The sequence below is a fragment of the Notechis scutatus genome, chromosome 6, assembly GCF_049901735.1.
Source record: "Notechis scutatus isolate UNSWTSFEM ecotype Mainland chromosome 6, rNotScu1.2, whole genome shotgun sequence".
NCBI lineage: Eukaryota > Metazoa > Chordata > Lepidosauria > Squamata > Elapidae > Notechis > Notechis scutatus.
In genome coordinates this window covers 33,073,244-33,217,422 of record NC_142014.1, presented here as the reverse complement: position 1 = coordinate 33,217,422, position 144,179 = coordinate 33,073,244, and the positions used below count along the sequence as shown (strand labels likewise).

The 144,179-nt window shown below is 39.7% G+C and overlaps 2 protein-coding genes across 3 annotated transcripts; both read left to right on the top strand.

The window, feature by feature from the left end:
• Positions 1-28,944: 28,944 nt before the first annotated feature.
• On the top strand, positions 28,945-44,107 carry SLC38A2 (solute carrier family 38 member 2). 2 transcript variants are annotated; one of them, XM_026667832.2, is made up of 16 exons: positions 28,945-29,287; positions 30,252-30,493; positions 30,775-30,856; positions 30,959-31,074; positions 34,322-34,395; positions 34,482-34,574; positions 34,742-34,823; positions 35,604-35,692; positions 36,288-36,346; positions 36,486-36,644; positions 37,492-37,571; positions 37,682-37,782; positions 38,840-38,964; positions 39,265-39,409; positions 39,510-39,607; positions 40,064-44,107. In XM_026667832.2, exons 2-16 carry the CDS (start codon positions 30,375-30,377, stop codon positions 40,142-40,144), a joined length of 1,503 nt encoding a protein of 500 aa, XP_026523617.1. In that variant the 5' UTR covers positions 28,945-29,287; positions 30,252-30,374; the 3' UTR covers positions 40,145-44,107. The 2 variants fall into 2 exon arrangements, with proteins under 2 accessions (XP_026523617.1, XP_087824055.1); XM_087967929.1 differs by having other exon boundaries at positions 28,956-29,287; positions 40,165-44,107.
• A 28,312-nt stretch (positions 44,108-72,419) lies between these two features.
• Positions 72,420-142,782, top strand: SLC38A1 (solute carrier family 38 member 1). Its single transcript, XM_026667834.2, has 17 exons — positions 72,420-72,766; positions 81,527-81,711; positions 103,481-103,556; positions 105,261-105,376; positions 111,265-111,338; positions 114,632-114,724; positions 115,407-115,488; positions 118,129-118,211; positions 122,918-122,976; positions 123,072-123,197; positions 123,533-123,612; positions 131,546-131,646; positions 134,361-134,479; positions 137,459-137,600; positions 137,702-137,799; positions 138,754-138,792; positions 142,688-142,782. The coding sequence occupies exons 2-17, from the start codon at positions 81,593-81,595 to the stop codon at positions 142,766-142,768; spliced, it is 1,488 nt and encodes a 495-aa protein (XP_026523619.2). The 5' UTR covers positions 72,420-72,766; positions 81,527-81,592; the 3' UTR covers positions 142,769-142,782.
• The last annotated feature ends 1,397 nt before the right edge of the window (positions 142,783-144,179 follow it).

The following is a 144,179-nucleotide window of genomic DNA, read 5'->3' as shown; positions in this document are numbered from 1 at the left end:
CTCCCCACTGTCCGACTCTGCTGCCAGCTCTGCAGGTCGCTGGTGGACCACAACACTATCCCTCACTGCAGGGCCCTTCCCCTGGGTTGGGCAATCTGGATGCAGCCGTGACAGGAATTGGTCATGGAATGCTTTCAGCAAGCAGGTGTCATGCACAGAAGTTGCATCCTCCCAAGTGAAATCCTCCCATCCATAACCCTTCCACTCAATGAGATACTGGAACCATCCTTTCAGCCACCGGGAGTCCCAAATGCTGGCTATCTCATACTCGGGCAATCCATCTCTGTCACAAGGCGCTGGCTGGGGACAGACAGTTTGACAGTTTCTCCCCTCCTCCACCAGTAGTGCAGTAGCAGTCACAGCCTGAATGCACAAAGGCCAGCCACAATTTTGACTGGATCAATTTTGACAAATATACTACTGGTTTCTTCTTCCCAGCCTATGTTCTTCTTCCCAGCCCATCCTTTGGCTATGCCATCCTCCACTGCTACAAACAAGTGGAAGGTGATCTTCCACTTTAAATCAAGCAAGTTCAACACAGGGGCTTGCTCCCTTTAGTTTCTCCAGTTCTGTATCACTCTCTTTCCAATTCACTTCCATGATTCATCTCTAACAATTCCTCATATGGGAATTCACCTCTTTCCGTGTATTCATCTATCACATACATGTTACATATCTACCATTGCCATTCTGGCTTCTAAGTCAACTAAACCATTGCCTCAAGCTTCAGAGAAATGCAAAGCTTGATTTAAGGCATATAATGCACTAATTTGTACAGACCAACTTACAGGTAACTTTCTAGCTAACAAGATCAAAAGTCCTTTTCTTCCTTTTATTACTTTCTCTTCCCATCTACAAACATTTTAATTCTTCCCCCTCTAGGGAACATCCTAGACTAGCATAGTATTTTGGAGAAGTTTGCCACCTGCTATCCTTTTCCTTCCCACTTCTGGGTTAAAAGACATCCCCTTATCCAGGTAACACTAGGCTAAAATATCATAATTATCTATTCACAGCTTACAATATCCAGCTATCCTAGTAATCTCCTCAACTCCTTTAATCATACGTCCTATTATCTTATTATAGGGAAAATATTTTATCCTTCTTTCTACATATTATAATTCTTAAGTCATCTCTGCTTGTTTACAAACAAGCATAGGATGGAGCATCTTGACTCCTAAGCAATCAAAATACACAGTCATAAAAGACATAAAAGAGGGTGGTAAAAAGAACAATTTCAAATCAAAATAACAACCATCTAAATGAGGTAGTTTGGGTCACTGCTCTGAAATATATTTGGATCAACCTTCAGTGTCAATTCTCTGCTTAATTAAGGTTTACTTAAGCATTTGAAACCTCAAAATTTCCAGCAAAAATAAAATCAAAATCACAATTCAGAGCAGGAAAGAAAGTATATCTGCATAGCTGCCATATGCATTAAAAAGCAATGCTGCAGGAGCAAGTCACCCATTCTCTCTCAGATAGACTCAGCAGAAAAAATATACGTAAAAGGGAAAACCTCCTCCCCTTCCCTCTCCCCACCTCCTTTCCTACTTGTCTCATTCATTCAAGGCAAAAAGGAGGGGGAAATACAGGGAGGAAAAATACTTCTCCTTTCACTATTCAATAACTGAGAAATAACTCTTTCTAACTCACAGACATGTTCCACTTCTTTCTCTGCCACATTCTCCATGGGATCTTTCTCATTTCCTTTATTCTTACAACTTACTCTTTTTCTTTTTTCTTTTTTACAAAAGGAAATCTCTCTGGGGGGTCAGCACACAGGCTTTCACAGGTCTCAGGATCACTCTTCTTTCTCACTACCTATGAGCCTCAGGGCATCTCACACACATACTCACATTTATATTGTAATCAGACTTTTTGTTTTTTTTAGACATACAAACATACTTTCTCCCTGCAAACTAATCAGTATAATTATTTCACAAGCCAATGAGCTCCATTGTCTAAACAACTTTTTATAGACTTTTATTAGAGGGTCTCATTCACCCTTCAGTTCTGGATCAACAGCACATTAATCAAAGGCAAATTATCTATGTCTTCCCATTAAGACAGGCTTTACCCTTTTACTACCTGCTAAACCCCAGGTGGGAAGAACAATAAACTTTTTCTTCTTTACACTCAATTCTTTCAGTTTTCTGTCTCTTTTGAGAATGATCAAGAGATCAAAGATCTCCCAAAGATCTTTATATCACTGCAGTATTCCATTTCTTCTACTTCTTCTGCCCATAACAGCATTAATTAACCAGATCATCTTTGGTCGGCCCTAAAGTCTACTGGATGGAGGGACTTCCCAATCTCTAAGTATTTTTCCTCATTGTTTTAGTGAACTTCTCACTTTTACTCGAAGTTACACCCATTGGCCTATCTCCTTAAGCACTGGACTACCTGTCTCTGCCCTGGGGAAGTTCTGTCTCTTCTTACAACTCTTACAACTGAATTCTTTCCTTTTTCTTAAACACTTCATTTATGGCATTTATTAAATAAAAAACAGATTCCCCATATTTATTCCATCTGTAGTTTGACTCCACTAAAATAAATTCCAGCCAGTCCATGTACCTAATCATTGTCTCTTCTTTACCTGTACAGTTATTGGACTCAGCCAAAAACCCCTCCCAAGAGGGATGGGGGAAATAGAAGGGATTTTTCTTAGAATCCTAAACAAATGTGCCATAGCAGGTCCCAAATCCACCATCCAAGATTTTATTTACTCCCTCCTTGAACTTAGGAAAAAAACACTCAATACATCCAGCACAACTGGCTTTTCCTAATGCTGCTCAAGACACACAGCTCACTCATTCAAGGAGTTATAAATCACCCACTGAGTAACCCTCAATACTTATTACTCACCGGGGTCGGTGCACCAATGTCTCTCTGCTTGGGTTGGCTGGCACAGCTCCTTGTTCAAGCCTCTATCATTTCACTTTTCCCCCTGAGGACACAGTATCTCTCAGCCTGGATACTAAAAATCAGCATGACATGCATCTCAGAGCGCGGACTCAGTGCCCCCTAGAGGAAAAAAGTTTCGAGTCCCTGTTCAGGAACCAATTGTGAAATTAACCCTTTCGTTTAACCCTTTAGGTGTAAAAGTATCAGGAGACAGCTGAACAATAATAATGAGCTTTATTGAGCTTTTGCAAAAGGGATCTCCCTGCTCATATGGCGGAGCCAAGGAGGACATCTTTCCATAGGAACACATGTTGGTTAAATACAATTTCAAAGCCCCGGTCTTGGTTACTGTCCCTCAGTTTCATTGGTTAATATCTGGGTGGACTCCGTCTGTTCCATCCCATCTGTTTATTCATTTCCAGTAATCTCCATCCCTTACTCTTCATCCTATTTGGCAGATGCTACTATTGTCAGCATTTATTTATTTTAGTATGACAACTGGACAGCATGACCTGCAAGCTATCATATGACCTGCAAAATATGTCTAACCACAATATGCAAAACAATCTTGTTATTGTAAATCTTACACAATATCTTATCTAATATTCCAGTAAAGATTACTCGGAGGCTAAATAACCAAAAATAGTTTTACCTTAGCTCTGTAATGTAACTCTGTCTTTTACAGGAATAGTTCTACTTATCACAGTTTCCCCTAGTCTCACTGATATTTCTCAAAGCACAAAGGAAAATTTGTAGAGATAGTGTGCAATCTGCTGAAACTAAGGTTATGCCTGTGAAACTTGTCATTATAACTGAATGTACTTGAGCTCTTGTTTCAGAAATCATTCTGTCCAGACATGTTGTATGTCCAAACTTGTATGATTCAAAGTCCTGCCATTTCATGATTTGGCATGTAGAGGTGATTCAGAGGTAAAGGAGTCCATACACATTCTAGAATTATGAATCTTAATCAGGTTATTTTATCAGACAATTCTTATAATTAAGTTTTTAAAAGCTAAAATGTGAAGAATCCCCAGTGCTACTTAATTTAGTACCACATACTGAGGCATTATTCTTTTAAAATTATGAAATGTAATAAACATTGAACATTTAATAGCTCAATTAGAGAAATATTCAGATGTTTATTTACCTAACATTGATTGATTATATTGTTTTATATATCAGCCATGTCACAATTACAATTCTGGATGATGAGCATATGATTAAAACAAAACAATTAATAAAAAAAGCAATTACCTGTGTCATTTTCAAAGATAATATCCTTTAAATCATCTGCAGATGACTGCAAAAAATAAAACAAAATCCAGAATGATTCTGATAGCATCTTTTCTGAATAACTAATTTTATTAAACAGCATAAGTTTTTGTGAACTGAGGAAATGTTTTGCAGCTCAGGAAAAGTTATGCTATTTAATAAAATGTGTTTGTCAAGGTGCTTCTGATTTTTCCCCACTACTGACATTGAATCTTCTCCTGAAATGTTTTTTGAAGGTTGGTGCCTCTGTAAAAACAAACAAACACATCCTGTTCTTTTTCTGTACTTACGTGTACAAAATGAATCTGCAATGAATTGTCAGATTACACAAATGTAGATGTAATCTACCAGTCTGCTGTAATATTTGCCAACCGGGGGTGGGCTGCTATGGGTTTACACGGGTTCGGGTGATCCTCTAGCTAAGATTCTGCACAGTTCGGCAAACCGGCAAATCCCACCCTGGCTGGCCCTGCCCACCCTGCCCCTCCCATGTGGCCCATTTTGAATGTCAGGTAAGTACAGGGCCAGTGCGAAGGCTCGAGGAGAGTCTCCCAGAAATTCCAGAAGGCTAGAAACGTGCCTATTTCTGGCCTCTGGAAGGCCTCCAGAGGAGGCCGTTTTCACCCTCCTGAAGGCTCAAGGAAGGCCTCTGAAGCCCGGGGAGGGCGAAAACGACCCATCCATTGTGGTGCAGGAGGCCAACTAGGCCATGCCCCCCATGGCCATGTCCACCCAGCAACTGGGCAGAGAACCGGTTGCTGAAATTTTTGAAGCTCACCCCTGTTGCCAACACATTGGAGCTCTCTGTGAAATTAAAACTATTTAAAATTGTACTGTAATCACAGAGTAGTACGTTTGGATTTAAGCTCCTGAAGTTGAATCTGCCAACCACAGATGGAGAAGATGTGGCTCTCCATATGCTATAGACTAGACTAGAATATAGAACTTTCCACATACTTCACCACTGTCTGCATTGGCTAGGCTGCCAAAAGCTGCAATGAGCACAGAATCGCCGAATGGTGAAACTGGAAGGGACCACAAGGATAATCTAATCCAGGAGTATCAAACTCGCACCATCTCTGCGGCATCACGTGATGTATCAGGATTTTTCCCCCCTTTGCTAAACCAGGCAGGGGCAGGGCCAGCATGTGACACATCCAGCCCACGGGCCACAAGTTTGACACCCCTGATCTAATCTATCCCTCTTAAATTGTGCGGGAAAACAAATTAAACCTCTGGTGAAAGGTGCTGTCAAGCTTTTCTTTAAATTTTCAGAAATAGAGTCCAGAATTTCCAGTTGGGTTGCTCCACTATTGTACAGATCTTACAGTCAGGAAATTTAAATAAAGTATAGATAACTGCAGCTTATGTTCATTATTTTTGGTGCTGGTGCCTCTGTATTAATAGTTCATGAGCATCCTTTCTATTGCATCTTTTATTCACCTGAACTTTGATGTAAAGTCTCTCATAATAATGGGAATTAGTTTCTGATTATATTTTTATGGCATCTTTTATGCACTTAAGCACTGATGTAAAGTCTCTCCTCAGAGTTTTCTCCAGAATAAACTTTCCAAGTTCCCACTGTCTGTCTTTATAATGCATATTTTCAAATTGCTGTATAAGTTTTGTCGTTCTCCTAACTTGTTAATATCCTTCTGAGAATGTAATGCCCAGAACCATAGTGATAATCCAGGTGTGGTCTCACCAATGCAGACTATAATGGAATGATGATTTCACACACTTTTGATATAGTGTTGCTTTTGATGCATCACAGAACTATATTATTTTTCCTAGCAACTGTCCACACTACTGCCTCATAATCAGTTTGTTGTCAATGACTGCACCCATGTCTTTTTCTGATGTAATGTCTCCAAACTATGACTCTCATCTTGTATTGTTATTGTTCATAATTCACTCTGGGAATTAATTACAGGGAAATTATGATGGGGAATTGTGGCATTTTTAAAACACAACTGGCATTATTGCTATCTGGAGATCAGAAAAAAGAATCTATTTTTTTCTCCTATGTGTTCATTACTATTGTCTCACAAAATCTCCACCTCCTTACCTAAAACTTATCATTAATTATGTACAGTAGAGGTACTTTTTAAAACATTTTTTCAGCAGGCAGGACATAGCACAATTTTATCATGAGATCCTGCAAGTGAGTGGCCCAGTTCTGAGGAAGTGTTCATGGAATAAAGCAGAGTACAGAAATGACCTTGAAAGTATTCAGTAGCCCTCAGATAAACACCAGCTGAGCCCTGAAAGGAAATGGAATGAGAACGAAACTCAAGTCTGATGGCAATAAGCTATGTTTCCTACATCAGGCCCAGCAGTATTGCTCTCCAGCAAGTGTGAAGGAAGGGGAAAATAATTGTATTGGATTGTTATTGTTGTCAATTGCTTAAGCATGTCTACAACATTGCATTCTGGCTTAGTTATTTTGACTTGCCAGTACATGTTGCAATTCTTGTAGACTCTTTAGAGTTAGTCAGAGAAGTTTTAGTAAAGCTGTAAGGATTGCCTCACCTCCTAACTTAAGAAAGTGAAGTCTCTTGAAATGAAGTATTTCAAAAGAAACCTTTTATTAAGCAAAAGTGACAGCAGTACATTCAAAGCAACATCTGAATACCCTTAGGCAAAACCAGTAGAATTAAAGCAGTAGAGACCCCTCTCTTTAGCCAGATGCGGATTCAGCCAATCCACAGGTGTAAAGATGTTATTGTATCGGCCTCTCTGAGAAATAGATAAGCGGGCATTCCCATGGCTATCTCTGCTAGCTTTCAAAATGAAACAACCCACATGACCCTCCTCTCTACCACATTCCCCAAGAGTTGAGAAAATCTCAGGGTGCTCAGGATCAGGATACAAGTTATAAAATAGCAGTTGTCCCAGGCAATAGTGATGAATTGAATTCAAGACTCCCCCTTCTCCCAACTGAATGGCAGTATCATTTTTAGCGATCTGATAAAAGCACACAGCAGATTTTGATATCCTTTATTTGTTAAGTAGAAAAGGGACAATAAAGACCAAGGATTTATTTCTAATGCACTGATTCTTAAATTTTATTCATCCTGTTTCCCCATCAGCTAGATAATTTTAATTAACATTAATATTTCATTGATGTGTGAACAATTTGTACTGTACATATATCTGCAATTTAAACATTCTCTAAAATAAAAAAGAAAAAAAAAAAAAAAAAAAAAAAAAAAAAAAAAAAAAAAGGAGAAAAAAAAAAAAAAAAAAAAAAGAAAAAAAAAGGAGGAGAAAAAAAAAAAAAAAAAAAAAGAAAAAAAAAAAAAAAAAAAAAAAAAAAAAAAAAAAAAAAAAAAAAAAAAAAAAAAAAAAAAAAAAAAAAAAAAAAAAAAAAAAGAAAAAAAAAGAAAAAAAAAAAAAAAAAAAAAAAAAAAAAAAAAAAAGAAAAAAAAAAAAAAAAAAAAAAAAAAAAAAAAAAAAAAAAAAAAAAAAAAAAAAGGTGGGGGGGGGGGGGAGAAAAAAAAAAAAAAAAAAAAAAAAAAAAAAAAAAAAAAAAAAAAAAAAAAAAAAAAAAAAAAAAAAAAAAAAAAAAAAAAAAAAAAAAAAAAAAAAAAAAAAAAAAAAAAAAAAAAAATATTTTGTATATTCCTTTCATTTGTATTAACAAGCACTGGCCTTTAATTAGCTGATATACCCTGAAATTGATAAAACCTTAATCAATTACTCGCACAAAGCTTTTGTCTCCTTATCTGCTCTAGCACATTCCTGAGATTGAAAAAACAGTATTTCTGATGTTGGAAAAAATCATTTCATATACATGTAGACCTTTTTTGCAATTTTTCATTGTAATTTTTGTTGCACATGCAAAAAAAAGATTTTTAAAAAATTAGTGTGAGCTAATATCTAACACTTATCCTCCGCCCCAATTGCCCATGATCTCCTTTACCTGTTCAGATACTTGACAACACTAGCTCATTGAGATTTTGAATTAGCCATCATTTTTCATTGTGTTTATTGCTAGGATAGAATGGGGTTTGCAGGAATGGAGAGATGAGGCTTCCCACTGGATGTCTTCACTCTCTAATTTAGGCTGCTGGGTCAAGTCATCAGCATACTGATGATACTCAGCTATATACCTGATTCCTAGATCAACCAAGCAATACTATGGAATTTATCAGCCAGTGCCTATAGGCTGTGCAAGTCTGAATGGGGAGGAACAAGCTCAGACTCAACCCTTGCTACTTTGAAAGGCTACTGATGTTTGAAAACCGATACTGAAGATATTCTATCTTTGGTTCTGAATACAAGTCACACTACACCAATTACAGTAGATAAAATGCACAATCTGAGACCAGGAGGGTCTCACACAAATTCATCTCATATGTCTGTTGAACCCTTTTCTGGACTAAAAGGCCTTTCTGAAAGTTAGGTCTTGTCACCTCACAGATGAACTCTTGCAATGTACTGTAATAGCACCTACCCTTGAAAATTAATTGTATGCTACAGCTGGTCCAAACTGCAGTAGCATGAGCAGTAATGTGCACATTCCTCTAACCCATGTTTTGTGAACCAGTTAGCTTCCAGGATCAAGTCAACATGCTGACTGGCTGTCACTTTAAAGCAAGGCATAAGTTAAATTATTTAAGGTACCATCTGTCTCCTATAGTCTCTCCCACCTGACAAAGTTATCTCATTACTGGTCCCATCAATTAAACAGTAGCACCTAACAGGACCTAGAACAAGGGTCTTCAAACTTGGCACATTTAAGACTTGTGAATTTCAATTCCCAGAATTCCTGAGCTAACATGACTGGAGGAGGAATTCTGGGAGTTGAAGTCCACAAGTCTTAAAGCTGTCAAGTTTGAAGACCCCTGACCTACAAGGTGGCTCTTTGTTGCAGCACCTGTTCTAGGAACAGCATCCTTCCCCCAGAAATTTGCACGACCAACTTCCCATCTTATTGGTCTCTAAAAGACCTGGCTCTTTTCTCTTTGCCTGTAACAAAAACAAGGAAGACAATGATTCCCTAGACTATTCATTCCAAATATTCAGAAAAAGGATGAACAGGGATTTCTCAGACATCCTAATCTCAGATCTGGGAACAGAGCCAAGTCTCAATAGATTTCTGGAATCTTTGGAAAGGCAGCCCTGCATATCTGGAGAGTGGGGGATGCTATTCCATAGGACCAGGAAAGCAATAAAGAAGACATATAACTTTGCAAAAGATAATGACCTTCCCTTCTTGACATATGTGCTTTTTCCTCTACATATCCCTATAACATATAATTATCTTACATGCTATATAAAATAATCTTATTTACATGTTATGTCATGTTTAAATGCCATTTTGTTCAAATATATAAAGCTGATGAAATTATAGGAGACATTTTTGTGCTGTCATTTTTCCTAATGATGAAAAAAGTAAGCTTCTCTTCAAATTAAGCCTGATTCCAAGTGACTTCATAAACAAGTTGATGCCTTCTACTGAGTTTAGAAATCCTGTCTCCAAGCACATGAAACACATGTGAAGTTACATGAGCTAAGTGAACTCTTAGTTTGAATGACTTCCCACCTTTATTGTAGTATAAATATAAGAAATGCTTTTCAAACTCATAACCCCCCATAATTTCTAATAAACATATGAATATGCAAGAATCCCTCGCTGTTCAAACATTGTTCTGGCAGCCTGAATGCTCCCATTCATCTGGGGCTGCCAGCCCAAAATTGATATCCTTCAATCTGTTGATTTCAACTCCTATAACTGTCAGTAAAGATTCCCTGCTCATTATGAAAGCTGGTCTCTTAGACATCTAAAGGGCAAAAGAAGGGTGAACTAAAGTAAAAGTCACAGGATCATCTCATGAATTATCTCATTACAAATTAGGCTTCCCATTTAAGGGATGTTTTCTTTCCGAGAAACTCTGCACAGCTAAGATCAGATCCAATGTGAACACTTGAGCTTCGGGTGCAAAACCACAAGAAAAAAAATTAATTCTGTGACAGTAAAAGGGAAGTGGTGAATTGGAAACATAAATAAGCTCTTAAATTGAGTTGTTGAGTTCAGAGAAACCAAATAAATCCCGCGTGCCTTCTGCAGATCTTTTACGTCTTTCTGTTTCACCTCGGATAACTTTCCTTTAATATTCTATGTTGACATTCCTTGGGATTGAAAGAACCACTCTGCACACAGGGAAACGTGACGAGCAATATTGCTTTGATGTGGGGCGAGTCCATCAACGGCTTACTAGGCTGGCTTCTTCCCAAGTCTCCCAGCTCAGCTGCAAGCAGCTTGGTTATCGTCCCTGGAAGATGCTGTGATGAGATTACGAAGTAGGAAAAGCGATTTAGCGCGCGTCCGCACAGAGAAGATTCACCTCCGCAAGCCGGCGCTTGCCTTTTTCTCACCAGGAGCAGTTTTGATAATTAACTGTACCGTCGGCGTTTCTATTCATTTCTCCTCCCTAGGTGGGCGTGAACAGCTGTGAACCAACTTGCGCTACACTCCGCCTCGCCCGCCCCGAGGTAGAAAAGTGAGTAAAAGCTTCACGTTACGAAAGGGGCGCGTCAATCGTCTTCCAGTTGCAATTTTCCAGTGGAAATTTTTTATCTGCGCGCGCAGCTAACCTCTCTCTCCTGCATCTAGATTCTAGAATATTCGGGAAAGAGAGAAGGCGAGCTGTTTCCGAATGGGTTTTATAACCTTTTTATAGCGGCGCCTAGAGGGAAGAAGGCAAAAGGGAGCAGGGGCGTCTTCCATTCCCCCGCCTGCTTTTTTGAAGACCAAGCAGCGAGGAATTCATAACAGAGGCGGGAAAATATTGTATAGGGTACATGTGGCAACACATGTTTTCTTTCTGTAAGCCGCCCCGCCCCGCCCATGTTATTGGGGACAATACCTTACATAAGAGGCAGCCCCCAAAAACCGTTATTAATGGACGCATATATTTTACACACAGAAATATCTCGAAGAAGCTGCTTGGTTGCAGGCAACGAAAGGGGCACACCTCTAGCTCTTCACTTATATATCCTAATAAGGTATAATGCCTAAGCATCCAAACAATAAACCTGTACAGCATAATTCTAAATAATCCATTTTTAACTGTTGGAAGAATTATCCTTCTGGGTTCAGTTCCAAGTGGGGAAAAAGACACTGGAAACATGGAGGCTGTTTAGAAAGATGGTTTAATGGTGGACAGGACCACATGGCTTGGAGCTCCAAAGTGAAAAGGATAGTCACATTGCTTCAAGGCAATGGTTCCCAAAGTGGGCGGTACCGCCCCCTGGGGGGGGATGCCTTAGGGGGGTGCTAATAGGCAAAGGGGGATACTAGGAGGCGGCAGGGGGGCATTCAAGGTGCCGGCCCTGCAGGCTCACCCATTGACTGTTGCATCGCTCCGAAGCCAGTGCCTCGAACGCCCCCTGCTGCCTCTTAGCGCCCCTCTGCCAGCCCCCTTGGGGACTCTGAGGTAGCAGGGGGGCATTCGAGGCCGGCCCTGCAGGCCCATTGACTGTTGTACCGCACCGGAGCTGGCGCCTCGAATGAGGCAGCACGTTGGGAAAAGCTGCCGCCACCGCTTTCCCAAAGTGCTGCCGCTGTCGCTTTCTGTCTGTCCATCTGTCCATCCATCCATCGAAAAGGTCTGTCTGTCTCTCTGCCTGCCTTCCTGCCTACCTGCCTGCCTGCCTGCCTGCCTGTCTTTCCAGAGAGAGAGAGGGGGACCTGATGCATCAGATTGAAATGAGACCTAGTTTAGACTGAGGCCCTTTTCCACATTGAAACATCTTTGCCAGCACATTGAAACATCTTTGGCTTCTATTAAAGGTTTTGTGGACGAAACATGGTCAAGACTATCAGGAAGCTCTCACATTTTGTTGAGAATTTAAATACGATCCATTGGACCAGATCTCCACCCTAAAAAATTACTTCTCTCCAATGTATTACAGTGCCAATACTGGTAAATTACAAGGAGAACACACACACTCTCTTCTAACCCTGCTGGAGCAGGTGATTGGACTAGAATAGATATCTCATCTTTCTTCTCTCTCCCTCCTTTATTTCTTTTTCTTTCTGTCCCTTCCATCTCCCCCTTTCTTTGTCCCTTTTTCTTTCTTTCCCTTTTCTCTTTCTTTTCTTCTCTTTTTCTCTCTCTCTCTCTCTTTTCTCTCTCTCTTTCCCTCTCTCAGGCTCACCCCATTGACTTGGTTTACTGCTCCGCTCGGACTTGCTTGGGCAGGTCCCTCCGGTGCAGCAGGCTCAATGGGGTGGACCTGCGGGGCCGGCACCTAGAATGCGGCAGTGGCAACATGTTTGAAAAGTAGAACAAAGCCAGAGGTCGGTAATTTTTGCTGCAAAGAATCACAAAAGCTTCTGGGTTGTGCATAAGAAGGGACACACATGTCAATGCAATTCAGCAACATAAAATAAAGAAATACAAATAAAAATCAACAAGAATCGGCAAAGCATCTCTGATTAGATTCTATTCACTAGTAGTGGGGGGCACCGAGGATGAGTTTGTAGCACTAAGGGGGCAGTGGACTGAAAAGGTTTGGGAACCACTGCTAAAAGGTGAAAAGAGAAGGGGCGGGCCAAGATGCTGAGAGACCCTTATATACCCTCTGTACCTTGTTTCCTGTTCTTGTGCAAGAAATGTATCCCATTGGCTGTCAGACTTCCAGGGGCTTAACTAACTTTGTAGGCTTTGTCTGGAACACATGGCTTCACCTGTTTTTCAGAGGCCTTTATTATGTAGACTACTCTGGCCTAGGCCTTAATGGCCCATTAGCAAAGGTGGAGAGGCTGAGTTTCTGCCTCTGAGTTTCTACTCTTTTTAGGGGAAATATTCTGCCTTTTTAATATTTCCTAGGATATTTCAATTTTCTAGAAGGGGTGGGTGCTAACTTCCTACATAACGGTGCCGCATTTAACATGACTAGGTGGGTCTTGTCCCTCATAAAAAAGGCAGTTTGTTTCGTTCCCAGGTGGCAAATTTTTGATATTTCAAATTTGGAGACACAAAAGCAGCTGAAGGAACATAGCAAGAATCAAGTTTAATTTAAAAAAGTGGAAATGCAAAACTTTGAAGAAGAAAATATCACAAAGAAGATTATACAAGAAAAAGGGTATACAATGTGGAATGGAAAAACCTATTTTCTTAAGCTCTTTGATCAAAACAATACATTTCTGAAGTATTTGATATACACTGCTCAAAAAAATAAAGGGAACACTTAAACAACACAATGTAACTCCAAGTCAATCACACTTCTGTGAAATCAAACTGTCCACTTAGGTAGCAACACTGATTTGACAATCAATTTCACATGCTGTTGTGCAAATGGAATAGACAACAGGTGGAAAGCATAGGCAGTTGGCAAGACATCCCCAATAAAGGAGTGGTTCTGCAGGTGGTGACCACAGACCACTTCTCAGTTCCTATGCTTTCTGGCTGATGGTTTGGTCACTTTTGAATGCTGGCAGTGCTTTCACTCTAGTGGTAGCATGAGACGGAGTCTACAACCCACACAAGTGACTCAGATAGTGCAGCTCATCCAGGATGGCACATCAATGCGAGCTGTGGTAAGAAGGTTTGCTGTGTCTGTCAGCGTAGTGTCCAGAGCATGGAGGCTCTACCAGGAGACAGGCCAGTACATCGGAGACGTGGAGGAGGCCGTAGGAGGGCAACAACCCAGCATCAGGACCGCTACCTCCGCCTTTGTGCAAGGAGGGACAGGAGGAGCACTGCCAGAGCACTGCAAAATGACCTCCAGCGGGCCACAAATGTGCATGTGGCTGCTCAAATGGTCAGAAACAGGCTCCATGAGGGTGGTATGAGGGCCCGACGTCCACAGGTGGGGATTGTGCTTACAGCCCAACACCGTGCAGGGTGTTTGGCATTTGCCAGAGAACACCAAGGTTGGCATATTCGCCACTGACACCCTGTGCTCTTCACAGATGAAAGCAGGTTCACACTGAGCACATGTGACAGACGTGACAGGGTCTGGAGACGCCGTGGAGAATGTTCTGCTGCCTGCAACATCCTCCAGCATGACCAGTTTGGCAGTGGGTCAGTAATGGTGTGGGGTGGCATTTCTTTAGGGGGCTGCACAGCCCTCCATGTGCTCGCCAGAGGTAGCCTGACTGCCATTAGATACCGAGATGAGATCCTCAGACCCCTTGTGAGACCATATGCTGGTGCGGTTGGCCCTGGGTTCCTCCTAATGCACAACAATGCTAGATCTCATGTGGCTGGAGTCTGCAAGACGAAGGCATTGATGCTATGGACTGGCCCGCCCGTTCCCCAGACCTGAATCCAATTGAGCACATCTGGGACATCATGTCTCTCTCCATCCACCAACGCCACATTGCACCACAGACTGTCCATGAGTTGGGGGATGCTTTAGTCCAGGTGTGGGAGGAGATCCCTCAGGAGACCATCTGCCACCTCATCAGGAGAATGCCCAGACGTTGTAGGGAGGTCATACAGGCACGTGGAGGCCACACACATTACTGAGCCTCATTTTGACTTGTTTTAAGGATATTACATCAAAGTTGGATCAGCCTGTCGTGTTTTTTTCCACTTTAATTTTGAGTGTAACTCCAAATCCAGACCTCCATGGGTTGCTAAATTTGATTTCTATTGATAATTTTTGTGTGATTTTGTTGTCAGCACATTCAACTATGTAATGAACAAAGTATTTAATAAGAATATTTCATTCATTCAGATCTAGGATGTCTTATTTTTGTGTTCCCTTTATTTTTTTGAGCAGTGTATTTAGAACAAGAAAAACATAGACTGGAGTACTTTTATTATCTGATAAAATCTATTGTGATCTTCACATAAACTGATAATTGAAAAATTTCAAAACTTGCATAGGTGATCTATGTCCCTATACTCTGTTTCTGCTGACTGTAGAAAGTTAGCACTCACCCCACATTAAAAAGACAGAATATATTTCCCTGGATGAGAAAAGAGAAACATGTTTTCAAACAAAAAGCAGCTCCCTGCCGCTCCCTGCCCTCCTCCAGCTCCAGGGTGATGGAATTAAAACATGGCCCTCAGGACATGATAGGATTAGCCCTCAACCCATCTCACCAAATGGCACCAGGGAAGATTCCATCACTCCCACAGAGGGGGGTATTCTTATTCTGTAGAGGAAAGCAGAATCCCCCAGACCCTTCTTGGTCTAAAACCTGAGATGGGGTGTCTGTGTGAGGGTTTCACTAGGAAACCCAAGATTCACAGGGACCCAGCGGAGCCTAATTGAATCCCTACATCTGAGGGGAAACATGGGATGGTCTAGCTCGAGGGTCAGGGTAGGCTCCCTGGAGAAGACTTGCTTGACTCCTGGGACTAAAAGAGGCAGTTGCCTGTCCAGGTGGGCATGAAAGAGAAAAAGGAAAACGGTTGTGTAAAGAAATGGACTTTGCTCAAGGATGAAGCTGGAAAATCAATTTGGCTAAAAAAGGTACTTAAAAGAAAAGGAAAATATATAAATAGGAATAATGGAGTTTTTTTGTTTTTTGTTTGTTTGTTTCTCTTCCTCTTTGTGTTCCATGCAACCATGTGCTTTGTTTGTTAAAATTTGTGCCTCCCTAATTTAACTGAGATTTATGGTGGGAATGACCAGTGTGTAAACCTGAGAATTCTGTTTTCCTTTTCGTTTCTTTTGTCTTTGCATGTATATGTGTATGTAAGTCTTTATGTGTCCTCGACATAAATGTAACTTAAATGTCTCTGATCCCTAGAAACAAGAATTTTACATTTTTAGGAAAAAAGAGAATTAAAGAAAAGAAAATGCATCTCCTCTGAGCTTGTCTGGCCAGCAGAACAGAGTAAAAAGAACTGTGTTCATTTTTTTTCTTTCCTCTCTGTGCTTTTAAGAAAAGCCCAAGGTTATAAGTGAATGTTTTAAGTTAATTTACAGGAAAAGTTTCATCCTTGCATTTACTGTGTGTTAAAATGATTTCATCTGTCCATCCTTTTCCTGAAGCATGTGAATCCAGTTTTTTCTTATCTGTTGTGTCTCCGTTTTGTTGAAACTGATTTATCTGTTTAATAACTGTAGTACTGATGTTTCTTTTCTCCTCAAGCCCTGCCTGCAAGCCATCTACCCAGGGGTGGGATTCAAATTTTTAACAACCGGTTCTGTGGGTATGGCTTAAGTGGCTTGGTGGTCATGTGACTGGGTGGACATGGCTTGGTGGTCATGTTATTGGCTGGGTGTGGCCAACTCAACATCACTCACATCAAGGCACGCATCTCCTTGCCTGGCCTCTCGTGACTGTGGGGATGCTGCAACAGTCGTAAGTGTGAAAAATGGTCATAAATCACTTTTTTCAGTGCCATTATAACTTTGAATAGTCACTCCACACAAGCAAAGTACCAGCAAAGGAGGGAAAAAAAACTCCAGAGACATTCCTGAGACAGGAAGTCTAGTCCTGCCAAGAATGTAATAAGGGTTAACAGAGAGGCAGTTTCTGTAAGCAACACCAGAATGTTTCCTTCCTGCCTTCCTTACAGGATTAGGCCAGTAATTTCTTCTAACAACCGGTTCTCCGAACTGCTTAGAATGTTAACATCAGGTTCTAGCAAATAGGTGCGAACCTGTAGAATCCCACCCCTGCATCTACCCACTTCCACTCTCTCTTTCCATCTCTTATTCTCCCACAATGCCTTTCTTCACCCACAAAGGCGGGAGGGGACCTTGTTCTCATGTCTTTCAGCCCTGCGCAGATGACTCTGCAACCTGTGGATGCAGATAACGCTGACCCAGATGCTGCCTCCAGAGGAGATCTTCCATTCATTGAGCCAGGAATTGGGTTTGTGTCCAATCATCCACCTGAAAGTCATCACAGCAACCAAAGTGGAGTAGACTTTCCCAAGCCTGACTGACCACCACCAAGCCAAGTCTAATGCCAACTGGCAGACATGAAAGAGAGGATCTGAGATGGACGAGTAGAGACTACAGACTCTTTTCAAACCCCAGAAGACAGCTAGAAAGGCTATGGGGGAGAATGGAAATTCATTGCAAAGTTTTCTTTCTTGTATCATTTATTGTATGTTGTATTCAGTTAAATGGACTCTGGGGGATTGTATTTGGGAGTGGTTGCCATAGAAAGTTCTGAACACCTTGGACTTTTGTCTGGAGGGAGGGAAATTTGTCCAGCATGCTTGTAGTATCTGTATTGTAAAAGTAGCTGCATACACAATCACACACAGAGAGACACCATTCAGAATCAGACTGAGACTATCCCCTTCACAAAAAGCTCTTCCTAGGTTGATTTTTGCTCTGTGGCACTAAGGCCCAAGCAGTCACATCTCCATGGTAATTCCATGGGGGAGGGGCATCCCCCTCAGGCAATTACCTCACTTGAAGAGATAGCAGAAAAGAGATCTTCAAAACCCAAGCGCTGATTGTGACTCACAAATGATGCTGCCCAGTTGCCCGGTAAAGGATATGTTGCACTGGTGGTCTCATGAGTAGGAATCCCAGGGCTCATTGTGTGTAATTTTAAAAATACTAAATAGCCTGGATTGCAGACTGGCTAACCTCAATTTGGTCTCACAAACTCTGGAAACTAACATCTAGGGCAGGTTTAGTAACCATTCCTTGGAAATGGGCAATTTAAAGGAAAATCATAGCTGTGAAGAACTTTGAGACTTGTGCTTGCTTGAAACCTGACTTTAAGCTCACAGAAAATAATTGGCATAGAAAATGGGATACTGTAAATTTCTTTCCAGAACTTTTTCCCCTGGCTTTTCAACCTTCATTACTTGGTTCTAAATATAATGAATAATTGATTGTGTGTTTTAAAAACCTAATTATTTGCTTAGCTGCTTGCCAATGCCTTTCATTTGGTTCAGCGTTATACCTAGCTAATTGGTTTACATGTAAGATACATCTGGTCTAGACCAATTACTCAGATATGATAGACTACCGATTAAGGATTGATATATTTCCTTATCAAACATAGGACTTTTAATATCACTATGTATAAATTCCTTACTCATTGGTGTCTTAGAAGATTTACAATGCTCCATGTTATAGCGTTTTAATAATTGGATAATCTTCTTGGCCTGCAAAATTTTAAAACTTTTATTCGTTTTCACTATATCAAGACCCAAATAATGCTTAATTTCCCCTAAATTTCTAATGTTGAACTTTTTCTGTAATCTATAAACAATATCATTTGCTTCTTGTTCAGTTTTAGTTATAATTGCTATGTCATCTGTAAATAACAGTAATAGAGAAATTAAACCATCTTTTTCTCTTCGGAACAAACAAGGATCAACTGTACCAGCTTCAAAACCTATTGAAACTAATTCCTTTACAATACATTTATTCCATTCATAACTGGATTGCTTTAGACCAGGGGTGAAGGTCCCGGTGGGCGGGCGGGCGCTGCTTAAACTTTGTCCTTAAAATTCCTAATCCTGAACTTTTCCGCAACCTGGCTTCTCTTACTGGCCCCAGCCCCCCCCCCAGCCCCCAGCCACCACCAGAAAGCAACGGGCGAGTCTGCTTGGAGCACGGTGCAACAATAGTCAGTTTCGCGGGCTTGTTCAGTGGGCTGTAGTTAGAGCTGCTATGTCATCCTGCTGAGAAAAAAACTAAGCCTAACTGAGCCCCGGTCGGTGAAACTTAATCCATTTCCTTTCCCTTTCCCGAGGCAAACTGAGCCAAGGAGCAGCTCTGACTCAGGGGCATCAAAAAGCGAAGAGGGGAAGGTGGTGATTCCCAAAAATCTTGTACCATCCCTTTAGTCAAATTTTAAGTAATGCGCCTGAGCCATTGCCCTGCTTTAGACCATAAAGACTTTTCTTTAATTTCCAATAATCAGTTTTTCCATCATCCTTTAAACCTAATGGCTTTTTCATATAGATGGTATGTTGTAAAGGTGCATGTAGATATGCAGTTTCAACATCTACATGGTTTATTTTACATTTATTCTTAGCTGCCCAAATTAATGCTGCTCTCAATGTATTTGCTCTCAGACTAGGTGCAAACACTTCATCATATTTTTTTTCTTTTTTCGGCTTAGCGGCTTTAGCAATCTTTGCGTTTTGGCTTTTTAGCACCGCATGTGTTAAGGAGGCTAGTCTGGAAGCCTCCTCTGGCTTGGCCATCCTCTGCTGTCAGTTTTGCCTTTTTCCTGACAGCTTCAGACTTAGAGCTAGTGTGCTGGCTTGCTGCCACAGCCCAGCCTTCTTTAGCCCCATTCAGCAGCAGTCAGCGAAGGGTGCTGTCAAGAGGGCTGATCAGTTTCTGATGGCCAACAGCATGGCAGGGCAGGAAGCCTCTTCTTTACCTCCCAGCAAAAGAGCCAGCTCCAGAAGAAGCAAATCAGCCAGCCAGGAGGCTGCTGGAAAACTCAAGGCGAAAGCCCTTTAGAAAACCTTCCAGAGCTGAAGAAAAGGATGTGGACAGGAGAATGCGAGCTCTGGAAAAACAAATTTCCAGAGCACAGCAAGAAAGTATGCCAGCTGTTGCCTTGTCTGAAGCAGTTCCCCCCACCCACCCCCAGCCAGCTTTGCAGTTCCTATGAGCCAGAAGGCGATAGGGAACATTTTTCTATATTTCCAACAGAAGGTTTGATTCAAACTGAGCAGTTTCCTTTTGACTGTAGAGCAACTGTAGGCTCTGATCTCCAGTTTAGGCAGAGATCTTTAGCCCCTGAAGCTAACTTTACCCCAACTTCAGCAGGTCTCCTCCCAGCTAAGAGGCATGAGCCTGGACTATCTGAGGAACTTAAGGTCCTCATTTCATGTGCTATCTCCCAGGGTGTGGCCAATACCCTGCATCTGGGGAGCAGGGCTGCTTCTGTCTCTTCTGAGACACATTCCCAGAAACCTCACCATTATTTGTATGCTAGAGAGGCTGAGCAATCACATAGGTCCGCATCCCCAGCCCACTCCTTCAGGGATAGAGCCTCTATATTAGAGGAGGTGGAGTTAGGTCAAGGTTTCTCTGATGATGAGCTTGAGATGGTTCCTGATGCCCCTCCTTTTACTGGACTCTTCCATCCAGTGCTGTTCAGGTCCCTCCTTCATAAAGCCAAGGCCACTGCCCAAATTGGGACCTCTTCATCCACACCTGTGGAACCTTTGGATCCTCAGGTATTAGACAAGGCTGAGTTCTCTGAACCAGACATTTTGCAGGAGAACATCCCCTGTCCCAGTTTTTTTCTTGACGTTGTTCAAAGGCAGTGGAGCTAGCCTGGGGCTTTTCCCAAACTAGGCAGTAATGATAGGAGGAACTTTAATATGGCTCCTTCTTGTCAGATACCTTGGAGTTACCCTCAGTGGATGATCCTCTGGCCTTTCTTGTTTGCCCCTCAGCAATCTCTGGGGACATTGCTGAGGCCTTAAAGGCCAAGGATAGAAAGGCAGAATTGAAATTCCACCGTACACACTTGGCCAATGCTTGGGTGCTTAAGGTAGCCACAGCCATCTCCTTTTTTGTAAGGACTTCCTTACTCTGGCTTAAGGAGTTACAGGCGAGAGTCCCCCCAGAGGAGACACGCATTCACCAGGACATTAACAAACTGGTGGCAGCAGCCAGGTCTTCGGCTGATTCCTCGTTGCATGCTGCCCGTTTCTCCTCCAGGGCTCTCACCTCTAACAACACCTCCCGTAGGCTCTTGTGGCTTCGCCAATGGCAGGCAGATGCAAAGACCAAATGGAGGTTGGCTTCTGCTCCCTACATGGGTTCGACTCTCTTCAGAGAGGCCTTGAACCCATTTCTAATAGAGAATAAGGACAAGTGTAAAGTCTTGTCCTCCGTTACTAAGAGCTGATAGGCAGGCTTTGCCTTATGGGCGTTGGCCTTCCTTTCACCAATTGGACAATGTTGCTGATTCCTCCTTCTTTCAGCATTCCTTTCCCCCCAGGTCTGATGGACAGGACAGACCTCCTTCTGGGATAGGTTTAGACAGCAACAGCATCCTCAGGCCAAGTGGCCCTTTCATGGGGGAGGGGGGAATGTCCCTTTTGCCACTTCAAGTGACTGCCAGAGCTCTCCACTCATTGGCGGGCACCTAAGTCTATTTGCCCACCAATGGGAAAGGATGACTTCGGACTTGTGGGTTTTGAACACTCTAAGATTCAGCCTAACTCTGGAATTTTTCTCCATTCCTCCAAGGCACTTTGTCCGTTGCCCCATCTCCAGAAACACCTCCAAGAGAGATCTCATGGACAAGGTGATGCAAAACCTCCTGGAGATCCAGGCCATCAAGCCAGTCCCAGAAGATCAGTGTGGGCACGGATTCTACTCGATTGTCTTCCTCGTTCCAAAGGCCTCAGGGGGATGGAGACCAATTCTGGACTTCGAAAGGTTAAACATCCACTTGACATACAAGAGGTTCAAAATGCACTCTTTGTAGTCAATCTTTGATGGCACCTGTCATCAATCGATTTGATGGAGGCTTATCTCCACATCCCCATCCATCCCTGGCACTGATGATACTTCAGGTTCTGTTACTCAGATCTTCACTTCCAGTACAGAGCTCTACCGTTTGGTTTAGCCTCAGCTCCCGAGTCATTCACAAAGATCCTGGTGGCACTGGCGGCGCACCTCAGGTCCAATCCTGTGCATCTCCAGAGCTACCTGGACGATATTCTCATCCAATCATCCTCATGCCAGCTTGCCCAGCAGGATCTAGAGACTACAATCCATGTTCTTCAGGAACACAGATTCTCCATAAACTTTCAGAAAAGTCACCTGGTTCCGACCACTTGACTGCTCCATTTAGGAGTAGTGATAGACACCAGGCTGTGCAAGGTTTATTTTTCCCAAGAGCAACAGGACAGTATCAACTCCTTGGTCACTCAAATCAAAATGGAACGCTTGGTTCCATTGTTAGTTCTCTCTCAACTCCTGGGAAAGATGGTCTCTTGCATAGCCATTGTTCCAGGGGAACAGATCGCACCTAAGGACTCTGCAATGGTCCCTCCTACAATTCCAGAGGAAAGGGAGCAGCAATTCCAGAGCCAAGGTCAGGTTCCCATTAGAGACTCTCAGGTCCCTCAGGTGGTGGGTGTCCCCAGCAATAGCCAGGGGAACACTATTCAGCCGTCTGACCTTGACCGCAGATGCCAGCCTTTTCGGATGGGGAGCCCATCTCCAACAGCAGTTGGCTCAAGGACAATGGTCTCAGGCAGACCTGAAGAACAACATCAACTGGCTGGAGCTCCGAGCCATCCACCTTTCCCTTCGTCACTTCGAAGCCACAGTAGAGGGACAGCACGGTGGACCACTTAGAGTGGCGACTGCACCTGGATATCTTTCGGGAACTCTGTCAGAGGTTCAGCTGTCCAGTCTTGGACTTATTCGCCACCCCGATGAACTCACAACTGCCCAGATACTTCACGAGGTTTCCAACTCCAGGTGCAAAGGGGGTCAACGCCCTCTGCTGTCCTTGGCCCTAGGTACTGTTGTATGCCTTCCCTCCTCTCCCCATCATACAGGGAGTAATCCGGAAACTTCTCATGGATCAATCGGAGCTCTTGCTGATCGCGCCCCATTGGTCCAGATGGCCATGGTTTTCAGACCTTGTCAGTCTCTTGGTGTCCCAGACTTGGAGAATCCCTCAAGACAGGATCTCTCTCAGCCAGGGAGTCTTGGTCCATCTGGAGCCTCAGTGGCTCCAACTGACTGCCTGGCACTTGAGAGGTGGCACTTGACAAGGGACAACTTCTCAAGAAGAGTGATTCAGAAGATACAGGCTTCCAGGAGGCCTTCCACGAACAGAATTTACAATTCTACTTGGAAGGCACTCTGTAGTTGGTGTGTTAACATAGGTCTGGATCCCACAGCAGTCTCCATCCCTCAGATTCTGGACTTCTTGCAAGAGAGTCTGGATAAAGGGTTAGCCCCTAATACTATCCAAAGACAAGTAGCGGCCTTGTCTTCAGTATTGACTTATGGGGATTTAGACTCCATAGTGCACCATCCTGTTGTGCACTCCTTTTTTATGGGGTGGTGGTGGCTAATTTAAAGCCACCTGTTGTTCACATGTATCCAACCTGGGACTTAGCTAAGGTTTTACATGCCCTTACTTTACCACCCTTCGAACCTCTCAGGTCTATGAGTCTGCAGTTTTTGTCCTTTAAAGTCACATTTTTAGTTGCCATATCGGCCAGGTGAATTTCAGAACTAGCTGCTCTCTCTGTAAGAGACGAACTCTGCACCTTCCACACAGACAGGGTGATTCTACATCTGGACCCTTCCTTTGTCCCCAAGATCAACTCCTGGTTCCACTGGGCTCAGGAGATAGTGTTGCCCAATTTCTGTCCAGCTCCTTCCCATCCACTGGAACAGAGGTGGCACACTCTGGACATAAGGAGGGCCTTACACAGGTACATAAGATGGACTTTGCATCACCGAAAATCCGAGTCACTGTTTATCTCATTTCAATCTTCCTCTCTGGGTTCAAAGGTCATTCCATCGACCATAGGCCATTGGATAGGGCGTGTATTGCAAAGGCCTATGAGACACAGTCAGTTCTAGCCCCCAGATGATTGACTGTTCACTCGACTCGAAGCGCTGTCACCACAGTCACATGGGCGACGCAGGCTTCGATCGAGGAAATCTGTAGGGCAGCGACATGGTCCTCACCATCTCCCTTTGTACGCCGCTATAATTTGGACAACTTTGCCTCTGCTGAGACTGCCTTTGGGAGGAGGGTACTTCAGCAAGTGCACGTAGTTAGGGCGACTTAGGACCACAATCCCCACCCATAGGGACACCAGGCTTTGTATGTCCCAGCTATGGATTCTCCAATCATTGTGCTGGAGAAAGAGTGTTGTCCTACCTGAACACTTCTTCTCATCATGATGATAGAGAATCCCTTCCCTCCCTAGCAGGCAGTTAGGTCCTTCGTCCAGCACAGTAACACCGGAGGAGCCAGCGCCACCACCGAGTCCTTCAGATGCTGCACCTTTGTTGTGAACTGGGAAAGTTGACAGTTGACAAGGGGTGTGGCTAAAATTATGGACTCAGTTTCCAGGCAGAATGGCATGTGTCAACCCAGCTATGGATTCTCCATCGTCTTGATGAGAAGAAGCGTTCAGGTAAGACAACACTCTTTCCAGAGCACTTTAGCTTCTTCATTTTCTATAATTTGTCTATTTTGTGATCCCTTGATTCTTGCTTTCAGGAAAATGACATTTCTTGCAAATAACTATAATGCACCATTGTTGTCACTTTGGAATGGCATTGTATGTAGTCAGTCTGTGCACGACGCAAAAATAGTGGGACACTTTGGTTTTGTAAAAACACTGCACCTCATGAAAAGACAATTTTGGTGGCCATCTATGAAAAAGGACATTGAAAACTATGTTACTAGTTGCCCCATCTGTGCTGCTGCAAACAGAAGACAAGGAAAATCTCCTGGACTTTTACAAACAGTGGCAGAATCTTCAGCACCCTGGAAAGAGAGCTCTATGGACTTTATAGTGGAGCTCCCTGAAAGTGCAGGAAATACTGTCATTTGGGTTGTAACTGATCTTTTTTCAAAACAGGTTCATTTTGTACCATGCCCAAAATCCCAACAGCCAAGGCACTGGCAAAGATGTTTTTAATACACATTTATCGTCTTCATGGAGCTCCCCAACAGATTATCTCAGATAGGGGTGGACAATTCACATCCACATGTTGGCGGGTGCTTTTAAACCTATTAGGCTCCACCCAGGGGTTGTCATCTTCCAATCACCCCCAGACTAACGGTGGAGCAGAACGATCTAACAGCGTATTAGAATAATAGTTAAGATGCTTTATTAATTACCAACAGGACAATTGGACTGACCTTCCTTTTGCAGAGGTAGCATACAACAACTCGGTCCACAGCAGCACTGGTTTCACCCCATTCCAGGTAGCCACAGGTTAAGAATTCAACCCCATGCCAGAGCTACCTTCCAAGGAACCTGAAATTCCTTCCCTTAAGGAGTGGATAAACAATTTGCAAACCATTTGGCCAATGATCAGACTAGCCTTACAAGAGGCTAGAGCAGGTTTTAAAGCTCAGGCGGACAAAAATGTTGTGATCCTAAACCATTCAAAGTTGGGGACTGCATATATTTGTCTAGAAAATTCCTAAAATCATTGCTACCCTATAAGAAACGGGGACCTAAATTCGTTGGGCCATTTTTCATCTCCAGAATTATTAATCCTGTTATGGTAGAGCTTCTACTCCCCAAAATACTTAGACAGGTTCATCCAGTATTTCACTATAGCCTACTCAAACCAGAGATCACTTCAAATCTTAGACACCCCCCCTTCCCACACCTCCAACTCCCATTATGGTACATGGGGAACAACATTTTGAAATTAAAGATATCCTTGATTCGCACACTCACCATGGTTCCACACAATATTTAGTACCTTGGAAACACCTTCCTTCCTCAGAAAATGAGTGGGTAGCCAAACAACATGTAAAAGCACCCACATTACTATGGAAGTTCCACCTGAAATACCCTCACAAACCATCCTAAGTTGTAAATGTAGCACATGTTTTATGTCTTCCAGGTGGATTTCTCAAATTTTTGAGGAGGGCAATATGTCAGATCCATGTATCTGCCATTCTTCAATGGAAGAAGAGGGGGGAGTTGATACAAGTAATCCTTTTTGATGTAACCTGAATATCTTAAACCTTATATTGAATCTTATAACTTGCACATGATATACAACTGGAGCCAGATGTCTAGAAACTTGTCATGTCTTGGAGAGATTGTAAGAGGAGAAGGGACAATAAAAATTCCAGCTCTGAAAGATACTTCCTGGGAAAATCTTCTAAGATACGTTCCCAGAAAAGGGGGAGGAATTAACATGTTGGTTCTTTGTTTGACTAAATGCACATCAGAATAAGGGGAGGAGTTCTAACTCCCTTTATCTATAACTGTATGCCTGGAAGCATCTTAGATTCTGCTTTGACTAGTACCAGGTTCGCTTCCTTTCAATAAAGAATTCCTTTTGAAGTACCTAGCTTTCAGAAGTTCATTCTTTTCGGTTGAAGGAGAAAAGTCCAGTGCTTACACAATGCAATGATGAATAATAGTGGTGATAATGAGTCTCCTTGAAAGATTCTTCTCATATTAACCCTTCCCAGTCTATCACCATTGACTAGCAACTGTGTTTTCTATTGTGCGATCGATCTTTGCATAAAGTTTCAGATGTTTCTACTGACTCCTTATTTCTAGACATTTGATTATCCAATCATGTGGTAGGGAGTCGAATGCCTTCTTATAATCAATCCAGGCTACATTCAAATTGGTCTTTCTTTTCTTTCAGTTTTCCAAAATCAACTTGTCAATCAGGGGTTGATCTTTTGGTCCTCTACTGTTTGGGCAGTTTCCTTTCTGCTCAGGTGGAAACAGCTTATTTTTAACTAAATTAACAATTTGAAAGTTCTTGATAAGAAGGTAATTGGTTTGTAGTTGCCTGTTGCTACCTCTTTTATTGGATTTTTCATTGCCAAATAGATTTTGCTAGTCTTTAGTTTTACCTTCTTGAAATAGGCTTTAAACTGCTTGACAATTAGTGGATATAGACCAGCGGTGGTTAACCTTTTTGGGCTCCTGTGCCAAAAAATGTGCACGTGTTTGCATGTTAGCGCTTACGTGCCAGCATCCAGAAGGCAATGCATGCCCCCCTCACAGCCTCTACCCATGTGTGCGCAATCCCCCCCACCCCCTTACCTGCACTACACCTCACAGCTGATTTTCGGCTGGTTTGAGGCCTTTTTCAGCCTCCCAAAGGCTTGAGGAAGGCTTCTGCAGGCTTTGCAGCCCAAAAACCAGCCCGTTTCATCACTTCCTGTTTTTCTGAAAATACTGCATATGCGCAGTAAGTTTGCCTGCAGCTCGTGTGCTGGCACAAATGGCTCTGCGTGCCACCTGTGGCATGCATGCCATAGGTTCGCCATCACGGATATAGACCATGCAGGTGTCTCAGCCAAAATCCATGCAGTTCATCTTTACCTGGTACTGAATTTTACTCTGATTTTATATTTTATTATTAATAATATATCTTTTCTGAGAAATGATTACCAAACATTTAGATAATTAGAACATATAGAAAAAATGATTTTGCTCTAGTTCAGTTCTATCAGCTGAAACAATTTTTTACTTTTCCTGTGCAAGAAAATAAGATACGTTTTCATAAGAAAATTAAATTGGTCTGGATTAGCATTAATTTGGGATTTGATAAATTTGGAGTCTTGGGTAATATATAAATTTGCTTTCAATATTTTGAAAACAGTGATATAAACTGAAAATTATTTTAAAATGGTATTCATAACTCAAGACTTAAGTTTGTTAAATATAAGTTGTATTAAAAATAAACTTGTATTAAAAGTAAAAATTATGCAAATTATATTACTTTCTTTTGGTGAGTTTCTAGTTACTTATTGCATGGTTAATAATAATACAGAACTACACCAAGTTCCTCACTACTGCAATTTATCTGCCAATGTCTCCTACAGAAAGTATTAGTTATGGTTGTACTTGATGATACAATGGGACTAGAATTTTAGAGAAAATAACTGAAATGTAACACAAACTATTTTAGATGTAGGCTTCCCACAGTAGAACTCAACTTTTTTATAATAATCTTCTCTACCTTATAAGAAGGGCTTACATGAAGGTATTTTGTTTTTCTATTATTTCAGTTAGAATACTGCATTTTGCATTAACACTCTAGTCAATTTTTTACATCAACCAAACTGCAGAATTCAAGATAATCAATATTATCTCCATTTGTTCTTGTTGCTTTTATTTGATGTGTGATCTGAAATCTTAACCAGGATATTGTCAATTGAGGTAGCATAATAATGATTTTATCCTACTGTACAAATTATTTAGAGTGTCTTTGAGAACATAGACTCCTGGCAATTGCCTGCAGTTTTCTTGGCAAGATTGGGCAATGTTGACTTTTGGCAACAAGTCCCTGCATTTTTCTTGGCAAGATTTCAGAAGTGGTTTGCCATTGCCTGCTTCCCAGGACTGAGTGAGAGTGACTGGCCCAAAGTCACCTAGTTGGTTTCATGCTCAAGACAAGACTAGATCTCATGTTTTTAGCCTGATGCTGTAACTGCCACACCAATCTGGCTGTTCTATCGTTAAGCAACCCAACTGAAGAGTGTATATAATATTCAGAAGACATTCCCAGGATTTAGCATGCATAACTTGCTGGCAGGCATATGACATCATTTTCCCTGGAATTTTTCCGAGTTAAAGTATAATTTAACTTGTCTCTTCCCTGCACTGTCATTATCAGTGAGAATTTCAAGTTTGCCAGGACCACACAGATTCTTGGAAGCAGTTACATGATCTCAGTTGTGACCCCTTTGAAACCGGAGAGTTGCCTAAGATAAATAAATAAACCTCTTCCCTATTTTCAGCACCGGGTTGATTTAAGGCTTCCGCCGAGTTACTTCAAATAGCGTCTAAATAAAACACCGGGTAGGATCAGCTTGAGATATCTTCTCTTCGACCACGACCGGGAGGTCCAGCGCACCAACGTGCCTACCGTCCCTGTCCTATTGTTTCTCTTATTCTTTTATTTTTCTTATATGTACCCATTTCATGTATTCACAACTATGTATACACTTATACTTATTATCTTGTAAACAATTGGCAAATCAAATAAATAAATAAATAAATAAATAAAAAGTCGCAGCGAGTGTTTGGAGAAGAGGGGTGGAGCCACGAAGCACAATGTTGATACACACAGGAACGCTGCTGAGGCGAATCCCCGCCCTTCCCTTCCATTGCTCGCTCGCTCTGACGTCACCACGTGCTTCTCTCAAAAGCGGAGGCATTAGCGCGTCCTCCAGAACCGGGTGTGCTGTTCCGCGAGTGGCTTTTTCATCGATCTCGTTCATCTGAGTGCTGCTGTCCTGAGCGCCGGGGCCTTTGTCTGATTTCACCAGAAATAACCTAACTTCCCGTTTTCTGTCGGCTTGACATATTACAATTCTATTTTTAATATATTTAATTTTATTACTATTTGTTTTTTCGTACCGGTCCTTCTGACTGTCAGTATCAAAGGATTTTTTTGCTTCCGTTTAAAGAGAAATCGACCGAAGAAAGAAGCTCCGGAACTTTGCAGGTTTTAAACTTTGTAGATCGAGGTAAAATATTCTAAGGTTTGGGGGGGAGGCTCGAAGAAGATATCAACAGCTGTTTGAGTGGGTTTGCTTGTGATATAACTAGCTGTGGATTTATTTTTTAAATGTAAGAATGTGTGAGACTTAAGATGTAAGCGGGATAGGGAGGGAAGCATTGTGGGGGGGGGGAATTCATCAGCCGCCGCCAGCGCTACTGTATCACAGCAGGGCGTCCAGGGTCTCCCCCCCCCGCTTTTTCAAACCCTCCCCATAAAAGACGTCGCTGGTAATGCAGTCTTGTGACTGATTTGCATTGTTGTCCACATTTTCCGAAGTAGAATTCCCGGGAAGGGAGAATTCCCGAGGAGGAGGAGAAATAAATAGCTGGAAACGGCCCAGAAAGTCCAAGAGATGCTTCGGGCGGCAGTCAGTTAACGTTAGAAAGGGACTGTAACAATCGGTTACTTAGATTGCATCATGTGAAGTTCCGGGCAAAAAGACGACGGATGGGTGGAGTTCGTTCGTTTCCAAATCTGATTACGCAATCGTGTCGCGAGAGAAAGAGAGTTGATAAGCTTCCCTGATCTTAATTTACCTGCGGCGGATGTATTGTGTTTCTCAGTTTCTGGATGGAAACGGAGAAGAAGCGTGAAGGCTCTTTGCTTATCTGCTTGGCTGGGCAGAGAAGCCTCTTTTTGCTCTGACTTCTCACTGTATATCTTTTGTGTTCCCACCACCACACACACCAGCCACCCCATTTTTCCAGACAGAGTGTGCTCCCAGTGTTCTAGCACGAGATAGCTTTGTTCTCCTCCCAGTACTTTTCCTTCCCTCGCCCCGCTTCGCTTATCCCGCCCTTCTCTGCTGGTACTTTTCCACTCGCCTGGCTGAATCAGCCGCGGTGAGCAGCAGCTTCGAAGCAGCGTCTCACGTGACCAGCTTCGGGAGACTGCTGCAGTATTGACGTTTTCCCCCCTCACCTTCGCAGACTAGGTAGGACCCGCTGACGCCAAGGACAAAAGATCACGAGGACCCCGAGCGACCCCTCCCAACCCAAATAATTATTTGGCCTGATTGGCCCGTTTCCTGAGAAGACATCCTGGATCCCAGCATGACCAAAGCTGAAATGGGCAAGCTGAACAGCACCGGAGAGGAGGACAGCAGCAGCTACAGTTCTAACGGCAACGACTTCAGCTATCAGTACCCCACCAAATCAGCTGTGATGAAGAGGTCAGGAGATTTCTCTGCCTTACTTTGAACCACAGTACAACATCCTCTTCAAATACCTGCCTCAACTGGGGGAAAATAGGATGGGGGGAGGGACAGGGAGAGAGTTCTGCTTTTAGAATTCCCCCACTAAAGGAAAATCTTTAAAACTAACCATATCACAAGCCAGGGGAAAAAAAGAGAATGTTGCACATTGTGGACACGTTTATTCAGATTTTAACTCAGTTAAAATAAGTGGAATTTTACAATAGTATTTAAAGTTCCTCGTTCTCTTCCTTTCACAGCCATTATATAGATATGGATCCAGAAAACCAAAACTTTTTACTTGAATCCAACCAAGGGAAGAAGAAATATGAAACTGAATATGTAAGCACATACCAATATGTTTTTACAAAGTAAAATCAATTTTATTATAAAACCTCTCGCAAGTAAGAGCAAATTGTGAACTTTCACCATTCTTATTTACAGCATCCAGGTACAACTTCCTTTGGAATGTCAGTATTTAACCTGAGCAATGTTATTGTAGGCAGTGGCATCCTTGGACTTTCTTATGCCATGGCAAACACAGGAATTGCTCTCTTTATGTAAGTATTAGAATGCAATAAAATCACAATATATTATTGTTTTAGGAAAATATTGTAGGTGCTTGCTTCAAGCCTAAAAGGTAATTCTACTAAACTATCTGAACACAAGCCATTTTAATCCCATTGACATTGCTAGAGGCAAGAACTAGTGAACATTTATCTAGAAATACGCTTGAACTCACAGTAAATTGTTTTAAGTGGCAAGCTTATGAGATTAGACTGCAAATTACTTTGAACAGAAAAATAATTCAGCTCAAACTAATAATTTAGAGACCCAGTAATTTCAATTGAAGAATACAGCTTGTTTATGTTTCTCATATTGGAGCCAGTAGGATTTCAAACATTTAGGTTTGAATAGTTCATATACATCTTCCTTCTTTTTTGTGGGCAATGGAAGTTAAACAAAACATTTTGAAATTTTTGAATTTGTACACTATAAAAATGAAATTGCATTCACTTTTAGTGTTTTAGTTATAATTTGTTAAGTTGCCTTTTGTTTGCTGTGTCTTTCCTCAAAAATGATTTTTACATTAATATAAATATCACTAATAGTTTTCTCAAACTATTTGTAGGAAAAATACTTCAATTTATCCATTTTAATTTATGGATTATAATGTTCTACAACTAAACTGGCTGGTGACTTTGGGCCAATTATTCTCTCTCAGCCCAACCCACCTCACAGAGTTATTACTGTGGTAAAATAGCAGGAGGGAGGAGAATTAAGTATGTTCATCACCTTCAGTTATTTATAAAAATGAGAAATAAACTAGATTTGGATACTATTTGCCATCCTATATTTTGCCTATAGTATCATAAAGCATGTCAGTTTTTCCTTGATAATTTTCCATTAAGAAAAGCATATGTTGTAAGAGTCTGCTGTTGGTCTAGCTTTAAATAAGAAAAGGGCATCTGTCAGGTTACAGAGAGCAACAGATCCCAAGTAGAATTTAGCTATGTAGTCATTGGTATGAACAGCAAGGAGATACATAGAGATGTATTGCTGTTAGGAGGCTTTGTGAAAAGGTAAAGGACTGCATATTCTGAAAGGCAAATATATAGTGGCATGCATATGTTGGTTATTAGTAAAAATCAAAGAAATATAGAAATAATATTTTAAATGTTAAGTGCAGGATTAAAAATTCAGATATGTGTCTAGGGATTTCTGTGATAGCCAGACAACATTCCAATATCATTAGAAATTAATATAAAAACCAAGAGCAGTTGCAATTGCAATTGTGTCTTTCACTAATCCATATTGGCAATGAGGAGCAGTCAAGCTCTTGAAGGCAGTCATGCTAGAAATATGTACTTGGGAACAGGGTCCACCTAATTTTAAATAACATGTCTGCTATACTGTTAAGTGCAAACAGCTTTGGTCCCTCAAATTAATCTTTAAATATGAATTCATTCAAAGTCTGTATGTAAGCTCATATTCAAAATAGCCCAATTTGCTTTAACTGCAATTATTAATGCTTCTGAATTTCCCCCTTTCTCAGGTCCCTCAAAATGATTGATTCATTGATGGTCATGTGGGAATGTTTCAACATGCAGTATGCTGGTAATGTTGCCACCAAAACAAACTGAACTGTGAAGCACATTTTGGTGTATGGCATTTATTTTTATTTTGCAAATTATTTTAAAATGTTCTTGCTAGAACATGAAAAAAATCTTAAGCAAAAATGTGCCATACAGGTTTAAAAAAACCAAACCCAGATACAAAATTTTATTTTATTATGCCATTTCATGCTCCAAAAATGTTTTGCAGTGGTTACAATGTAATCAGCATAATGCATGCTAGTGGGATTCTCTGACAGGCAGGGTTTGACAAAAAGCCCACTTAAGTCAGAGGAAATTCTCACATATAAACACACACACAGATTTTCAATACATTTTATATCAGTGTAAGTATTTTAGAATAAACCATGAGTTCAGTGAGGCTTGCAAACAGATATAAAAAATGTAAAACCATGTAATATGGTTTTTTTCTTAAATAGTTTATCCTTTCTATTGGAAATAAATTTATATAAAATATATTGTAAAGTAAGGACTAAAATTTAAAAAAAATTATTTCTTCTTGGAATAAGCATTTCAGACTATGAGTAGACAACATTGATCAGCTTTAAAATGACTCCATTCTGAATCTGAATTAGCTTAAATCTTGACAGATTTTATATATATATATATATATATATATATATATATATATAAAAATAAATAATATATATATATAATATATATATAAAATATATAATATATATATATTTAACCATTTTATATAGCTTCCCCCACACAAAGTGCTCTGGGCAGTATACAACAGAGCAAAAAACAGTTAATAAATATCTTAAAAGTTTAAAATCAAGCTAAAATAAATAATAATAGACAAAAAACTGTTAAAAATAGCGGAGCTACCTCACTAGTTCGTCCATCTCCTAGAATCCCCAGGCCTGCAGGCATAAATTGGTCTTAAGGGTCCTCCAGAAGCCCAACAGTGATGAGGCCAACCTTGTCTCAGGGAGAAGATTCCATAGCACATGTGCCAAGGCAGAAAAGACTTATTGTCAAGGGCCTGCAAAATGTAGCTCCATAGATAATTGAACCCATAACATGCCCTCTTTGCATTGTAGATGGGAACATAAAATTGGAAAGAGGTAGTTACCCAAACAACTCCGTGCCATGCTATGAAATCAACACCAGCACCTTGCATTGGACCCAGAAACACACTGGAAAACAATGATGTTCTCAGTGGAGGTGTGACATATATTCTACCAGAAACAAACCTAACTAATTACATTTGGCATCTGCTGAAGTTTCCAGATAGTCCTCAGGAGCAGCCCAATATAGAGTGGATTGCAGTAATCTAGCAGAGATTACCAAAGCATGAGTGACCATGAGTAGATCCCTTGATCTAGAAATGATTTGTGCTAGATTTATATTTTTAAAAGTGGCAGTTGGAATTTTTAATCGTTCTTAGACTGTTCCTTGTCCCCTGAGCACAGTAAATATTCCTAATATATTCACTGCATTTAAATTTATATTTAATTTCATTATTTACTTTGGGAATGATGTGACCATGTTAAATTTATTCATTTTTCAAAGCCATTATAGCCAATAAAGAATTTAAGTGTGTTCAGATAGTTCTAATTTAACTCACTGGCAGAAATATGTGTATAAATGTATATGTTCTTTATGCTTTTTATTTACATATTCAATTTCAAAACAAAACATTGCATTTGTATTTGTTTTTTAGAATTCTCTTAGTCTTCGTGTCAATATTTTCTCTATATTCTGTTCATCTTCTTTTGAAGACTTCCAACGAAGGAGGTAATGACAGTAACTGTTTTGTTATAGTTTTGACCCTCCTCTTTTCCCTTTCTAAATTGCATTATTCCAAATTTCTGTTCCTATAGGATCTTTATTATATGAACAATTGGGAATGAAAGCATTTGGCATGCCTGGAAAACTTGCAGCATCTGGATCAATTACAATGCAGAACATTGGAGGTAAGATCCTTCTCAGACACCCTAAAAGCGGTGGTCTTCTTATTCCAAAAACTATTTTTTCACAAAACATGCTTTGATTAACAAATTGAATCATGTCATTTGGAATTGTATTTTGTGATTTTTAATATGTTATCATTGTAATTATCTACAACATTATTCACTTCCAGCTATGTCAAGCTACCTCTACATTGTGAAATATGAATTACCATTGGTCATCAAAACATTTTTGAACATTGAAGAGCATTCAGGGTAAGTCCTAGAACTGCTCAGTAGAAATTGTTTTCATGGGAACATGTAAAAAGGGACATTGATATTTGAGGACTTCTGTTGAAACAGGTTAAATTCTCAAACAAAGGTAACTAAAGTAGTAAATTCCAGTTATGCTTTCCTGCCTCTGGAGAGATCTGTTTGAAAGTCTAGTGGCTAAGGCACCAGGCTACAAAGTGGGAGACCATGAGTTCAAGTCCTGTCTTAGCTGTGAAAGCCAGCTGTGTAACTTTGGACCAAGTTCATTCTCTCTCAACCCAAGCCATATCACAGGGTTGTTTTTTGTGGAAAAAAGGAGAAGAAGGTGTGTTAAATATATTGTCTCCTTGAGTTATTTCTAAAAATAGTAAAGGTGGGATACAAATAAATATATAAATACAAATAATCAGATATGAAAAACCACGTGCAGAAGACACTCCAGAATTGTTCTTCCTGCATTATAATCTCAAACAGTCCTCAAAATATAAAATCTTCGCTTGAAATTCAATTCCTGAGTTCTGCCAATATGTCCCTATAGTTTTATTGGCAGCAAGAAGGAAGTAGTTAAATCATTTCCTTCTGATAAATCTTTTTGATTTCCTGATCTAGGCTAGAGCTCTTGAGCTCCTTAGAAGTTTCTCATTGAAGTACTAAGTATGTTTTCAAAACCAGTCTAGCTTGGCCAGGTGCTTTCACTTGCGCAGACACCTAATATTACATATTTTTAAATTGTCAGATTACCATTCAAGGATTTCACCGTGTGCATTTTCCTTTTCCTTCTAGAGAATTGTATTGGTATACTAATGGCGATTATTTGGTTATATTAGTATCCTTGTTGCTTATCCTTCCTTTATCACTGTTGAAAAATTTAGGTAAGTAGTTGATAATGGTGGTATTAATGTGGAATAAACAAGAAAAACAATGGTTAACTTACTTGCATTCAGTAAGAGAAATCCCTAATAGTCGAGACAGTTTTTTTTCTTTTATTCTGTATATGCAGATGTAAATAGCATAATCAAATTCATGAAACCCTCTGGTTGGCCTATATTAATTTAAAACAATACATGAATAAAATATTATGATGACTGCCCTGAAAGGAAAGTGTAGCACTATTTGCATCACATTAAATATTCTAATTTTATATTGGCTTAACTTGGAATATATTATCTGACTTTAATTGGCCACACTGTATATTCTTAGTGGATATATGCCAATAGTTAACTTGCTAAATTAGACTTATTTGCCATTTGGAATAATTTGAACTAATCATGTATTGGAAAGGAAAATCTGATTACTTGATTAAAAGTGCTGTGGGTGATTTGTAAGTGGATATTAAATTAAAATATTTCTGATAACAATTCCTACTAATGTCTACTGAACAAGATGGCATAACAGTTCAAAATGCTGAACATGTTATTTTTCACACATACTGCATGCTTTAAATTAAACATTCCTTTATCATTGTAGGTTATCTAGGCTACACCAGTGGATTTTCCTTATTGTGCATGGTCTTCTTCCTTATTGTGGTAGGTATTATTGTTTATATTTTTAAATGTTTAGAATATTACTTCAAATCCTATCACAGAAACTTGTAATCATATCTTGTAATTATAATTAGAATGGCAACAAAGTTATGTGAAATTAACTGTGGTCATTCTTTGTTAGGTCATTTGCAAGAAATTTCAAATTCCTTGTGGAACGGAACATGATCTAATTAATGCAACTCTAAACATTACCACGGAGCAACTGTTGATTACAAATGAAACAAATGTTAATGCAACTTATGATTCCTGTGTACCAAAATATTTTGTCTTCAACTCAAAGGTAATAATTAAACTAAGAAAATATAATTGTGACTTCTTCAAAGTCTAACTAGTCATGAAACTTCCTGTTCACCTTATATAAACTATTATAGCAATACTAAGATCAGTATCTTGCTTATTGTCCTTGAATTAAATGGAACATAACTATGGGTGAGGGAACAATTTCATCTTTACTCAGTTGTTTGACCAGACAGAATACTCAAAGAATAAACTAATCCAGTGTGGTATAACCAGGTATTACCTGATACAGCTGGAGTTTCCCTTCCCTACCAATTCCATACATCACCCATTATTTAACTCCTTTGAATTAGTTTGCAAATTTGGAAGAATGTTACATAAACAATATATTCTATTATTTTCGAATAAAATCCAAGATGAGCACTCTCATATTCGTTTAGTTAAACCTTTAAAATTCCATCTCAATGCTAAATAATTTCATGCTGTGCATAAAATGCAGTTGCCATATCTCTCTCTCTCTTTCTCTGTATGTGTATGTTATTGATAACCTGCTTGGAGACTTGAATAAAAGTGGATGTGACTAACAATTGTACACAATTGTGTACTAACAAACACTTTACTAGTATTTAGTGTATTTGAGTACGATTAAAAGTTCCAATTGCCTTCAGGCTATTTACTTTTCTTCCATCTAATTTTTTCATATGGGAAAGTTGATAAATAGAAAGGGCAATTATAGATGATAGTTTGAACTGTTCATAGAAAAGGAGGAATATGAATTAAAAAATTATAAAACATGCTGTTTAGAATTATAGCTCTAGTTTTTCAAGAAACTATCAGTGTCTTTTAAGTTAATATAGAAATAGTCATATTTCAATTTTTATGTTTTCCAGACTGTCTATGCTGTACCAATCCTGACATTTTCTTTTGTCTGTCATCCTGCTGTTCTCCCTATTTATGAAGAATTGAAAGGGTATGTCATGTATATTAACACCTGTCATGTGTTTTTAAAGAATTGCATATACATATGGAATGATGTATTTCATAAATATTCATAGTAATTTATTTGTTTCTCTATAATAGCCGAAGCCGCAGAAGAATGATGAAAGTGTCCAATATTTCATTTTTTGCTATGTTCCTCATGTATCTTTTGGCTGCTCTCTTTGGATACTTGACATTTTATGGTAAAAAAGCAACTCTTCTATTTTAAGTTTTGCATGTTAATTTTTAATATATCTTTGGAGTGTGAACAAGTCAACCGGAATAAAGCAAGCTCACACTGTTTTGTCTTTATGTAAACATGTACTCCATTGTAGCATTTGTACATTCTAATTAAGAAGGCAATTTCAACTTAACGCAATAAGAAGCTTGCACAAGCTTCCTTCCTTGCACAAGCTTCCTTCCACAAATATGAATTGGTTATTCATATTTAGTTAGCTGGGTCTATGAACTTCTGAACTTCATTACTAATAAGAAACAAGTCCTACTAGAATAATAAAACATATTTCCTGTAGAAACTTCATGAAAAAGTTTCTTCAATTTTTAATAAAGCAGACCCATTAGTCATTTTGAGACCATGTTATGGCTGCACACAAATTAAAAATGGCTGTCGGGGAGGTTAGGACCAATCAATTTTGTTAATTTTTTGTTAATCACAGTTATGTTTTGCCTGATTGCCTTCTGTGGAATGAAAACAAAGAGAGTCCATTACCTGCAGGAGGCAAGATGGGGGGGACTATTCATGGTTCCATGTGGCATTCCATTCTACTCAAAGCTGTTATAAGGAGGAAGGCGTTAGGAAGTCTGAATTGTATCATAGACTGTCAGTAACTTTCACTTGGGTATAATTTAATGGCACCTTGTTTATTGAACAGTATATCACTGCTTGTAACTTTAGCTTTACAAGCTTTGTAGCTTTAATAATATACAATGTGATGTGCAATAAAATAGAAATACCATAGTGGTGTTAAATGGGGACACTGACAAGCAGTCAAATCTTAGATTGAAGTAAAAGTTTCTGGAATTCAGGCAATTCAGAACACTATTTAACGAAGAATATTACTATTACTGTTACAACAAATAGATTGTGGCTACCGCATTGCAATGCATTCTATATTACAAAGCTATATAGTCACACAATTCCATTTGCAAATCAATTGTAAACCTTTCAAAACATGCACAAGAATCTTGTTTATTATATTATGTGAATATTATCCTGCTAAAACCCATGTCCCTTTCTAGGAAAGGTGGAAGCCGAATTACTCCATACTTATTCAGCAGTGCTTGGGAATGATACTCTCCTTCTGATTGTGCGCTTAGCAGTCCTGATGGCAGTCATTCTTACTGTTCCAGTTGTGATTTTTCCAGTGAGTAATGCACTTAATGAGAATACAGTGTTAATTTATGTTGAATTTTGGAAACCAAGTATTTATGGAGCTTGCAGGTAGTTCTAATTATCATTTTCACTTTTTAAGTCATGTTTCTGTGTTCAGTTTGTTTTCCTTTTTTCATCATTGTACAATCAGTATTGTTGGAAGGCAATATAAATTCTATGTTTTAAAAGAATATTTAACATTTATTTAAATATTTAAAACATTTTTGGGAGGGAGTAAATTTTAATCTGTCTTTAATAACATTAAGTAATTCAATTAATGTGTATTTTACAGATCCGCAGTTCTGTCACACAATTGCTGTGTGCAAGCAAAGAATTTAGTTGGGTGCGTCATTGTATTATTACAGGAGCTATTTTGGTATGCACCAACGTTCTTGTCATTTTTGTTCCCACAATTCGAGACATATTTGGAGTCATTGGTGAGGATTGTTTGTTACTTGTTTGAAATATGTATTGTTCTAAAAATGTTTATATGTAATAAAAAATAATCAGTCTAATTAAACTTTATGGATCATTCAGGTGCCTCTGCTGCTGCCATGCTAATCTTTATACTTCCATCAGCTTTCTACATTAAGCTTGTGAAAAAAGAATCCATGCAATCCGTGCAAAAAATTGGGGTAGGTACTTATTGGTTTACCTAATAAAAGGGAATGTTTTTTGATATTCATAGAATTATTAGCTTCATTCTTGCACAGTGTTTGACTATAAAGCTTTCTTAATTTCCATGAATGTCTACATTAACTCTGCTGAGGCCTTTTCATTATCTTACCCCCTCTTTTTTCTTTAAATGTTCATTTTTATTTCTTTTATCGCTATAAGCCATTGAAAATCATTTTGGAAATTAAGTGGCATAATATACTCATATTTAAAAGTCTAGCATATTGGCCTGGATTTTCTTAGCCTTCCCCAAAATCAGTATAGTTGAAGGCAAAATATGTTCAATGTTTTTCATTTTGGCTTTGAATGATGCAGTTTCAAAAATTACTAAAAATGTTGACTTTTTTATATAATAGTTTTTCTTGCTCTTGTTTCTGACAAAATTAATTCAGTATTTTTGTATGTTACTTATTTAGGCTCTCCTGTTCCTGCTAAGTGGCATAATTGTGATGGTTGGAAGTATGACTTTAATCATTGTGGATTGGATCAACAATTAACCTACCTGTTTATTCATTAGTCTTCATTCTGCCATCTTCTGGGAGAAAGAAACTTCTGCCTATGTTTGCAGCTCCACTTCCTTTGATGCTAGTACTTCTAACTATAGAACAGATGGATTTTAAAGAAAGAAAAGCAAAAGAAACTATTCTGCACAAGAATAGATACTAATATCAAGTCAGCTGAGTCTTTGGCTGAGTGAAATGACTTTTTTTTATTCCATTCCAGGGAATGGACAGCTCACTCTATAAAATTTTATCAAGCCATGTTGGGCTTTGGACATTGTTACTTGGATTCTTTATTATTTACTTGAATGTGCCTAATGGAAAAAACAGATGTGAGAAGTAAATTAGTTTACAGCAAATTTCTAAGCTAGCCATTAAAAGCAAGGGAAAAAAACAGTTATTATTTTTATACCAAATAACTATGGACTCAAAAGCACTATTTTGACTTTTAAGAAAACATTTTATAAGTTAAAGATCCAAATAAGGGTAAGAAAAATCAGTATATTGTTTAATCAATAACCTCAGTTCAAAACATTTGCCTGCCTACAGAGACATATTCTAAAAATTATATTTTTCACGTCAATAAGCTTATTTTTTAAATCTGTTACAACTGTTTAATTGGCTATCTTGAAAGAATAGAACTATAATTAAATTCCATTTGTAATTTTAGTTATTCTAACATTAAAACCAAACGAAGATTTGTTAAGTTCCAATTAAAGTATATTTAATCAGTTAGCATAAAGTACTATACTATATTTCAAGGAGTCATTTCCTCGAACGTAATTTTTGTGGAAAAAAACATCAGAATGTCTGATATATTAATTTATGGCATTCTGTTCTAATTAAAGCTATGTCCAGGCAACTCTTGAAATTAATGAAAATTTATAGGAGCATTATTTGGCAAATTGCTGATCCATTCATAAAATACAATGTTGGCATTTTTCTTCTTGAGGTACTCAGTATTGCAATTACAGAAGATAAAAACATTTTAATTTTTTTAAAAAATTTGCTTTTACCAAAGCACAGTAAATTATTAGATAATGTGATGTTCCTAGCAAAAAATCTGGCTTTTAGTATATAGAACAAAAATATTGAGATAATGCTATAGTTTACTGGAGGTAAAGTATACAGATAGTGTAGTACTTTTCAGATGCATGTTTAAACTTAACATTTATTATTATTTTATATTATGTTACATAATTGCACCAGGCTTTGATGCATGTGACAAAATTCTTTTCATAACTATATTTAATGTAGTTTTGTAATGATTGACTAAACTGTCAACACACACACACACACACACTCATTGCTAAATGAATGGGTCTTGTATTATTGAGACAATAGGGTAACAACCATAGGTCATGTACAGTAGATGTCCAGAACATGATCCTGCCCTGATTGGACAATATATATTACACAGAGTATAAGCATTCAAGGAACATATGAACAGGCACACCTCTCACACTCCTGTCTATCTCCCATTCATCACTCAGCCTGGAAATTCAAGAAGAGCTGAATGTTGATTGGGGAAATTCATACATATTTCCCATTTCTATGATTAATTTAAAGAGATATTTAATGAATTTGCCAAGTGGGATAGAAGGTAAACTCTTCTCTATTACATTTTGTAGTAATAAATCTGTGTTGCAAGTACTGCATTTGCCAGAGGAAGAATCATGTTCCATTTTGGTTACTACACATATTAATTATACTATTTCAAACCCAAGGTGTAAAGAGATTTGGGACATTTTTTTCATTTCACAGAAATTGCTGAGCAGATTCTCTGCCAGAATCTAAAAAGGCAGAATTTAATTAGGTAACATTTAGACAATTGGCATAATGTAACTTAATAGTAGTAGCTCAATAGTAACTATTGAGTTAAGAGCAATCAAAAAATGGCATGTAATTAACCAGAATATTTTTAAGCGTAGGTTCAGTTTAAAAAAATATACAGCAAATATTTCCCATTGCATTCTGATTCTTAACCTAATGTTTCATTAGGGCACTTGTTAATAAGGAACATGATTTATTGAAAAGTGACTGTAATTTTTGCCCTTATTGCCTTAGAAAGGCTAGAATTCAGCTATGGTTCTAGGCAGGACAATATAATCTGTACTTGAATAATAGTTGTGATAATCTCTCTTATTCCTAAAATGTCAGTAACCAATACTAGTATTGTTAAAAACACAAAGCTTATTTTTTTGATCTACATTGTCTAAAGAAAACATCTTAGAATTTCAAAGACCACTCTTTTGTAAGCATTTGGCTATGTAATGTAAGATTTCATTGTTATTTAACATATCTCAGAACATTGGCATTACTGGGTGGATACAACTTACTTATGTAGCAGATATAAATAACATTAATGTCCCAACTTAATATCTTCTTGTATTTTGTATTAGTCTAGTGGTATTTTGGGCAACAACTTAAATACTCAGAAAGTATATGGGATAATTTAAAATGATTTTTTTTCTTTACAATAACTGGGGTTGCCCAATATCTTTAATCCGTCTGGTGAGTTAAAGATAAAAAATCATTCTTTTCCAACAATAAAAAACATTGTTATAGCCTAACTGTTCATCTAAAAGCCAGAAAAGTGACAAAAGTGGGGGGGGGGGAGGAGAGAGACACGTGTATCTGCAAAAATGATACTGAATTATTCCTGGTTCAGCAATATCTGGGCAGTTCAAATTAGGGATTGCACAGTTTTCTTTCATTTGCAAAGTCAAACTTCCCTAACTACTCCTGAGTACCACTAAGATATCTTGTTTGCTAACATACAGATATGTGGTACACAAACTTCTCAGGAGCTAATAGTTTCAGTATTAAACCACTGTTTGTCACCTCATTTTAAAATTACTGTCTTCCATATTACTTTACTCACAATATGTAACATTATTTATGGAACAGTAACCTGTTGAAGTTAAAACCTATTTTTCAATATTTATGAGTAGCCTTTGTATATAAATTATTATACTGTATGTGTGTGTGTGTGTTTTCGCGGGTATTTATATGTATGGTATTCAGCTTTGTTCGGGTATTTTCCCACGTCATTATAGTTGTGCTTTTAAAGTTGTAGCAACGTTTCGGCAGAATCTCATCTGCCATCATCAGACTTCTGTATAGTGTTCGTCTGTGAGTCAGACTGGTCCAGACGAACTCAATACAGAAGCCTGATGATGGCAGATGAGATTCTGCCGAAATGTTGCTACAACTATAATGACGTGGGAAAATACCCGAACAAAGCTGAATACCATACATATATATATATATGTATATATACTGTAAGTATATTGTATATAAGGTAAGGTTAGGGTTTTGATTATGTATATAAGTTTACATTAATAGTTAGCACATTAAATCCATAATTCCTTCATGTATATCCAAGACATTGTCACAGGAAAATCTCTGGAGAAATTGTATGCCAGTGATCAATTGTTTTTGCATTTGTTATACAAGGGAAAATATTTTTAAAAGAAATCTAAAAGTGCACCCAACATGTATTAGTTCAATTCTACATTTTCCTTTGAACTGTACAACCCATTATTGCAAACTAATATGAAATTCCTTTAGCTTCCAAAGCAGTTTGTGATGTGAGAAGAATGGGAGCTACTATTTGACAGCAAAAAATACACCTTTTTTTGATTCAGAAAATTAGTTTCATAATTATCTGGAACCAGGGCCATTGTTGTAGCCCATTGTTGTAAAGTGAAAAACCTAATTTTACAATGTACAATTTGCATTGATGTTTTCAGTGACTGTTTTTAAAACCAATGACTGATGTTTCATATATTGGTATGATTTGTATATATCGTGTATATATATATATATATATATATATAGATAAAGAGATACATGCTGTATTGTTAGATCAACAATTTAAATGCAATTGTTGAAAAGAGTGCTACACTGTTTCAATGAAACACTGTAACTTTTAGCTAAATAAAGATCAAAACTTAATATGCCAGAATGAAATTTATTGTCTATTATATAACTTCATGTTGTGTTCATGTTGTGCTTTACAGGTAAATCAATTTTAGGAAGTTCACAAAAGTTACAGTTTAAAAAAGTAGCAATTGCCTTTGAATCCAAACTATAAGATGGGTTCAGAGTTCACATTAAGTCATGCTTTGTATTAATAAAAAAGTTTACTCAACATGCCATAATATCTAGTTTTACATATTATTATAAGCCAAAACCAAATTAGTACAAATTATGCATCATATAATAAGATGTAGCATTTGAAGAAGTGCATTACACAGTTCTTGGTATATAGATATATATAACTCTAATATTGGAATATCACTTGGAATTTGAAATAAATATCTAGTGATAAATATTAATATGGGATGTTAATAAAGGTGATGTGGAAACATTTTCAACAAGGCATTCAATGATTGTTATTGTTCAATGTATACCCTGCCTCTGTGTTTACCTCACCATTTAATACAATAAAAATGCAAAATATAAATGAACAAAATTAATATTAAAACCAATCATTACATTACAATCACTAATAAAAGGTTGACTTACCATCTTCCTAAATATTAGGAATAGGAATCAAATTCTTTGGATTGTGCAGTCTTCCTTGGAAGCCACATGGAAGAAATACTTTCCCTGTATGCCCAGTAGTTGACGTGCTGGTAGTTGTGGCACATATCTTGGTGATCTAATTAATCAGGCAGGTTCATAGCAGTAGGAGCGATTCACAAATAATTAGACCTTAAGCCATTTAAATTGTGCCTACTAAGCAATTAATAGACAAGACAATTTTTAAAGGAATTACTCATGATTCCTATGGATTCATTAATCAGTAATATAGTCATCATAAAATATATTTCAAATATTTTTCAAGAATAAATCCATTTAATACACATTTCAATACTTAAGACAGGCCATACGCATAATTTTCCCTAGAACTAATTTACTCAGGAAGGATCAGAATTCGCCAGCTACTCATAATTATGCAAACATGTTTCTTGCATCTGTCACCACCTATAAATCCAATGTCTGCTGCAGACAAGGGACCTACGCAAACTGCAAACCAGTCTCTGTAGGAATGCAATTATACCCATAACAAGTTTCATCTTGATACCCCTAATCCATTTTTTCTTCTCTGTTGTCTGGATTTCAATTTCAACCAACTACCAAGTTTACAATGCTCATATTTGCTAAAATTACTTCCTGTGACCTACCAGTATTGGCATTCAAATTAAGTCAAAGTTTGAATGACTTTGTCTGCAAAGTATTATGACAATTGCTGGCAGCACACCCCTGACTATTACGATTATCCACCCTCAATATATTTATGAAGGGTATGCCCCACAGCACAGAAAAGCGTTATCGGCCAATGAGTAGTGTTTTTCATTATTTCTGTTACTAGAGTCTCTTTTTTTCTGATTCATTAAGAGAGATCCTCCATTTGAGATTCAACCTAATTGTTTCATTAATCTCAGTTCTTTAATTTTTAAAAAGGTCTCATTGATTCTGTTAGAGAAACATTGCTTAGCCAGAATAGTGAAAATTATTCTATGCACAATTTTAAAAAATCATCTGAATCTTTCAGACCTCATTTAGAACATTTTAACTGATCTTCAATTCTTCCAGGGATTGATAGCAGTTGCCAGTCTAAATTGACCAGAGAGTGATCTGCTATGACAATGAAAATGTTCAGAACATTATGGTGAGCATCAAATCCTTAGTCATCCCAGGCTGGCTAGCATGGTGTCATTGTAAATAACAGTGTTTTTCAAGCTTGGGAACTTTAAGTTGTATGAGCTTCAACTCCCAGAATTCCACAGTCAGCACACTGGCTGGGGGATTTTGGGCGTTGAAGTCCATACATCTTCTCAAGATTGAGAAACACTGGGTATATAAGATCAAAAAGAGATAGATGATAGCCCCTCATATGTTGAGGACTCAATGTTAGTGAAATGTGTGAATAAAGATAGCAACATATTCCTACTTTCTTTAATGACACTTTGACTAAAATAGATTCATAATTCATTCCCTATTCTGTCACATAGGAAGCCTCCAAGTAAAAACAAATGGGACTTCGTTTTAAGCTTAGTTTTAGTTTTCTATTACACTCTTCCCAAGACAAAGAAATTCTAGGTGTTGATAAGGTGTTAAGTTTGATGTATTTATTGTTAGATTCATTTAATAGGTTCTGTGCTATGGACTTTTATATGCTTAGGTTATGTTCTGAACAAAATGAATGTGACTCTATATTTTTCTTTAATTTACTGATTCTTCAAAATGTGTCTGACAAACTAATCCTTATGCACCTAGTTTTATATGGGTTATTTACTATTGTGTTTCTCATAAAATAAGTCCGGGTCTTATTTTTTTTTAAGCCCCGAAAAAATGGCTAGGACTTCTTTTCGGGGGTGACTTAATCCCCCCCCTTGCATCCTCGGACGGGCGGGTGGGCAGCAGCGGCGTGGATGTTGGCCTCGGTGCGGCGCCTGCCGCCGCTGCTTCCTCTTGGAGCATCCTCTTTCATTTGGAGTGTCGTTGCTGCATTTTGAGCTGCTGCCGCCGCGTTTGGAGCATCACTGCCATGTTTGGAGCTGCCACTGCGTTTGGAGCTGCCACCACCACGTTTGGAGCATCACCGGCAGCAGCAGCTCCAAACGTGGCGGCAATGCTCCAAACGCACCGGTGGCAGCTCCAAACATGGCGATGACACTCCAAACAGAAGAGGATGATCCAAGAGGAAGCAGCAGTGGCAGGTGCCCCACTGAGGCTGACATACATGCTGCCGCCGCCCGCCCACTGACCCGGCCTGCAGGCAGCACCATACCCGGGTCTGCAGCAAAGGTACTTGGCAGGAGTAGGGAGTTCTCTGCGCTCCGCCATGATCGGCTGTTATGAGTGGCTGGTGGTGAGGCATGGCTGTCCATGAGGTGCTCCTAATGGCAAGGCCCCCCCACCCTTCCCCATTTTGCATGTTTTAAAATAGGCCTAAATTTGTGGGGGAGGGGCTTAATTTCATTTTATGCCTAAAAACATGCTGGGCCTTCCTATTGGGGGGGCTGTATTGTTGGAGAAACACGGTATTTTATTCAGCAACCTTAAAATATAAATCTTAATCTGTGGGAGATAAAAGCCACTTAGAAGGAGACACTGACATAGGAAAGTATCAATTGACATTAAAGTCTCCAAGACAAGACATCTAGAGTAATCCATGGCCGTGCTTGAGATCATCAAAGTTCTTTCAGGAGAAGACACTGTTTATAGTGGGATAGGCATATACTTCCAGTACTCCTGTGCTATCCCAACCATCCAAATAAAACATAAAACATTCAATATTGGCATATCATTAAATTGAGCTTCTGACCAGAGAGATGAAATTCCTGTAAACTATGATCATAGCACTTCTGCAGCCCACCCAATCCTAGCCTGTAGGATCATATTTTGGTGGTGTAGCTGTGGAAGGTTGACTTCTTCCTGTCTACTCTCAGTCAGATCTCTGAAGTACCATCCAACATTACATTGTAGCCAATTTTCTAGGAAGTGACCTGGCATTTTAAAGCAAGACAATAGTTGTCACATAGACTTTTTTTAGTTAGACTTTACCCTTTTTCCAACAAACTTCTTTACTCGCAGATTCGTTGTAGCAAGATTCGTTTATTGTGGTTTGTTTCTTCCAACAACAGCAACAAATGGCACACCGGAGCAAAACCAGTGCTGAGAGCGGCTGCCTCCCAGCGCTGTTTATATCTCTCGCCACCCGTAATCATTGTCATCCCCGCCCTTAATCATTGCCTAGCCTTAATCATTGTCATCTCCACCTTTAACCATTTTCTGCCTCCCTGCGTGATCCTCCCCCTCCCCACTCCTACCCCATATGCATATTCCCTATTAAGAGTGCCCAGGCATTACCCGCCCACACTACGTGCACTGCCACCCCCAACCCACAAAAGCCGAAAACATGTGCATGAGTCTAGTTAGTTGACAAGCCGCTCCGAAATGCCATTTGAGAGCTGGAAAGCGCAGTGCCGATATGCCGGCTCGACAGTTCATCCAGCTGACTGCGTCGGGAGAAAGGAGGGAGGGGGAGCGTCTTGCCCGGCGCCGGCTAAGCTCGCCCTCACCTGGAATGGATTCCCCGCCCTGGGTATGTGTTGGGCTTCATTCTGTTCGTTAGTGTGGCATCGCCGAGGAAGCCCGACACCAGCTTCTGAACCACTATTTTTTTGCAACAGCAAGGTTGCAGCCAACTAACACCTCCCTGCTTGTTAATCCCATGTTTGCACCCACCATCTCTTATAAAAAACAATTCATAATTCCATCATTTTAATGGAAACAACCAAAAATAGTTCCTCCGGTGTTAGAATCTTTCACAATTATTACTTTCTCTGCCCTGTGTCTATGTCCAAATAGAGAAAGTTAAAACACAGTCTGGCAATCTCCCAGATATAAATCCATTAATCTACTATGTTAAGTGCAAGTTCATAAGCTAACCTGGAAAAGCAGAGAGCTAAGGAAAGAAACAATTATGTTTGCATAGAAACTTGGAGTGTATGGGACAACAAAAGAAAAAGAGGTTGATGTGCAGAGTTTTCGAATTTTAAGGAAGAAAATGGCTAGATTTGTTTAATTAATCAGCCTTTATTTTATTGACTCTATTTTATTTTTGCAGGGTATGATGAAAGAATCTTGAAAGCCTGATGTTTTGATCTTTGGAAAGCTGGAGGTCAAAACTGTCCTATGGCTTTGCTATAACATACAGTGGCTAAAGTAGTCTGGGATCTTAACTCTCTCCTACATTTGAAAGAGGACAATAAATTGATTCATATTTAAAAGGGAAGCATGGATATGAATCTGTACAATTGCAATGTTTCAATCACCATTAAGCTAACTAAATAAACTGATAGGAGCACAGGAGAATACAGAAAAGAGGGAATGCAATTATGTTACATCCTAATTTTGTTAGTACTGTTTTCTAGTTACCTACTGCTACAGCCTGAATCTGAAAAATATCTTTTATCTATGGGATTTATGAAGCCAAGATACTTAATGCTTGGCTATTTTCTGTATACATTTTTATTACATGTATTTGGTTAGATTCAGTACACACAAAAATCAATAAAGAGAAGTGGATGAAGGGAGACTTGTTATTATAGCCTAGAGACTTTAACATGGGCCTTAAATTCTTTCTTGAAAGAAAAGAAATAAGTACTCATTTTTGGTTGATAGCTTATTAGGAGAATTCTGCTGAAAAAGCATAATCTTCAAATTTTATTGAACCACCAATTATTAGAATTTGAAAATATCATTATTCCTTCTTCTAGAGGGAAATACTGTAGTCATTGGTATTTGTAGGACTCAATGTCCTTCCCACCACATTAACCATATCCAAATTATTGGGGACAGAGTTAGGCTAATTCTAGAACTGGTTTGAAATGGTAGCAATAACAATAGCATTCAGGCTTATATAATGCCCCATAACATTTTATAGCTTCCCTGGGTGGTTTAAAATGTAAGCATTATTTGCATATTGGCTCCCATAAGCTGGGTCCTCATTTTTCCAACCTTGGAAGGATAGAAGGTTGAGTGAACCTTGAGCTCCACCAAGATCGAACTCCAGGCTGTGGGTAGAATTTACCTACAATACTGTACTTTTAACACTGCACCACCAATTACAGTGTTTTTTTTTAAAAAAAGAAATGTGAACACAGCCTTGCCTCACTGATGTCGTGCCACTCTATCATCTGCAAGAGTGCAGGATATTTCAGATTTTAGATAACTCAACTTTAGAGCACCCCACTGATAAAAAAGAAATTGCTCTTTCAATTCTCTGCCTTGATATTAAGGTTCTGATTCAGCATTATCTTCTATAAATATATATATTTCAACTTGCTAAAAATATGTGATTTTTAAAATTAGGCCACACATTTCAAAGGAAAAGAATCGTGCCTCTTCCACTTTAAATTATAGCATGAGCATATATCAAAATATTAGTGACTTTGTCACTGCTACCTGGATGATAAAAGGGTCTTTTGCATTGGGGACTATGTATACACAAACAAAACCTGCCCTTTTCTCTGTATCAAAAAGCCTCATTGAAACATATCAGCCTGCTTCAGTGGTTTGATTTAAGTTGCAGAGGTGGAGCAACTAGATTTTTTTGATTGAAGTGACACTTCGTATCAAATCACAGTCTATCTGCAAAAGTCAGTAAGTCACCTGAAAGAATAAGAAATAAATTATTAAGGTAGCACCTGTGAGGTTTTGTTCTTAGCCTGAGATTCTGGAATACAGGAATGCAAGAATGCAGAGAATGTAAATATGAAATTTGTCTTTCATATGGGAAAGACTATCCAAATTACCATTATAGAAAAGCTAAAGAGGGTACTGAATTTAAACCTAAGGATGGTATAAATGTAGGTGTCAGTCTTTATGGTTACTGTGTGTTACTATGTTACTTCCCAAGAATTGTAGTAATGACTAAAATTATTGGGAAGCAATAAAGGTTTATTCTTAATCATGTTCTCAACTATTTCTCGCATTCTATCACCTGCTTAGAAGCTGGGAAGAGTAATTAGGTATTTTCCAAATATATGGGGCTGACCATCACCATAATCCCTGATCATTGGCCATTTTAACTGGAGCTGAATGAAGTCTAAGATTTCAAGATACATTGCTGATGATGACTATTGCTATTAATATTCTCTAGCCTCCCTGTGTTCAGGTGCAAACTTTTATATAATTTTTTTTTTTCAGATAGAGACTGGCTTTTCAGATACAGTAAAGCATCTAAAGTATGACATAAAAACCACATGCAGCACCCTGGTTCCATTTTATAAAGCCCATGTTTTGAGTTGGAAATAGATAAAGTCATAGTTTATATTACAAAATAGACACCACAGTTAAAAAAATAAACAAAAGCAAAACAAAGAATAAACCAAAGCAATCTCTCCCAAACTCAGCTCTGCCTGCATTTATGATGAACATCCACTTTTCAATCCTCATCCCCCAAATATCAGAAATGTGGCCCTTACCCAAACTATAGTCCCCTGTATTTTTTAAGTAGATAAATGACCTACTTCAGTCTTCATTTGTTCCACTGTTGCAGGCATTCTTGCTGAAGTGACTAGTTGTCAACTTTGCAACTTTTCTGTACAGAATCTTTTCCAGTTCATGTTATGTTTATTGCAAATTATAGCTTATCCTGTTCAGAACCTTCTCTTCTAGAACCGAAATACACAAGGTGTATTCTGTTCTTGTTGCTAACTTACGCTATATCTAGGCTAGTTGTAGTGTACTAAATTTAAAATATATGTTAAAGTCAAGTTATTCCACCAGGAAAAGTTTTTTCTATAGTATATACAGTGGCAATAATAGATCCTCTTGTTCTACTGTCTACATTGGATAGTGAGTTTTTTTCAACATTTTTGTTCAGCTGGGGTAGTTTCTGCTCATTCCAACAGGACACCAGCAGAATGCAAGTCTTTATGGAATGTTCTATGTCAAGTTTTACAGGATCTACCTCTCTTTCATTTTAACTACAACTGATTTATGGTCTTATCATTGTGCTGACCTGGCAGATATAAACATATCCCTTGCAATGTATCCTCTGTTCTGCCATATTATCCTGTATCCAATGTGAATCAGTTATTTTGGGGAGCTTAGTGCTGGTGATAATGCAAACATGATACAGGTAATCCTCAGTTATGACCATAATTCCATCACAAGTTGTAAGCCAAATCAGATCCAATTTTATAGCAATTTTTATGGTAGTCATTAAGTAAATCATATAAAGCAAATCCAGCTTGCCCAATGGACATTTTTGCTGTACTAACATAATCTGTGAGTACTAATTTCTGGGTGTAAGGTTAGAAGACAACCTGACAACCTGTGACTGATGTCTGTCTATTGCAGAAGCTAAGTGAATTTCAGAAGTGCCTGAGACTAGGGACTTCTGGCTGTGCTTCCGCTGTGTTCAGAGCAGGGTCTGTGATTGTCCGTGGCTTCGCTCCAAGCTCTCTTGTTGGAGGGTCTCAACTGGGACCGGAACTACCCTGAAGGGGTGGTGAAGAAAGGGGGACCACCTGACAGGTAGAGGAGAGATGCATCTCTCCTCCCTGTTAAGGAAACCGCCCTCTGAAGATGAGTTGCAGCAACAGTCAAAATGGCTGTCATGAAGGCGGGAGGCAGTCTGAAAACCTAATCTGTGCTGGAGCAAAGAGTTAGTGAGCAGTGTGTTAACTGGGTGAAAATACTTCCGAACTACTAAAGGTATGCCCGATAAAAATAACAGATAAGAAAACTCATAAAGATTGGGATTGGCAGCGATTTTAAAAGATAGAGAAGAATTTGTGAAATAACTTAATCCTTAAAACTTAAACAGAAGGGAAATAATTTAAAGGGAAAATTCTTATAAAAAAGAATTTAAAAAATTGGAACTGGTGATTGTACAGGATTTGGCATTGGATCGGCATTACTTAAAATGCTGTAATTGACTGGAAAAAGAATATAATAACTAACAATTGAAAATATTGATAAATTTGATGAAAGATTAAAGAAACAGTAAAAAAAAGGTGGAAAGTGGAAACTGATATAAGAGTGCCACCTGCTGTTAAAAGAAAAATCCTGTAGATCCTGACAACCAGACTTATTTAAAGTTAAAATTAAAGGAAAATAAAATAAAAATAAAATAAAAGGAATTGTATTGTTAAAAGACCCCAGAAAATTGGAATATTGACTTTAAATCGGTGAAGGAATATGTGAAGATTTCACCTGGGATTTGGATACGTGAAAAGAAATAGACCGATGGACTTTGGAATATAAAGACTGGTGGATATTTAGTTTACAGACAGGAGGAAAAAATAGTTGGTTTAAATAAAGACACTGGACAACTAGATAATTGGACAGAAAAATAAAATAAGCAAACAAAAATGAGCGAAATATGCAGAGAAATAGTGTTGGAACTACAAACTATAAGAGAAATGATGAACAGAAGCATTACAGACTTACTGAGTAAAATACAGAATATGGAAAAAAATTAAAAATGGTGATGCAAACTACAGAAGAAATTATAGAAGAAAAGCAAGAAGGGCAAACAGAGTAGGAGCCAAACATGAGAAACCAGCAAGGCAGAGCAGATGAAACAATAAACAAAGCGAAAGGGAAAAAGGGAAATAAAATGTTAATGATTGAGGTAATAAACCCAGGGGAGGAAATTCTGAGAGCTAAACAACAAAGGAGGGAAATTTAGAGAAAGGTTTTTGAGAGAACAGGGGCAAAACTAGAAAACTGGGAAGAGAAGCAGAGGAATATAGCAGAAAAAAGAGGACTAAGCAAGAGAAAGGGTCAAAAATATTTAAAAATGGGAGGCAAAGAAGAGATTAATAAATACTGAAAGGAGAGCAAGAGACAATGGTTAAAGAGAGGAAGGATAGAGACTCCACATGAAGAGGTATTATAGGAGTTAAGATATATAGTTATTAATTTTAATAAAATGAGAAAAATGGGAAATCAAGATTTATTGTTAAAGATATGTAAATTGTTAACCAGAAGAAATACAAGGTTGAATATTTTAATTGGAATAATTATGGAATTAAGTTTTTATTATAAGACTACTATTTAAGATATGTAATTGTTAATGGGATATATATATAAAATTAATATAATATTATGGGGGGGAAGTCATGTGGAATCTAAAGGGGGAAAATATAGATGTATAGTAATAGATAAAAATATAGATATTATTATTAGAATGTATATCCCCGTGGTGGCAAACCTATGGCAGACATGCCAGAAGTGACATGCAGAGCACATGAGCACTCGCCCAGAAAACATGTACCGTATATACTCGAGTATAAGTCGACCCGAATATAAGCCGAGGCACCTAATTTTACCACAAAATAACTGGGAAAACTTATTGACTCGAGTATAAGCCGAGGGTGGGAAATGCAGCAGCTACTGGTAAATTTCAAAAATAAAAATAATTTATTTGGGAAACGATCTCACTATCATGAAAGGTTTAATTGATTCACTAACCCAAAAGAAGAAGATGATGATGACAGCGGGAGGCAGGAGTCACTCTCTTCCCCTCCCCTCGGAGGCCCCCTGAGTCAGGAGTCGCTACCGCCGGCGCGGCCCCAGTCCCGCGTCGCCTCGGGAAGGGAAAGGGAAAAAGGAAGAGCCGCGGCAGCGCTTTGCAATGGCAGCAGTGGCACCGGAGGCTCAGGCTCAGCGGCTCCTGGTTTTGCCCCACCCTTCCCAAGGCAACGCGGGACCAGAGCCGCACTGGCGGCAGCAACTCCCGACAGCCCCAGCCGGACACCTGAGCGGAGCCCGGGCGGAACTGCCTGTTGCTGCCGTGGGTGCCGCTGCGGGCGCCTGGCTGCCCAAGTAAAGAACAGGGCGGCGCCGGACAATCGGAGAAGCGGAGCAAAGCCGGAGACCAGCAGCTGCCTCCCTCGGCGCAGAAAGCCTCCCCCAACCAGCCAGCCAGTCTCCTCCTCCTCGGCCACACAGAACAAACAGGCAGAGAAGGAGGAGAGCAGCTGGTCAGCTGGGGGAGGCCTCCCGTGCTGCGAAAGAGGCAGCCAATGATCTCCGGCGCCGCCCTGCTCCACGCGCTGGCTGCTCGGACTTGCCGGGCCCGGCACATAGAACAGGGCGGCGCCGGATGTTGGAGAAGCCGGCGGAGCTGGGGATCATTACGCCTCTTGCAGCACAGAAGCCTCCCCAACTGCCAGCTGCTCTCCTCCTTCTCTGCCTGCTTGTTCTGTATGGCCGAGGAGAGCGACCAGCCAACTGGTTGGGAAGCTTTCTTCGCGAAGGCAGCTACTAATCTCCGGCTTTGCTCCGCTTTCAATGGTCCGGCACCACCCTGTTCTTCTTGTGCTGCTAAAGAGGCGGCTAATGATCTCGGCGCGCCCTATTCTATGTGCTGGCTGCTGGACTTGCCGGGCCCGCACATAGAACAGGGCGCGCTGGATGTTGGAGAAGCTGAGCGGAGCTCACCTCAGCTCGCGTTGTTTTCTGAGCCCGTGAGCCTAGAGCCAGGGCGCTTTCATTGCGGCGGAGCTTCTTGTCTCGGGAAAAACCGGGCGTCGTTGCTGCCCCTGAGGGAGGGCGATTCTGGGCTGCACGATTGGGGGACTTCGTGGCTTTGGGTGGGAGCGAGGACGGACGGAGTCCGTGAAGTGGGCTTGCCTGCCCTTGCTGGCTGCCTCTGCTTCCTTAGGGGCGGGAAGGGGGCTCATCTGGACCAAGAGTGAGTCTCCCCTCAGTTTCCCCTGAAGGATCTTCCGTCGCTTTTGCCTTCTCCCTACATCTTCCCTCTGTTAAAATTCCCCCCACACACACACACACTTATTTTCGGGCGGATAGATTTCGTGTCTGAGCATTCTCACATGACGGTGGGTCTTCCCCCCCCCTAAAAACAGTTAAAAAAAGAAAAAATATATCCTCATGCAAGAACTTTTCTGCTTCTGATTACCCCCATGCTTAAAAGTTGCAAAGGAAACACGGAAGCAGGGAAGCGCCTGCCCAGCTCCGGAGCTCCACACCATTTTTTTTTCAGAGGGGAATCTGACTCGAGTATAAGCCGAGGGGGTTTTTTTCAGCACAAAAAATGGGCTGAAAAACTCGGCTTATACTCGAGTATATACGGTATTATGCATGTATGCATGCTGCTCACCCAACAGCGCATGTGCGGGGACACGGCAGCATGGAGGAGACACTTATGCATGTGCAGAAACACGTGGTGCACATGAGGGGGTTGCACATGCATGTGCAGAAGCACACTGCATGGGTCACGTGAGTTGCACGCGCGCATGCACAGAAGCACAGGTTGTGCGAGTTGCTCGCACATGCACAGGAGGCACCGGAGGGCCGCACGCATTGCCTTCTGGGTGATGGCACGCGAGCACAAGCAGGTAAGTGCACGCCCAATTATCGGCATGGGAGCCGAAAAAGGTTAGTCACCATAGGTATAGCCTGTTAAATGAATATAAGATGGAAAATATGACCTATGTACTGTAAGGAGATTAGAGAGGGACTTGTGTTAAAAATATAACAGTGGCACAACTAACATTAAAAGGAGATAAATATTGGATAATACAACCTAAGATGAATATATGAATGATTACCTGAATGATATAATTTGTTAAACTCTGCAAATATGACTATGAAGAGAATATGTTTAATACAAAAATGATATTAAAAATATAATGATATAAAATATGGGAATATCAAATAATAAAAGCTGGTACATGTAATAATATTAAATTAGATAAGAAAATTGATAATATGAATATGAAATTAGGGACATCTTTGTTATTGAAATGTTAAATGACCTGGAACCACACTGTTCAACCAATGATGTATGTCAAGGAATAAAAATAAACATTTATTTTTAAAAAAGAAGTGCCTCAGACTTGAATCAATAGCTATATAGTTTAAGCTTATAATACAGTTGGGTTTTCCCAGACTAAACCTCATCATTTTATCCTTGCCAGGCTACAATCAACCAAGAATTGAACTGTCACAAAACATGGAGGATTAGAGCAGCAGTGGTGAGAAGCAGTCAGGAGGAAGTGCTATTTCCTAGCTGAAACTATATCATGTGAAAAAGTGACTCACATATGCTGTTCTAGTAACTAGCATCTGAAAGAAAAGAGAACTGTCAGGGGCAGAGACAGAAAATGAATAGTGTTGCTGGCCAGGAAGTGACAAAAGGCATAATTGGTGGTTTGGATATTTGAGAAAGACAGAGGTAATTACTTTTAACTAATGTTTAAAGCAGCAGAAACAAAGAGTAATTTAATTGAGAGAAGCAACGCTTGAGATCATACAAACAGATTGTGCTAAGAGACAGTCTATTTTGATTTCATAATCACACTCCATTAGAAGTCAAAACTCTTTTGATTACTTCATTAATATTTGCTGAAATGTCAGAAGTTTGTCATTTTATACTACAAATACTAACTGAAGTTGCAAAAAATTGTGAATGTTGCAATATGAAGTCCTATCATCTTACTACACATGACATGACCACACTCTACACACCATTTTTAAAAGAGATGTTTTCACAATTATGTCTTTGTTTTATTCCAAACCAGCCACAAAAACTTAAGGTTGGCTTTAGCTGTTCCAATTTTACAACCATGTTTTCTTCTTTTTCTGACATAAATTTCATAATTTCACTTTTATTCAGGCAACTAGTCTGGGGATAAAGTTATTTGCCTATTCTTAGGCAGCTTGATATGATTCTTCTTAATAAGAATCATGGAAGTTTGCTTTTCATGCAGTATCATTCAGTGGAATATTATTCAGTTAAGAGTTAAGTGCCAAAATTATCCACCTCTTCTACCCAATTAATGAAAACTTGAAATTTAGCTAGACTGCTCGCTAAGCAAAGCATTATTTTTAAAAAAATATGTATCCACGATTCTAAAGGAACTTCCCCAGGACTACTTGGGATAAGCAGGGACTTACTATCTTGTCTGAAGGTTTGTCATGCAAGAATGACAAATAGCCAAGGTTTTTCAGAATTCCTCCCCTCCCCCGATAAATCAGTTCATTATTAAAGTTTGATCTTTATGTTCTAACAAACTGTAGCCACCATGAGTAACTCCGGAAAGGTGAGAAAGTTGTGCAAGGCAGTGCTTTAGAAAAAAAACACCAATCAACCCAGATTCATTGGCTTCCTCCATCCATTTGTGACACGGTAAGTTGCAATAAGTAAAAACTACAAATCCACCCCCTGCACCATCATCCATCATCGCATAACATGCCCCAATCACCATCCGTCCCCTCACCCAGGTGCAGAATAACATGACCTTGTCTTAGAAGAAGAATGCTATTATGTCTAACCACATACACTCCAAGAAATTCCCCCCTCCCATTTTCCCAGGCTCAAGAATCTGGCAGTGTGAAAGTGTCTGGTTTCAATATGGCTTTCAAAGCTGACAGGCATCCCCCCTTGAAAAACATCACATCCACATCGATAGCATTTGATAATCCCCGTAGGTTGGGTAGGAGCGGCTTCAGCAGGTTTAGTCAGAAGGCATCTGGCCAAAGTTCTACTAGGGGGCTTCTCAAAGGGAGGTTTTCAGTGTGGATGGATTTATCTATCCAGAATAATGGACATGGCATATCAGTCTTGCAGTCACTCAGGTACTCCCGTATGCCACAGGCTTTTCTGACTTCTGGATCAATGGCTTCTTTAAAATAGTGCAGAAGTATCCTGTCAGGTCAATGCATGAGGTTACCTGTGACCTGTCTAAAGTCCCATACAAAGTCTTTTATGGGTCAATTACCTTGCTTCATCTCCTTTATTTTATCTTCAATTTCACCTACTCTGTCAGGGTCTTCAAATCTAGCCCTGAGCAGCTTGACAAATGCATCAGCATCATTTTGTTCTGCAGCGTCCTCACTGTGTAGCTGGGCTATCCAGGCAGAAGCATCTCCCTCATTCCTCCCATCTGTAATTGCGGAAACTACGTTGCGGTCTGTTCCGTATTGGTTTCCAAATTGATCTATATGCCCAGATTCGGCTGAGGAAGTAAGCAAGTTTCTCAGGCTTCCCATCAAAAGTTGCTCTAAACCTTGGTGGCTCTGGCTTGGCTTGGGGAATCGCCATAGCAACCGCCGGCTGACCTGGAATCTGCTGTGCTGCTGCAGGTGGCAGGAGAGCCCCCTGCAGGGGTACTCTGAGGGGCGGCTGAGCTGGGATCTGCTGTGCTGTTACTGTTGTCTGCTGAATAGGGGCCGTCTGCCAAACTTGTTGCCGTGTTGGAAAAGGGTGGTGGTGACTGCAGCCTACTGCTGGAACTGACTCCATTGCTGCGCTGGTGAACTCCATTGCTGCGCTGCTTGGTCCCATGGTGGTCCTGAACCAGATGGTGCAACCAGTGCTGGCATCCACTGGCATTGGACCCACCCCGACCAGGATAGAATCCCCAGCCTGGGGGAATACACTCCACAGGCGGTAACCTCACCACTGGCTGGCGAGGGGGAGGAATTGGAGGTTGTAACATCCCAAATGTTGACTGCATCTGCTGTCTCTCCCATTTTCCAAGGTCAAGAATGTAGCAGTATAGAAGCATCTGATCTCAATATGGTTTCCAAAGCTAATAATGAGATTGCCAGAAGGGAAAAAGGCAGTAGGGCACAAATGGTGTTACACAGATGGTGTTTGATGACACTGTAATTGTTTGATGACACTGTAATTGTAATGTAAAAGAAGCTGTACTGGGTGTAAATGTTTATTAAATATTGTAATGTTAAAGAGGTTGTATAAGAGTGAAATAAGCCTGTATCTGTGGAAAGTATAATTATGTTAAAGTGTTTGGTTTATCTGCTGTTCAGTTTTAAATGGGAGGAGTGTTAAGGTATTAAGATTTAGGAACTGACCAGCAGTGAGTAGCTGCACGATGCTGTGAAGCTGATGTAAGTTTGGGTAATGTAACAAGGGTGATTCAGCAGAGTATGGGTATTTCCCTTTAAGGCTGGAGAGTAAAGTTCCCCTTAAGAGGTGTGTATATAAAGGCAGCCAATCAGAGGGGGTGGTTCTCTTTCCTTGTGACCAGTATTCAGTGCAGAAGTTCTCTGTGTGTTAGGAGGAAGAAAAGCTTGCTTGTAAAGGTATTTTGCTACAATGTGTATATTGTCTGCATATACCTGTTGTATATTAAACCACTGTTATTGTCTAAGCCTCTGTGTGTGTGCTCCTGGGTTATCTCATGAAGGTAGTCATGCTGCCAAACACTCTGACAAGTTATAAGATTCCAAGAGAGAGAAAGGAAAAGGTGATTAAAAAGTTAATAGATGATGGAACTCCAAAAAGATTAAGAGATGATGGATAGCGATAAAATATATTAATAAAATGGAAAAGTAGAAAATATAAATAGGGTAAATAGTAGCAAATATACTAATAGATAATATAATTTACTATACTTAAAAGTAAGTTAAGGGTAAAGGTGGAAGTTTAGAATTATGTAATTTAATTGTATTATTAATATTAACAGTGTGTTAAAAGATATTGTGAACTTAAACATTTTTAAGTATCAAAAATTGTGGGGTTTTTGAGATATAATCCCAGGATTTATTGAATTTTGTTAATATTTGGTCTAATTAGTAGTTTTACATATTTGGGATATTAAAATATGGTGGAATAATGAGTAATTTTTAAAATATTAAACATAAGTGACTTAATAGGGGATAATAAATACATGGTGGAAATAAATGTTATTTATGTTCAATGAATTAATGGAAAAAATGAGAAAACTACAAAGAGAATAGTATTGTTGAAGTTGGAATATATATATATTTGTATTATCACAGTTAGCATTGTTTAAAAAGGACATTTACCCAGTCAATGCACTGTCCACAAAATATGTATGGTGTGAAAGGAAAACTGTAAAATAAAACATGAATTAAAAGAAGTGGATTTTGCACAGGATTAAGCTGGAAAACCAATTTGACTAAATAAAAGTACTTAAAAGAAAAGGGAAATCTATAAACAGAAATGTTGGGGTTTTTGTTTGTTTGTCTATTTCTCTCTCTTTCTCTCTCTTCCATGCAACCACATGGTATCTTTGTTAAGATTTGTGCCTTCCCTAATTTAACTGAGATTTATGGTAGGAATGACCAATGTGTGTAAACATGAGAGTTCTGTTTTCCTTTTCGGTTTTGTTTTTCTTGTCTTTGCATGTATATATGTATGTAAGTCTTTGTGTGTCCTTGAGGTAATTGTAACTGCAAAATGTCTTCAAATCCAAAAAACAAAAAAATTAAATTGCTATAAGAAAAATGAAAAGCACTGAAAGAAAATGCCTTCACCCAGTTTAGTCAGGCCAGCTATACAGGGTGAAGAACACTGAGTTCAATTTTCTTTCCTCTCTGTACTTTTAAGAAAAGCTCCCTGTCGGAACTGGAGTTGGCCACGTTGTGGAATTTTATTGACAAGAACCTCCGGAAAGGGTTTATCTGGCCTTCTACCTCCCCATTGGCTGCACCAGTGCTTTTTTTTAAAAAAAAAATTTTTTTATTGGTTTTTAAAAACAAACATAAACAAACAAAACATAAAAACATCAAGCTATCTTCTATATGTGTACATACAGTGTGCTGGTTGGTTTACAAATTGTTTTGTGCTTCCATTTCGTAGTCTTCAATTACAATTACATTGCATATAATCTCATATTTTCAATCAAAAATTAAATACCTTAGTATCATTATTAATCAATCATTTGACTATACTTTTATTCATTCATGTTTTACAAGATAATCATAATTTACTTAGTTTATTTTATAACATTCATATTATCATCCCGAATCTATCCTAAAATCATTTTGTAGATATAATAAGAAGTACATCTTTATATATTTATTTTCTAAAAGTCTACATATTTCATTACTATATTTTATTGTCTAACCATTGATAGAAAAGATCCCAAATTTTATAAAATTGTTTATCCTTGTAGAGGATCTCACCCTCCAGGGCTGGAAATGATTATTTGTGTGTGTATTTGTGTGTGCTTTACTGATAATGAAAGTTATTTGTGTGTGATTCCCCCCCCCCGTCCTCATTGGTTGTTGTACAGGCAGAGGCGGGGGAGTGAGGCTTTCGATCATTTTAACAATTTTTTTCCTCTGCTTTGAGTTTTTGCCTTGAAAAAGGCGAGGTTGGAAAATAACTTTTTTATAGGTTACATAGCTTCATCTCCTGATTTTTTTAGTGATTTTTACACAAAGGAGCTTCAGATAGATAGGCTGAGATTGGCAAATTGCCTGGAACCTTATCTGTAAAGGTGGCTCAGTTCCCAGGTTGGCAGTTGGCCTGGAACCATTATCTTTGAAGATGGCTCAATTCCCAGTTTCAGCAAGGGGAATCAAAATTTAAAATTAGCTGCACTCTGTACATGCTCTTAATCCATATTTTGATTAAAGCAGAGAATTGACACTAAAATTGGACTCCATCTGGAGGGTTTACAGCAAGAATGTGAAGAATGTATGGCTATTGCCAGCACAACAGGTAAAATCATGAAAGGTTTACAATGGGCTTTGCAAATAACGTTTTCTTTGTAATTTTTGATAAAGTGTAGTAAGGTATAAATGGTGGAGTTATGTAAATCTGATTTTCAATTTTATTTTTAGAAAAACTTATCTCTTCAATGTCCTTTACCTGACTATGTAAGCTGTATTGTTTGCCTAAAGAACTTTGGCTTGCTTGCTTAATGACTTCTTCCTTTCCTGTCCTTATAAGGATCATCATGATGATACCTGGAAAGTGTCCTGCTATTTTAACTTTCAAAACTTTTTTTCAACTGCCTTTCACTTTACGACTCTTATTATGTGTGTTAACTTCTTTTAATCTTCCAGATGCTTATATTATGCCCAGGATTGTCCCTAATCTTATGATTTTATTTTTAATTTTGCAACAGCTACTACAAGACCGAAGATATTTTTTACATACGTAGTCACTTGACCCTTTCTGGGCCTCTTTCTGAAGGCTATAGCTTTGCTGATTTTTTTCAGTCACTCTTTTTTCCATCAAAATGCTAGAGGCCTGGCACAAGCTTGCCATATTCCAGTGAATCAAGCCAAGCAGATTGTTTCATCAACTTTGGCAAATGGATGTTACCTACTAGGCAAGCCCTCTTTTTACAACATATTTGGCTTTTTTGCAATTTTGTACAACCTGGAATATAGCCATGGAATATAATGGAATTTTGGCAATTTTGTACAACCTGGAAAAATGGCAATTTTGTACAACCTGGAATATAATGGAACATGCTCATCAGTCATTTAAGGCCTGTCTCCACAAATAAATAAAAAAGGAGGGAAAGGGTCTTTAAAAAAGTTTAAACAGTATTATTTACCTTAAATTAATTGAATGTTTTTATTCAAGTTAACTATTTGGGGGTGAGGGGGCGAGGCTGTGTTGTTGTGTTTGCTCTTACAGGATCTTTGTGGATTCCAGCTTGTTGTGTCCGCCCAGCCTATACCAATCCCTGGATCCAATCCCAGGAATTTGACTTTACAGATGGCAGTGTCCAATCCGGGTTCATTTGTTTATGCTTGATTGTTTATGGCATCAGTGGCTGTCATTTCACACAAACACTCACTTGAACGAATGAAGTAAAACTTATGGGTGCAGTTGGCTAACATCACACAGAATGATGTGTTTTGCTTATCTGAAACCTATGATATGGAAAATTTGCTTTCTACATGTTTAGTTCCTGTCTGCACTCCTTCTGCAGTAATTCAAAACTTCAGGATTTGCTGCTTATTATGCAATTGCTTTACACACCTCAATGGTAGCAGTCCCTGTAAATATAACTTGTGCAAAAGTAGTTAATTGTACATTTTCAAGTAAAAAACCTCACTGTCATCGCATTAGCTAATCTACTTTGAACTACAGCTTTTGAAGAGACTTTTCTTTCACTTTGCCCATGTTTGGTCTACCGCAAGGATGGTTTTTTACATGTGGTCAAGAAACTTTTAATTATATTCCTGTTAATATTAGTGAAGCGCAATGCTGCCTCAGCTGACTGATTCCTGTTTTGCTTTTTAAACAACAAATTCATCATTTGAATCGTTCTCAACGTGGGGTCACACTAGATACACTTGTGACTCTGAAGCAACTTTACTTAATAAAGTAGAATACGTAGTGCTAGCTTTGTCTATAGTGGGCGTGCCAGCAATTGTTGCTCGCGCTCACCTTAATATTAACTCTGTTGCATGTAATTTAATATTTTACACAATTTGGCCTCAGATTTGAAAATTGGTAATTTAGGATCTTGGTGGGAAAGATTTTGGGCTTAATTACCCACAGGCTTAATGGGAAAAATTTTACGCTATGTAGTCATTATTTGTGCTTTAGTTAGTGGGTGCTGCTTTGTTCAATGTCTCCCTTCTCTTTGCAACATATGTATCACAGCTTTTCTCCCTAAACCCTCTCCTACATTGCCTCAGGGTCAGGTATATGCCCTGTATAAACAACTGCAAGTGTGCTCTTCTACGGATTATTATAAGTCCCTTACTAAACTCTTCTTATGACTATGCTTTGTCTAACAAAATAAAAAAGAGTGAAATGTAGTAGCAATTGAGAACCTGTAGGTGACGCTAGCGGCACACCGCAGCGTCCTAGACCTATAGGGGCCTTTTGGCTACTGGCATGATCTCATTCCCTATATCTTGATGAAGGTGGAAAGTCCCAGACTTTCCGGACTTACAGGTGACCTCATTTTACTAACATCACCGCTATTCCTAAGGATTGGTTGGGAGGTTGTACCAATGTGGTTGGGAGGTTTCACCCATGTAGGATCTATTCTCCAATCCAGATACTGTATCTATGTTGCCTTTGTCTTCTTGTAAAAACACTATAAATGTAATAAACACTGCCCAGGCAGTCAGACATCTTGGCACCCTGCACAATGACTGATCTTTGAAATCCATCACTTACTATGTTACAGAGCCCCTGATTATGACATCGAAAAAGTAAACAAGTTAAATTCACTACTAACATGGGCAACATCCTGCCCGCACACTTTTATCTTTCTTGGTGACTTCAATTTACCTCGTATTAACTGGACCCTAAATGAATGTACAACTGAACCCATACATGCAACCTTCTATAATGCTGTAACAAATCTGGGACTGGAACAACTAGTAACAACACTAGACTTAACAACTGCTTTGATCTCATCTTCTGCAATAGTTTGAATTCAATTTATGGAATACAAATTAAAGAACCCTTTTCCAACAGTGACCACAGCATGATTGACTTTTGTCTCAACATACGTCCACACAAAAATCATCACAATGACAAAATCCCCAATTATAACTTCAAAAAAGGCAACTATGATCTTATAATCAACCATCACTCATCTCTTGATTGGCAAATTCTATTCACTGGATGCAATACTGTTGAAGACCATTACAACATATTTTTACTTGAAGTCAAAAGAGTCATCAAACTATATGTACCAATAACAACTCCCAAAACCAGGAAAAACAAATTACCCATAACAATAAGGTAGCTCCAATCCAAAAAGAAATCACTTTGGTGGAAAAACAAATCTGGTCACGTTGCCAACTTTAAAAGCCGATACAAAAATTTATGCCACCAGATAAAGACTGAATGCACCAATTTTCACATTAAACAAGAGGAAAACCTTCTACGCACCAATTCCACCCACGCTTTCTACAATTTTGTAAACAACAAACTAAAAGACTCAAGGTCCATCTCACCCCTGAAAGGACCTAATGGTAAAGACTGCAATGATGACACCATTAAAGCCAACCTCTTTAACACATTCTTTGGCTCAGTATTTGTAAACAGCAATGGATCATGCCCAATATTTCCTAGTCAAACCACAGACATCTACAATGATCTAATACATATCAATTTTACAGAAGACAATGTTGAAAAAGCACTATGCAATCTAAAACCATCTTGTTAGGAATAAAAAGGTTATCTAACGTAGTTTGGATAAAATAATATATATAAACTATGATAGTAAGTTTAAGTGTGTGTCACTTTAAACTGCAAAGCATGTAATTTTGGGTGCGGTTGTAAAACCGCCATGGGAGGGAGCAAGAGAACCTGCTGGATTGCTGGATTACTGGACTGATATTTGTAAGTTTACTAACCCCTTTTTCGACACTGGACTTTGCAACTGAATAATCCCCGAACGGACTGAACTAGTGAATGATATATGGACTGTTTGACTATGATATAACTCTTACTGGAATAAACTATTTAACTAGCACAGTGTATCTGTTTTACTGAGTGTAAGCTACAAAAACGTTTATCTCACATATTTGCCTGCCTGCCTGACTGCCGTGCACATTCTGCTAGGGTGTATATCCCTAACACTGGTTATGGGCCCAGCTGCACAGTCAGACTAACCAGGATATAACAGGCTTATATAAAGTGAGAGTTAGTGTAGTTACACAATACTGTAAACAGACAGCTGTGTTTTATTAATTATAGTTTAATATCCAGAAAAAGATGGCACAAGTCAATTTACCAAGTTTGTCTCTAATATCAAAACTGGATGGAACAAACTATGTTTCATGGTCTATGAAATGCAGCCTACTTCTACGCAGAGAAGGTTTGTGGAGTATAATTCAAAACCCACCAGAGGTAGATGCTTGGGATCCGGAAGATGAGGATGATGCCCAGAAAATACAAGAATATAAACTGAAGAATGAGCAAGCTCTCTGTATAATAGGACTGACACTCTGTGACCAGCAGCTTGTCCATATTTGTGGAGAAGAAACAGCTGCGAAATGTTGGGAGAATTTAAAGAAGATTTATGTTCAAGACAGTGTAGGAGCACATATAAATCTTACACGGAAGCTGTTCAGAACACATCTTCAAAAGAATGGAGACATGTTGACTCATATAAACACTATGAAGAAGATTTTTCAGGAACTGCATGAAAAAGAACTTATCTTCACAGAACTCCATCAGGTTTATATAATTTTGTCTTCGTTAGATGAGAGCTATGACGACTATGTAACTTCACTGGAAGTACTGCCAAAAGATAACCTCACATTAACTGACATTACTGGCAGATTAATTGAAGAAGCCAGGAGAAGGCTTGAAAGGGATCAACTGAGAAGGGAACAACCACAAGAAGAGAAAGAATCTTCGACAGCCTATACAATTAGAAAATGTTTTAATTGTGGAGGAAAAGGACATTTGGCTAGATTCTGCAAGAAAGGAAAACGCCACAATGCCAGCCAGAATGCTAAAAGGCATCAAAAGGATGAAAAATGTTTAGAGTTAGCCATGTATAGCAACGAAACTGTGAATAATAATTTATGGGTTGTAGATAGTGGAGCATCGCACTGCATAACGAAAGATAAGAAAAGATTTGTTAAGATGTCCACGAGTTCACAGCAGATATCGTTAGCTAATGGCTGGAAAATGAAAGCAAAAGGTGAAGGTATTGCACATTGTTCTTGCATAAAAGAAAATGTAAACATGTTATATGTACCACAACTTAAGTTTAATTTGCTTTCGGTTAGAGTTTTGGTTAAACTAGGTTATGTAGTTACCTTTAGGGGAGAAAATTGCATAATAGAAAAGGAAGGTAAAAAAGTGACTGCAACTTTAAAAGGTGAATTGTATGTGTTAAATGATAATCAATTAGAGGTAGTTAACACAGTGTATAATAACGTTAAACCTCATGATGAATGCATACATTTGTTACACAGACGTTTAGGGCATATAAATTTTAAAATGCTCAAGCAAATGGTTGAACTGTCTGAAGGTATAAAACTGAAGCCTTGCAGTAAGTATTTGCACTGCAATTTGCACTGTATTTGCACTGTATTTGCAGTCAAGAAAAAAGCAAGGTAATACCAGCAAATAGAATAAATGGATTTAAGACTAAGGAACCTCTAGAGGTCGTATTTGCTGATATTATAGGTCCTAAAAAACCAAGTGTGGGAGGTGCTCGTTATATATTAAGCATAATGGATCATTATTCTAGATATGGTTTCTGTTATTTAATGAAGAGTAAAACGGAAACATATCAGAATTTCTTTAATTGGTTGAAGTTTGCAGAAAGAAAAACTAAAAGGAAACTAGTAACTCTTGTAACTGATAATGGTATGGAATTTATAAATAATAAATTCAAAAATAGACTGAAGATGGCAGGTGTTGAACATAAAAAGTCTGCACCATATAGGCCACAACATAATTCCTTTATAGAAAGACGAGGCCAAACAATACAGGCAATGGCTCGTACTATGTTGTCGGATTCAGGATTACCTGAAACTTTGTGGGGAGAAGCAATAATGTGTGGTAATCATATATTGAATAATGTTGTTAACTCAACAACAGGTGAATTACCATTCACACGGTGGCATGGTAGAAAACCTGACCTAAGCTACATGCACACATTTGGAGCACCAGCATGGGTGCATATTCCTACACAACTGAGACATAAGGGGCAGCATAGGGCTAAAAAGTTATTCTTTGTAGGTTATCAATCTAATCACAAATCATACAGATTCTGGGAAAAAGGTACATCTAGCGTTTACTGTAGTGCTAGTGCACAATTCCTTGAACATGTAGGATGGGAAAAACTGGAGCAAGATTCAAGTAAGGATGTAATCATAGAAACCTACAAAAGACCAAAACAACATATCAGTAATAAGAAGAGTACAATTAAAGAGGAAGTACAGGAAGAGCACATAGGACCAGAACAGGAAGAAATAGATAACCAGGAACAGGTAGTACATGAAAGTCCACCTGTAAGCCCTGTAATACCTAGACGTTCAACACGTGAAACCAGACCACCTGACAGGTACCAAGCAAGTGTAGTTTGCCAAGTTAGTAAAGTTTCAACTACTGTTGAAGAACTTAGAATGTATCCAGCAAAGGAACAAGAAAATTGGCACAGAGCAATGGAGAAAGAATTAAATTCATTGAAACAAATGGAAGTTTATGAAAATGTTAAATTACCTCCAGGTGAAAAATCCATTGGCTGCAAATGGATATTTAAATTAAAAACAGGTAAAAATGGGACTGTTACCCATAAGGCTAGGTTGGTAGCTCAAGGATTTAATCAAACTGCATGTGATTATGATGAAGTATTTGCACCGAGTCTAAAAGCAACAACCTTGAGAGCAGCTTTAGTGTGAGGAGCTAAGAAGAACTATATTATAAATTACTTAGATGTAGAAACTGCCTATCTGCATGCACCATTGCAGCACACTATATACCTAAAGAAACCTGTAGGAATTAAGGATGATAAAACAAATAATGACTGTTGGAAGCTTAAAAAGAGTCTCTATGGATTAAAACAATCTGGTTATGAATGGAACCAATATATTGTTAAGGAGTTAAACAATATAGGGTTTAAAGCAGGTTTAGCTGATCCATGTGTATTTAAGAAAGAGACAAATGGAACAGTGTCATTGTTATTGTTGTTCACTGATGATATTGCCTTAATTACAAAAACTAATAATGAAGCTACTGAAATAATATCATTATTAGGTAAGAGGATAAAATTAAAGCAATTAGGAGAGATAAAACAGTATCTAGGATTAACAATAAATAAAGCCAAAGGTGGCTATAAGATATCTCAAGAGGATAAGATTTATCAATTACTAAAAACATACAAGATGGAACTTTGTAAACCGGCAAAAACTCCAATGAGTCAGGAATTTGGCCACACTGATGCTCAAAGTCCAAAATTTGATAAAACTATCTATCAATCGCTAATTGGTAGTTTATCGTACATTAGTAATTGGTCAAGGCCAGATATTTCCTATAGCGTTAATCAATTGGCAAGATTCAATGCTGAACCCACTGAACGACACTGACAAGCGACAAAACGTATCTTAAGATATCTTAAAAGGACAATGCACTATGCATTGTATTTGGAGCCAAAAGATGATCTGATTTTAAGTGCATATGCTGATGCAAGTTTTGCAACAGACATAAACACTAGGAAATCAACTTCAGGTACGGCTATACTGTTAGGAAAAGCACTGATTGGTTGGAGGTCAATTAGACAGCAACACATAAGTATGTCCACAATGGAAGCAGAATTTTCATGTCTATCTTTATTATGTACTGATTTAATTCTGTATAAACAGTTGTTATTGGATATGGGAATAACTGTTAATGATTCCATTGTAGTATATGAGGACAATTAAGCAGCCATACGGATGGCTACAAATATTGCTGTAAAAACGAGATCTAAGCATACAGATCTTAGATATCTGAATGTAAGGCAATCTGTAAAAAATGGTTTGATAAGACTGGAATATTGTATGACTGAAGAAAATATTGCTGATCAATTTACAAAAGCCCAAGGTTCAGTCAAACACAAAGAAAGTTGTGATGACTATGGGTTAAGGTTGTAAATAGATATATATATTATTATATTACCCAAAAGGGGAGTATGTTAGGAATAAAAAGGTTACCTAACGTATTTTGGGTAAAATAATATATATAAACTATGATAGTAAGTTTAAGTGTGTGTCACTTTAAACTGCAAAGCATGTAATTTTGGGTGCGGTTGTAAAATCACCATGGGAGGGAGCAAGAGAACCTGCTGGATTGTTGACTATGCTGGATTGATGGTTTGCTAACTGCGTGTTCCCTGCTGCTGAGTTTTTTGAACGTCGAAGGAAGAAAGGAGGTTTGACTTCTTTATATCTCTACTGCGAGGAGATATATTACTGGACTGATATTTGTAAGTTTACTAACCCCTTTTTCGACACTGGACTTTGCAACTGAATAATCCCCGAATGGACTGAACTAGTGAATGATATATGGACTGTTTGACTATGATAAAACTCTTACTGGAATAAACTATTTAACTAGCACAGTGTATCTGTTTTATTGAATGTAAGCTACAAAAACGTTTATCTCACATATTTGCCTGCCTGCCTGACTGCCGTGCACATTCTGCTAGGGTGTATATCCCTAACACATCTCTATCGATTGGACTGGACGGAATATGTGCCTACTTCTTAAAAAAGCTATCCACTGCCATGGCCGAACCTCTAAGCATAATCTTTGAAAAATCTTTCAGGACCAGCTCCTTGCCAATCTTATGGTCACTAGCCACGGTCATCCCCATCTTCAAAAAGGGAGACACCAGCCTAGTTGAAAATTACAGACCAATCTCTTTATGCTACGTCACCTGTAAAGTCATGGAATCAATTATTAACCAATCCATTATCCTCCATTTAGAGACAAACAACCTACTCTCTAACAAACAATTTGGTTTCAGAAAAAACTATTCTGTAATCTGCAATTCTTACACTGCAAAAACATATACACAACTCGATCAGGGCAAAGCAATAGACGCAATTTACATAGACTTCTGTAAAGCCTTTGATTTAGTGGTACACGACAAACTACTCCTAAAACTAAAATCTTATGGTATCTCTGGACACCTGCATAACCGGATAGAAGCATTCCTGTCAAACAGACAACAAATGGTCAAAATTGGGAGCGTCCTATCAAATTCTGTACCTGTCAACAGTGGTGTCCCCCAAGGCAGTGTTTTAGGACCAACTCTCTTCATACTCTACATAAATAACCTCTGTGATCATATTAAGAGCAACTGCGTTCTCTTCGCTGACGATGTAAAGCTATTCAACACCACTGACAATACTGCTACCCTTCAAAAAGACCTTGACTATATATCAGAATGGTCAAACAAATAGCAACTTCAAATCTCAACAAATAAATGCTCTGTCTTACATATTGACAAAAAAAATCAGAATAAAATACAAGCTGAATAGTCAAGACCTTGTTGATGATCCAAACTCTGTCAAGAACCTTGGAGTACTCATCTCTAATGTGCTAGAGCCCATTGTAACTACAGTACAGTACCAAAAAGGCATTAAGAATTGTTAACCTAATCCTGCGTAGCTTTTTCTCTGGTAATATCACACTACTAACTAGACCATACAAAACATTTGCTCGACCAATACTTGCATACAGCTCATCAGTCTGGAACCCGCATTATGTATCTGATATTAATACAGTTGAGAAAGTCCAGAAATATTTCTCAAGAAGAGTTCTCCACTCCTCTACTTGTTTGCAGAATACCTTATGCCACCAGACTTGAAATTCTAGACCTAGAAAATCTAGAACTACGCCACCTTTGGTCCGATCTAAGTATAGTACATAAAATTATACATTGTAATGTCCTACCTGTCAATGAATACTTCAGCTTCAACCATAACAATACAAGAGCACACAATAGATGCAAACTCATGGTAAACAGATCTAAGTATAGTACATAAAATTATACATTGTAATGTCCTACCTGTCAATGAATACTTCAGCTTCAACTATAACAATACAAGAGCACACAATAGATACAAACTCATGGTAAACCGCACTAAACTTGATTGCAGGAAATACACTTCAGCAACAGGGTGGTCAATGTCTGGAATACTCTACCTGACTCTGTGGTTTCTTCCCAAAACCCCAAAAACTTTAACCTTAGACTGTTTTATTGACCTCATCCCTTTCCTAAGAGGTCTGTAAGGGGTGTGCATAAGCGCACCTACGTACCTACCATCCCTGTCCTATTGTTTCTTTTTTTTCTTATTCACATCCATTTCATGTATTCATAACCATGTTTATACTTATACCTGTTATCTAATAATCGCTTGATAAAATAAAAATAAAAAATCGGAACATCATGGCCACGCACCGGATGGCAATGGTGCTTGAAGGCTCAGATGTCAGTGAATCGCTTTACTGGTTCTGCTAAGCCCCTACGTAGTCGGGAACTACGTCGAGGTGGGGGAGGAGGAGATGCTGATCACTGTGCCGCCGCAAGAAATTGCCGCTGATCGTTCATTCATCCATGCATCCATTCATTCAGAAGCTCTGCCACGCTTTTCCTGGAAGATTTTAATGTAGCCGTGGACCCTTACATCAGCATGTGATGACGACTGAGAAAATATTTACACACGTTCCGGTTTAGCACGTCCTGTAAAACCCAGCCTAACAGGAGCTCCCGGCGCCCCAGCGAGGCATCTTACAGAAGCCGCAAGAAAAAAGCGCAAGGCCGAGACTCAACCGAGGCATCGTGGTTTGGATTCTTGGCTGAGGGAGAGAGAGAGAGAGAAAGGCGTCGCTCACCTTTACAGGTAAATTGGGTGGGCAAGACAAGCCCTCTTCCCCACCTCGCTTTAGACTCGAGAAAGCCCGGGGCCTGTCGGGGCAGATGGCTCGAAAGGTGGCTTAGTGTGTCTGGCCGTTTTTCTCCATCCGCATATCAGGCAGGCGCAGGGAAGGAAAGCTGGCGTGAGATGCGCTACTGCCTTGCCCCGGGCAACCTTGCTTGGAGGAGAAAACCGCGTGGCGGGCGATGAATATTCACGATCCTAATACGCAAGTTGGCCTCGTCTCCCCCGAGCACTGAGGATAGTGATTTCACTAGACTTTTAGACGGGCGAACCATGTTTTTATCCCCCCCTCATTTCCTCTATTATTTAAAAGAAAAAGGCGCGGAACAGTATTGTGGGTGAGTGACGATTCATTTCCGTTGGAGAGAAAGATACTCTAAAGAAAAATTCGTGAGAGATAATTAAAAGGAACAGTTAAGGGTAGAACTCGAGTGTTGCTTCTGTGCAGAGCTTTTAGTATATCTTGGAAAATAAATGAAACTCCCAGCCTTTCAGAGTTTGGAGGCGGGAAAAGGGAGCGGATGATGAAATTCTTTTGTCCTCTTTTTACAAAAGATTTCTACCTGAAAATACCTCTGTGAACTGTCGCCTTTTAAATTGCGCTTTACTGTATTCTAGGTGCTTTTTAATGAACTTAGTACGGCCTTTAATTAAAAGAAAAAGAAACAATTTATTGACTAAAAACCGCGTGCATTTGTGAATTTCTTTATTCATTTAAGCTTCGTTCTAACCTTGGCCATATCCATTCACGTTGAAAGGAAGCGTGTCCTGCTGAATCTGAATTGCTTTTTTTAATCATTAAACCCAATGTCTTTTTAAAGCCCTGCTAAAGTCTGTTGTCTATTGAAATATAACTGATGCTTTACAAATTCTGTAAAGTTTTTTTCCTTTTTAGGCATTGGTTAATAGAAATAATTGACATTTATTTCTGGTTCTTTCCCTCCTTTATTTCACAGGGAGTTGTGGTATGCTGCGAATGCAGGCCAAGCCCCAGCATGCATAAGAGACTTAGCATCTTTTCTTATATTTGTTTCAGGAAGAATCTATTCTTTTATTTCATGGGTTTTACAGGCCACTGTATTGCAGAACATTTGTTTTGTTTGTGTGCAAAGCAGTGTAGGAAATTAGCACCCACCCCTCCTAGAAAAATGAAATATCCTAGGAAATATTAAAAAGGCAGAATGTCTCCCCTAAAAGGGAAATCGAAACTCAGAGAGGCAGAAGGTCACTCCCCACCTTATTAATGGATGGGCCATTAAGGTCTGGGTCAGTATTCTACATAACAAAGCCCTCTACCCATCTCACCACATGGCCTGGAAGATGGACCACATGGCTTCACTCAGGTGGTCCAGACAAAGCCTATAAAGTTAGCTAAGACCCCTGCCCCTGGGAGTCTGGCAGTCAATGTGATACATTTCTTGCACAGGAACAGAAAACACTAAGGTGGGGTATAAAATTGTTGGAAGAAATATCCTTCTGGGTTCAATTCCAAGTGGGGAAGAAAGACACTGGAAACATGGTGACTGCTTGGAAAGATGGTCTAATGGTGGACAAGACCACATGGCTTGGAGTTCTAAAGTGAAAAGGATGATTATATGCTTCAAGATATTGGGTGAAAGAAAGGAAAGGGCAAGATGCTGAGAGACCCTTAATTTTATACCCTCTGTTGGGCCCCACCTTAGTGTTTCCTGTTCCTGTGCAAAAAAAATGTATCCCATTGGCTTTCAGACTCCCAGGGGCGGGGGTCTTAGCTTAACTTTGTATGCTTTGTCTGGACCACATGGCTTCACCTGATTGCTGGCTGATGCAATCTTCCCAGGCTATGTGGTGAGATGGGTAGAGGGCTTTGTTATGTAGAATACTCTGGCCCAGGCCTTAATGGCCCTCCCATTAACAAGGGTGGGGGGTGAGCTTTTGTCTCTCTGAGTTTCAACTTCCCTTTTAGGGGAGATATTTTGCTTTTTTAATATTTCCTAGGAAGGGTGGGTGCTAACTTCTTACAGCAGAATTAGAACCTGTTGGTTTCACTTATTACTAACAGATTATGAGGAGAGGGGAAATTTCACATGAAAATTATTAATAGCACAATCATCATGGCCTTTATATCTAATGTATATATAGACCATTTAATCAGGACAGATATCAGATTTTTTCTCTGCTCCATTTTGTGTTATTTCTACTTTTTTCATGTTTCTGCTTACTCTCTATTTTGTTTTGCCATTGCATCTAATTGGACTGAAATGTAAATTATCTTTGTGGATGGTAATTACATTTCGTTTTTTGATAAAACATTTTGCTTTTTGATAAAGCATTTTTGAAGTACAGGGATATTTTGAGCCTCAACAAGTTTGCTTGTTGAAGTTATTTTTAATGTACATGCTGTGCATGTGTGGATGAAGACTGGGACATTCAGCCAACCTTGAAGATCATAATTAGTTAAGGCATTTTCATCTGCTTGTGGTAATGCCATAAGGAACTTGTTCAATTTTCCAATTGTCTTGGCAAGTGTGGACACCTGGTTGATTTTTTAGTTTTCAAAGACAATACACAAACAAACAAAACATAAAACATAAGAACATAAAACATCTTTTCTAAAAACTGCTTATTGAGTTTTAACAAAACAAATAAAAGAAGACATATAGAAAATATAGAATGTTAAATAAGATATGAAATAGTATATAAGGTGAGCATGAATTTGATTTATCTCTGTACAAAAAGATGTAACCCGGGGTTAAGCCGCTTTCCAAAAAGAAGTTTTATGTTTTCATGTTTTGTGTTTTATTTGTCTATGCTTGTTTATTGAGAATTAATAAAATTTTGGAAGAACGTTGGAAGAGAACATATGAAATTGTAAATAAGACAGATGAAAGTATAAGTACAATGAATAAAAAGATATAGAAATTTAGGTAAAAGAAATATAATTGAATAGAAGTAAAGGGAGAAATAGTGAGAAGTTGGAAAAAGAGTAATAATACATGAAGTTGAATAAATAAGATGAATATGCATATCAAATTATGTTTGTATGGAAATGTGATAATCTGGAACTATGCTGTACTCAAATAAGATGTTTTATTTGTTTTGTTAAAACTCAATAAGCAGTTTTTAGACACCTGGTTGATTTTTTTTTAAAAAGCCAGAGGCGGATCTGGACTAGTTCCAGGAAATGTTTGATTTGAAGATTAGACTAAGAAGCTAGGGGGAGGGCGGAATACTCAGAAGGCAGTGAGAAACCACTTTCATAGTTTATGTTGCCAGTAAAGTAATATGGATACGTAGGCATTAAGAATCAAATTCAAAGTTACAGAAGACTTTACCTTTTGTTATATTGTAACATGGGAATCCTCATAGTTACCTATTTTTAAGTGAAAACATAGCTTCAGATCAGATTCAGAGTTCAGTATTTAAGATATCATTGTCTCAGACTCCATTCCCACCTAGTAAGGTATATTAATTACACCAGTCCACTTTATCTGGGTAAACGATTTCAAGGGAAAGTATGGGAAAATGGGAAATTTGCATTTGTTGGAAGAAATATCCATCTGGTTCAATTCCAAGCAGGGAGAAAGACACTGGAAACATGGTGGCTGATTGGAAAGATGGTTTAATGGAGCAGAACCATCAAGCACATGGTTCTGGTGCAGCTGACCACATGGAGTTGAGAGAGGGGTATTTATATCCTCTCAGGCTTCTTGCATAGGAACAGGAATTTCAAGTGCAAGAATATGAATTCTATTGGTTGTTGTAGGGGTCACAGCTAACACTGTAGGCTGTCTGAGCCCCAGGCTTGGTTGAAGTTTGCTGGTTGATGCAGTGAAGGGGTTTGTTGGGTAATTCCTATTGTGGCTGAATGGTTTTGTTCTGCCTTTGTTCAAAGCCAGACTTTGCTGCAGGCAGTAATGGATTACCAAATCTTCATTTCTAAAGCTGCCCAGTATCTGGGGGAGGGGGGGCAGGGAACTGAGGCTCTGAGTTTCTGTCTCCAAGGGAATGTTTCTCAATTTCTCATCCATTCTATCTTTTTTAATTTTTCCTAAAATATTTCACTCTTCTAGGAGAGAGGTGGGTACTTACTTTCTACACATTGGAGATAGAAATTTAATGCTTGTCCTTCCCATCTGCCAGTCTTTTCTGCTTTGAGGCCCAACTTTTCTGCTGTTGACAAATACAGGCCGATCATTTACTCATACAGTGTTTACTCTGAAATATAATGTAATGATGCAGTATATAGGATAGCAAGAGTAGGACCTACATTTTGTTAAATTTCTTAGTCACCTATCTCCATTGCTTTCTGACATTGAAAACTGATCTTGACTGGAAATCTATCACCACAATGTCAAAAGGCTTTAACAACTTTAATAAAATAAATAATTTTTTCTCATAATTTCCTGGAGCTGAACTAAGACATGTTATCTAATCCACTAAAAGAACAAAGGCATTTATTTAAGTACAGAGAAGAACATAACAATTCACAGTGTTCCCAGACTCCTCCATTCTGCAACCTTGCCAAAATATTTCTTCTCTTTCATTATATGTAATTCAGTGTATGTGCGCGCACGCATGTACATGTGCAAACACACACACACCACACATGTATGTATGTGTATATACATACAATTTTTACTGAATCATCTATCTTCTATCGTTCTATCTTCTTTCTGTCTTTCTTCTTTCTTATTCTTATCTTATTATTTTTAAATATATATATATATATTATATTTATTTATGCTGAAACGCCTCGAGCAATTTCAGCCAAACTTGGTACACAGTGGGAACACAAGGCTTGTGTCTCTTGCATTGCGAACAACACGAGGTAATCTGGAAGGGGGAAAGGGCAGGGGGGAACTTGCCCCACTCTCCCCATGCGCCTGGCCACCAGGCTGCTTCTTTCTTTCTTTCTTTCTTTCTTTCTTTCTTTCTTTCTTTCTTTCTTTCTTTCTTTCTTTCTTTCTTCCTTCCTTCCTTCCTTCCTTCCTTCCTTCCTTCCTTCCTTCCTTCCTTCCTTCCTTCCTTCCTTTCTTCTTCTTCTTCTTCTTCTTCTTCTTCTTCTTCTTCTTCTTCTTCTTCTTCTTCTTCTTCTTCTTCTTCTTCTTCTTCTTCTTCTTCTTCTTCTTCTTCTTCTGGCTGCACGTAAGGAAAGCAGCAAAAGTCTTTCTTTCTCTCCCCCAAACTCTGCCAGAAATAAGTCTTTGGGGTCCTGCAAGGCCTCCTCCAAGAGGCTACGCCAGCAAAGACTTATTTCTGGTGGAGTTTGGGGGAGAGAAAGAAAGACTTCTGCTTCTGCTGCTTCCCTTGCATGAAGCCAAAAGTCTTTCTCTCTCTCTCTCTCTCTCTCTCTCCCCCTGAGAACGGAGCTGGAGACAGTATCCTTCAATCCCAAATAAAGAATGATTGATCGGTAGGAAAATGGGGTAGGGAATTTTCCTGCAGACTTTTTTGGGGATTTTCCCAGGGTCTCTGGTCCACAGGATTTAAAATTATGAGTTTGGTGGTCCCTGAGGTCCAAAAGGTTGGCGACCCCTGATCTAATCCAACCCCCCACCTACCAAGCAGGATACCCTACACCATTTCTGATAGATAGCAGTCCAGTGTCTTCTTTAAAACTTTCAATGTTGTGGCTCCCACAACTTCTGAAGGCAAGCTGTTCCATTGGTTGATTGTTCTCACTGTCAGAAATTTTTTCCTTATTTCTGGGTTGAATCTCTTGATCAGTTTCCATCCATTATTCCTTTTCTGCCCTTCTGGTGCTTTGGAAAATAGCTTGACCCCTGCTCTGTGACAGCCCTTCAAATGTTAGAATATTGCTATCTTGTCTCCCCTGGCCCTTCTCTTCACTAGACTAGCCATGCCCAGTTCCTGTAACTATTTTTCATATATTTTAGCCTCCAGTCCCCTAATCATCTTTGTTGCTCTTCTCTTAACTCTTTCTAGAGTCTCAACATCTTTTTAATACTGTGGTGATCAAAACTGGATGCAGCATTCTAGGTGTGGTCTTATTAAGGTTTTATACAGTAGTATTAATACTTCGCTTGATCTTGTTTGAATCCCTCTGTTAATGCAATTTAGGATTGCATTAGATTTTTTGGCTGCCGCTGTACACTGTTGGCACAGAATTAATTGGTTGTCCACAGACTCAAATATCCCTCTCACACTTACTGCTATTAAGTCTGGTTTCTCCCAATCTATTCATGTACTTTTGGTTTTTCTTGCTTAAGTCTAAGACTTTACTTTTTTCTACATTGAATTTCATTTTGTTAGTTAGGGCCCAGTATTCAAGCCCATCTGATCTATCATCTAGAGTATTGGCTATTCTTGTCAGTCTAGTATTATCTGCAAATTTGGTAGGTTCCCCTTCTATTCCCTCATCTAAGTTGTTTATGAAGAGTACTAAGCCTAAGATAGAACCTTGTGGTACCCTACCGCTTACTTCCCTCCATGTAGACATTGTACTGTTAAGGACTACTCATTGAGTACAGTTTGTCAGCCATTTAACAAATCCATCTGATGGTGATGCTATCTATCCCACCTTTTTCTAGCTTACCAAGAAGTAGGTTGTGGTCTATTTAATAGAATTCCTTGCTGAAGTCAAAGTATACTATGTCCACAGTGTTTCGCAGGTACACTAATTTAGTCACTATGTCAAAGAATGAAATAAGATTGGCTTGGCATGATCTGTTTTTAACAAACACATGCCGACTTCTAGTTATTTACTAATTTCTAGATGTTTGCAGATCTGTTTCTTGATTATTTTTTCCTGTATCTTCCTGGGTATTGATGTTAGGCTGATTGGTCTGTAGTTTCCTGGGTCTGTTTTTTCTCTGTTTTTGAAGATGGGAACCACTAAAGCTCTTTTCCAGTCCTGTGGTAGTTCCCTGGTGCTCCAAGATTTTTGAAAGATATTGTACAATGGTTCTGAGATGACCTCTGCCAGCTCCTTGAAAACTCTGGGATGTAATCCATCCCGGTGATTTGTGTTCATCATGATCAGAAAGGTGTTCTCTTACTATTTTTTTGCTCATTTTAACTTTTATTTCTAGCCTGTCTTTTACAGTTCTGTTTTTGGTAGGTTGGGCTATAGTTTCTTTTTGTGTGAAGACTGATGCAAAGAATGAGTTAAGCAGCTCTGCTTTCCCTCTACTGAAGAGTCAGGCAAAGGAAAGATTTTCTACATAAATCACCTTTGTTTTTCTCCCTCTCTCTACCCCACAAAGCAGAGAGATTGGACAGGAAGAAATTTCAAGAGAGTAAGCTAATTGTGTAATGGCTGCCTGCCCTTGGCTTCTGGTATGATTGTATTGCTTACTCTTTTGCAATCCCTATCTGTCCAATATCTCTGCTTTGGGGGTGGGGGAGAGAAAAATGCAGATCAGGCAGTGAACAAGATATAGACGTGACTATGTCGACTATAGTGATCGTATAACTGTTATAACTTCAAATGGTTGCTGACTAAATGGTTGTATTGAGGCCCTCATGTAAAATATGCTCAGGATTAGCAATGAGGCCCTCATGTAAAATATGCTGAGGATTAGCATATTTTATACAGAAAGTAAAAAAAATCCCATTTTCAAATGTCATAGGACAGTAGTTGCCAATCAGTGGGCTGGGGACCACTGGTGATCCGCGAGAAAATGTTGATGGTCCGCAGAGAAATGACATCCCCAAAGCACCCCCCCAAAGCAATCCAGGCTGCATGGGAACAGAAGGCCACATGGCCCGCGGGAACACAAGGCTTGCGTCGCTTGCATTGCGAACAACATGAGATAGTGAGGGGAGGGGGGAAAGGGCGGAGGGGGGAACTTGTTCCACTCACCCCACATGCTTCACCTGGCCACCGGGCTGCTGCTTTCTGCTTCTGGTTTTGGCTGTACACAAGGAAAGCAGCAAAAGTCTTTCTTTCTCTCCCCCAAACTCTGCCAGAAATGAGTCTTTGGGATCCTGCAAGGTATCCTGCTCCAAGAGGCTGCGCCGGCAAAGACTCATTTCTGGCGGAGTTTGGGAGAGAGGAAAAAAAGACTTCTGCAGCTTCTGCTGCTTTCCTTGCATGAAGCCAAAAGTCTCTCTCTCTCTTTCTCTCTCTCCCCCTGAGAACGGAGCTGGAGACGGTATCCTGCGATCCCAAATAAAGAATGATCGATCGGTAGGAAAACAGGGTGAGGAATTTTCCTGCAGACTTTTTGGGGGATTTTTCCAGGGTCTCTGATGCTTTCTGCAGAGACCGTGGGAAAATGTCAGCAAGCCACCGTCAGTCAAAATTCATATTCGCGGGATTTAAAATTATGAGTTTGGTGGTCCCTGAGGTCCAAAAGGTTGGCGACCCCATCATAGGAGATTTAATTCAGAAGTACCATTACTAGTTGGTTGGTATAACCAGAGTTGGTTTTTTTTCCAGTACTTCAGAAAGTGTTGCCTGTGATATATTTCCATAACACTTTGGATAATATTTTAGGATTCTTGATTATTAATTTCTGTAAATTACCTAAACATTTCAAATGACTCCTTTATTCAGTTTTCCTCTTTCGTCTAAACACAAAGGAAAAAAAATCAACTTGTATCTTAAGCTGTTATCAAAGTTCTCAGATTGATGTATTTATTGAAAGCAGAGTTAAATGAGTGTCAATTCAGACAATAATTGTTTCAATTGAAAAATATTGCATAGTGCTTTGGGAGATAACTGCTGATCTTACCAGTGGTATTGGTTTTTTTAATTATTCTTTTTTTTTCCAGGTTTTCAAACGCATTGTGTACCTGGTCACTTAGATCCAAAATCCAGTATAAGTTCTCTAAATTAAGATGCCTTTCAACATAACGCTAGAATTAACTGAGATGCAAAATATGAAGGTTCCTGAAGATGACAACATTAGCAATGATTCTAATGATTTTACAGAAGTAGAAAATGGACAAATGAATAGGTGAGTAGTTTTCTGTCCCTAAACTGACCATTTGAAAACATTTGTTAAAAATAGTGTTTAAAAAATAACCCAACTTGAAATTGATGAGTGATTCATTGCTGAATCACATCCTGTTCAAAGAGGCAGTTTGAACGTTATAATCAACCCTTTATTGGTGTTCATGTTAAAACCAAGGGGGAAAAAATCAGATTTAATATAAATGTATAGAATATGATGAAGATCGAGATATATAATATCATATTTAAATATGAAATCGGTGTTTCCCAACCTTAGTAACTTGAAAATGTGTGGAGTTCAGCTTGGGGCTCCCATACTAAATTGGAGCTTCTGCAAGCTGACTGAGGAATTCTGGGTCTTGAAGTCTACATATTTAAGCAGCCAAGGTTGAGAAACACTGATCAATTTATTTGGCACTGTTCTGTATTTGCATTCTTGTAATACTGTATTCTGATTGGCTGGGACGCACAGCATTCGGATTGGTTGAGTGTACAGCACTGATTGGCCATTACGAATCAACCGCGATTGGCCTAGCCGATCGCGGGAGATTCGAACGGCTGTCATTGGCTGCGGCGCCTAGTGCAAGTTCTATATAAGCCACCGCCGATCCGAAGCTAGCCAAGCCGATCTACCGCTTAATAAAAAGAGCTTGAAAGTCACTAGTCTCGCCTCTCTCCTTGGGACCTATCCACCAACTTAACACTGGCGACGAAGGTGGGATCGTGAGACAAAGACCCACCACGCACGTGGCACCGCGGCACAAGCGACCGACAAGATGGCCAGCAGCATCGCGCCACCCGCACCCTTCAACCAGGCTGCAGAGGACTGGGAATCCTACATCGACAGATTCCTCATGTTCCTGGAGAGCAGCAACCTTAAGGACGCAAATGGACAGAAAAAAAGGGCCGTGTTCCTGACACACTGCGGGCCCGCAGTGTTCAAGATGGTGAAATCCCTCGCCAAACCCAAGGACGTGAAGGCAATGGACTGGGCCGACCTCGAACCACTATTGCGGAGCCACTATGCACCCGCTGTGCCCACCCTCATCAGGCGACACGATTTCTATCGAAGAGACCAGAAGGAGGGTGAGAGCATCAGCGACTTTGTGGCTGATCTACGGGACCTCAGGGGCATGTGCGGCTTCACTGACATGGACGAAGCCCTGCGAGACCACATCATCCTTGGACTTAAAGACCTGGTCCTGCAGAGCCGGCTAATGGCAAAGGGCGACATCTTCCTCACCGACGCCCTTGCCGAGGCGACCGCAGCGGAAGCAACCAAGAAGTCGGAGGCTCAGATGCGACAGACGAGCGCAGCGGACCGGCTGGCGACCACCGATGCGACCCTGATCCCGGAGAAGCACTCCAAACCCAGCCGCCGAGCAACCACCACCACCCATCATGGCGACCTCGACTCCCTCTCCGACACCGAGGATGAGGAGGAGGACATCCACCGGCTCCAGGTGGAACGCAAGCAGCACGAGCGGCGAGGTTGTAAGTCGGGGTTTCAGTGCGCCGGGTGTGGGGGTGACCATCCACGGTCAGAATGCCGGTTCCTCGATGCAATCTGCCGACATTGCGACAAGCGGGGCCACATCGCCAAGGTGTGCCGATTCAAGCGGAACCACACACCCCGGCTACGAGACGGCAGCCCCCAGAGCAGATGGCACCCCCAGAACCAGAGACCGGTATGCCGAGAGCCGATGGAGCCGAGACGGAAGGAACAGACGTCTCCATGAGGCCCGACAACGAGAAGAAACCCACCAAACAGTTGTCATCGGCCACTCTTCAAACTGGGATGCCCGGAAAGTATGCGTGGAGGTAGGCATTGAAGACCAGCCATGCAAAATGGAGGTGGTTTCCGGATCCTACCTCTCCATGGTTGCGTGGCGGGAAATCAAGCGCCTGGTGCCTACCATCCACCGGCGCGAACTGGAAAGCCAGAAACTCATCCTCAAAGTCTACCAGGGAAACTGCATTCCCGTGGTCGGAATTGGACATTTTAAAATTACATTCAAAGGGCGCACCGAGATACTTACTCTGGCTATTGTGGACAAAGACCGCCCTAGCCTCTTGGGACTGCAATGGTTCGCGCCATTGGGAATAGAGGTGATGGGCATCCACCACGTCGCCGAGGCAGACTGGGAGGAGCAACTCGCAAAGGACTTCCAGGAGGTCTTCGACGGCAGCCTAGGCAAGTACCGAGGGGCCCCAATATCCTTCAGCCTAGACCCTAACATTGCCCCAATCTGCCTGAAACCCCGGCGAGTGCCTTTCACACTCAGACCCAAGATCGATGAGCAGTTAGACAAGCTCATCGAGCAAGGGGTACTCGAGCCAACAGACCATGCCAGGTGGGAAAGCCCTATAGTCACCCCAGTAAAACCAGATGGGTCGGTGAGAATCTGTGGTGACTACAAGGCCACCCTCAATCGCGCCCTGCAACAGAGTGCTTACCCCGTCCCAGTGGTACAGCACCTTCTGCACTCACTGGGGGGAGGCAAGGTTTTCGCGAAACTCGACCTGGCACAGGCTTATCAGCAATTGCCGGTTGACGAAGAAACCACAGAGGCGCAAACCATAGTCACCCACCGGGGGGCTTTTTGCTGCAAGAGACTCCAGTTTGGAGTCAGCGTAGCACCAGGGGTCTTCCAAAGCCTCATGGAGAGGCTACTCCAAGGGATTAAGGGGGTAGTGCCCTATTTTGATGACGTGCTGGTGGCAGCGACCGACCAGGAACAATTAGAAAGCCGCCTAAGGGAGGTACTACAAAAATTCAAAGACTCGGGGCTGAAAGTCAAAAAAGAAAAATGTCAGCTGTGCACCGAGAAAGTTGAATTCTTAGTGTACCTCCTAGACCAGCACGGAATCCACCCAACGGAAAAAAAAATCAGGGCCATCAAAGAAGCCCCTAGACCAAGAAATAAAACCAAACTGCAGGCATTTCTTGGACTGATTAACTTCTATAATGTTTTCCTGCCCCAAAAGGTGACCGCGGCGGAACCGTTGCATAGGCTGTTGGACAAAACAGCCACCTGGAACTGGGGAAGGCAAGAGGAAAATGCATTCAACTGGACAAAAGACCTACTCACATCCGACGCTGTCCTCATCCAATACAGCGGGACCCTACCGCTAGCGGTCACTTGCGACACATCACCCTTCGGCATCGGGGCCATCCTCAGCCACACTCTCCCGAATGGGAAAGAGGCACCCATTGCCTTCTTTTCAAGGACCCTCTCAAAGCCAGAAAGAAATTACAGCCAGCTGGACAAAGAGGCCCTGGCAATCATCGCCGCCGTAAAGAGGTTCCACGAGTACCTCTACGGCAGAACCTTTACCATCATCACCGACCACAAGCCGCTGCTAGGGATTCTGGCAGGGAACAAGGCCACCCCGAACATTCTATCCCCGAGAATGACGAGGTGGTCGGAATTCCTTGCCGCCTACAGTTACAGGCTAACCCATTGACCCGGTAAGACAATTTCACATGCAGATGCCTTAAGCCGCACCCCTTTGCCCAACCTGGATGCCGACCTGGCACCCACAACGTCCACCCTGAGCATAGAGACCTTACCCAATCTCCCCGTGACCGCGTCAGACATTGCCCGCGAAACTAATAAAGACAAACGTCTGGCGCGGGTCTTAAATTGGGTAGAGAAAGGGTGGCTGGAAAAAGACAACGACGAACAATTCAGGATCTTCCGAAACCGACAAACAGAACTCTTCACACAAAAGGGGTGTGTACTGTGGGGGGACAGGGTTGTTATACTGGAAAAATTACAGAAGAGGGTCTTGGGATTGTTGCATGATGGACACCCCGGCATCGTTAGGACTAAAGCCCTGGCCAGGAGTTACGCCTGGTGGCCAGTGATGGACAAGCAAATCGAAGCTTGGGTGGCAACATGCAGGCAATGCCAAGAATCCAGGCCGAGCCCTCCCGCCGCCCCAGTCCTGGAATGGGAAACCCCCAGAGGGCCATGGTCCAGGATTCACCGGACCTACAAAGGGACACACCTTCCTCATAATGGTAGACGCTTACTCCAACTGGTTGGAAGTAAGCAACATGAGAACTACCACCTAGAGGGAGCTACAGCGAAAGGCCTGACTCCCTTCCAGGCGATGAGGCAGAGAGCAACACAGAATCCAACCGAACTGGTCGGAGATCAAGCAACAACTAACCTGAGCAGGTCCAGTAGATAAGTATGGAGCCCCGCCTACTTACGGGACTACGTCACGGACTATACCAAGAGGGGAGGGGTGTTCTGTATTTGCGTTCTTGTAATACTGTATTCTGATTGGCTGGGATGCACAGCATTCGAATTGGTTGAGTGTACAGCACTGATTGGCCGTTACGAATCAACCGCGATTGGCCTAGCCGATCGCGGGAGATTCGAACGGCTGTCATTGGCTGCGGCGCCTAGTGCAAGTTCTATATAAGCCGCCGCCAATCCGAAGCTAGCCAATCCGATCTACCGCTTAATAAAAAGAGCTTGAAAGTCACTAGTCTCGCGTCTCTCCTTGGGACCGATCCACCAACTTAACAGGCACTTTCCATGGTTGATCAACTACAGATTTGGTATATCTGCTTTTTACATTGTGTTACATTATATTTTTTTCAAAAGTAATGTAAAACCTATAAACATAAGAGAAAAGACCACATTATGACAATATTTCTAGAACTATATTTTGGGAATACAGAAAAGATGGCATGCTTTAAGATTTGGGACAATTCTTGCAGTATATTGAAAATAAGGGTATCTTGCCAAGATTGCTATTTTTGTTCCAAACAATTCCAATAAAGCTGGAAAAAAATATTTTGCTGAGTTAAATAAAATAATGTCAAAATATATTTGGCAAGGGAAAAAAGCAAGAATATGTTTGAAAATATTACGATATTCTAAAAACAAAAGTGGGGTTGGGTTGCCCCACTGGGAGCTATACTACCAGGCCTCTGTACTTACATGGGTGAAATAATAGATACATTTGAGACATAGACAAGGTTATTGATTTTGGAGGGACATGATTTGCAATTGGGGTGGCTTGCCTTTTTATAGTATGGGAAAAACAAAATACAGATACTTTCAAAGACATATTAGAAATGCTTTATTATTAGTATGGGCAAAAAATAAAGAAAAACATTATATGAAAATACCAGTCTGGCTTTCCACGATGGAGGAACTGATACATCCAAACATTGTCAATATGGAAAAAATTACAAGATATAAAGACATTTTAAATGAAAAAGGGGAACTTAAAACTGACCTTAGGGTGGTGGCCATATGTGCAAATACAATTAAGGCATGAAAAAGTTGCTAAAATGTATGGTTTCTATAAAGAACTAACAGATCAATATTAATAGGGACAGATGAAAAATTAATTTTAAAAATCTATAGCTATCTACTGAGCATTACAATGGAAGAAGAACAAGTAAAGGAAATAATGATAGTATGGGCTAAAATTTTGGTTATATTGTAGAGTTAGATAAATGGCAAAAATTATGGGATAGAAACTATAAACTAACAATGTCAACTGCATATGAGGAAAATCTATATAAAATGTTTTATAGATGGCACTTTCCACCAGCAAGACTGGCAAAGATGTTTAAGAACATATCTGCTAAATGTTGGAAATGTAGTCAGATACCAGGTTCGTATTATTATATGTGATGGACATGCACAAAGGCAAAAAAAATACTGGAGAAAAATACATACATGGTTAGAAAAAATGGTTAAACAACATATAGATTTAAAACCAGAAATATTTTTATTGGGTGTCTTACCAGAAAAATACAATAAAGGGAATACATACTTAATTTTACATGTGTTAACAGCGGCCAGAATTGTATTTGTACAACAGTGGAAAAACAAAGAGATCCCTACAGATGAAAGTGTTAATAAAAAAAATATTAGAATGTGCAGAAATGGATAGATTACTACTTAAAATTAAGGAGAAGAAACAGAATACTTTTCAACTTGCAATTTGTTTTATCAATGGCTAACTAACAGAAACATAAGTTAGAAATTTAAAAGTTAAAGAGAATGATTATATAAGAAAGATTTACTAAAATGGATAAGCAAATACTATTACTATTATGTGATTAATATTATGAATATTATTGTTATTATTATTACTATTTCTCAAAATCAACTGTACCCAGACAACACACTATGTAAATATTGATTTTTTTATGTTTAATAAAAAAGAACAGATAATAATATATCAGGAGGAAGAGTTGAACTACTTTAGATGTTAGTTGTCTTAAGCATAACAAATATTTAATACACATTCTGAAATGAAATCGCCCTCCAAAGTCTGCTGCTATTTATTGCATTTGAGATAAAACTTTATTGATAACAGTTGTAGCAAAAGCCTTAAAATGTATAAAACATATTGGAAAGAAATTTTAATGTGGTTTTAAACTGAATCAAGGAAACAAAGTATCATTATTCTCCAGCATGCCTTTGGGATTATCCTTTGGGATAATCCACACATATGGGTTGAACCTGCCTTTCTGCCCAGAGACTGAGTCGTCAATCTTTGCCACACCTCTTCCTGTCGGGGCAGGAAGCCCCCTAGCCCCAGTCACAACTCAGTCTTGGCCCTATAGAGATGTGGCAAAGGTTGGCTCCAACAATTTCAGCAGAAAGCAGCAGTTTAAAGTGTGGATTCTCCCAAAGGTTTGCAAAAACTCCCTCAAAGTATCCAAATAATTGTAAACAGGCAGCAATTGGAACTTCTGCCTGCTCTGTTTTTCGCAGCCCCCCTGAACTACCAATTGAAGGCCTAACAGCCCAGGTAGTCATGGGGGAGATCCAAAACTATCCCTGCCCGGGGGTGTGTGCTGAAGCTGCAATTGCCCCCACCGCGTCGTGGAGCTCCCAGGTTTAACCTGGTAGCTCTAGGGCAGCTGCTTTCGTTTTCAAGGTCTCCAGCTGATTTTTGGGGCAGGCGGCGGCCATTTTGGCTGAATGGCGAGTTGTGCAGGCTGTCCAGAAGACTAGTAGGGCTGCCACTGCCACAGCCCAGGGAAGGCTTCCAGGCCTGGAATTCCCCTTGGAGCAGCAGGATTAGAGGATTGAAAAAGCTCTCTTCCCTGCGATCTGGGCATTAGCAGCATGGCTGACCAAGGCAGCATGGAGCCCACAAGTGCAAAACGATCCAAACAAAGTCCCAGGAAGGTCAGATCTGCAAGTAAGGAGGCTGCTAACAAAATAAAGGCAAAGGCTCTTTATTCCAGAAAACCCACAAGAGCAGAAGAAAGGAGGCAAAGAGCATTGGAAAAGCAGTTCTCCAGAGCTCAGAAGCAAGATGACCAGGAGAGGTATATCCCTCTCCCCAGCCAGGGCCTGTTAGCCCCCTCCCCCAGCAGCCTTTAGCACAGGAGTTGCCTGCAGTTCCTGGGTCACCAGAGGGAGATAGGGAGCAGGAATTTATCCCTCCTGCTGAGGAAATCCAAACTCAAGAGATTTCCTTTTGATTGCATGCTTCCTCGTCCTGCAGATTTGCAGATCAGAGACAGGACTGGAACACCTGAGGCTATTTTTCTTCCAACTGCAGTAGGGATGTGCTCAGTAGATAGGGTGGCCCCTGAATTATCAGAGGATCTTAAGGCCCTTATTGCTCAGTTTATTTCTCATGGGGTAGCCTCCTCCTTGGAGGAGCCATTCTTCTTCCCCAAGATATGATCCTCAGCCAGTGCAATACCAGTGGGTTTTTCCAGGCACCAGAGGGAGGGTCCTCCAGCCCACTCCATCAGAAGCAGGGCATCTGGGAGGGAGGAAGAAATTCAGGGGGAGCAGGGTTTTTATCAGATGAGGACCTGTCACCTGATCCACCCCTGTTCACAGGTCTGTTTAGCCCGGGACTGTTTAAATTCCTCCTCCACAAGGCTAGGACCACTGCCCAAATTGATCCTCCACCCACTATACCAACTGCTTCACCTGATACTCAGGGACGCAACAGCAGGGTTTTTTCTGAACCTACAATTCTCCAACAGAAGATTCCTTATCCCAAGTTATTTTTAGACGTAGTTCAGAGACAATGGGCACAGCCTGGAATCTGGATCCTTCCCCACTCCAGGGAGCAATGGTAATTTTTTTTTTCAATATGGCTCCTCTCTGAGTCACTTTAACTTCTCCCTCTGGATGAACCTTTGGCATCCTTGGTCTCTCCCTCTGCAATATCAGGTGACATAGCAGAGGCCCTTAAGACAGAGGACAAAAAGGCGGAACAAAATTTCCGCAGAACACACCAGGCCAACGCCTGGGCAGTTAGAGCAGCTGCAGCTACCTCCTTTTTCACTAAGACATCCCTTCTCATGCTTTGCCAGTTACAGGCTAAGATTCCCCCTGAGGAAATCAGAATGCATCTGTCAGGATTCTGGCAGTTACTCCAATTAAATCATGAGCTTCGAGTCACACTCCCAACATCAGGACGTCAACAAACTGGTGGTGGCTGCTGAATTTGTGGCTGACTCCTCCCTGCATGCAGCCCGATTCTCCTCCAGGGCCCTGGCCTCCAACATCACTTCTCATCGTCTGCTGTGGCTATGACAGTGGCAAGTAGATGCTAAAACCAAATGGAAAGTGGCCTTTGCCCCTACACGGGTTCTTCCCTATTTGGAGAGGCCTTAAATCCTTTCATAGTTGAGAATAAAGACAAGAGAAAGGTGTTCTCCTCTCTTACCAGGAGGGCTGATAGGAGGGCTTCTTCCTACACCTGTAGACAGCCAGGCCAGACTCAGACTCAGGCCAGGAATTCTCGCAATTCCAAAGGTCCTACCAGCCCAGATCAGATTGACCCGCAGATAGATTGGGATTTCAAGATAGAAACTAACAACAGTTTCAATCTAAACGGCCCTTTCATGGCACAGGAGGTCATCCCTACTGTTGATCCAAATGACTGCCAGACCCTTCCTCCCGTCGGCAGCCGTCTGGCCCTATTTGCAGAATGATGGGAGACCATCACATCCGATTCCTGGGTCCTGAAAACAGTCTGATTTGGTCTCACCCTGGATTTTCTGTCCACTCCTCCAAGGACCTTTACCTGTTGCCCAAACTCCAAGAACGTAAGGAGAAAGCTCATAGACACGGCAGTCCAGCATTTGCATCCAGGCCATCGAGCCGGGACCAGAGGGGGCACGGATTTTACTCCATTCTATTTGTAGTTCCCAAGTCCTCGAGGGGGTGGAGAGCAATCCTGGATCTCAAAAAGCTCAATGCTCATTTAGAATACAAGAGATTCAAGATGCAATCTCTGCAGTCCATCTTGGGGAGCGTAAGGGGGGGGGGCGATCTAATGTCCATCGATGTGATGGAGGCCTACCTCTATATCCCCATCTACTCCTCCCATCGGAGGTTTCTCAGGTTCCATTATGCAGGGGGCCATTATCAATACAAGGCCCTGCCATTCAGACTGTCATCGGCCCCCAAGACCTTCACAAAAGTGCTGGCAGCACTGGCTGCACACCTCAGAACAATTCCAGTGCACGTCCAGTGCTGTCTGGAAGACATCCTAACCCAGTCCAGCTCCAGCCAACAAGCCAAATCAGACCTGACTTACACAGTCCAGTTTCTACAGGACCACGGATTTTCAATCAATTTCCAGAAAAGTCAGCTAATACCTTCTACCTACCTCCATCTGGGCGCGGTGATAGACACAAATCTACATGAAGTTTATTTATCTCAGGAGCGTCAGGACAGCATCAAGTCCTTGATTGCACAGGTCACAGCAGAGCAAGCAGCTCCCTTGGCAGTGCTTTCCCACATTCTGGGAAAATTAATCTCGTGCATAGCCATAGTACCATGGGCTCGATGGCACACCAGGCATCTCCAATGGTTCCTCCTACCGTTTCAGAGGGCAGGCACCAGCACCTCCAACGTCAGGATCTGACTCCAGTCAGATGTCCTCAGATCCCTCAGGTGGTGGGTTTCCCCAGCAATCACCAAGGGGTCCCTATTCAAAGAACCCAATTGCATCGCAGTCACTTCAAATGTGAGTCTGTTGGGATGGGGGTCCCAGCTTGCGCAGGGTCAATGGTCCACAGCGGACTTTAAACACAACATAAACTGGTTAGAACTGAGAGCCATTCACTTAGCTCTCAAACAATTCCAAAGCACAGTGACCAGCCAACCCGTACTGATCCTAACGGACAACATGGTGACCAAAGCACACACCAATTGCCAGGGAGGGACCCACTCCAGATCCCTCATGTCCAAAACGCAGCAACTGGGAACCTAGGCAGAGGCTCACCTATTGTCAATCAAGGCAGAGCACATATCGGGGATAGCAAATGTCCAGGCAGATTATTTCAGCAGGACCAGGGTGGACAACATCGAGTGGCATCTCCATCCAGATCTGTTCCAGAACATAGCTCAGAGATTTGGGAGGCCAGTACTCAACCTCCTTGCCACTCCAACGAACACCCAACTTCCCTGATTCTACTCCAGATTCCCGTCATCGGGCACAGAAGGGGTAAATGCCCTTCTCAGCCGCTGGCCCAAGGGTCTCCTTTACCCATTTCCTCCTCCTCATACCGGGGGTGATAAGGAAAGTACTTCTAGAACAGGCAGAAATCATCCTCATCACTCCCCACTGGCCCAGATGGTCGTGGTATGCGGATCTAGTGAGTCTATCAGTGTCCCGCCCTTGGAGGATCCTCAGGGCAGGATATCTCTCAGGGGGTCTTGGAACACCCAGAGCCTCAGTGGCTCCAATTGACCACCTGGCACTTGAGAGGAGGATCCTGAGGAGGGATAACTTTTGCAGAAATGTCATCAAAACAATACAAGCCTCCAAGAGGCCTTCTACAAACAGAATATACCTGGAAAGCGTTCCATCAGTGGTGCACCAAGAAGGGCACAGACCCGACTGTGGCCTCAGTGCCACAGATCCTGGACTTTCTACAGACAGGACTCAACAAAGGGTTCTCTCCTAGTATGCTACGCAGGCAGGTAGCAGCCCTATCCACCGTGTTGCACTATGGGAAGAGGAATTCCTTAGCTCATCATCTGGTCGTCCACTCCTTCCTCAAAATAGCTATCAATCTTAAACTTCCAGCAGTCCACAGATACCCTTCTTGGAACCTGTCAACAGTATTACAAACCCTTACTCAGGACCCGTTTGAACATCTTCAGTCTGTAAGCCTGTGGTTCTTAATGCTCAAAGTCGCCTTCTTAGTGGCCATCACATTGGCCCGGCACATATCAGAATTGGCAGCTCTTTCTATCAGCGAAGTTTCTGTACATTCCATAACAGGGTTGTCCTGCACCTCAACCCCTCCTTCATCCCAAAGGTAAACTCTCATTTCCACAGGGCTCAGGAAGTTGTTCTTCCTGACATTTGCCCTGCTCCTTCACACGGCAGAGAGCACAGATGGCACAAATTGGATGTTTGGAGGGCTCTTCGCAGGTATATCAAACATACATCAACGTATCATAAAACTAAGGCCCTGATCGTCTCATTTCAGCCATCTTCAATGGGCACTAAAGTATCCTCTTCAACTATAGGCCGCTGGATCAGGGCTTGTATAGCCAAGGCCTACGAGACCCAGGCTCTTCCAACACCCAGACGGGTAACAGCTCACTTGACCAGAAGCGCAGCTACCACAGCTGCCTGGGCGATGCAGACCTCACTTGAGGACATCTGCAGGGTGGCTACATAGTCCTCCCTGTCTCCATTTGTAAAGCACTACAGACTGGACACATATGCCTCAGCTGAGGCAGCCTTTGGAAGAAGAGTGCTACAGCGAGTGCATACAGACGGGAGTGCACAGACTAAGGCATTAGCCACAGTCATACCTATTTTTAAAAGAGGAGATCCTAGTCTAGTAGAAAATTACAGACCAATCTTACTATGTTGCGTCACCTGTAAAGTCATGGAGTCAAGTATTAACCAAAATCCATCACCCTCCACTTAGAAACAGACAACCTGCTTTCTAACAAGCAGTTTGGTTTCAGGAAAAAATTGTCCTGTAATCTGCAACTCCTACACTGCAGAAACATTTGGACCACACATCTTGACCAGGGTAAAGCAATAGACACAATTTACATACACTTCTGCAAAGCCTTTGACTCAGTGGTGCATGACAAACTACTGTTGAAACTAAGTTCTTAGGGCATCTCTGGATCCCTGCACAAATGGATGGCTGTGTTCCTGTCAAACAGGCAGCAGATAGTCAAAATAGGGAGGGCCCTATCAAATCCGGCACCAGTTAACAGCGGTGTCCCCCAAAGCAGCGTTTTAGGACCCACACTTTTTGCTTTACATCAATGACCTATGCAATCATATTAAAAGCAGCTGTGTCCTCTTTGCCGATGGCATAAAATTATTGAACACCACTGACAATGCTGCTGCCCTACAAAGCGACCTTGGCTATGTGTCAGTATGTTCGCGTAATTAGCAACTCCAAATTTCAACTAATAAGTGCTCTGTCCTGCACATTGGCAATAAAAATCAGAACACCAAATACAAGTTGGGTGGAAATGATCTCATAGAAAACCTTCACTCTGTCAAAGACCTAGGAGTACTCCTCTCAAACGATCTAAGCCCCAGAGCTAACTGTAACAGCATTGCCAAAAAGTAATTAAGAGTTGTTAACCTTATTTTGCGAAGCTTCTTCTCCAGTAACATTGAATTACTAACTAGGGCATACAAAACCTTTGCCAGACCAATTCTTGAATAGAGCTCCTCTGCCTGGAACACACATTGTATATCGGACATGAAAACGATTGAGCGGATTCAGAGGTATTTCTCAAGAAGAGTACTCCTCTACTCACAATAGAATTCCCTATGCCTCCAGGCTTGAAATTTTGGGCTTGGACAATCTGGAACTGTGCCACCTGCGGTCCAATCTAAGCATAGTTCCCAAAATTGTCTGCTATCTTGCCCGTCAATGACTTCTTCAGCTTCAATCACAATAATACACGGGCAAACAACTGATGCAAACTCAAGGTAAACTGCTCCAAACTTGATTTCAGAAAATACGACTTCAGCAACAGATTGGTCAATGCCTGAAACACCCTACCTGACTCCATTGTTACAGCCTCAACCTCAAACTGTCTGTTGTGGACCTCACCCCAATCTTAAGAGGTCCTTAAAGGGGGCGTGCATAAGCACACCAGCGCTCCTACCATCCCTGTCTTATTGTCCCCATTTATCTGTATTTACTTCCTTTGTTCATGTTTATGTTCATACCTATACTTGTTATCTTGTACATGTTTGACAAACAAACAAACAAATAAAATAAATGCTATTCTATGTTTTAGGAAGATCAGGTCCTTTAAATATCTTGCTGGTTCCCTCACATGTATAAAGGGATGTGTTTCTCTATAATTGTGTATAACATTGCAGTTTTACTGGCCAATTGTAAACACTGATTAAGAGCAATCTCCATTGAACTTTGAACACACTTCTATTAAATGAATTTGATTCATTTAAGCTCCATTGCTTTTAGTGTTCATTTGATTAGGTTGATTGAGGCCATTGTGCTTATTGTAAGCCAATCAAGTTTACAGTGGCATAGCTAATTAAAAGTAAGCTTTATTTAATTCTACACATCCTAGAAAGCCACCTTTTGCTAAGATAGATAATTGATCCATTTAAATCACTACCACTGATGCAAATTGATAATGGTTCTCCAGTGTTTCAGGCAGGAGTTTTTTTCTAGTCCAATCCAGACATGTTAAAAATTAATTTTGAGATTATCTTCATCCAAATCTTGTGCTCTATCCCTGAGCTTTTAATTGAACTTAATCTCAGGTAAAATGTGTGTAAGATTTCAAATAAAAAAATCGTATCTATTTGTGTAATGGTCAGAAGGAATGACTTTGAGGGACTGGAGGAAGAGCCTGTAACAAAACAGTAATCAGATAAAAGAAATTTGAATCTAAGGCAGAACTGTAATTTCAGAAAGGATCTTAGACAAAAGCCTTATGAGTTCTAATGAAGATTTTGTTGCTATAACCCTATAATAAAAGAATGATTGGCTTGCATAGTTTTGGTGTTCTAGTCCGTTCTGCCTTGAAGGGTTGACAATTTGAGCCTAATTATGGGTTACCGTATTTTTTGGACTATTAAGACACACTGGACTATAAGACACACCTTGGTTTAGAGGAGGAAAGCAAGAAAAAATAGTTTTTGCCTCCATGCATCCTGTTTGTGCCTTCCCCTGTGTCCAGAAGCATTCTGCAGGTCAAAAACATGCCCATTTTTGGCCTCCCAAAGCCCCCAGTGTCCCATTTTCAGCCTCCCCTTTGGCCAGAAATACTCTGCAAGTCAAAAACATGCCCATTCCCAAAGCCCCTGTCCCATTTTCGGCCTGTCCAGCGCCTGTTTTTGGCCTCCAGAGTGCTTCTGGATTCCAGGGAGGGCAAAAATAGGATCCACAGAGGCCTCTAGAGGACAAAAATGGGCTTGTTTTTGACCTACAGAGTGCTTCTGGACACTGGGCAGGGCAAAAACGGGACCCATGGAGGCCTCTGGAGGGCAAAAATGGGCTTGTTTTTGGCCAGCAGAATGCTTCTGGACACCAGGGAGGCTGAAAGCAGGAGGCTTTGGGAGCCCAAAAGGGATCCGTATTCACTGTATAAGAAGCACAGACATTTTTACCTAGTTTTTTTGGGGAGGAAGTGCGTCTTACAATCTGAAAAATATGATATATATTGTGGTGGAGTAGTGGAGCTGCCCTACTACTTAACTTTGGACAGTTGTAGCCAGGCCTCGCACACCCCAACACCTGCCTTGCTGGCTCATTTCTTCTGTAGCTGGCAAGGCTGGGAAGGCTTTCCTGAAGGCCTTTGTAGCTGATAACAAAGCTCTGGATTGATCCGGAGTTCTGTTATTGACTGCAGAGGCCTTCAGGAAAGACTTGCCAGCTGCAGAAGAAATTCCTGAAGACCTCTGACAGCGAAAAGGAGACCAGGGGCGATGCGCGCAAGTGAGGTTAGTAAGTGGATGACATCCCCTGAAAATAAGACCTGGTGCCTTTTTTGGTGGCAAAAAAATATAAGACAGGGTCTTACTTTTGGGAAAACAAGGTATATATGAATTTCTCAGCAGTCATAAATTGCTATGTACTTGTTTTGTCTAATGTAGAACTTTCAAGTGCCAGGCAGCACCAGGAAGCATTTAGAAACTAAATATGCATCTTTTTTTTTTTTTTAAACAAGTTTTATTAATTTTCAAAACACACAAGTCATCATTATCCATTACATATTTAAACCTTTTTCCATTATAAATTTAACAAGTCAGATGAACTATAATTCTGTTTTAAACCATTTCCATATAAACATACAAAAACCTCTTATCCAATTTCTCTTTATTTCTCTTTACTCTTATTCAATTTTATTATTATTATTTCATCTATTTCTTTCTGACTTAATTACCATTATTCTCATTCTATATTTCTGCAAGGTTTTATTAATTCTCCCCCCAAAAAAGAAAACATATATACACAACACACAAAACATAAAAAAATCTTTTTGGAAAGTAACTTGGACCCAGGTATCTCTCTCTTCATGGACTTCAACTGTATTCATGCTCATCTTACATATCATTACTTATTTTATTTACCATTCTAAGTCTTCTATATTAACTTCTCCACATATTTCACTCTTCTTAATTCTATCTTAATTAATCATCTTAATTTGAGTCATTATATTTGTATATTTTGTCCATTCTTTATTGTACCTTTGTCTCATTCCTTATAAAAAAAAGAAATTTCTCCTGAAATCACTAATCAGAGTATGATGTCTTTCTATCTCCCCACTAAATTAATCAAGTTAATCTTTAAAATACCACCCAATACCCAATCCGATTTTGCTTGGTACATTCTATCTGACTAATACATCCAGAATAATTAAATACATAGTTAAACAATAGATCTAAATATTAAAAACAAATACTATAATAAAAATTTTATAATAACATCAATACCATAATCTTATTAAACTCTTTAATTAAAACTCAATATTCTAAACCTCCCCTCATATTATTAAATTTTAAAACCAATCATTATTAACATTTCAACATTTTAATCTCTTATCAACTCTTAAGCCATTTAAGTTTTCTATTTCTAATACAATACTACAATATCATCTTATGTACCTTGCAAAATCTCTTTGAAGAAATTATACTTTATCCTTTATCCCTAAAAAAGATTCCTTTTTTCCCATTTAATTTCAAAACTTTGTAGCTTTTCTCCACCTTTTCCCTTTCTTTCTTCTTCCAACAAACCTTTCTACCCCCCCTTCTTCTAGCCTCTGCCTTACTGGCTTCCCTTCTCTGTCGTATTCCTTTTCCCTTTTGTTTACTATCCTTATATTGATTTTGCACCTTATTTTTCTCTTTCTTAAATGTTTTTTTAAATCTTAAGTCCTTTATTTCTCTTCCTTTCCCTCTTCCTTCTTTCTTGGTCGAGTTCTGAGATTTATTAAAGATAGCTTCCTCTCCTTCTTCTTCTTCTGCTGTCTTCATCTGTTGTAATGTTTGTTGATAGTTAATAAGCGCCATTTCTAAAAAAAGGAAGGCTTCTTTCAAACCAGCTTTACCATTTTTTTTTGCTTGTTCATAATCTTTTCTCAGTTCCTCAATAGAAAGAGCCATTATAAATCTTTTCTTTTCTTTTCCCCTTCTTTCTTCTTACAACAACCAGAATATTCCAAAGAAAAAATAAAACAGTCCCAAAGTTATCAATCAGTCCCAGCCAAGGCAGCGTTCTCACTTTCTCCTCCTAGGGTAGTATCAATCAGAGAAAAAGAAAGTCCAAATCTGTTTCTTAAAATCTTATTGCAATATATTTTAGTCTTTCAATCCTTAAGGCATCTCCTCCAACAAAGTCTTAGCATACAAATATTTTTTTTTTAGTCCTCTGTTTTCCCACTCATCGCTCAAAGCCAGTTTTCACCTAAAAAAAATAGTTTTTTTAATATTCACTTTTTATTCCGTAGGAAAAGAGGGTAAGCTTTCCCTTCAGCACCATCAAACTGCCGCTTTTTTCCTCTTCTCGAAGGTATCATTCAGAAAGTCATACTTTTCAGGAATTTTGTTAAATATGTCTTAGAGTCCTAGGAACCAAGAAAAACTTTCTCCTATCAAACACTTTCTCCACTTCCTCCTGCGCATTCTTACCCGGCTGCCAGCTTCTTTGTGGCGGCCATTACGGACCGCCGCTGCACCGTCCTGGGAAAAGGGGTTCTGCCGGCCGGGAGGGGTCTGCAACACCCCAAACCCCTCTCGGATCCCCTACCTTCAGCTGCCCCTGCAGGGCAGCCTAGCTCCGCACTCCGTCCGGATCGGAGCCCCAAAAACGGCTAGCGCGGCAGGGATCGCGCAGCTTCGCGAATCCCTACCGCTCGCGAAGCCGACAAACCGGAAGTCCAGAAACTAAATATGCATCTTTGTTCCATTGTAATTCTGATTACATAGCCCATTCAGATATGTTTTCCACATCACACTTAACAGTACAGAATTGAGTTAAACAATTTCCCCATATGAAAGAGAAAGAAGGAAAATGTATATACTATCATAAAATAATATTCTAAGTCAGTGTAAGATGCCAGTACAATCTTCCTCAAAGTGGTTCCTGCAAATGTGGGGGACTACAATTCTCACAGTTCCCTATACTTTCAATCTGTTGTTCTGCAAATGATTTGTATTAAAACCTCCATGATTCCCAGACACAGTAATTTGAGATTACAGTGTCTCTCATCTGGAAAGCTTCAGATTAGGTGAAAGACTAAATTGTGACTTATATATTCTCTTTTTACCTCAGCAAAAAGTCCCTGAAGAACATGATATCCGAATGTCAATTAAAGGGGAAGTAGTGGAGAAGAGTAATATTAGTGAGAACCAATATAAGCCAAAAGCTCTTACAGAGCTTTCACTTCAAATTTAGAATTGGACTAGACTTGTGAATCATTATTAAGTCATCATTTCAAGACACTTCTTTACCTAAACAGAGAAACTGAATGACAGCAGGCAGAGTGGGAGCAGGAGTACCAAAGTCAGTTTCCCTATTGACTTTGCTTGGCAGAGAGCACCAGAAATCACTCTTCCTCCTTCTCCTCAGTTGACCCACAGGACTGCCTACAACTTTGCAGGGAGAAAGGAACCACGGACTGCAAGAAAAACTGCATCTTCACTCTGCCATCCCAGCATGTCCCCTAGGGCCCCAAAGAGGAAAGGGCTCACCTATCAATCACTGATGCCACCCAGCTACCCTACCTCGCCAGAAGACGTCAAAGTCAAGCCCTCATCCTTCCCCCACTACTTTCCTATGTTAAGAAATTTCAAATTTCACCCTCGATTCCAAATTAATCAATTGCTGCTCACTGTTGTGTCTTGCCACCAACCACTGGGTGCCAGGTTCAAAGGAGGTGGGAGAAAAGGGTGAGGATATGCCTCTCCCATCTTCCCTTAAGTTGTGAAACCTATAGTTTCTGGAAAGTGCAGTCAGAAGGCATGGTAGCACTGAAGCGGCCTCAACTTTTCCAGATTTCAATCCCACAAAAGTAATGGGTCTGGGATGTGGATGCATTATGTAGGTTTTATCTTATTTGAGACTTCTTAGTTTAAAGATGGTTGCCCTATGGATGCACCATTTCACCCAATTGGATGTTACAGCAGACAAAAGAGTTTCAGTAGTGTATGGGTGTAAGAGCCATTATGGCTGAGATAACTTTTGGGGTTCTAGTCACATTTCTCTAGAGGGAGGATATTGAATAAAATAAAGTCATGAGAACAGGCAGTCCACACAGCCCTTTTACAGCAAGCAATTAAGAACTGAGAAATTAAACCAGGTGTGTTAAGCAAGTTGAACGCTTAATGCATATATGCATTATTTGCTTTTGATGAAAGGATAATAATGTATTAATGCATGCATTAATTCAATTTGCATTAGTTTTAGGCAGTATAAGTTTGGGATTGTATCCCTGGATCTCCTGTTGTTCTTTACAAGTCTTTTTGTTTTGTGGAACATGATTAGTAATATGTATCTGCATATTTATTTTATTTCTTGTTCGTTTATACAATTTCTTTTTTGTCCTAAGGGCACTTGAGACAACTAAAACACAAAACTAAAACACAGACACATAGACAAAATATATTTAAAACTATTAAAGTAAATTAATTTAACTAATTACATTTAAATTAAATACCTGATAAAAATAAAATGCCAGGTTAAAAATATTTTGATTCCTTTCCTAAAAGCTGGAGTGGGATGAAGGTGAGAATTGAGCACAAACAAAACAGACCATATTTCAAAGCTTGAATAGACCATTCTCTTAATAGGATTATACTAAAATTGGGAGTCTTTCAAACAGTCAGGCCATTTATGGGTCTGAAGTATTGTGTCTTCTGCTTAGAAAACAGTGATAACAAATATATTTGTTATCTTAAGGTGATAACAGTGATCTTAAGGTGCTTCAGATGTGCTGAACTGATTAGTAGCCCAATTGCCTTGTTTTCCATCATTAGAACCCTCTGATATTTCCTCTTCCCAGGTAGAATGTATTGCTGTAGTCAAATTGACTGTATGTATGTATGTAATATAAGTACACACACAATAAAGATTACAATTAAAGGAGAAAACTTGAATAATGGATCAGAAGTTAATTTTAAGCATGTTTGGCATTATAAATACACTGTATTTGGAAGAGGAACATTTTTTACCTCATAGTCCTGAATCTGATTTAAAATAATGTGCAAGGGGACGCTACAGTGGATATAGAAATGTCTTAGCAAGTGATCTGGATTACTTTCTTACATTGGATTCACAAAGGAGACTTGTTTAACATTTTGAAGAGTTCTGTGAGAAATAAGAAAACAAGTGAGAAGAAATTAAGCCCTTGGACTTTATTTGAGATGATTAAGCCTCCAGATTGTAAAAAGTAAATGGAAGAAATATAAGAAGATCAAGATTGTTAACAGCAAAAGGAAAGCACACAAAATTGATTTATTTATCTTCTATCTATGTACTGTATATAAAAGTGAAATACCACGCATGCACAGGGGTAGGATTCAAAATTTTTAACCAGTTATGTGGGCGTGGCTTAGGTGGTGGGCGTGGCTTGGTGGTCATATGACTGGGTGGGCGTGGCTTGGTGGTCATGTTAATGGCTGGGTGTGGCCAACTCAATATTACTCACATCGAGGCACGCATCTCCTTGCCTGGCCTCTCATGACTGTGGGGATGCTGCAACAGTCGTAAGTGTGAAAAACGGTCATAAGTCACTTTTTTCAGTGCCATTGTAACTTTGAATAGTCACTCTACACAAGCAAAGTACCAGCAAAGGAGGGGGAAAAAACTCCAGAGATGTTCCTGAGACAGGAAGTCTAGTCTTGCCAAGAATGTAACAAGGGTTAACGGAGAGGCAGTTTCGTAAGCAACACCAGAATGTTTCCTTCCTGCCTTCCTTACAGGATTAGGCCAGTAATTTCTTCTAACAGCTGGTTCTCTGAACTGCTTAGAACGTTAACAACCGGTTCTACTAAATAGGTGCGAACTGGTAGAATCCCACCCCTGCTCATGCATCATCACAGAATCTCCAGAACCTTAAAGCCTACAAACTTGAAATTTGGCACGCATGTTCCTCTTGGCTTCTAGGTGCTCACTAAGAAAAGATTTTTCCAAATGACCATCAGCTCTGATGCTAAGGAGTTCTACACTCCATCTCCACCTGAAAAGAAACCTGTTCCAAATGCAAAAAACAAGCAGAGGAGAGGAGTTTCAGTTTCACTTTTAGTTTCACAGCACCAAGCAGCTTTTACTACAGAACAGTTGAGCTAAGCCATGCCCAGGCTTCTTGCTGTCTCCTCCTTGCTCACACAGCAAATACTGTTTCAGTTTCCAAACAGCCCTCAACTCTCACACACTGACAGGATGCTAGCCAGATGAATACTGATGGATGCTGGTAGGTAGAGGCAGAATTTTTTCCCCTTTATTTTCCTCCCAAAAAACTAAGCCCAACCACATAGTTTAGTAGCGAAGCACACATATTGAGCTAGTGAAATATATTGTTATTTCTGGTAAAACTTAATGGGTTTTTGCTAATACCAGGACTGAAATGACAAGGTTTTATGGATTTGTGTATGGATAAGTTATTATATTTGAGAAGAAGGAAACATTTGTTGTATTATAAGAGAAGGCGATAAGTTACTAAAATTGTTCCTAATTATTGTTATGAAGGGAGAAATCATTTCTTTATATATTCATTATTTTTTCTACATTTAAAAAAAAAATGAACTATTTTTTCCCTTTCTATTTTTAAATTTTATTTAGTTTAGTTTATCTACTATTAAAATGCATTGGATCCTCTGTTAATAAAGTCATTCCTGTCAAGGATTTTGTGAAAATGGAACAGTGCTGAATCTAAAGTCCATAGCCCAATACTGGCAAATTTACACTCCTCTGACATTCTGGACTTGTTCTCTATTTTACGATTTGTATTTCCAGGTCAAACACACACATGCACAGAGGGAGAGACTAGGAAACTGCTATTGCAAAGTAGCCACGTCACGGGATTATTTCTTAGCAGTATATCAGAGAACAGAACCATATATGGGTGTTTTTTCAGTTCTTTGTGTGTCTCCTCCATCTATAATATTTGTTTACCTATGCCCTGTCTTCTCAAATGTCAGTGTACAATGTGGTTTAATGAAAACAATCGAAATCCACATTGAAATGTCACAGCATTCTACAGCAGTAACAGGTAATAAAGTGCATTCATGCTATGCCTCATAATATTAAAAAAATCCTGCTTTCTTGTTTCCTTTAGCAAGTTCATTGCAGACCGTGAGAGCAGAAGAAGCCTAACCAACAGCCATTTGGAAAAGAAGAAGTGTGATGAATACGTAGGTTTCTCTCTTCGCTTCATAAAGGTTTATTCTTTAATGTTGCAGATATACAGAAACTGCTGAAACTTGCCTGGATGTCCTAGGCAAGAAGATTTGCCATTAGCTACACTTTGCAGGACTGTTCATTTGTGTTTCATTTATGTGATTATATTTATGTCCTTTATGTCCTTCAATGTAAGTTGCATAATTCTCTGCAGCCCACAGTTAATCTTCCTAATGATCAGTGAATGCAGTATGGATAAGGTAGGAAGCAGGGAATTTTTCTTCCAGAATTTTAAATTTACCTAATGGAGACAAATGGTGAAGGCAGATAAACAAAAGTATTTCAAACAGTTAAATTATGAGATCTACTGTCTAACATTTTTAAGAGCTTGAAAAGGAGATTAGTTGTTAATGGGTAAGATTCTCAATGGCTGCTAGTTATGATGGTCATACTTAAATTCCATTATTATCATCCCTAACTTATGACTACGCTCTCCAATGAGTTGTAGTGAGAGCTGCTGGATTCAAATGACACAATGCACCCTGAACTAATAATAGGCTTTGTGTGAGTCCTGCTGGTGAAATCAACATATTTGGTACAACTGAGCATGTTCCACTCTTAACAAGTCCAATTGCCAAGACTTGGATGAGCAGAAACATTAAGCCATGCCATCTGACTTTTGGTAGACCACCTCTTTTAACACTTTCACCATATTGATTTCTGCCAATCCTCTTAGAGTCAATTACTATGATTCTGCTTGTAAAAGACATCTTAACGATGAAGCTTTGAGATGTGTTGTGTAAAAATGAAAGAAATGCTCATGGCTTTTAAAATGGCTTTTAAACAATTTAGGTGAACCTTAATTGATTAAAGATTGATGTGGTAATGAAATTTAACAGGATACAATAGGACCCAGTTGATAGATACTAAATAACTATATATTACTAGGGATTGCATTAAAAATAATATGTGGATATAGCATGTAGGAAAATGCATTAGCCACATGGATGTGTTCTCTTTGTTTTATTATGCAGTTAACATATATGTAGTCTTCTTACAAGACTTCTTATACAACTTATAATTGATAGCTTAGCAACCACTCAAAGCTATGTAGGACCCCCAAAGGTTACTCTCTAGTAGGTTCAAACTTTCAGTAGGTGTCTTGCTCTCCCTCCTATGGTCATGTAACCGCATTCCAAGTGTTCAGCAACTGGCTGGTGTTTACCTTTTTGCAGTCCTGTAGTCACATGACTAAGATTTGTGGGGGGTTTTGCCCCAAATTGGCTTTTACTTCTAGTTTTTGGCAATAAAACACTGTAGCAAATAATGGGTTTGCTTCATGACCATGGCATTTGTTTTAATGATTTGATTGACTTAACCATGGTGATTCACTTAATAACTGATGCAAAAATCGTAAAATCAGAAGGGTCACAAGATGATCCACTTATGACCAGTATAATATGGTTATATTGAGCAGATGTAAGTCAAGATACACCTGTATAATGTTACACTTACTGATGTACCTGTCATTTTTTTTCTACTACTGAAATTCACTGGGCAGATAACTGAATGTTAGATTTAACATATAAGTGACTAATGTAATTATGAAATGACTTCTCAAAATGAACATTGAAAAGAACGCTAACAGTTGCCAAGCTTTGAAATTAAGTTGCCTTCTTCCTTTATTTTCCTTCTTCCCTCATTTTCTCTTTTTACAGAGTCCAGGCACAACATCTTTGGGAATGTCTGTCTTCAACCTTAGTAATGCTATCATGGGTAGTGGAATATTGGGTCTTGCCTTTGCTTTGGCCAACACAGGAATTGTACTCTTTACGTAAGTAATTCATATGCCAAATTTCTTTAGCAGTTTGACACAAACAAGGGTTGAATGAAAAATAACCACTTCCATAATTTCAGTTTAAATAGGGAAGTTTTAATAGATGAAGTAAAAAAATTATCCTTAAAAGAATTATTTTGTTGTTAATATTGGTGTCTCCAAGCAATCAACTCCATTTGCTACATACTTTGTCAATGCTGGACAACTTTTAAAGCCACCGTGAAAGAACTCCACTTTTTGTTTCTTCAATGAGGTCCTAATAGTCCTTTCCACTAATTTGAAAAAAATAAATTCTTTTCAATATATCACCTTTACATTTTTTGGACTAGCAATGTACAATACTCACTTCAGCATCACCATAAACAACCTGAATTTGATGTTGAATTTCAATTGGAAAGGTCCTTTGGCAATCAAAACGTAATCATGACACATCGCTTAAAGTGCACTTACTGCAGGCTTTCACTTCACAAACAAGAGCAATAGAAACTTTTCTCAGCAACTTCCTGCCAATTAAAGTCAAAGAACAGAGGCTAAGAAATACATAAGAGCTTCTAGCATATTCAGTACTTCCACTTGTCAGTGACTTACAACTTTGGAAGCATCATTTTTCATTCAATCCTTGTAAATATTCAGCTGAAGGAAAGACACAGGCAAAATTCTGTTTTTATACTTTAATGCAGAGGTTTACGTGATCTGTGTTTTCCTAACCAGTGCATAAACAAAATACACTTGTAGTTTCTTAGGTTTTTCAGTGTAATTCATAAATAAAAATATGTATGCAGAATTATTAAATACAAATAAAGGAGTCCCTGCTGATTTTACTCCGCTAGTCATTACCGACTATAGGGGGCAGTGCTCATCTCTGTTTCAAAGCCATTGAGTCAGCACTGTCATGTGGCCAAAATAACCTCACAGAACGCTGTTATTCGGTACCTGTTTATCTAGTCGCATTTGCATGCTTTGAAACTTAGGTTGGCAGGAGCTCACCCTGTTACGTGGTGCTCAGGCCTCAAACCTGGGCTTCCAGCTGACAAACTGCTGAGCCACCACACCAGTCCTTAAATAAAGACACTAGACATAAACATGCACACATAAAGGAAAATAACAAACAACCTACAACCTGTAAATGAAGCTGGGATAAAATGAATTTAAGGTGGGTAAGCTGAAAAAGTGAATGAAACCAGAATGGACAGATAAAATCATTCTTAATTTGAAATGTATGTTTAAACTCCATTCAAAACAGAATGAGTATTCATTTAATATGAACTTCATACATATGTGGGGACTTTTTAATAGTCAAATGGTCAAACATTGCTCTTTAAATTCTAAAGAAATTTTAAATTTGATTCTTATGTAAAGTATTCTAAGCAATAAGGTATATGCTTTTTGGGGACTTCTTTCTAATCAAATAACTATTGTTAACAGTTTTCTTTTTTTTAATGTTGAATAAGCTTTCATAGCTGGGTGCCATGGATACACTAGAACATATTGCTTCCTGAAGTCTTAATCAACATTGCTACGTCAACATGGAAAGGACAATATCACATTATTGTCTTAAACAATACAATGGAGGTGGTACCTAATCAATAAGGTTAAAAATATTGTCTTTTTAAGAGCAAAGATAGTATGCTCTCTTTGTATGACATTTATCTGGTCTGGGTTCTTGCTACTTATTACTAGAAAATAAAAATAAAGATACTAGCAAATGTAGTATTGCTAATATGAATTATCACAGCTTTAAAAAGAAATATTGTAAATGTTTTGTTACCACTGGCTCTCCTGCATTTAACCAGGATAGTTCAGAGTGATAACAGCAAATGGTATTTCTTGCCAGATTTCAACCCTCCAAAAAAATTGGTATAAAAGGATGTTTAAAATAATATATTGGATTCATGGTATACACAACACAAAAATATGCTCAGATTGGTATTAAATTTAAGGAAGGGGATTATGTTTCAAAGAAATGTCAACAAAGATACAATGAGAAGGGTTATGTAGTACATAGATAAGAACTCTGAGAAAAGCTATCTTGAAGAAAGTCAGATAAAGCTTCATTTGTGCTCAACCAAAATAAAAGCAAACCTTGATATCATTCCATCTAGACACCCATTGTATTATTTGAGCTAGATTATTCATGAATCATAATAGGTTTTATCCCACGGTCTGAGGAGAGGCAGATTCCTTCATCGAACTAATTTTGTGGCTAAAACTCAAAAAGAAGATCCTCAACCAAATTCCTTCCTTATTATTTAATGTCAAGAGATGAGAAATTGTTGGTCTATGGGTCAATTGAGAAAATGTTCTGCCCTAACAGGAGTTTCTGGAAGCATGTATTGCTGGAGATGCCTGTTATAATGTCTATAAAATGTGCAATCTGATTCCAAGCCAATTGTTTCGGTCAGATGCTAAGCTCAATAGAGCTAGTCAGTGACCATTATGACCATTCATTTAACAATGGTTCAAAGTTGGGCACTTCCAGTGACGTCTTCCTTGCTGACGAACTGGAGACAGCGATCGTCCATGGCTTCGATCCGTGGACTCCCATCAGAGGGCCCCGATCACCTGAATTTGGGGCCAGAACCACCCTGTAGGGGTGGTGAAGAAGGGGGATACTGCCAGCTGGGTCAAGGGGAGCTGCATCTCCTCTCCTTGGCTAGGCATATTCCCCTCCGAAGATGGCTGTAGCGGTGGTCAAATATGGCCACCCTGAAGAGGAAGAGCTAACCGGGACAAGATTGTGCAGGAGCGATGAAGAAGAGGACAGCACAAAAACCGGGCTAATCAGACGCAACATTTAAATACAAGGTACCCTGGAATTAAAATTTTAAGGAATTTTTAAGGGAGATAATTAAAGCGGCGGACAGAGAAAGTGAAGAAACAATTTTTGACAGCTGAAAGTGGCTTTGAACTTTGAAAGGAGGAAGCCAGAAGAAGATACCTGTTTAAATTGGATAGATATATGATCTTGACACTAAATAGGCATAATTAAAGTTGAATTTGAACATGTCAAAGAAAAAACAAAAACAGTAATTGATATTTGGACTTATTGGAACTTTGCATTTTAAAAGCCCTAAATAGAGAGAAAAAGCAGGAGGAAAAAAAGAGCAGAATTTGGACGTAACAGAGAGTGCCATGTAGTGGTAAAAGACATTATTTTTGACTTTTTATAACCTGGCTCTCTTAAAGGTTGGATTTGATACAAAGTAAGTGAAACCTTGTTACAATAAAATAGAGACCCTAGAAAGTGAAAGTGAAAATATTGAACAATAAAACAAAGAAAGAAGCAGGAAGAAACTATCTTGGGATTGTTTAATGATCTTGGCATAAACTTAAATTTATGGAGATTGGACTATTTGATGAATCCGGGAAAACCCAAAGAGGAATTAATAAAAGCTGATAGTTGGAAATAAACTCTATAGACATTGGTTGAATAAAATTACTGGACAGAAGTATAAAAATGGCAGAGCTTTTTTTGAAATTAAAAATGGAACTAAGAAATATGAAAGAAATGCTATAAGAAAGAGGCAAATCATTTGGCTTTGCCCTACAATTTTTAGAAATGGCAACTCTAGAGTATGAAGAACAACAAGGAGTGCCGGAAGAGGAGGAGCTGATTAAAGAAGATGCCATCTTTAATGAACAATTGGAACAATGAATATTAAAGCGAAGGGGGAAAAGAATGGGAATTAAAAACTGGAGATTTGGGGAGGTAATTAAAAAGGGGAATATTTTGAAAACCAAACAAAATAAAAGGAACAGCAGAGAAGGGAATTGCAGAAGGAAGCTTTAAAGAGGGAGGGGGATAAAAACGAGTAAGAAAAGGAGGGAAAAAACAAAGGAAAAAAGAAGTAATAAGAAACAGAACCAGGAAATAAGAAATATGGAAATCGAATAAAAATGAAAAGAAATTATTTATTTAAAAGACATAGAGACAATGGTTAATTAAGAATTAAGAAAGGGGATTTTGCAAGGTGATGAGGTGTAGTATAAATGTATTAGAAGTAACAAATTATTTAGAAAGTAGGAAAATATAGATTATTAAAATGAAAGATTGGAACTGATACTTCTTTGTTATTGGAATACTAAGAAACAATATAAATCATAAGGATACAAGCAACAAAGTTACAGTCATAAATGGGAGGAGATGGATGATAGGAACGATGAAAAGATTAATAGTAATAGTAATGCAGACTTTGTAAATAGTTTGACAGTGTTGAAGGAATTACTTGTTCAGCAGTGATGGCGTTTCGGAAAAAATGTTCTTGTGTCTAATTTTTCTGGTGTGCAGTGCTCTATAGCATTGTTCTCCCATGAGCTGTTCAGAGCATCCAGAAGCGGGAGGTGCTTCAGACTCTTCTGGAAAGGCTGGGCTTAAAACTCCGTGACGCTCCTCCTCCTCCACGGGACACCTCCTCAGCGTCCCCTGTTTTAGCTCAGCCTTCGTGGTAAGAGGTTGTGCACTCCCTGACTGGAACGGTTTCTGATTCAGCTAGTCAAGATTCAGGTTTGCTCTTGGGTTAATTCAGCTTGCAAATTTCCCCCCCTGTTAATCTGGCGATTTCAAGGCTTGTGGCTGTATTAGGTTATCACCCCAATCAGTTGAGAGCAGCTCTTTGTGACTGGCGGAGCCTGCCACTTCGCAGGCAGTCTGAGACGGCCGCTTCAGGCAATTAGCTTATCTAATTCCCCGATCGTCTTATCTTTGCGGTCTTGCCGGAACGCTCGCAGCCGTGGCTCACTTCTCCTTACAGGATCATTTGTCTGACATTTTGGAGAGTCAGCAGCAGCGGCTTGTTAAACTGCTCAGGCATTTAACATCGGAGTTTCTGCCTTCCCGCCTTTTTAAATGGCTGGCTTCAAGTTCGCGCCTAAATATTACAGGCACCATTCCCCACTGGTTTCCCTTCTTGGGGACCGGGGCAAGTACTTTCCCACTCCACTTTCCTGGGATTATTTCTCTCTTAGCCTGCTGGTGTTGGATAAGCAGGCTAGTCCTTAAGCAGGATTTCCCCCCCGCCTCGCAATTGCTTTTGGATTGTTACATTGGAGCGAAGCCTCAAGTGCCATTTCAAACAGCGGGACGTTTTTGACAGGAAAGGATCCATCCAGGACCTGTATAGCTGGTTTCCCTTGTTGGGGACCAGGGATCCTGAATATTTCTTGCTTGGAGCGCTTGGGGGGTTTCCCTTGCTGGGGACCCTTAGATACTGTTTCCCATATATATGGGCTTACATATAGATATAGGCATATGTATATATATGTGTGTTTGTATATAGAGATATATATATAAACTTACACTCCTGGAGAAGCGCCCTACTTTCAACCACGGGTAGGCACCACCCCTAAGTACAAATAATAATAATAATAATAATAATAATAATAATAATAATAATAATAATAAAAATAATAATAATAATTTTTTAACAAAATTACTCAATCCTACTTCTATTACATTATCCGAATAAACTGAATCTGCAAATCAGATTTATACTGCATGACAATTTGAAACCATAACACTTGAAATAATCTCTGATTTTGCAACTCTGCCCTCATATTTGGAGTAAGACCTTTTGAATGCACAGACAACCCCTGGGCTAAGAACATACATTTTAAAGATAAGCTCCAGTGTCCTCAAAATTCTTGATCCAAAGTTCCTTAAGACCAAATGACAAATTTCATTCAGAGCAATTATTTTAATATATGATTTGTCATTTGTCACTTTTCTTGAGAAGGCAGCCATCCTGCCTTCCCCCAAGTAATTGTCTTAACCTAAAGGAGGCCCCTATGGTTTAAATTAAAGTTATATTCATATTACTGCTTTACATCCACTCTTACTCAAGTTTTATATTATAGTGCTAAAAATATTTTTCTTATTTTTCTTCTAGGTTGCTTTTGATTTCAGTGACACTGCTCTCCATTTATTCAATAAATCTCTTGTTAGCATGTGCAAAGGAAACAGGTAACTTTACTTCCAACATTTAGATAATGAATATGGTATATAAAAGCCTAAATATTCCACCCTATTTTGCTTTGCTTTATTAATTCTAAAAGAAATTAAATATGCTTTGTTAAACCAAGAAAAAAATAACCATTGTTTAGTTTTGCTTTATTAAATTAAAAAGTATATAATGCCATAGTTCAAACATGATCTTAATAAGATAATGAGGTTAAACAGTATATGAAAATGTATGCTTTAAAAGTGAAGTGAAAATAAAATAAAAAAACCTTGATCAAATTGTTGAAATTATTGTCATCTGGGAGCTAAAGTCCACAAGTCATAAAAGGGCCGTAGTTCCCCACCCCTGTTTTATAGGAAACAGGACATTCTAATATACAACCAGGCATACAAGTCAATGAGTAGTAAATTCAGTGCAATTTCCCTTTATGTGTACTGAGCACTATCTTACAGCATCATGATAAAGGTGTGTGCAAAATGGCTTGATTTGTAAGGAGGGAAAGGAAGCATCTTGCTATAAGTCAAAGTCCTTTACAGTCCTTTACAGACCTGTTTAGTGGGACAGTGGAGCCACCATGATGGCAGCACTGAACTCCATGTTGAATACAATACAAAGATACAGTTCCCAAATTTTCTACTTAATACACCTCTGAATGATATGAACTGCTGCTTATTAGCAAAAAGAGTTCAGTATAATAATTAAAAGAATCACGTGCCAGCATAAATATTCTAAAGACCTGATCACTGCCTGAGTTACCTATTTGTCATCTTCTCAATGACATCTCTTTTTTTTTCTTCAAAAAGTCAAAAATATGGTGGACTTAAAATATTCTGGACAAGCTCGATACTCGTGCTTCGCTACTAAACTATGTGGTCGGGCTTAGTTTTTGGGGAGGAAAAGGGGGGGGGGGAATTCTGCCTCTGCCTACAAGCATCCATCTGGCTAGTGTACTGTCAGTGTGTGAGAGAGTTGAGGGTTGTTTGGAAACTGAAGCAGTATTTGCTGTGAGCAAGAAGGAGACAGCAAGGAGCCTGGGCATGGCTTAGCTCAACTGTTCTATACTAAAGCTGCTTGGTGCTGTGAAACTAAAAGTGAGACTGAAACTCCTCTCCTCTGCTTGTGTGTTTTGCATTTGGAACAGATTTCTTTTCAGGTGGGGAGGGAGTGTAAAACTCCTTAGCATCAGAGCGTGTTAATAATATATGAAATACTAATACTCTGTTGGTAATTTCAAAAAATTCTTTCTTAATGAGCACCTAGAAGCCAAGAGGGACATATGTGCCAAATTTCATGGTTGTAGGCTTTACTGTTCTGGAGATTTTGTGATGATGCATGAGTGGTATTTCGCTTTTATATATATAGATAGAAGATAGATAAACCAACTTTGTGTGCTTTCTTTTTGCTGTTAACAATCTTGATCTTCTTATATTTCTTCCATTTACTTTTCAAAATCTGGAGGCTTAATCATCTCAAATAAAGTCCTAGAACTTGATTTCTTCTCACTTGTTTTATTATTTTTCACAGAACTCTTCAAAATGTTAAACAAGTCTCTTTTGTGAATCCAATGTAAGAAAGTAATCCAGGTCACTTGCTAAGACATTTCTATATCCACTGTAGCATCCCCTTGCACATTATTTTAAATCAGATTCAGGACTATGAGGTAAAAATTGTTCCTCTTCCAAATACAGTGTATTTATAATGCCAAACACACTTAAAATTAACTTCTGATCCATTATTCATAAATATAATTCAATATGTCAATTAAAATATTTTGCTCCATTCTTTATTAGTAAATCAAATATATATATATATATATAGATTTAACCCACTGTTTGCTTTAATTTGATAGAATTTATATGTTCAGTTTATTACTTTACAAAACATATACAATTGAAAATCACATAATTGGTTATGCTGATAGAAAAACAAAAGGATATTTTAGTTGGAGATGCAGTGCTTCATCTAGTCAGAGTAATACCTTTTCAAGATCTTGGTGTTTATAGGGTACTGAAGTACTGTAATGGAAAAGAAGAAGGATGGCTGTTCTCTATTTCTATCATCATCCTCTGTGAATAAAAGAAAAGCCTACAATAGAAACATTTCCAATTCTTGTTGTGGATGGCATCAAAGATTATGACAAAAGGAATTATTATGATTTATCTTCATGTTGTTTGCAATTGATTAGGATTTTGGGATAGTTGCTAAAGTGTAGCTGTAACTCCAAGAAATTTCAATAGAGTGAAGGCCATTTAATTGATACTTCTATACCAATATTTTGGAATAGCACTTTAAAGTTAGTTCCAGAGTTTGCGTTTATTTATTCTTGACTCTGCTCCAGTTGGTTGGAAGCCACAGAATCATTGTGGATCTACAGATCTTAAGAGCTGTCTTTTGTCATTAGCAGAAATGTTTGTCTCACCTTGGCTCCCTCTCCCTATGTTGAGACCAATAATCTCTTCTCTTCTCTCTCCCCTTCCTCGCCCTCACCCACTCCTTTGGTTCACTAATGTATTCTCTTCCCCTCCATCAATCCAGAAACTGTAACTGGGCAATTACTGTCTTCATCCAACCTTCTGAATTGTTGAATATTAATAAAATTACAGTCTTATTGAAATAACCCAATTATTTGTGATGATGAAATGGTAACACTTTGCAAGTATGCACTTTCCCACAATCATGGTCATAGCTTTTGGAGAAAGTGCCTGCTTGCAAAGTGTTGCCATTTCACAACTTATTGGGATATTCAAATGCAGCCAAGCAATGCCAATGTGATTTATATTTTTTACATTTGAATTTTCCTCGTGTAGTTTCACATCACTAGAACCTCACAATATTTTTTGTAAACCACCATCACAAATATTTGTTGAATGAAAATTGTGGTTGATACTTGTGCACTTTATTTTATTTTAATTTTGCTTAAGGGTAAAATAGCTTTTGATATTTCATGATCAAAGAGTTGGACAAAGACAGAAATTTAACAACATTATTTTCACTCTTCTGCCGCTGAACCAGAAGGAGAGACAGCAGCAATATTGGTTCACACGTGTCCTCTATGTTTCAAGGTTATCAGAAGTGAAGACAATAGCTTCAGAATTTTTCTTTGCAAAGAACTGGAGAGAACAAATGCTATGATATAGAAGTGCTTTCTGCTTCTTATGCTTTATATCTCATTTGTCAGCTAAAAGATAAAAATAGCATATGATATACATAGGTATGCAACAAATATACAATATATGATTAGAGATACTATTCCTTGTTGTGATTAATTGCCAAGTCTTCACTTTGGTTTAACTAGGCTGCATGGTTTATGAAAAACTCGGAGAACAAGTTTTTGGCACTCCAGGAAAGATTATTGTTTTTGGATCTACATCTCTTCAGAACACTGGAGGTAAATAAAGTCTAAAGAAGCAGGAAAAAATAAATAATTCGTTCAGTAGGTCTACTTAAGCATTTAATACTGGGAAGCTGCATTAGCTCTTTGAATCATTTGCAGAACTGCAGAAGGAGCCAATGAACCATAGCTATTTACATATGTACCCATTTACCATCATCCACATGTATACCATTCCTTTTCTTGCATATACACATAAAAATGCAGTGGGAAAGTCCACAGGGAGAAAAGGATTTTTTTTAACTTAAAGCAAACTACTTTTGGAGCAGAAACATTTGCAGGCATAAGTTGCTTTACCTATTGATTAACAGCTGGTTTTAAAACAACTGGTGAAACAATGACATTAAATTGTACTTTGAAATGGTTTTAATACTATATCTTTTTCTGCAGGTAATTAACTGTGAATGTATTATGAGAATTATACTAAAACAAAAGTATTTGTTTTCATTTGATTTTTCCCTTCCTACCATTTCATTTCATTTCATTATTTATTTTATTTTATTTGTGCAAGTTCTACACATGTAAGGAAAAAGCACATAACCCATTTCGCTTACTACCCATGTTATTAGCTGAATTTTGCCAAATATTCTTTTGACTTGCTTTGAAAATTATACAGAAATGTATAACTGTATGCTTAAGGCACAATTTCTTGTTTTCTTTTTACCATGCTTTCCTACAGCTATATTGAGTTACCTCTTTATAGTTAAAAATGAGTTGCCTGCTGCCATAAAGTTCCTTATGGGAAAAGATAACACATTTGTGTAAGTTGAATTTATGTTTTTTTCTATTTTGGTGGTTGGATGAAGGATTTATATAAAGTGGTCGATGCCAGGGGGAAATACAGGTAGTCCTCGAGTTATGAATAGAATGGAGCCTGCCCATTCCATTCGTAACTGAGGATCCGTAGGAGTGAACTATGTAACTTGAATGCGATTACTCCATGCTTTCATGCATGCATTCGCTAATTTAGTGTGCATCTTGTTAAATGCACATGAGGTATCTCAGGGTGGGGAAGACCATGGGGGGGTCCTAGTGGTGGAACAGACCACCTGCTTCAGACCACCCAAGACTTCCCCTGACCCACTGAGATACCTCATTCTCCCTCCCCTGGGGTCCCCACAATTGTTCCTCCCCATCCTGCTGTGCCAGGTCACTTACCTTATTGTTGTGGTTCGCCAGCAGCCGGTGCAGACAGCAGAGGTATCGGACAGTGAGGACGAAAGGGAACCAGTCAGGGAATTTGGTGAGAACTTGGACAGGGGTCTTGCATCTGATGCAGGGATGGGGCCAGGACCATCTGAGAGTGGGCTGCTACCTTTGGAGCTTTTGGAGTCTGGCAGCAGCGAATGAGAGGACCTAGGGGAGCCTGTTCCCAGTGCGCATGTGCACAGAGCTGTTAGAAGGCGAGAGCAGCTGAAGCAGAAGGGGCCACTCGGGAGTAAGGTTGGGAGGTGATTGTCTCTCCCATAAGGGATAAAAGTCAATCCTCAATGACGAAGAGCTTTGCAGGAAGCAGAGCAGTTCAGTAATCTCCGAGTCCTTCGTGAAGCTCTGTACTCTGGTCGGTTTTTTCTAGGTTTTTGGGTTAGTTTATGTGGGCCTTAATTGGACTTCTGTTTCTTGGCAGCATTTGACAGCACTGAAAAGTGTGCTCTTATCTGGAGGAACTGTGTCTAATGAGTTTTGGCTGGGAATGCAAGTAATTCCCAGTGTGACATTAAAGGTTTTATTTTTAAATTCAGTTTGTGTTTTACTAAGTTTGATGAAGCCTGGGTTAGAACACTTATGAAGATCTGTCTCCTCTCCAACCTCTCTGTTTGTTGGCCTGCTCCCTCCTTTCTCATTTGTAAAGTACTTAATGAAGCATTCAGCAATGAAAAATGAGGCTCGGGGGGCCATGTGTACCCCTCTCGTCCTCTCTTGCCACCAAACCACTTGATGAAGCCTTTGGCGACGAAAAACAAGATGCAGAGGGCTGCACACACCTTTCCGGGCCTCCCTTCTCACCATCGAAACGCTTGATGAAGCTTTCAGCAACAAAAAACAAGGCGTGGAGGGCCGCACGTGCCCTTCCAGGCCTCCTTTCTTGCTGCTGAACTGTTTGAGGATTGTGCCCTCATAGGCTTTGGCAGCCCTTTGCAAAAAGCCTTTGTCAGTAGGAACAGAGCTTCGGAGGGATATGCCCATCCCTCCAAATCTCCGCTACTGCCAACAAAGGCTTTTTGCAAAGGGTTGCTGAAGCCCATAGGGACACAATCTCCCTGCAGGCTTCGATAATGAAACAGCAAACAGAGGGAAGGCCTGAGGGACCGAAGCCTTCCCTCAGTTTGCAAACATCCAAACCTCACTTCACAGAGAACAGAGGCCTAAAGTGTGAGGTCACACGAGATCAGTAGCACAAGATCTCGTGCTACTGATCTCGTATGATCTCATAGAATATTAGGCCTCTGTTTTCTACAAATGCACCGAAAGCCTGAAGCAACAAAGCAGGCAAAGAAACTGTGACAGAGAGGAGAACTTCGCAAGGTAGATAGTTGAGTCTCCACAGATGGCATGCCTGTGAAAACCTGGTCCTGGGGGCGGGGGAAGGCAGGTGAATGTTTCAGAGCCTCTACGGTCATTTGTAAGGGTGAACAACTACCGTAGTGCTGCAACATTCATAATTTCAGGATTTTCATAAACACTAGGGAGTGCTTATCACGTAACTTTGAACGTTCGCAACTTGGGGATTAACTGTACATGGTGCTATTTTCCTACTTTTTAATGGAATTATTTAAAAAGAAGTGAAAAAGTTATCATTTTCATCTTTCCCAATATGGAATCTCTGGAATTGGTTGAAACCATAACTTCTCAGAATTCCCAGCATATTTGTAATTCCTGGAAGATATGGTTCCAAGATATCCAGAAGGCCAGAAGAAAGTGTGGAAAAAATGTCCACTGTGAACAAAACCCAAAGATTTTGGAGTTAAATTCAATGACATGGACAATTACGGTAATCATTAGGTTCTTGGCCAGAACATTCAGAGATAATCGAGGCACTTTATGAGCATTATAACCAGAGAAACTACAAGTTTCATTGCAGGTAATTATTTGGAATGATCTGGCTGAAGCAAGCCAACGGTGATTCTAGAGACCAGAGTGGATTGGGATACTTTCTGTCTCTGATACTTCCAGTCTTCTCTTTCAAGATCCCTTTTCTCCCTATCTCAAATAGTAACCTGAAGTAGAAAAACTAGATAGCTTATAGATACAAATTGAAATCTTACACATGGGGATTGGGATGAGGATTAAAATTATTCCAAGTTTTGCTGATTTCCATCCCTGGTTTTAAATTTAGCTACTTTTAAACAAATGGGAGTTCAGAGTAAAAGTTACCTTCTGTTTTCAAAAATGTTTTATAGAGCCTGGTATGTGGATGAGCGAGTTCTGGTCGTAGCTGTCACCTTTTTAATAATTCTTCCTCTATGCCTTCTGAAAAATTTGGGTAAGGATAAATTACTTTTTTTAGACTAAAAGGTTGTTGAAACTTAATTTTCAACATGTGTACAGGATGAATATATTTGGTTGTTTAAGACACTAAATAATGTCTTTATTTCATTTTTCTATTTCTGAGATTGGTTATGTCCAAAAAAAGTTCTGCGCTTCTTGAGAACAGTAAATAATATAGCTTGCTTCAAATAAACAGTGGTATTAAGATATATTAATATTAAAAAACTGTATAAATCTTAGTTTAGCAAACATCTTAGAATATTTGTAAAGTCAAGATATTCTTAGATTCCTTACCCAGAACACAGTTGTTTCAAATCTTACTTTTACCAAGGCTCTGCTTCTTGCTTATTAAGATTACAAAGCCCCCTGTATTTACCTCTTTAGAGCTTAATCATGTATATAATGAGATGTCCTGACAAGTTTTTTTCATAAAAATTCATCCAGAGAATCTAAAAGTGCACTTTACCTTTTTATTATTTACAACATGGGAATACATTGGGTAATGTGGGGTGGAATTTTGGAAAGGACTAAAACTAGAAGAAAAAAGTAATTAAATTAGATGCAGTTTATATAATTATTACCCAATTATATAATAATTGCCCCTTCTTGTCACAATGAACATTACAATTCAGCAGCAAAGATTTGCAAGACACTGAAGTCCTTGCATTATAATCTAATGTTTTCTTTTTCTTCTAAAAATTATCAGCCTTTATTGCTGTTTAGAATATAAAGCAATATTTTTGCAGTTGAGAACTTTTACAGTCCCATGTGAAGCATGCTTCTTAATTCTGATAGTTTTCTTCATTCAAAACTTAGAATTTCTGCTTGAAAATTGCAGGTTACTTTCAAGACATGGGCAAGAATGATATTAATAATGGATTAGCTTATTGCCAGTGAAGTTTTTAAACCATTTGAGTTATTGCAAGAGAAAATTGGATTACTGGAAATTATGAAATGGCAGTTTCATTTCTTGATTTTACAATTTGGTCAAAATGTATTACTCTTGTTATAAATTACTGAATTTCTGGCAGGGGAAATTGTTTTCAAATATACTAGATTTAGATGTTTTTTCAAGAATATTGCTAAAATATTAGTTATTTCCAGGAACTTAGAGATGAAAAGTTAAATATCCTATATTAACAAATAACTAGCTAAGAATCCAGGGGTAGGATTCAAATTATTTAACAACTGGTTCTGTGGGCATGGCTAGGTGGACATGACCATGTGACTGGGTGGGCATGGCTTTTTTTAAAAAAAATTTATTACAGCACCCCCCACTCCATTTTTTGGGCTTTCTGGGCCTCAGAGAAGCCTCCTGGGGTGGGGCATTTTTGCTCCTAGAAGGCTTTCCTGGGTCCCTGGAAGGGAAAAAACGTAGCCTGGAGGGGCCATGCAGAACCCCCCAGGCTCCGTTTGGGGGCCTTCTGGGCCTCAGGGAAGCCTCCTTGGTGGGCGTTTTTGCTCCAAGAAGGCTTCCCTGGGGCCCAGGAAGGAAAAAAAGAGAGCCTGGAGGGGGCGCACAGCACTCCCCCACTCTCCCATTTTGGGGCCTTCTGGGCCTCAGGGAAGCCTCCTGGGGGGGGGGGGCATTTTTGCTCCCAGGATTTGTACATTTACTTTTTGAGGCTTCCATCTCAACCAGGTGTCTATCTGCAGCTTTCAGGTCTAAAACAATAAAACATTTAAAACCAATTAAAATCAGTAAAAAAGTAAATACCATATATACTCGAGTATAAGTCGACCCGAATATAAGCCGAGGCACCTAATTCTACACAAAAAAAACTGGGAAAACTTATTGACTCGAGTATAAGCCGAGGGTGGGAAATGCAGCAGCTACTGGTAAATTTCAAAAATAAAAATAATTAATTTGGGAAACGATCTCACTATCATGAAAGGTTTAATTGATTCACTAACCCAAAAGAAGAAAATGATGATGACAGCGGGAGGCAGGAGTCACTCTCTTCCCCTCCCTCGGAGGCCCCCTGAGTCAGGAGTCACTACCGCCGGCGCGGCCCCAGTCCCACGTCGCCTCGGGAAGGAAAGGCAAAAAGGAAGAGCGCGGCAGCGCTTTGCAACCGGCAGCGGCACCGAAGGCTCAGGCTCAGCGGCTCCTGGTTTTGCCCCACCCTTCCCAAGGCAATGTGGGACCGGAGCCGCACTGGTGGCAGCAACTCCCTACAGCCCCAGCCGGACACCTGAGCGGAGATGTAGGGAGAAGGCAAAGCGACGGAAGATCCTTCAGGGGAAACTGAGGGGAGACTCACCCTTGGTCCAGATGAGCCCCCTTCCCCATCCCTAAGGAAGCAGAGGCAGCCAGCAAGGGCAGGCAAGCCCCGCTTCACAGACTCCGTCCGTCCTCACTCCCACCCACCCACCCACCCAAAGCCACAAAGTCCCCCAATCGCGCAGCCCAGAATCGCCCTCCCCTCAGGGGGCAGCAACGACGCCGGTTTTTCCCGAGACAAGAAGCTCCGCCGTGCAATGAGCGCCCTGGCTCTGGGCTCGCGGGCTCAGAAAACAACGCGAGCCGAGGTCGCTTGGCTCCGCTCGGCTTCTCCAACATCTGGCACCGCCCTGTTCTATGTGCCGGGCCCGCACGTCCGAGCAGCCAGCGCGTGGAGCAGGACGGCGCCGGAGATCGTTGGCTGCCTCTTCGCACGGGAGGCCTCCCCGGCTGGCCAGCTGCTCTCATCCTTCTCTGCCTGGGGAGGCTTCTTGTGCTGCAAAAGAGGCGGCTAATGATCCCGGCTCCGCTCGGCTTCTCCAACATCCGGCACCGCCCTGTTCTATGTGCCGGGTCCGGCAAGTCCGAGCAGCCAGCGCGTGGAGCAGGACGGCGCCGGAGATCGTTGGCTGCCTCTTTCGCAGCACGGGAGGCCTCCCGGCTGGCCAGCTGCTCTCCTCCTTCTCTGCCTGTTTGTTCTGTGTGATCGAGGAGGAGGAGACCGGCCGGCTGGTTGGGGAGGCTTTCTGCGCCGAGGAGCGGCTGCTGGTGTCCGGCTTTGCTTTGCTTCTCCGGCGTGACCCTGTTCTTTACTTGGGCAGCCGGGCGCCCGCAACGGCGCCCACGGCGGCAACAGGCAGTTCCGCCCGGGCTCCGCTCAGGTGTCCAGCTGGGGCTGTCGGGAGTTGCTGCCGCCGGTGCGGCCCCAGTCCCGCGTCACCTCGATAAGGGAAAGGCAGGGCCGCGCCGGAGAAGCGGAGCAAAGCCGGACACCAGCAGCCGCCTCCTCGGCGCAGAAAGCCTCCCCAACCAGCCAGCCAGTCTCCTCCTCCTCGGTCACACAGAACAAACAGGCAGAGAAGGAGGAGAGCAGCTGGCCAGCCGGGGAGGCCTCCGTGCTGCGAAAGAGGCAGCCAACGATCTCCGGCGCCATCCTGCTCCACGCGCTGGCTGCTCGGACTTGCCGGCCCGGCACATAGAACAGGGCGGTGCCGGATGTTGGAGAAGCCGAGCGGAGCCAGGGATCATTAGCCGCCTCTTTGCAGCACAAGAAGCCTCCCCAGGCAGAGAAGGAGGAGAGCAGCTGGCCAGCCGGGGAGGCCTCACGTGCTGCGAAAGAGGCAGCCAACGATCTCGGCGCCGTCCTGCTCCACGCGCTGGCTGCTCGGACTTGCCGAGCCCGGCACATAGAACAGGGCGGTGCCGATGTTGGAGAAGCCGAACGGAGCCAAGCGACCTCAGCTCGCGTTGTTTTCTGAGCCCGCGAGCCTAGAGCCAGGGCGCTTTCATTGCACGGCGGAGCTTCTTGTCTCGGGAAAACCGGGCGTGTTGCTGCCCCCTGAGGGAGGGCGATTCTGGGCTGCGCGATTGGGGGACTTCGTGGCTTTGGGTGGGAGCGAGGACAGACGGAGTCCATGAAGTGGGGCTTGCCTGCCCTTGCTGGCTGCCTCTGCTTCCTTAGGGGCGGGAAGGGGCTCATCTGGACCAAGGGTGAGTCTCCCCTCAGTTTCCCCTGAAGGATCTTCCGTCGCTTTTGCCTTCTCCCTACATCTTCCCTCTGTTAAAATCCCCCCACACACACACACACACATATTTTCGGGCGGATAGATTTCGTGTCTGAGCATTCTCACATGACGGTGGGTCTTTCCCCCCCCCTTAAAAACAGTTAAAAAAAGAAAAAACAATATATCCTCATGCAAGAACTTTTCTGCTTCTGATTACCCCCATGCTTAAAAGTTGCAAAGGAAACACGGAAGCAGGGAAGCGCCTGCCCAGCTCCGGAGCTCCACACCATTTTTTTTTCAGAGGGGAATCTGACTCGAGTATAAGCTGAGGGGGGTTTTTTCAGCACAAAAAATGGGCTGAAAAACTCGGCTTATACTCGAGTATATACGGTACATACAACAGCTGAGGTAATTATTCAATTTAAAACCAAAAGATGGGACCCTAAATACTTTCAGAGCCCCAGCTTTCTATTGATGAATAGGCTCTCTGTTGATAGAAGGACTGATCAATATTATTCCATGTGGATAAGTTGTTTTAAAATTCTGATTTTTTAAATGCGTTTTATATATGTATGTATGTATGTATGTATGTTCTGTATTTTTGTTTGTATCCCCCCATTTTTTCCTTTCTTTTCTTTCTTTTTTGTATATCAAACAAATATGTTGAAAAAGATAACTTATTATTAAATAAAATAAAAACAAATGAAAGTAATAATAAATTACTGAATATGTTGTCCTTTGAATTTCTATTAGGCTATCTTGGCTATACTAGTGGATTTTCCCTGACATGTATGGTATTTTTTCTCATAGTGGTAAGTTGGACTTAATGTTTTAATTGGATCTGAGTGATTAAACTTCCAATTTAAAACCATTTGCTGAATCTTTCAACTTTGATCCTTTATTGTAGGTCATATACAAGAAATTTCAGTTTTCTTGTCCTTTTCTGGACAGAAATGCAACAGATGCTATTTCTTCCAATTTTAGCTTTGGCACAGAGGCATGCAGACCAAAATATGTTACATTTAATTCTAAGGTACGTTTTTTTCTTCTTCAGTATTTGCCATTTCTTTCTATTATAGAGCTATTGGTGTTACAGGAACATACAAGTTCAATTGTAGAATGTGCTTTGTAAAAATTTTAATAAGAAATCTAGGGTGTATACTTTGTCCTGATAATGCAGAGTAAAACTAAATGGTGCTTAAGAACTGTGTGTTCCGTAGACATATATCACTAAGTACATTCACCAAAATGTATCTTTCAAACATTCATTTTACTACAGGTAAATTCCAATTCTGATGTTTGAAGCAATAAAGACTTTATACCAACTTTAGGAAAAGTATGCTGATTTTTACTTTTTTTTTTTAACAGAGTGTGTATGCTTTGCCTACCCTTGCATTTGCATTTGTGTGCCATCCATCAGTCCTTCCAATCTACAGTGAACTTAAAGAGTAAGAGAATATTTATTACTGATTATTAAAAAGAACATTTTCATCTGAATGATAGGAATATTGAGTTATATACTGCAGTGCTGTCATTATCCAAAGGAGAGGGAATATTTGACACTTATCCTTCCCCCCAGTATTCCAGGAAGACTTGATTCACTAGGGAGGGGGGAATTGAAGGGATATTGTTATTCGCTGGGCATTTTCTTTAGATCTGAACAGCTATTTTTTAGAAACACCAACAATGCTAACTATCAGTCTAAAGGGATCTTGAGATATAGTACCAATATTCACATCTGGCTCAAAGGCAGCTTAACCTAGCAGAGATGTAAAATGGTGGTGCTTTTTTCCCCTCTCCCTTTTAACCTTATTCTTTCAATCAGGTGTTATATTCTTTTAAAGAGTTAAGAACTATATTACTAAAATCTGGAAGGCAGAGTATATTGAATTCTCAGATCTTCTGAGGATTCTTTGTTTTAAAAATATATAAGCCTAATTAAAAATCTGAAAGCACAGATATTTTCTGAACCCTGTAAAGTTTATATGCCTTAAGGCAGAATCATAATCCCAGAAATTGCAATAGGGATAATAAGTATATAAGTAAAGTAAATATTCTGGTATTGTTCAAGTGTTTGAACTACCACTGCATAATTCCTAACCATAATCTATTCTAGCAAGAGTTAAGTGTTTTTTTGTTGTATTGTAAACCAGTGGTCACCAACTCATAGTCCGTGGACCACTGGTGGTCTGTGAGAAAATTTTGGTGGTCCACAGAAAAATTATTTGCATTTTTTATATTGAATTAAATCAGGGGTCCTCAAACTATGGCCCCTGTGGACTGGATATGTGCAATGAATGTTTGTGTTACTGCAGAGAGTCTCCCACTTCAAGGTCTTTTTGTGCGGATCAGAGGGGAGCAGAAATTCTGACTTGGGGTCTACTTCAGCCTGCTGGTGCGGGGCTTTGGTGAAGGCTGGAGAGAAGTGCCGCTGGTGGCAAAGATCCAGAGGGCCTCGTTCCAGTGGGACTGCATTATGGCCTGGAATCTCAGCCCACTGAGCTTCCAGGTGCCGGTACCTGGCCTTGCACTCCTGCAAGTCTTCCCTCTGATTGGAAAACCTATGCTTGTAGTCCTCAGTGAAGTGCTTCTGTTGAACCTCCTTCTTGGTCAGATCCAATTTGAATTGAGCCAGCTGTTTTGCAAACTCTCATGGTGGCTGCTCCAACAACTGCTTCCTGTTGGGGCCCTAAGGAGTCTGGGCAGGTACCTAAGGAGTGACTGGGAGGTGAAGAGTGAGTAGAGGCTGGAGAGACGCCCTTCAATGTGAGTGACATTGAGTTGGTCACATCCACCCAGTCACATGACCACCTAGCCATGCCCACCCAGCCGGTCATTAGGCAGATTGTCAACTCATAAAACATTTCTATGACTGTTTTAGGGTTGCCATGAACAGAGGTGGGTGGGGGGAAGGAAATTTGAAAGAACATTGCAGCAGTTTGAAACCAAAAGTGCATTCCATTCTTATCTTGCAAAGATTGTAACTAAGTGACCGGAATTTCTGCCGTGCAAATATCTAATTGAAGAACATGACTGATGACTCTTGGCTAAGTTTCAGCTTCAGTTTCAGCACAGCCTGATTAGCATAAGCAGCTGATAATCGGTTAGACCGGCCTCCCAACCATCAGCTGTTTCAGGCTGCAGGGATTGCCATTGCCTATTGCCACCTCCACGTGCCCCATTTTCGGCTTCCACATCCCATTTTTAGCCTCCGCATGCCCCATCCTGATCCCCGCTGCCCAGAAAGCAGGGAATGGGCTGCGCAGAGACCAATAATGGGGCTTGCAGAGGTAGCAATAGGCTATGGCAATCTCTGCAGCCTGAAACAGCTGATTGTCTGGAAGCTGATCCAACTGACAATCAGCTGCTGGTATTAATCGGGCTGTGCTAAAACTGAAACTGAAACAGGCTTTTTGCTGTTTGCTGCAAGGAGGCAAATTACTAGGAGGCAGAGACAGAGGCAGTTTTTTCCCCTTGTTTTCTTTTCCAAAATCTAGGTGTGTCTTATACTTCGGAGTGTCTTATACTCTGAAAAATACGGTGCCTGTGGAAAGTCAGGGTGTCAGTGTTTGATTAATTAATTGATATATTAATTTATATGGCCACCCATTTCACACTGGCAACTCTGGACAGATAACAGATTATTAAAAACCCAAGAAGAAACAATGAAAACTTTTTGTGAATAGAACTTCAGCTGTAATCTTGTGCATTAAATTTAGCACATATGAAATTGGTTAACACCCCCATTATAAAGAGTCTTTGTATATCTATCCAAATAGAATGGTGTCTAAAAGGACTGCTTAATTAGGTTAAACCAAGGGTCTCCAAACTTGGCAAGTTTAAGACTTGTGGACTTCAACTCCCATAATTCCTGAGCTAACATGACTGGAGGAGGAATTGTGGGAGTTGGTCCACAAGTCTTAAAGTTGTCAAGTTTGAAGACCCCTGGGTTAAACAAATAATGAAGCAAAATGAAACAAAATTAATCTGTCATCTTTAGCATTGTTTTCTAGATCTATCTGAGAACTTTAATCTTTATAGTTTTTAATACAGACTCATCTGATCCATAATTCCTAAAACAATTGCCAGATTAAAACCTAATTTACATTTTTCATTTCTTTAGATTTTGTACTGCAGTGCTATATTCAAAAGATGTAACAAATTTGTTAAATATTTTAGCATAAATGGGTTTGAGCTAAAATACTTCATAAATAAAAATGCACTCATACAAATGCATTTGTAATTATTTAAACACAAAACCTATATATTTTAGAGTTTATTAATCTAAGTACAAGTAGACCTCATGACTTAATGACCACTCAAAGTTACAGTAGACTTGAAAAAAATTACTTATGACTTATCCTTAAAGTTATGATTGCCACACCACTACTGAGATCACATTGCATTTTGAGTAATTGCATTTTGCAACATTTTTACCACTTTCTGGCAAAAATGCCCATTGGATAAGCTGGATTTGGACTTGCAATCCTATGATTTATTTAACAACTTCATAAACAGTGGTAAAATTGCAACTTATGACCATAATGCTTCATTACTAAAATTGCACCCAATTGTGTGCATACGTTTAAGACTACCTGTATGAAAAAATTCTGATTAGTATGGAAGAAAAAACACATTTATCAATGAGTACATGGACTGAAAATTGCCTGCTTCATCTAGCCTGTTTCCTATTATTTGAGGTCCTTAAATTAGGGATTCAAGTTGTTAAGCTTAATAGTTTATATATGCTGCAATAATGAGCTACTACCACTTAATAGCTATTTTGACCTATCATGGTTATTTTGATTTATCTTGATGCTTGCTTAGTGCTAACACAATGAGAAAACTATTATTTATACATCAGACTTAAAAGATTTAAAACTTTTCATTTTTTGGTTTGCCATTTTGTTTCTTCTTTAACCAGATGAAAATATTCTTTGTAAACCAGGTTCCTGTTGTTGCTTAAACTATCCTTAAAACTGTTGGTTAAGAGCTTTTTTCTTCCAAGTCAGTATTATATTCTTAGAAAAAGCTTAGAAATTTTAGATAGTGCATTATCCCTATAGATCGTACATTTATATTTCACTTGTCCTAAATTTTTGGCTGATGATATTTGATTCCATTTGGTATCAGATTTAGATACTATAAGCTTGAATGATGATATACTACATGATATTATATGTATCTTGTTGATTTATTTATTTTGTTGGAAGAAATGTCCATCTGAGTTTAGTTCTAAGTGGAAAGAAAGACACTGGAAACATGGCAACTGCTTGGAAAGATGGTTTTAATGGTGGACAGGACCACATGCCTTGGAGCTCCTAAGTGAAAATGAAAGAGATGCTGGGAGTCCTTTGGTTTTATGCCCTCTCTGGGCTTTGAACTTGCTTCCTGTTCTTGTGGCAAGAAATGTATCCTGAATGGTTGTCAGACTCCCATGGGGCCATGCAGGGGTAGTTTGGTTGAATCTTGCTGGGTGATGCAATCTTCCCAGGTGCCATGTGGTGAGATGGGTAGATTTTAAGGGAGGTACAGGGAGCTGCAGGGAGCTGCTTTGTCTTTAAGGACATGTTTCTTCTTTTCTCATCCAGAGAAATATAATATTCTGCCTTTTTAATATTTCTGAGAATATGTCATTCTTTTAGGAGAGGGGTGAGTGCTAACCTTCTACAATTTAAAAATGTCTATCCCTTTTTAATGCATAGATGTTATTTGGGTGGTTGACAGTTAAAATGAGATCAAAATTAGTACAAATTAAAAATATAAAATAATATCAAATAATGGTAAGCATAACCTTAAAATAAAGTTTTCTGTCTGTAACATAAAGATTTTCTAAAAATCCACCAGAGAAGGGGATAGCCTTTTCTCCCAAGGCCAGATATTAAATAGTTTAGATCAGGGATGTCAAACTCAAGACCTGCAGGCTGGAGCTATTCATTGGCTGGCAGGGTGCTGCAGGAGGCTGTCCAGGACAAAAATGGGGTATGAGGGGGGGCACACAACCCCCCCCCATGCCCCATTTTGGCTGGCAGAGTGCTGCAGGAGGCAGCATCTTCACTTTCTCTTTAGCAGCATCTGCCAACTAGAACTAGGTATCCCCCAGGATCTGGATAGCTGTTCAGAAGAGCCAAAAACATCTGGCTCTTCATCTAGGTCTTAGATGAGAGAGGGTGAGCCCCCTCCTCTAGGGCTGTGTCAGAGGTAGTAACAAAGATTGATTGACTGTTGGACAGACAGTTTTTAGAGACATCTGGAGAAATTGTCAGTTCATTTATGCTCTGCTTCTATACAAAAGAATCAAGCCCCATAGCAGCTGGCAACTCTACATGTCTTTAATCTCTACATTATGGAATTGAGATTTGTTCCAGAAAGTAAATCTCCCTTTGTCTGGAATAGATGTTTTGAATGCAAAGGAGAAAAAATGCATCCTGAGCCTATGTCAAATGCCCACCATGGCCACGCCCACCTCCTGCCACGCCCACCCCACCATGCCCACCCCCGGCCCTCAGAGGTCAAACACAACCCTGATGCGGCCCTCAATGAAATAGAGCTTGACACCGCTGGTTTAGATGCAGTTATTGTGAAAATCCTTTCTGTTGCTCTTAAGATACTTGCTTTCATTACTTTTAGGACACAGAGAAGGAATTTTCCATCAAAATGTACATGCAGCCAAACTATCTCTAACAGGTCTTGCATAAGCCATTCATATGTCTTCACTAATGCTTTGAATAGACAAAATAAGAAACTCTATTCTAAATAGTAGTAGGTAGGGAGCCTGCACAGATTCAGAATCCAAAGGAAGGGTTACTGTGAAGGAATAATAATCTTTCCCAACGTTTGGGGATGAATTCTTTCTTTCATGTCATAATCACAACAGTATCCTTCCCTTCCACTTTAACAACTACTGTAGCTTTTCTATGAAGCTGGATAGGAATTTGGGGCATTACCAAAACCTCCTATTAGGCTTACTGCGATCATTCCAGCAGCTGTTATTTGCAGTGGGAGAAAAATATACTCACAGTGTTAATCCACATGTTTAATCATATATATTGCTATACAGTAAGTTCATTCATTTGCTTCCACTATAGATAGATCCTTGCAGGGCCCCACTTGCATTTTTCTGACACTGTTACTAAGATCCTTGCAAAAAGAAACGAGATAGAATGCTGGCAAGGAAGTTTTTCAATTGTGGTGTCCCAATCTTGGAACCTAATTCCCAAGAAGACTCTTTAGAACTTTTCCCCAGGATTGAAATTTTTAATATATAAGGAGCCCGTGGTCATTGTTTTAGTGAGTATTTTTTTTCAATTTTGTGGTACATACAATTAGCACAGGGGCCCCCCAAGGCTGTGTGCTTTCTCCACTTCTCTTCTCCCTAATGTCAGGTGAAGCTCCATTCAAAATCCAAGAAAGAACCATTAGACTCCATTGTTATAGAAAAAAGGACTTTTACTGGAAATCAAGTGGTAGCATCAAAAGAATTCAAGATCTGAGGCATTAGGCGTGAAAATCACGTATACAAAGTTATGGCAACATTCCCACCCACAATAGTTCAAACAGACCATCCAATCTGAGACATGTATAATGTCATATGGGGCATCTTCAGGTGGTGATTCAGACATCTGGCCATTGACCTTGGCCTGGATAGATAAGATATTGCAGCTGCGCAGTAAGTAAGTAAGCATAAACAAGAAAGTTTCCCCAAGTTTTAAATCTCACCAACTCAAACCTCCAGCACTCTCTCCCCCCCCAGCCCAATTTATCTTCCCTCTCCCTGTTACTATGGCAGCTGGAAAGACAAGCAAAAGAAAGATTCTTGAAGGCTGACACCTATATACCAATGACTGCATCTCAAATGATCCATCTGTTAAAATAGTGAAGTTTGCAGATGACACAACAGTGATTGGTCTCATTTGAGACAAGGACGAATCCACATATAGACAGGAGGTTGAACAACTTGCCTCATGGGGTAACCAGAAAAATCTGGAACTGAACACACTCAAAACCGTAGAAATGGTGGTAGACTTTAGAAGAAACCCTTCCATAGTACCACCTCTTACAATACTAGACAACACAGTATCAACAATAGAGACCTTCAAATTTCTAGATTCTATCATATCACAAGGCCTAAAATGGACACCTAACATCAAAAATGTCATCAAAAACACAACAAAGAATGTTCTTTCTGCGCCATCTCAGAAAGCTCAAACTGCCCAAATAGCTGCTGATACAGTTCTACAGAGGAATTATTGAGTCTGTCATCTGCACCTCTATAACTGTCTGGTTTGGTTCTGCAACTCAACAAGACAGACACAGACTTCAGAGGATAATTAGGACTGCAGAATAAACAATTACTACCAACCTGCCTTCAATCGAGGACCTGTATACTGCACGAGTCAAAAAGAGGGCTGTGAAAATATTTACAGACCCCTCACACCCTGAACATAAACTGGTTCAACTCCTACCCTCAAAACGACGCTATAGACTAAGCATTGCACACCAGAATAACTAGACACAAGGACATTTTTTTCCCCAAACACCATCACTCTGGTAAACAAATAATTCCCTCAACACCGTCCAACTATTTACAAAGTCTGCACTACTATTACTATTAATCTTCTCATCACTCCTTACCACCCATCCCCTCCCACTTGTGATTGTAGGACTGTAACTTTGTTGCTTGTGTCCTTATGATTTATATTGACTGTTTCCTAGTATGATTTGATTACTTATTGTACCTTATGACCATTATTAAGTGTACCTTATGATTCTTGATGAATGTATCTTTTCTTATATGTATACTGAGAGCATTTGCATCAAGACAAATTTCTTGTGTGTCCAATCACACTTGGCTAATAAAGAATTCGATTCGATTCATACATTATATTTTAATTCTGTACTAGCAATGCAAGCTGTCTTGAGATTTTACATACTATATTGAAGAATGACCTTCTAAGACACATGTACACCTTCATGCGAAATAAGATGAGGTTTGGATAGAAATTAGAAAGTGAACTTTTTCATTATTAATTCCTAAATTTAGGAGATGTCTCATGTGTTTTGAATATGTTCCTTCAGGACAGTGAATGAGGAATGCATTTGAGAATTTATATATTATCCCTTATTCATTGTTAAAAGAGTTGGATTAAGAATGAAGAGTCGGTTTTTACTATTTTTCTTCCTAACTAAGCTTCACATTAATACTCATTTTATCTATTAATTAGTGTAGTAAATAGTATAATGTCTGTGAGCATGTATTAAAGTTTAATAAATGATGCTGAGGAGTTGGGCAGCTCTGAATGAAAATAATAACTGAATAATAATACCACCAATATTCATTTCTCTTCATTCCTCTCCTCCCCCTTCTCTTTTTTTTTACAGTCATTCCCAAAAAAGAATGCAGATGGTTACAAAAATCTCTTTCTTTGCCATGTTTGTCATGTACTTTTTAACTGCTATTTTTGGCTACTTGACATTTTATGGTATGTATGTATTCAGTCTTCCCTAACATGAATGATATTTTATATAACTTCTTCTTGACTCATAATCTTTTTAAAGCAAGCAACTGAGACCAATCATGATTACTCTATAATTCAAACATTATCATAGTCAAACATGAATTTTATAAAATGTGTTTGTTGCCACTTTCTTCCTTTGTACAGAAAGTAACATCCAGATCAGGAGGCCTCATGCTTAATTTGAAAAGGGCATTTTCTTATCTGATTATGCTGTTCTGCTGCTGGACTGGATTGTGGTCACATGATCTTCATTTTCAATGTTCCGTGGCAGTTTCTCAGCCAGTCCAGCAGTCTTTTGCCCCCTCCCCAGCAACAGCCATTTATACTTAAGGGAAGGGGGAAAGCCTTAGTCACCCAGTGTCGCTTCAAATCGCAAGATGAGTGGCATATAAATTTGAGAAATGAAGTTTGATAAAATTTAGTAAATTTGATTTTGATATATGAAAGAAGGAAAGAAGAAAGGAAGGCAGGAAGGGAAAGAAAGGATCTCTGTAAGCCCTTCCCAGTCCATGCAACTCCCTTTCTGTGCTCCTCCAACCTGTGCCAAATCTCTGTGCACCTTCCCTGACCCATGTGCCCTGCATGTCACACTTTTTGTAACCTGCACCATCCCTTGCCTGACCAATGCAGCACCTCTTGTACAACTACATGCACCTTCTCCAAGCCACACCCTTTCATACACATTGCCCAACCCATGTAGCACCCCTGGGACACTCTTATACACCTTTCCTGTAACCCCACTCACCATCTCTTGACTTGCATACCATAGTCTACACACTCGCAAGCACCTTCAGACAACTTTCCAACCCATGTCCTCCATTATGCTATCCCCTGTGTACACAGCCCTGTGACCCTATGTACTTTCTTCACTCATAGACCCCTCTGCACCCTATCCAATCCACACCACTCCTCACATATACCCTAGGCACCTCCTGACTATACTACCCATCTGTACACAATCCTTGGATGGCATCTCTGGTAAACACCCACAGCCTCTTCCGAACCCACAGTCTCTCATGTATCATTTCTGACCTGCACCACATCACTTTCACTCCCAACCAGTGGCAGTCACATATCTGCCTGCTGGCCTTGTACTTGAAACTTCCTGTTGACTTCCCGACTGACTTTCTCCCAAGAAAAGGGATGGCTGGAAGGAAGAAAAGATTTCTGATGTTCCTTGCCAGCTTCCCACAAGGAAACTCTACAGGGAAGCTGGCAGGAAATCAAAACTCATTCCCACTCTCACTCTTTTTTTGTTCACCCATGGTCATCTTTTTCTCTCTTTAGATAAGGAAATATCTCTGAAACAAAGATCCAATGGGCATGGGTTGTTGAGTTATTAGCATACATTTCTATATGTCTGCAATACATATTTATTATCTTTGCATTTGTTTCAGGGTTCTGAAAAGGAACATATAGAACAGGGGTGTCAAATTTAAGGCCTGCAGTGTAGATCCAGCCCCCGGTGTTGTTAGATCTGGCTCATGGAGCTGCCCTGGAAACAGCAAAGGATTGACCCACAGTCCTTCAGCCAGGCCCATGCCAACTGGGTGCTGATGTCAACCTGGTGCAGCAATCCAGGCCAGAACGCGGTCAGCCTTAGATCCATGGGGCAGCCCTGGAGCCAGCAAGGGGCTGCCACCGCCCTGCCTCCTGAGTGCACACATAGGAGGTGGTGAATGTGTGGAATATGGCATCTTTTCACCCAGGATGCCAGCACTCACTTCCTCCTATGTGTGTGCCGAGGCAGTGGGAGCGGTCCCAAGCTGGCTCCAGAGCGGCACCAGGGATCTAAGGCTGAGTTGTGTTCCGGCCCAGATGGCCGCCACCATGTTGTAGATCACTGCATCTGCCCCAGGACCTCCATACCCCGCTCACTGGCCTGGCCTCACAGCCCACAAGGCTTCCCTTTCGTTGAGGCAGCGGGTTAGGGATGGGCCAGCTCCATGGCAGCCACATGGATCAGATCTAAAGCTGACTGCATTCCAGTATGGGTGGCTCCAAAAGTCGTAGCTCAGCAACACAGCCGCCACTAGCACCTCCATAAGTTGTAGATCAGCAACACAGCCGCCACTAGCACCTCCATAAGTTGTAGATCAGCAACACAGCCGCCACTAGCACCTCCATAAGCTGTTCCTCGCCCTGGCCTCGCAGCAAGTGAGGCTTCCCTTTCATCAGGACCGCCCCTGCTCTTGTGTGGGAAAGCACACCAAATCGGCTGCAACCATCCAGCCACACTTACTCTGCCCATGCCCACCTGCCCCCCCCCCCCAGGTTAACCACAACCCTGATGTGGCCCTCAGTGAAATTGAGTTTGACATTATAATGCTAATCACCCAAAGTTTAATTTAAATTTGAAGTTCGGATCAGAAAATTGATTTGTGTTAGAAAATCATATAGATTCTCACTTCTGAATCAATTAAGAAAAAGCAAATAACAACAAACATTCATTGAATATTGAATTACTGAGGCCAAGTCTCTTAGCAGATACAAATGGATCCCACACAGTTTAATGTGCTGAACCAATTCTGACAATTCAATTTGAAAGGGTGATTCACCAGCCTCATTTCAAAAGATTAAATCAGAAGTTGTTTGAGATGTCTTTTTTTTTTTACTAAATGGCAGCTTGTATTAATTATCTGTCTGCTAGAACAGCTCTATCATTGTTTTCCCTGCAGAATCTGTACAGTCAGATTTGCTTCACAAATATCAGAATAAAGATGACATCCTTGTCTTAACTGTTCGTGTTGCCGTCATTGTTGCAGTCATACTTACAGTCCCTGTGTTATTTTTCACTGTAAGTTGAAAATTTCTGTCCATTTGTTAAGTTCCTGATTGGTAGTTCCTGAATACAAGAATTGAATTTTTGCTTCCTTATTTAGTTTTTGTTTTGGCAAGAATAGATTGCAAGTTAACATCAGTCTCCAGCCTTCTAAATTCCAAATATTTGCCATGCTGAAAATACAGGAACAGTGATGTTGTTCAGCCTTCCACAAATCCAGACTGTATTAGGGCATAAATCGCATCATTCCTGGATATTGCTCATTGATGAGCAGTATAAAAGTAATGGAAATTATAGTACAGGTAATCCTTGGGTTATGAACGTTCCCTTAGCGCAGTGATCCCCAACCTTTTTTATGCCGCGCCCAGTACCGGCATCAGCTGGGTGCCGCGGCCCGGTACCGGCATCAGCTGGGCGCCACCATCTTTTTTATGAAAAAGTGCTTCCGGTGATCTCACCGGAAGCACTTTTTCATCAAAAGATGGCGGCGCAGTTTCGTGAGCTTTCCGGGTAGAAATGGCTTTCTACCCGAAAAGCTCACCGAAGCGAGCGCCATCTTTTTTGATGAAAAATGCTTCCGTGAGCTTTCTACCCGAAAAGCTCACCGGAAGCACTTTTTCATCAAAAGATGGCGGCGCCAGCAACCAGCGCGCCGGTAGGACTTGTTCCGCTGACCGGTCCGCGGGACCGGTGGTTGGGGACCCCTGCCTTAGCGAACGTTCAAATAGTTATGTGATAAGTGCCCCCTAGTGTTTACAAACAACTCCCGAAATTATTAATATTGCAGCACCACAGCAGTTGTTCGCTCTTACAAACGACCACAGAGGCTCTGCAACATTCACCCCATCTACTCTCCCCACCCTCCCAGCCAGGTCTTCACAGGCACTTCGCCTGTGGAGACACACTTTGCGAAGATCTCCCTGTTGCACTTTCTTTGCCTGCTTCATTGCTTCAGTTTTTCAGTGCATTTGCAGAGAACGAAGGCCTGACATCCTGTGAGATCATGTGAGATCAGTAGCACTTGTGCTACTGATCTCATGTGATCTCGCACTTTAGGCCTCTGTTCTCTGCGAATTGAGGCCTGGATGTTTGCAAACGGAGGGAAGGCTTCGGTCCTTCAGGCCCTCCCTCCGTTTGCTGTTTCCTTGCTGAAGCTTGCAGGGAGATTGTGTTCCTTCAGGCTTTAGAAGAGTTTTGCAAAAAGCTGTTGTTGGCTGGAGAGGAGACAGCTTGTTAGATCTTTGCATGGTAAGTGACCTGGCGCAGCAGGTTGGGAAGAGGGGAAGCAATTGTGGTGAGCATGAAGTATTTCAGTGGGTCGGGGAGGCCTTGGGTGGTCTTAAGCAGGTGGTCTGTTCCATCATTAGGCCTCCTGTTGGCCTTCCCCACCCTGAAATACATGCACACTTAATGAGCCACACATTCGATTAGCGAATGCGTGGGCAAAAATGGAGTGATCCCGTTCATGGTATGAGATTCACTCCCACAAATCTTAGGGTTACAAATGGAATGGGCAGGCTCCATTAACTCAAGGATTACCTGTAGTTTTCAGTATGGCTGATTTAGAAAATAGTGCAGAAGATCAAACTAGCTTTCTATGCATTTATTTTTAAACATTAACATTGGGAAGTACAGGTAGTCATCGACTTACAACGATTAATTTTGTGAAAATTCAAAGTTATACTGAAAAAAGTGTCTTATGAGCATTTTGATACTTGAAATAAGTGTAGCATCTCTATGGTCATGTAATCAAAACTGGGATGCTTGGTAACTGGGATGCTTGGTAACTGGTTCATATTTATGACAGTTGCATTGTCCCAGATCATGTGATCAGCTTTTTGCAACTTTCTAACAAGCAAAGTCAATGGGGAAGGCAAATTCACTTAACATTCATGTTATTAATTTAACAACTGCGATGATTCCCTTAACAACTGTGGCAAGAAAGGTCATAAAATGGGGCAAAACTCATTTAACAAATGTCTCTCTTAACATAAATTTTGGGCTCAATTGTAGTTGTATGTCAAGGACTATCTGTATTGCTTCCAATTTAAAAAAAATCCTTGGAGATGTTTATAATGAAAGCAATTCATAAAACATATGTAAAAGAATTTTATTAAACACAGAATGAAATAAAAAGTAAATATTAAAATAATAACAGGAACTCCAAGCAACAATAAAAAGTTTAAAATCACTGTTACAGTAGATAAATACATTAACCATACTTGGGAAGGCATTCCAAATTTGGGTAGTCAACCAATGTAAAGGCTTGTTCCTGGGTAACTTTCTGTCACATCTCAGCGTAAGAAGTCATCCCAAGCAAGCCTTTGAGGCTGGCCATGGCACAAATAGGAACATTCAGAAAAAGATTCCTTCAGGTTCCACAAATGGAAGAGTTTTATAGATTAAAAACTATCCCTTGAGCTGGGACTAGAAACAAACTGGGATTCAGGAAAGATAAGAGCTAATCTGATATGTTTATATCATCCAAATCCAGACAGCACCCTTATTGCAGTATTTTATAGAAGACTATGGGATTGCCCAGGTAATCAAGTCAAGCCTCCTCTGAATTCCTAAACAATCGGAACTCGAAGGCAATCATACACTTTTATGATATCAGTTCAAATATTTATCAGAAAGTAGAAAGTGAAAATATTATATAATATAAAAAAGAAATGTTCATTTTCCCTTTTCTTTGACAATTTCACATGAAAATTCTGCTTGGTATGAGAGATTAAGTATTTTAAATTTGGCAAAATGCAATTCAGTTTTTAATAAAAAGCAAAATTTTAATGTTTTATCAGAACAAGTTGTGGTAGCATAAAAAGGTCTAGCTGAAATAAATAGCAATAGAATTGAAAATGCTGATATTCACAAATATGATGTATTAATTTTTCTAAGTGAACACAAAATATAATACTGAAGGAAAATTAATAAAAGGATGTCTGTCCCACGTAACATTTTGCCTAACAGATTTATCTTTTTTTTCTTTCATAGGTTCGTTCATCTATATTTGAGCTTGCTGGAAAAACCAAATTTCATTTATGCCAACACATTGTGATTACATTGATTCTTTTGATGATTATTAACCTGCTGGTTATTTTTATACCTTCCATGAAGGATATTTTTGGAGTTGTAGGTACAGTATGCTAAATATATTTAATTAAGATTTCCTCCCTTTATTAGGCTTAGACTTGTAAATTGTTTATTATAACACCAAATTGTTTGTCATTGTCATAGGAACAACATCTGCCAATATGTTGATTTTTATTCTTCCATCTTCACTCTATTTAAAAATCACAGATCAAGATAGTTCAAAACTGATTCAGAGAATTTGGGTAAGTTAGTATGCTTCCTTATCCTTCATTTAACAAGATTAAAAGCTGTACTGTGCAAGTGTAACAAAGGTAGAACATACTTTTTACCAGAGTGAAGGATCTGAGATCTTCCCAGTACACAAATGGCTAAGTGAGCCAGCATTCATGTCAGAAGGCAATAAAGATAAATACTTGCTTAAAAATGGATGTACCTGAGTATCTCAAAATGATCTGCAGTAAATTGCTTGCACTGCTTATGAATAAGAATGAAGATTTAAAGAAGGGAACGTAATCATACAGGACTCTTAATCACAGGTGGTGCTTGCAAACTAAGAATAGGTTTCTCATTTGATAGCCTTTGCCCAATATAAGGCAACAGAAACAAAGGATGTTGGAAATGCAGGAACAAAACTCAGAAATGCCTGACAAAGTTATTCTGAAATAAATTCAAAGCCATTTCCAAAATATTTGAACCATCCATTTTAAAAGCAAAATAATTGTTTTAAACTCAAAACAGGACTGCATTTAAAATGCAAGATGAAGCAAATTAGAAATATTTTGCACACCTCTGAATTAAATTGTAAGATAGAATTCTCTACAAATTGCTGACATAATTTGATACTAATTGATTGTGTGTTGGTTTCCTTGCCTTCCCCATGAACATATTTCTTCTTAGATTTAAAGCTCATTTTCAATTGGCTAATCATTATATAACAGAAATGTACAGCTTTTCCCAAATTGAGGAGCACACTTTCCCTTTGAATCCAATGCATAGGAATATATTTCTAAATAGTTTACTTTTAAAATAAGAATAATTAATAGGATATTGCTCATGCATTTGATAATTTTCTCTTCCCAATGCAAAATTTGTGGCAGCAACTTTTCAGTGTCTTTAAGAACTACACCCTGGATCTTACGTTGGAGCCCACTTTTCACATATAACTAAATGTAAATAATATCTCATTTTGATTCTAGGCATCCCTCTTTTTGGCATTAGGAATTTTATTTTCCATGGTGAGCATTCCTCTTGTCATCTATGATTGGATGCATTGAAGACATGCCACTGAAGGTTAGTGAGATACCAACATGAACACATTATCTCTTTGCTGTTCACAAAAGTCACCACTCACCTATTTTGCAAGTGTGTCCCACTCATCAGAAATTTCGTCTATTAAACAAACAAGAATTAATCATCACTGCATATTTTCCACAGGAGATAGTTGTTAATTTGTAATGTTTACATCAGTATTATTACAGTGGTCAGAACAATTTCACAGATCCCATTGGTCATAGGTCTTCTGTATGCAGTAAATAATGAATATTATAATGAAATACCTGAAGAATATCTTCTACTGTTTCATACATTGCACATGAATATTTCTTCTGATTTTCAGCTAAAGTCCATTATCCTGATCAAAGTAGATCACACTGGTGCAGTAATGTGGTTAATGATTAGATAGATAACTAGTATTTTGTCACGTATGGACTCTATGGAGTCTTTTGGTATTAGTAAACAAAGACTTAATTATTTAAGCTCATTATCCTTGTGGGAGATACATATGCATATGTACCCATTTTCAAAGTAGTCTCCCAGGATATTTACCTTGTCTCCCTGTCCTGATAACAATATTATTTGAATTAAAATACACCAAAATCAAAAGAAATAGATCCAGAGGTAATGTACCTGAGATATAAAATTTCTTGGTGCCAGGATTACATTTGTCAATATATTTTTCTTTGATTTGATGAAGTTGTGATTTTCTGGTTAGGAGAATTTCAAACTCTCTTTTGCTGTTATAAGAACAATAACAACAAAAAAGCTGTTGCCAATGAAAATACATACTGATCCATCATAAATTCTATCTTAGTATCTTTTAGTATAATACATGCTGACAATTGTCTTGCCAAAACCTTATAATTAATAAAAAAGGTGAGACTGTTCTTTAGCAGTACAGTAGAGATTTCTTCTAGTATCAATGAAGAGATCATTGCAATTGGCACCTGGTATAACCATAGACATCTTTACTGGTTGGTAAATATTTTACTGGCACTATGCAGCCCAAGAATGCAAATGAGAATGCCATCTATTGAGCTCTGATGCACAGAAGTGGTTTGTAGTTCAAGGGTCTGCAGTTCATGAAAAGAAAGAATACAGGACATGCTGGCATTTGTAAATATATCTTGATGCATTCTCTAGGTTGCATCCAGAGTTTTTTCAGAGCTTGCTATCAAGTTCATAGAAGCTTATAATTCTCATTATTATTATATATTTGTCCTTTCATTATGGGCATTTCTAGACCATGTGTGTATAGCTGGTTCAGGCTCTAAAATAGTGATGGTCCTGATACTCTTTTTGTGGTTTTTGTCACTTTTAAGAATGCATACTAATTCAGAGTGTCTTATTGCTTATGACTTCTACAAAGCACTTTTCTTCACAATCACATTGTGAAGTACGTCAGTAATAGGTTTATTTTGCATAGACAATGCTGGGGCCAAAAAGATAATGGAATTAGGTTTCCTGTCCAGGCATTAGGCCGTTTTGAAGGATAATTACAAAAAAGCAAGCTGCTTCAAGGTTTATACTAAACACGAGTCCTCAGAATTCAGTTTTTTTCTTAAAATGGAACAGAAGCTCCTAGCATAAAATATGATTATTAAAAAAAAAATTGGGGGGGGGATTTACTGTAATATTCTGATTTGTTGGAAGGCAAAGTACACACCATTTGCAATAAAGAGCAAGAGTTCACAACATGTTACAATGGAGGTTCCCATCTACGTCATGGTGTGATGATGTGCCAATTAAATATTAACCAGCTTAGGGACAGCTAATTCCTTCAGTTATGTAATACACAATTCCAAAAGAAGAAGAATGTATTATCAATGCTAACTGACTCAAGGTTGACTCAGCCTTCCATCTTTCCGAGGTTGGTAAAATGAGGATCCAGATTGTTGGGGGCAATATACCGAAATCTAAACTGCTTAGAGAGGGCTGTAAAAGCAGTATGAAGTGGTGTACAAGTCTGATGCTATTGTTATTTCTAACTCAAAAGTGCTGGGGAGAAATAAGGGACTGGGTGGGACAATCAATCCATCTGTGTTTTATCCTTTCCATTGTGATGATTACTACCTGAAACATTAATAAAGCAGATGTATATTTAGTATAGGAAGGTGTAGATGGAAAAAGAAAGATCTAATTAAAAGGACTGAATCAGGCTTAAGGCTATGAAGAAAAATAAAACCCTATGAAGTCCCCTTGAGGCATCCCAGCTCAGGATATTGACATGTGCTCCATTCTCACTTCTCCTGATGACAAGACCGGAGTGGAATATGCACAGCCCACCCTCTCCACACAACACACAAAGATGCCACATGTGGGAAGTGTATAGCAGAAACACAGAGAGACTCAACACATTAAATAAAAATGCCTTCTATGGCCACTGTTGATAAAGAGGTGGAAAAAATTTTTTGGAAGCCATGCTTGGCTTTCTATACTTTATTTTTTTATTATAATATAGGCTATGGAACATGGGTATAAGTGGGCTCCTGCTGCTTTTGCTAGAATGATGAAAGCTGTGTTGAGCAGTAAGCTCTACCCATTTTGGATGTGTGTGACACATGTAAGAAAGAAGTAGTCCTTATAGTACAGGTAGTCTTCGACTTGCAATCATTCATTTAATGGCACTGAAAAAAGTGGGTTATGACTGTTTTTCACACTTATGATGGTTGCAGCATCCCCATGCTGATAAAAATTTGTATCATAATTGCACTGTCCTCTGGTCCATGTGATTATCATTTGTAACTTTCCTAGCCAACTTCCAACAAGCAAAATCAGTGGAGGAATCCAGATTTGCTTAGTAACCATGATTCACTTAACTGCAGTGATTTATTTAACAACTGTGACAAAAAGGTCATAAAATGGGGCACAACTCACTTAACAACTGCTTTGCTTTGCAACAAAAATGTTGGGCTCAACTGTGATAATAAGTCGAGGAATACCTATATCACTTTTCATTAGACTGACTAGTTTGACATTTCTTGCTCCATGGATGTCCTTGCATAAAGAAATTTCAAAAAAGAATTCCAACTCTTTCTTTGTCCTGCCTTTGTGTCATAAAAAACTGAGCAGGATCTATTTTTTCATTGCTTTACAATTAGAAGGCATTTAAAAATGCTTCTTGGAGGAACTTTTGGTTGTTATAAGTATGTAGACAAGTGTTTCCAAATTCCCTACCCAGAAAGGGAATTAATTCCATCCCAAACATGCCAATCTGATACTACAAAAATGGAGCTCTTTTCATTGCATTCTCTTGGCTTTCCCATTAAAAAGGAGTAGTCAACTACTAGGACTTTGGGCTTGACTACCCACCAGTTTTGTAAAGAGAATATTTCCTGCCCACCATTTCCATCTACAGTTCTGCAAGAATCACTTTTATCAGATTTATAACACTTGGTCCAGGGTATGCAGGGGATATTAAGAAAGGATAGCAAAAATATAACCCTTAGGTATGATATTGCGCTATTTATGTGAACACCAAATACTGTCTATATGAAATCAAAGACACGCTTTTGTATGTTTCTTTTCTTAGTTCTGTCATATTTTTTTTCAAATACAGTTTGTACCATTACAATAGTCTGTATTAACTGAAATTGCTTTTAAAATGTCTCCTGATCAGTCTTTCCTTATTCAGAAACAAACATTGCTGAGGATGCTATTTCGCATCTGGACAATGTTTTCATGTGTCTTTCTTTTTAACTGAAAGAATTTAGCATTGTTCCTCAGTTTAAGACCTTCAATTTATCAAAATGTGAAGATAAAAAAGAAATGTTGCTAAATACTGAGAGCTGATAGGACCTTGACACTCACATACATGCATATCGCTGGATCTGTTTCTTTTTTATTTAACAACAGCAACAACAACCACCAAAATCTATGCAGTTGTGTTGTGGGAAATGTTTAATTTGTGTATCTGTGTATATATATTGTAAATAAATAGGATGCTTCTATTTTTGCAGTTGTGTACTCTGAGATGAAAGTGTTGAAGTAGATAAATAACAAGAACAATGTGTCTGTAACCCATTCTGAAAAGGAGTAGCAATGGCCTAGCTTTTCACCCAAATACATATTCTCTCTCCCACAAAAACTCCCACTTTTATCCCAAATACGTATTCTTTCTCCCACAAAAGCTCCCACTTTTATCCTGTTCAGTACTATCTGACTGCAGTCCTGAAGCTTACAAAATTATATTGCATACAGTAGCGCATTTCTAACAGCACAATGCAATGAGCTGCCATGATTTATTCCTCTGAGATACTTTTTGCATCATCCAGAAGTAGAATGGAATCATTTGGTAGTGCCATTTCATGTACCTTGCTAACCTTTCCCCATCTGATGTCCTCTCCCCTGTGTCAGACCCACAGATTTTTGAATTCCCAGCTAGAAGGGCCAAAAGCCTGGAAAGTCTGACTGGCTGTAATAAAATTGGTGTCTGTAGCATCAAAAATATTATTGTACTTAGGACCAAAGAAGGAAGCACCATGTTAAAGAGCATTGAAGGGTATATGACCATAGTTTTGTTCAATCTGTTTTGGGGGATCATAAGTAGAATGCTGTATCCTCATAACAAAGATTAGCCATTCTTGTTTAACTGGTTGCTTTTTTAGACAGATATTGTGTGTGTGTGTGTGTGTGTGTATGTATGTGTGTGTGTATGTATGTATGTATGTGTATGTATGTGTGTATATGTATATGTATATGTATATGTATATGTATATGTATATGTATATATATATATATATATATATATATATATATATATATATATATAATCTTAAAATCTGTGAAATCTTCTATTCAATATTTTAATGATGCTCTGTTAAAATTCATACATGTATCCAAATCTTATTTTATAAATGTGTAGAACTTACATTTTTTGCAGAATAAAAAAAAAGTCCATTATTCCATAGTTAACAAATAAAAGTACTTTTCCAGCAGAACTAATTCTACACTGCTAACACTAAATCAAACTTCTGAATTCCTAAACTACGATTTAGGAATAAGAACCACCAATAGCGTTTTGTTTTTGTTTGGAGAGGATTTTTTCCAGTTTGCTTTGCTCTGCTGTACATTATATTATACATTATTATACATTATGTGCTGTACATTGTATGTCTCTGTATTGTTCATATTTAATGATACAATAAATAAATGTATTGTTCATATTTAATGATACAATACAGTAAATAAAATTGAGTGTAAATAAAACATGTCTGTTATTTATATAATTTTTAAAGTATGATTGAAAACAAATCTGAGATGTTGATTTTGCAAAAAAAAAAAAAAAAAAGTAAAGAAACCCTAAGATGTGTTTGGGTGGTGGCTTAAGCAAAATAGTAAAACTCCT

Coding starts and splice junctions, on each gene's coding strand:
- SLC38A2 (XM_026667832.2), top strand. CDS start 30,375: ATGACCAAAGCTGAAATGGGCAAGCTGAACAGCACCGGAGAGGAGGAC. Junction 35,693..36,287: donor ATCACTGTTGAAAAATTTAG/GTAAGTAGTTGA, acceptor TTATCATTGTAG/GTTATCTAGGCTACACCAGT. Junction 36,347..36,485: donor TGGTCTTCTTCCTTATTGTG/GTAGGTATTATT, acceptor ATTCTTTGTTAG/GTCATTTGCAAGAAATTTCA.
- SLC38A1 (XM_026667834.2), top strand. CDS start 81,593: ATGCCTTTCAACATAACGCTAGAATTAACTGAGATGCAAAATATGAAG. Junction 103,557..105,260: donor AGAAGAAGTGTGATGAATAC/GTAGGTTTCTCT, acceptor CTCTTTTTACAG/AGTCCAGGCACAACATCTTT. Junction 122,977..123,071: donor TGGTATTTTTTCTCATAGTG/GTAAGTTGGACT, acceptor CCTTTATTGTAG/GTCATATACAAGAAATTTCA.